The sequence below is a fragment of the Coregonus lavaretus genome (genome assembly GCF_964263955.1).
Source record: "Coregonus lavaretus genome assembly, chromosome: 6".
Classification (NCBI taxonomy): domain Eukaryota; kingdom Metazoa; phylum Chordata; class Actinopteri; order Salmoniformes; family Salmonidae; genus Coregonus; species Coregonus lavaretus.
Genome location: NC_139993.1, coordinates 11,596,066 through 11,740,244, shown reverse-complemented (window position 1 = coordinate 11,740,244; position 144,179 = coordinate 11,596,066). Strand labels below are relative to the sequence as shown.

The 144,179-nt window shown below is 43.4% G+C and overlaps 3 protein-coding genes across 5 annotated transcripts; 1 reads left to right on the top strand and 2 right to left on the bottom strand.

Moving 5' to 3' along the window:
• Nucleotides 1-5,259: 5,259 nt before the first annotated feature.
• LOC311131159 (eukaryotic initiation factor 4A-III) lies at nt 5,260-16,137 on the top strand. Its single transcript, XM_084164001.1, has 12 exons — nt 5,260-5,537; nt 9,244-9,316; nt 9,683-9,749; nt 10,076-10,138; nt 10,602-10,734; nt 11,391-11,471; nt 11,805-11,946; nt 12,914-13,052; nt 13,945-14,060; nt 14,845-14,952; nt 15,562-15,689; nt 15,917-16,137. Exons 1-12 carry the CDS (start codon nt 5,384-5,386, stop codon nt 15,931-15,933), a joined length of 1,221 nt encoding a protein of 406 aa, XP_084020127.1. The 5' UTR covers nt 5,260-5,383; the 3' UTR covers nt 15,934-16,137.
• Nucleotides 16,138-32,593: 16,456 nt separating this feature from the next.
• Nucleotides 32,594-52,910, bottom strand: LOC311131627 (atlastin-2-like). Of its 3 annotated transcripts, none has more exons than XM_084164705.1 (13): nt 52,837-52,910; nt 43,902-44,176; nt 41,207-41,341; nt 40,734-40,838; nt 40,247-40,297; nt 39,650-39,706; nt 39,345-39,437; nt 38,830-38,968; nt 38,119-38,246; nt 37,546-37,602; nt 36,915-36,986; nt 35,114-35,545; nt 32,594-34,314 (listed from the first exon to the last, which is right to left on the bottom strand). In XM_084164705.1, exons 1-13 carry the CDS (start codon nt 52,907-52,909, stop codon nt 34,204-34,206), a joined length of 1,728 nt encoding a protein of 575 aa, XP_084020831.1. In that variant the 5' UTR covers nt 52,910; the 3' UTR covers nt 32,594-34,203. The 3 variants fall into 3 exon arrangements, with proteins under 3 accessions (XP_084020831.1, XP_084020832.1, XP_084020830.1); XM_084164706.1 differs by lacking the exon at nt 32,594-34,314 and adding an exon at nt 34,336-34,444; XM_084164704.1 differs by lacking the exon at nt 32,594-34,314 and having other exon boundaries at nt 34,370-35,545.
• A 15,796-nt stretch (nt 52,911-68,706) lies between these two features.
• Nucleotides 68,707-135,479, bottom strand: LOC311131167 (heterogeneous nuclear ribonucleoprotein L-like). Its single transcript, XM_084164011.1, has 13 exons — nt 135,044-135,479; nt 101,105-101,223; nt 98,065-98,302; nt 90,459-90,539; nt 88,664-88,765; nt 88,474-88,546; nt 78,947-79,018; nt 77,349-77,569; nt 76,701-76,822; nt 74,591-74,792; nt 74,088-74,145; nt 73,548-73,646; nt 68,707-69,710 (listed from the first exon to the last, which is right to left on the bottom strand). Exons 1-13 carry the CDS (start codon nt 135,251-135,253, stop codon nt 69,655-69,657), a joined length of 1,653 nt encoding a protein of 550 aa, XP_084020137.1. The 5' UTR covers nt 135,254-135,479; the 3' UTR covers nt 68,707-69,654.
• Nucleotides 135,480-144,179: the final 8,700 nt, after the last annotated feature.

Here is a 144,179-nt window from a genome sequence, read left to right as displayed (position 1 = left end):
TATCGATCATGTCACTTTTGGGTCTCATGTCGGCAGCCCACTCTGTGGTCCTGCTAGGGCTTCTGCACATGTGCAGAGCACAGCGGTGGTTCGCCCAACTAAGACTTGACCCAGTGCGTCAACGTCATCGGTTGGTGGTGGTTCCTCTCTCGCTAAGAGCAGACCTGGACTATTGGCGGAACCCGTGCGTTCTCACGCACGGAGTCCCGATGGGCAAGGTGTCATCCTACATTCCAGTGTTTACAGATGCCTCTCTGACTGGATGGGGAGGGACATGTCAGTCTCAAGCGATAGGAGGTACATGGCCTCAATCAGGTCGTCACATCAACCTCCTAGAGTTGGAAACGGTACGACTGGTCTTGACCCACTTCGCGTCTACCCTTCGGGGTCGCGATGTGTTGGTCTGGTCAGACAACCGAACCACAGTGGCTCACATAAACCGCCAGGGAGGGGTCAGGTCTCCTGCCCTTCATCGGGCGGCAATGGAATTGTGGCTGTGGGCTCACAAGCACCTTCGCTCGTTGAGAGCAGCTCACATCCCGGGCTACTTGAACGTAGGGGCAGACCTCATGTCAAGAGGGGGTCCTCGAGACGACGAGTGGTGTCTGCACCCGGACATTGTTCTACAGATTTGGGAACAATTCGGGAGAGCCGAGGTGGACCTGTTCGCGTCACATGTGAACGCGCAGTGTCTCCTATGGTTTTCTCTGAGAAACCAGGACGAACCGCCATTGGGAAGAGACGCATTCGCGCACTACCCGTGGCCGAAAGTTCTCCTGTATACATTCCCTCCGCTGTCTTGCATTCTCCCACTGCTAGCCAGGGTGAGGTCAGAGGAGCTGTCAGTGATACTGATAGCGCCCGATCGCCCGGGGGCTCCGTGGTTTGCAGAGATGAGTCAGATGTTGATTGCGCCACCTTGGCCAATTCCACATCGACGAGACGCGTTGACTCAGGCGGGAGGCTCGATAGGGCAATGGCCCGTAATCGGCCAACCACTGAAGGCTTGGTTCCTGAATGGGACAGGTTGAAGCGCCGTGGGTTGTCTGATGCAGTGATCAGAACAATACAGGGCGCAAGAGCCGGTTCCACTTCTAGGGTGTATACCAGCAGATGGAACGTTTTCTCACGATGGTGTAATACACAGGACGTAGACCCCATGAGCTGTCAGGTAGAGAGTGTGCTCTCATTCCTACAGTCTATGTTTGATAAGCAGAAATCGCCCTCCACTATCCGAGTGTTTGTAGCGGCAATTTCAGCTGGTCATGAAGGGTTTAACGGGAAAAGTGTGTTCAGTCACCCATTAGTGAAACGTTTCCTATTGGGAACGCAACGGCTTAGGCCAAGGCCTAGAGTTACGCTGCCCAAGTGGGATTTGGCACTGGTTCTCGAAGCGCTATGTAAGTCGCCGTTCGAGCCATTGAATCAAATACCCCTCAAGGTGCTGTCTATCAAGACGGCGCTGTTGCTCGCCTTGACTACCGCTAAACGAGTCAGTGATTTGTGTGCACTGTCAACGAGACCCGACTGCCTTGCCATTAATGGCGATCTGAGCAGAGCGGTGTTACGTCCTAACCCGGCATTTGTGCCGAAGGTTATTAACAGTGCATATAGATCACAGATCGTGGAATTGTGGGCTTTTCATCCCCCTCCCCATGGGGAGAGGAGTGAGGAAAGGCTTCATTGTTTGTGCCCAGTACGCGCTTTGGCGTGTTACGTGAGGCGCACAGCGGCGGTTAGGTCATCGCCTCAGCTGTTTGTGTGTCACGGTGCGGCTGCATTGGGTAGACCACTTTCAAAACAGCGATTGTCTCATTGGCTTTGTGAAGGCATTGAGACGGCGTACGAGGCGGCGGGGCAACAACCGCCTCAGGGTATTAGAGCGCACTCTACTCGTGGAGTTGCAGCTTCTACTGCCCTCTTCAGAGGAACAGAGGTGGAGGATATTTGTAGAGCGGCGTCATGGTCGACACCGTCTCCTTTTATCCGTTTCTATCTGTTGGATATGTCTTCTAACTCTTTGGCTCAGTCTGTACTCAGCGTGGCTGAAGGGAGATCATGAGCAGAATAGAGAAGGAAAGCAGGATTGTGACCATGCTCATAAGTCCGCTTTTATTAGAAGTAACATATTATGGACATGTTTTCTAAAACTCTTTTGTTCGATCGAATTTCAGCAGAGCTGAAAGGCGTTCTTGAGCTAGAAAAAGAGGACAAAGCAGGACCTTGGACAGGTTCCAATCAGGTACGCTTTGGTTAGGAAGACTTATGTCAAGGATAAGCCTTTTAACTCCAATCTCGATTGCATTCAGCACAGCTGAAGGAGAATCTTGAGGTAGAGGAGGGAGAAGCAGGATGATAGACTGGTCTCTATCAGGTCCGCTTTGGATGAAGAGCATATTCTGTGGCATGTCTCCTGGCTGACAGTGTCAGCATGTAGAAACATGTATTGAATGGACAGAATGTGAGGTCATCTATCTGAGGTTCAGTTTAGTATGACTGGTATATTTTGTCCCTGCCTACTAATCTCTGGGTTCCATTGAGTAAGTAAGGCGGGCTATTCTATTGATCTGCCCAATAGCCATTGACATTGTCATTGAGCTAGATGGGGCGGGTCTATAACCGATGACGCGGTATATTGTGACGCCTTAATGGGTTTTTTAGTCGCAGTACTGCGGGAATTGGTTGCAGCCATTGCTGGGCTTGACCTTTTTTCATTTTTTAATGAGAAGTGTTAGGCTCGGCAGGGAGTACATTTTGGAGCGTTTCGCTCCGCCTTAAACCACTAGGAGCATAGCTCCCCTATGGGGCAGAGCTCCACGATATAGAACGATTAGTTACCGGAGTGTAACTCCAGTTCTATGAGTGGAGCGGAGCCCCATAGGACTTAAGGCCCTACCGACCCTCTCTAGTCTCGCTGAAGATAATATCTCGGGAGGCAGATTGAGGGAACGGGGTTCCTTATATAGGGACACCTGTACTCCTATTGGCTGTAGGTGTGTGCATAATTTTGCTTCAGGCTGTTCTGCCCTAGGGCAGAGGGTAAACCACTAGGAGCATAGCTCCCCTATGGGGCTCCGCTCCACTCATAGAACTGGAGTTACACTCCGGTAACTAATCGATTTTAATAAAAGCCTCTAACACGGTGCAGCCTAAGCGGACTCCTTGATTGACAGCAATAATTGCCAGCATTCACCCGATACGACACTAGCTAGCCACCAGAGGACAACAACACAATGAGATGCAACAATTCAAGTTTTTTCTGTCAATGATGTTTGGCTTTTGATGTGATGTGATTAGTGTGAATCCAAATCCAAACTGGCTTACCTTCACACTTTTTTTTTTTTGTGAGCCAGGACCATTCACAGTTGAGCTCACTGTTTCGCTCAAGGATGCTCGCTGGCTTCACTTGCATTCAATGCTACGGGCGGCAACAATGTCACACTCTTTTTTACCAGACAGCATCAGATAGACGGGCTACACATACAGAGACAGAGGGGCGCTGTTTTGCTCGCTCTGATACTTTCCATGGTGAGATACATTCTGCCTCTTGTGAACTGAAGGAAAATAATGAAACACAGAGAAACGAAGGATACATTGATTTATTATTTTGGAGGGAAGCCTGGCTTCCCTTGGCATCCATGAATATACACTATTGACTGTCATTAATAAATGTAGACTATAAGATCTTAGCTAAAATAATAATGAACAGACTAAATGGGGTTCTTGATACCATAACAGAAAAAGAGCAAACATTTGCCATCAAAGGGCGTTTCATGTGGGACAACCTCTGTACGCTGAAAGATATTACTACATCCACATCAGAATTTTATTTCTACATTTTGTTGAGAAAAAATATTTTAATTGTGTTTCACGTGAATATTGATGGTCTGTAATGAAATGTCATTGGTTCCCAAGTCCATTAATTGATATAATTAAGTCCTTGTATGCCGATCTACTGTCCAAGTTAATGTAAATGGTTTCCTGACCGAAGCAGGGTTGCCCACTTAGCACAGCCTTGTATGTAATAGCTATTAGCCCTCTCCTAAAGGGAATTAAAGAAGATCCAAGTATTCAAGGTACTATCACCAGCTCTAGATAGCCCGTTGTCGCACATACTTATGCCGATGATGTATCTGTCATAATCAGAAATCAAGATGAGTTGAATAGATTAAACAATCATTTTAATTTATACAAAGAAGTCGCTGGAGCTAAATTGAACCAAGATAAAATGGAGGGTGTTTGGATTGGAACTCCAATAAACATACAAGTAAGGGATTACATTAGAATTTTGGGTGTATAAATATGTAACTAAAGCGCATATCGGATGGTCTGCTCTACCCATAACAGTCAAACCAAGCATAGGGTTTGCTATAAGATTGAAATTGGAAATGTAACTGTGAAAAAACTATGAAATAGCTCCCCAATACCGTCTGATGTATATATTTAATGTATTACATGAATGGTGATGACAGACCTTCCGAACATATTAACAGTGTTTTAATGAGATTTTTTCCAACCTGCTCCATGTATTCAATGTATTCCATTTCAAATGTGGCTCCCAGTGCGGATTTACTTCCGGGCTATTATGAACCATCTGACGGTTCCTTCTCTGTATTGCCCTGTTCATGTGCTAGTCAGAACTAGGAAACTCTGAATTTTCCGATTTGATAACTGGTTGTAGTTATACACGTGCTGTGTTGAACCAGTAAACAAGTCAGAAATCAACGTTTTCTAGTCCCGACTAGTACGTGAACTCGGCATATATTCCTAATTAGCAACCAGGAAATGGCGGAGCGATTTCAGATAGAACAATGAGACAGATATTTAACTGGATGGATAAATGTGAAGCATCCACTCCAAATATGGTAGTGAGAGGGACGCCCACTGGCGGGCAGTGGGAGAAGATGTATTTTGGCCGACATGCTGCAAATTTTATCATCGATTAAACATTTGATCTCAATACAGTTTTCTGTTCCCAAAACTAGAATATGTTATGAACAGAATGGACTAAGGTTTGTAGATTTTACCCTTTTCAAACGTTTTAAAAAATCGCGCTGTTTAGAAGAAGTGCAAAAGCGAATTGAGTTATTGCACACGCGCACTTCACAGAGTAGGCCTTCCGTAACGGAAATATGCAGATACTAGAACCATTGGAAACGACAAGCAGTGGTCTATCTTGGTTTAGTTATAAAAATCTTTGGTACACCTTTAATCGGATCTCTATGGTGACGACCCATAATACGTCATGCAAATTCTTGTCTCTCGCTTACGGCGTCACTAGAGCGACACATGCGGCGGTCTTTTTTTCTACTTCCCGCAGCAGAACTCGAGCTGGTGAAGTTGTCGATTTCATAAGTTTTTTGTGAAAACTCTCACAAAAGCCATGGAAGTAGCCACCGTACCACGTACGAGGCGTCTATTGAAGGAGGAAGACATGACCAAGATCGAGTTTGAGACCAGCGAGGAGGTCGATGTTACTCCTACCTTCGACACGATGGGCCTACGAGAGGATCTCCTCCGTGGGATTTACGCATACGGTAGGGCCGGGGGTTTGTTTGGGACAGTGGGCCCATATAGGCAGATACCCAAGTAAGTTATTTGGACACATTTTCTGTGCTTCATGACTCAGTTGCACACCCAGAACGAACACATGCTGCGAGTATTGTAATGAAAAAAGCCAGATTTTGTATTTGTTTTTCATTAGTTCGCATTAGCCAACTACCTAGCTAACGTTAGCTATTTAACTAGCTTCATTTTTTTATAAATTTTTTTTCCTTCATTTTTCCCAATTTTTTTTTTCTCCCACCTTTATTTAACCAGGTAAGCCAGTTGAGAACAAGTTCTCATTTACAACTGCGACCTGGCCAAGATAAAGCAAAGCAGTGCGATAAAAACAACAACATAGAGTTACATATGGGGTAAACAAAACAAAGTCAAAAATACAACAGAAAATATATATACAGTGTGTGCAAATGTAGCAAGTTATGGAGGTAAGGCAATAAATAGGCTATAGTGCAAAATAATTACAATTTAGTATTAACACTGGAATGAGAGATGTGCAAGAGATGATGTGCAAATAGAGATACTGGGGTGCAAATGAGCAAAAATAAATAACAATATAGGGATGAGGTAGTTGGGTGGGCTAATTTCAGATGGGCTGTGTACAGGTGCAGTGATCGATAAGGTGCTCTGACAACTGATGCTTAAAGTTAGTTAGGGAGATAAGTGTCTCCAGCTTTAGAGATTTTTGCAATTTGTTCCAGTCATTGGCAGCAGAGAACTGGAAGGAATGGCGGCCAAAGGAGGTGTTGGCTTTGGGGATGACCAGTGAGATATACCTGCTGGAGCGTATACTACGGGTGGGTGTTGCTATGGTGACCAATGAGCTAAGATAAGGCGGGATTTGCCTAGCAGTGATTTATAGATGGCCTGGAGCCAGTGGGTTTGGCGACGAATATGTAGTGAGGACCAGCCAACAAGAGCGTACAGGTCACAGTGGTGTGTAGTGTATGGGGCTTTGGAGACAAAACGGATGGCACTGTGATAGACTACATCCAATTTGCTGAGTAGAGTGTTGGAGGCTATTTTGTAAATGACATCGCCGAAGTCAAGGATCGGTAGAATAGTCAGTTTTACGAGGGCATGTTTGGCAGCATGAGTGAAGGAGGCTTTGTTGCGAAATAGGAAGCCAATTCTAGATTTAACTTTGGATTGGAGATTCTTAATGTGAGTCTGGAAGGAGAGTTTACGGTCTAACCAGACACCTAGGTATTTGTAGTTGTCCACATACTCTAGGTCAGACCTGTCAAGAGTAGTGATTCTAGTCGGGTGGGCGGGTGCCAGCAGCGTTCGATTGAAGAGCATGCATTTAGTTTTACTAGTGTTTAAGAGCAGTTGGAGGCTACTGAAGGAGTGTTGTATGGCATTGAAGCTCGTTTGGAGGTTTGTTAACACAGTGTCCAATGAAGGGCCAGATGTATACAAAATGTTGTCGTCTGCGTAGAGGTGGATCTGAGAGTCACCAGCAGCAAGAGCGACATCATTGATATACACGGAGAAAAGAGTCGGCCCAAGAATTGAACCCTGTGGCACCCCCATAGAGACTGCCATAGGTCCAGACAACAGGCCCTCCGATTTGACACATTGAACTCTATCTGAGAAGTAGTTGGTGAACCAGGCGAGGCAGTCATTTGAGAAACCAAGGCTATTTAGTCTGCCAATAAGAATGCGGTGGTTGACAGAGTCGAAAGCCTTGGCCAGGTCGATGAAGACGGCTGCACAGTACTGTCTATTATCGATCGAGGTTATAATATTGTTTAGGACCTTGAGCGTGTCAATCAACCTAGCTAACATTTACGTCATTTAGCAGACGCTCTTATCCAGAGCGACTTACAAATGGGTGCATTCACCTTATAGCCAGTGGGATAACCACTTTACAATGTTTTTTTTTTTTTTTGGTGGGGTAAGGGGGGGGGGGGGGTAGAAGGATTACTTTATCCTATCCCAGGTATTCCTTAAAGAGGTGGGGTTTCAAATGTCTCCGGAAGGTGGTGAGTGACTCCGCTGTCCTGGCGTCGTGAGGGAGCTTGTTCCACCATTGGGGTGCCAGAGCAGCGAACAGTTTTGACTGGGCTGAGCGGGAACTGTGCTTCCGCAGAGGTAGGGGAGCCAGCAGGCCAGAGGTGGATGAACGCAATGCCCTCGTTTGGGTGTAGGGGCTGATCAGAGCCTGAAGGTACTGAGGTGCCGTTCCCCTCACAGCTCCGTAGGCAAGCACCATGGTCTTGTAGCAGATGCAAGCTTCAACTGGAAGCCAGTGGAGTGTGCGGAGGAGCGGGGTGACGTGAGAGAACTTGGGAAGGTTGAACACCAGACGGGCTGGGCATTCTGGATGAGTTGTAGGGGTTTAATGGCACAGGCAGGGAGCCCAGCCAACAGCGAGTTGCAGTAATCCAGACGGGAGATGACAAGTGCCTGGATTAGGACCTGTGCCGCTTCCTGTGTAAGGTAGGGTCGTACTCTCCGAATGTTGTAGAGCATGAACCTACAGGATCGGGTCACCGCCTTGATGTTAGCGGAGAACGACAGGGTGTTGTCCAGGGTCACGCCAAGGCTCTTCGCACTCTGGGAGGAGGACACAACGGAGTTGTCAACCGTGATGGCGAGATCATGGAACGGGCAGTCCTTCCCCGGGAGGAAGAGCAGCTCCGTCTTGCCAAGGTTCAGCTTGAGGTGGTGATCCGTCATCCATACTGATATGTCTGCCAGACATGCAGAGATGCGATTCGCCACCTGGTTATCAGAAGGGGGAAAGGAGAAGATTAGTTGTGTCGTCTGCGTAGCAATGATAGGAGAGGCCATGTGAGGATATGACAAAGCCAAGTGACTTGGTGTATAGCGAGAATAGGAGAGGGCCTAGAACTGAGCCCTGGGGGACACCAGTGGTGAGAGCACATGGTGCGGAGACAGCTTCTCGTCACGCCACTTGGTAGGAGCGACCGGTCAGGTAGGACGCAATCCAAGAGTGAGCCGCGCCGGAGATGCCCAGCTCGGAGAGGGTGGAGAGGAGGATCTGATGGTTCACAGTATCAAAGGCAGCAGACAGGTCTAGAAGGACAAGAGCAGAGGAGAGAGAGTTAGCTTTAGCAGTGCGGAGAGCCTCCGGGACACAGAGAAGAGCAGTCTCAGTTGAATGACCAGTCTTGAAACCTGACTGGTTTGGCTCAAGAAGGTCATTTTGAGAGAGATAACAAGAGAGTTGGCTAAAGACGGCACGCTCAATAGTTTTGGAGAGAAAAGAAAGAAGGGATACTGGTCTGTAGTTGTTGACATCAGAGGGATCGAGTGTTGGTTTTTTGAGAAGGGGTGCAACTCTCGCTCTCTTGAAGACGGAAGGGACATAGCCAGCGGTCAAGGATGAGTTGATGAGCTAACTCGCTACCTAGCTAATGTTAGTTAACTGGCATGCCCCACCCCCTTTAGGATTTAGTACATGTTGCGTTTTCCTCACTTGTTGATGAATATTGATTTGTGTGAGCATTTTGTCCCGCAATCTGTTCTAGCCAGTGATAATCAAAAATTTGACACGAACAGTCTGCACAACTGGAAAAAGATTCAGTACTACCAGCTATATTTTCCAGTTGCTCAAAGGATTACATGAATAGTATGTAATGTTTGTTGAACTATTTAACTTGAAAGAGTATCATGGGCCTACATAATTAACCACCTTTTATTTCTTCTCAGGTTTCGAGAAGCCATCCGCAATCCAACAAAGGGCAATTAAACAGATCATCAAGGGTAGAGATGTCATTGCACAGTAAGTAGTGACTGTTTACACTGGAGAACCACAACATCCAGAGCTACAGACTAAAGATAGTTAAATGTTTGGAACTTGTTCGATTTGGCTATTCATCAGGGGTGTATTCATTAGTCAGATTCCGTTGCAAAACGTTTTGCACTGGAAACCGTTTTCTCTAGGAACCAAACGGGGGGGGGGCTTACCTGAATTAGTCCAATAGAAACTCACGTTTTACATTTGGAGTAAACGGTTTCCGTTGCAGACAACGTTTTGCAATGGAATACGACTAATAAATACACCCAGGGCCCTTGTTCAAATGTTTGTTTATAGTGGCCGTTGAATACCATCTTTCTCTGTTCTTCAACACTTCTTTCTTTTTTTTAGGTCTCAGTCGGGAACAGGAAAGACTGCCACGTTTTGCGTATCAGTGCTGCAGTGTCTTGACATTCAGGTATTTGAGTTAGTGTTGTTGATATGTGCAGACTAGGGCCCTTATCCAGTGTCTCAGAGTAGGAGTGCTGATCTTGTATCAGTTTTCCCTTTTAGATCATAATGAATAATTTTATATGAACATGTAGGACAAGCTCCTAGATCAGCACTCTTACTTTGAGAGACTACATGAATACGAGCCCTGTTGTAGGTACTGATGTGCCGTTATCATTACATATCAGTTTTAGATCATCCATCAACATTTGGTGTTGTGACATTTTCTTAGTCGGAATATGTGGAGTTTGGACAGCGTGAGCAAAATGTGATTTTTTTAGGGTTTTGTCACAGGTGCGTGAAACCCAAGCACTGATCCTGGCTCCCACCAGAGAGTTGGCTGGACAGATACAGAAGGTATGTGACTGAATATCAAGTGTATTCTGATGGACTGGGGAAAAACTGCTTTGGAAGATAAATGTCTTGGTCAGTAGGGCACACAGTAACAAAATGTATTGAAACAAAGTTTTTCTATTGGACAGGTTCAGGGTCATGTTCATTTGGAAACACTGTAGCAAATACTTCAAAACGCTGTGCAATGGAAAATGGGAACAAGTGTTTATTTGATATGTTCAGATAGTACCTCCCTGTTTCCCTCAGTTTCAAAACGTTTTCTCCTGTTCTATGCCGACTGAACACGGCCCAGATCAGAACACTGGCAAAGGATTGGATTGGTGATGCATTGGCTGGAGGGAGTTTCCACCATTGTGAAATCCATGACGGGGAGTGTGCAAGTGCACACTCCGTTAGAAGAGTAGAGAATTGGGACGCAGCCATTATCTCCTATTACTCAGATGTTAACATCCCTTCCCTCCTCTAGGTGCTCCTGGCCCTAGGTGACTACATGAACGTCCAGTGTCATTCCTGCATCGGAGGGACAAACGTGGGTGAGGACATCCGCAAACTGGACTATGGCCAGCACGTGGTAGCAGGGACCCCTGGGAGAGTGTTTGGTGAGTTCCCTGGACCCTAACCTTCTTGTATCTAGCTCCCATCCACAGGTATGAAGCAGACTAGACATTTAATATCTCTCCGAATTCTGTCACAGGAATCAAAACGGAATTTCGCTGTTTCAACATTGTTTCACTTCGTGGGTTCAGTCTGGATCTGCGTTTATTGGAACAGTTTGTAACTTATGTAATGAGGCTGCTCTGCATACTCAGGACAATAGTAAAGTCAAGAAAATCATTCTTCGTTGCACTGTTCGTAACCTGGCTCAGTCCTCAGTGTGAGCTGTGGGTTCCATTCCAGTGCCACAGTAAAGCCCAGAGAGTGGCAGGGGTCCAGTACGTCTTGTACCGTTGCTCTGTTCACTCTCTGGTAACATGACCCCCCCGTAACACAGACAGGGGAAGAATGACAGTAAATCAATGACTTAAGGTCCCGCTCCAGTCTCCCAATCTCCTAATTTGTCACATGATTTACCTGAGACAGAACATTTCAAAGAACGGTAACTAGAACATTTGCATGAGTAGAAAATCTTGAATTAGGCTCACTGTAGTCACCGCACGGGTCGTGTCTTCAGTCAGAGCCTAAATTGAGAAGAGTTCCCTCCATTTTCACACAGCAGGCTGACTGATGCAGGCCCTGCTGTCTTTCTGTTCTTTAGATATGATCCGCAGGAGGAGTTTGAGGACGCGCGCCATCAAGATGCTGGTGCTGGACGAAGCAGACGAAATGCTCAACAAGGGTAAGCCAGACACGCTATTGTGCATTACATAGATGAAACGAAAGACGTCTTCCAGTCTCTCCTGATGCCCAAAAACAACAAGAACAAGAGGTCTCATGGTAAAGCAGGATAAGTTACAGTGCAGCTTGTTCAGTGCTGTTTTGTCGTTCCCCCTGCACACATCAACTAGTTTCCTACTATCCCTGTCTGTCTGCATCCCACGGCAGGCAGGGACGCTTGGTCTCAGACACTTTTGCACAGGAAAGTCATTTTGACGGTCTGCGCATCTTTTCCCAGGAGGTGTAGTGTAATATGAAGCGGAAACTGAATATCTTTCCCTCACCCGTCCGGCAGGTTTCAAAGAGCAGATCTATGACGTGTACCGGTACCTGCCCCCCGCCACCCAGGTCTGTCTGATCAGCGCCACGCTGCCCCACGAGATCCTGGAGATGACCAACAAGTTCATGACCGACCCAATCCGCATCCTGGTCAAACGGTGAGTCAAGAGTTACGCAGCTGTATATTAGGAAGTACCACCCTGGTTTCTAGCCTAGTGGAACCAGCCTGATCACTGTGTTGAGAATGATGACCAGGCTGGTTCAACCAGGCTACCTGGTTCCGGGAGTTAGACTCGTTCAAGTTGTGAACTCTAGGGGGCAGCATTGTGTAATGTATACAGAGGGGTGAAAAGGAGGGAAGTTTAAATCAGCCGGTCCTAAATCACTCGCTACCCCATGGCCCTAACCCTTCATTTCTGCAGGTCTGTAAGGTGGAAGAAATATGGTGGATGCTCCATCACTGAACTGCTTATATGTATCCAGACCCTACACATCTGCAATCATCCAGGGGTTAGGGCCAAGGGCGAGGGATTGGGAGTGATTTGGGACCGGCTTAGTCTGAATATGTGTACTTAGTCTGAATACAAACCTCATATAGTCATCAGAGAATCAGCCATGCTTAAATCGAAAAGGGTCCCCACCGTTCCTGTGGCAACTTTCAGAGAGCAGAGCGAAATATTCCATCTTATCTATACCAGTATTTCTGACTATTATATAGGCGAGTCAAGGAAATATTCCTTTTGGCACTGTTCGTAACCTGGCTCAGTCCTCAGTGTGAGCTGTGGGTTCCATTCCAGTGCCACAGTAAAGCCCAGAGAGTGGCAGGGGTCCGGTACGTCTTGTACCGTTGCTCTGTTCACTCTCTGGTAACATGAACCAAACCCCCCTGTCATGGCAAGCTACATGCGGCTCTCCTTCAATTGCGATGTATTTTTGTTGATGGCATGGTTGTGCTTTTTGGGGCTTTGCGCCCTGCCTAGAAAATATTATATGGGAAGAACGGAGTTTACTGGAATAGGAAGACCTGCACTCACTGGAAAAAAAGTATTTAGATGTGTTCATTTTCTTTAGCAGCAGAAGAGGTCCAATGCTGAGTTAACCCCTCTCTTCCTTTCCCTCTCCCAGTGATGAGTTGACTCTGGAGGGCATCAAGCAGTTCTTCGTGGCCGTAGAGAGGGAGGAGTGGAAGTTTGACACCCTGTGCGACCTGTACGACACCCTCACCATCACGCAGGCTGTCATCTTCTGCAACACCAAGCGGAAGGTCTGTACACAACTAAAACAAAGTTACATGTATTGTGAAGTTGCCCCTAAACACTGATCTTGGGTCAGTTTTGCATTTCCCCCAATAATAGTTCAGGTTAGGATTAGGGGAGAGGGAAGCTGATCTGTGCCTAGGGGAAACTTCACCCTGGAGCTACTTGGGTTATGTGGCAGCTGTTGATAGTTATTGTATGTTTTTCCCCCTAGTGAGTACGGTCTCCCTTAGGTTATATGTACTGGTAAAATAGTGATGGCAGGAGTACTCCATTGAAGGTTTGTATTCGATCGGTAATGTGTACTTAATTTTTTTAATGCAACTATTTAGCAGGTTAGATTTATAAGCACTGTCAATGTCCACAAATATGTTTGTTTGTGGAATATGTCAAGCGCAGTGAAGATATGTTACGTTTCGTTTTCAGTTGTATATCGGAGTGAAATACATTTTCAAATGCCCATCATTGTAAAAAAAATGGATTTTTAAGAAATGAAAACTAAAAGAAGAGGTCCCAGCTATTTTGTCGCTCTTCCATCTCCCCGGGGCCAACATGCTTTGACATTGTTAGTTTGTCAAATGAAGAATGCCAGTGTTTCCTCAACCTCTCATTGATCCTGCCGATCACACCGATGAATGTCAAGAAAATCATTGTTGGCACTGTTCGTAACCTGGCTCAGTCCTCAGTGTGAGCTGTGGGTTCCATTCCAGTGCCACAGTAAAGCCCAGAGAGTGGCAGGGGTCCGGTACGTCTTGTACCGTTGCTCTGTTCACTCTCTGGTAACATGAACCCCCCCCTGTCATAGGATACGTCCCAAATGGCACCCTTTTCCCTATATTGTGCATTTCAGGAATCTTGTTTGGCCTGAGCCTCTATCTGTCCTCACTCTGCTTACGATAGGTTGACTGGCTGACTGAGAAGATGAGGGAGGCCAACTTCACTGTGTCCTCCATGCACGGAGACATGCCCCAAAAGGAGAGAGAGTCTATCATGAAAGAGTTTCGGTCCGGCGCCAGGTAATGATGAGTACATTTTGGGTGTATGACCACTGGGTCAATATTGATCAATAATGAATGTGCTCTCGTGTCAGTAGTTACTTTGTCATATTTCTATGAGAAAGTTGAAGCTGGTCTTACCCATTTCTGTTTTTAACAAACGTTTATAAAAAAAAAAAATCTCACAGGATGCAATCGCCAATAATTTGCACATGTAGTTGTGTAATCTAGATGTATGTCTGAGTCGTGTCCATCTTGTGATGACAAGAGACGTTAGCTTAGTTGGTTGAACAGTTGGTTGAGTCTCTTAGCTGGAGGAACATTTTGAACCTATTACATGACTATGTGCTGTATCGCGTGGATTCTTTCTGGTCCACCTGATAAAGAATGTTGTCTTTCCTATACACACCCAGCTAAAGCATACTAGTGGGCAAAAAAAATACATAATTTGACATTCTTCATTGCACTGTTCGTAACCTGGCTCAGTCCTCAGTGTGAGCTGTGGGTTCCATTCCAGTGCCACAGTAAAGCCCAGAGAGTGGCAGAGGTCCAGTACGTCTTGTACCGTTGCTCTGTTCACTCTCTGGGAACATGTCTAAGCATTGTTCTTTTAAATCTCCCAGGGGTGGACTTAATTAGTGCATACCGTAGCAAAACGTTTTGCAAAGGAAAATGAAAACGAGGGTTTCTTACTACCAAAGTTCAGATAGTCCCTCCCTGTTTGCGACCGTTTCAGCCCGTTTGGTTCCAAATGAATATGACCTTGGTTTGGCCTAATGTGTGATCTCTCCTCTTCCCCCTGTAGCCGAGTGCTCATCTCCACTGATGTGTGGGCGAGAGGTCTGGACGTGCCCCAGGTGTCCCTCATCATCAACTACGACCTGCCCAACAACAGAGAGCTGTACATCCATAGGTACGTCTGGCTGCCAGCTCAGAGCACAACTATAGAAACTGAGCGATATTTGGTATGCAATGTGGCTATTCGGACAATGGCTGTGTATTTTACATGATGTTGAGGTAAAAATCAAGAGTATAATGCTTGTATGAATGTCAACCCCAATACATGGTCATGTCATCAATCAACTGAATTAGAGTTAAAAACGACTGACTCCTACCACTCATTTCTGTATGCTAGTTATGCTACCAGCTTATACGAACGGGAGTTAGCATTTAGCAGTCGCTTTTTCTAAACTTGGAAAGGGACAACTTCTAAATGTTATGCAGCGAAAACAGCCACATATATCCAAATCGGATTTTAGTAATCACATTGTGGGCCTGTTACAGTACATAAATCATGACGGATTTGACATCCACTAAGATCAGATTTGTTGAATGTGTGCCAATCCAGCGTCCATCTATCCCCCATGGTCTGCATTCCATTGACCGCTTTAACACATCTATCCCCATTACCTCCCTGATCTCTTTCCAGGAGCCTCTGGCTCGCATCGCATCAATCATAAATCGGCTTGTCAGGGCAAACATTTTACTGGTGTTTTCTGTCCCTCACCCTCTCTTTTCATAGGATTGGCCGATCGGGTCGTTACGGCCGCAAGGGTGTGGCCATCAACTTTGTGAAGAATGACGACATCCGTATTCTCCGTGACATTGAGCAGTACTATTCCACACAGATCGATGAAATGCCAATGAACGGTAAATTAGCATTTGTTAATCTTCTGCCTGAATATTTAATAGACAATGTTGATATGTTTAGTATTGCTGTTTTGGTTGTTCAAGCAACTAAATGTAAGTGTTTCTTCAGTTTTGTTTCAACCATAAACTGGGTTTACAGATTTAGGGCCATATAGACCTGGGGTTATTTTACAAAATGGGCATTGACATTAGATGGCTGTCATTAACATGACATTTTTTCTCCTCAGTGGCTGACCTGATCTGAGGTGCTGGTGACGGAAGTGGAGAGACCGCTTTGATTACATTTTGGACCCCTTTTTATTTTACTGTTGGAATTCTTGTCTCATTTGCTTTGTTTTTAATAGTAGCTTTGGAACAGCCTTCAAATTTGTGGTGACTATTGTATTCTTAGGGAAATGCCTACAGCAACCATCAGTTATTTTGTAAATAAAGAACATTTTGTTTCTCATTTGAATGCCAGTTGATTTATTTTTCCTGTTTTTAAAGGGGCAATCCGGGATTTGAAAAACAACTAAATGGGCACCCCAACCATTATGTTTTGGTAAACGGCTGAGGGAATGGGCTGGAGAAATGTAACCACTCAAATTCATAGAAAGAGCTATGGATCCAAGGACTGACCATCCATCCATGAGATCAAAAGTACAGTTTTAGCCATGTTATGAGGCTATAGTATTTGTTTACAATTACATTCTGTCTTCAGATGGGGTACGACGGATGAACTAAGATCATGAGATATATTTATAAGTTAGTTATTACTTTACAATCACTTATTCTGTTAGACTTCCATAGACCTCCTGGTGCAACTGTCAGTCATATGCCAGGATTCAATCTACTGTGTGTTATAGAGCAGTGCATTGGACAGCCGCCAAAGGTGTAATTTAAAGGCAATTTCCCAGGCGTTTGCAGTGATTCCATTCGTGGATCCCTGCAAATGTCGACTCAAGCGTTAATTACCTTTAAAATATGCTTTGTCGACTGTCCAGTGCGCTGCTCTATAAAGTGCCTAGGATTGAAATACGGTCATGGTTAAAAAAAATTGAGTTTATTTACCAGATCCGTTGTTTGATAATGATGACATGGATGACCATGATGATGAATACTTGCGCAGGTGGAAAATTCACCAAAAGTTAGGTTTTGGGCCAAAATGCAATGTGGGAAACTAGTTATAATGCTCTATTGATAATAAATGTAACAATTATATGACAAGAAAACAAAATGCTTTGTTTAAGGGCACTACTACAGATTTTTCTACCTTTTATCAGCTCCGGTATTCAAACCAGCAACTTTTTGGTTACTGGCCTAACACTTTAACCATCAGGCCACCTGCCACCATATTGACTGGAAACACAATTTTCATTTTCAATAATTCCATACTTCTCAACCTCCCACCACTCAATTTTGGTTGAGAATCGCTGCCCGCACTACACACTTCTATATCGGTATGGGGCTAGTAAAGGCCCAGTGCACTACTTTCGTGACTTTTTTGTTGTCTTTTTTAGATTTCCCATGTCTATGCTCGTGTCCAGGGGGCCCCCATTGATTCTGTTAGTCACTCTCCCTCAGATATCATATTAGTCATGGCAAAATGTGTAGAATTACAGGAAATTAGCTTTTTAAAATGCAAAACCTTTTTCTGCTAACAGATCCCTCTGTACGTATTATAGTTTTTAATCCTGGTGCTGAGTTCATGTGTAGCATGTAATTGTATAGCTAATATGCTACGTTTGTAGATCGACTGAGGTGAATGAAGCTACAGCCATCAATGTGATGGCTGGGGTCATTTTATTCTAGATGTTTTCTGTTCTCCAAATAGCATTTTAGAGCTTTTAAATTGTGTAAAAATGCAGTAAATGAGCTTCAACTGTCTTAAAATGTTTTGAAAAAAGGAATGGGATAGGCCGAGCTCGCTCCTGCCGATGGACGTCGCGTGTCGTCTGCCGCCTTTTGGCAGTTGCGTTCGTTTTACTGCTTACTAAAGTAAGCTGATCAAGATGGCTAATGTATTGTATCTGAAACTGTTAAGGGATGGGAAAAAATGTATCAAAATGTCATACTTGAGTAAAGGTAAAGATACCTTAATAGAAAATGACTCAAATAAAAGTCACCCAGTAAAATACTACTTGAGTAAAAGTCAAAGTATTTGGTTTTAAATATACTTAAATATAAAAAGTAAATGTAATTGCAAAAATATACTTACAGTGCATTCGGAAAGTATTCAGACCCCTTGACTTTTTCCACATTTTGTTACGTTACAGCCTTATTCAAAAATTGATTAATTTATTTGTTTCCCTCATCAATCTACACACAATAGCCCATTATGACAAAGCAAAAATAGGTTTTTAGAAATTTTTGCACATTTATAAAAAATTAAAAACAGGAATATTACATTTACATAAGTATCCAGACCCTTTACTCAGTACTTTGTTGAAGCACCTTTGGCAGCGATTACAGCCTCTAGTCTTCTTGGGTATGACGCTACAAGCTTGGCACACCTGTATTTGGGGAGTTTCTCCCATTCTTCTCTGCAGATCCTCTCAAGGTTGTCAGGTTGGATGGGGAGCGTCACTGCACAGCTATTTTCAGGTCTCTCCAGAGATGTTCGATCGGGTTCAAGTCCAAGCTCTAGCTGGGCCACTCAAGGACATTCATAGACTTGTCCCGAAGCCACTCCTGCGTTGTCTTGGCTGTGTGCTTAGGGTTGTTGTCCTGTTGGAAGGTGAACCTTCGCCCCAGTCTGAGATCCTGAGCACTCTGGAGCAGGTTTTCATCAAGGATCTCTCTGTACTTTGCTCCGTTCATCTTTCCCTTGATCCTGACTAGTCTCCCAGTCCATGCCACTGAAAAACATCCCCACAGCATGATGCTGCCACCACCATGCTTCACCGTAGAGATGGTGCCATGTTTCCTCCAGACGTGATGCTTGACATTCAGGCCAAAGAGTTCAATCTTGGTTTCATCAGACCAGATAATTGTGTTTCTCATGGTCTGAGTCCTTTAGGTGCCTTTTGGCAAACTCCAACAGGGCTGTCATGTGCATTTTACTGAAGAATGCTTCCATCTGTCCGCTCTATCATAAAGGCCTGAATGGTGGAGTGCTGCAGAGATGGTTGTCCTTATGGAAGGTTCTCCCATCTCCACAGAGAAACTCTGGAGCTCTGTCAGAGTGACCATCGGGTTCTTGGTCACCTCCCTGACCAAGGCCCTTCTCCCCCGATTGCTCAGTTTGGCCGGGCGGCCAGCTCTAGGAAGAGTCTTGGTGGTTCCAAACTTCTTCCATTTAAGAATGATGGAGGCCACAGTGTTCTTGGGGAACTTCAATGCTGAAGACATTTTTTGCTACCCTTCTCCAAATCTGTGCCTCGACACAATCCTGTCTCTGAGCTCTACGGACAATTGCTTCGACCTCATGGCTTGGTTTTCTGCTCTGACATGCACTTTCAGCTCATGTCCAATCAATTGAATTTACCACAGGTGGACTCCAATCAAGTTGTAGAAACGTCTCAAATATGATCAATGGAAACAGGATGCACCTGAGCTCAATTTTGAGTCTCATAGCAAAGAGTCAGAATTCTTATGTAAATAAGGTATTATTATTTTTTTTGTCATTATGGGGTAGATTGTGTGTAGATTGATGAGGAAAAACATTTATTTAATGAATTTTAGAATAAGGCTGTAACATAACAAAATGTGGGGGAAAAAGTCAAGGGGTCTGAATACTTTCCGAATGCACTGTAAGTATCAAAAATACAAGTATAAATAATTTCTAATGGCTTATATTAAGCCAGGGGCGCATTACAACATGCAGACATCATTTACAAACTAAGCATTTGTGTTTAGTGAGTCAGCCAGATCAGAGGCAGTAGGGAGGACCAGGGATGTTATTTTGATTAGTGCGTGAATTGGACCATTTTCCTGTCCTGCTAAGCATTCAAAATGTAACAAGTACTTTTGGGTGTCAGGGAAAATTTATGAAAAGTACATTATTTACTATAAGAATGTAGTGAAGTAAAAGTTGTCAAAAATATAAAAAGTAAAGTACAGATACCCCAAGAAACTACTTAAGTAGTACTTTACAGTATTCTTACTAAACTACTTTACACCACTGAGATTAGGGACAGACCTACATGATCATTTAAATCTGAGTGGTATCAACGGAAACAGTGTTGCCAATTTAGCGACTTTGTCGCTATATTTAGCGAGTATTCAGACCCCACATTTTCAAAAAAGTGACTAGCGACAAATTTTGCAACTTTTTCTGGTGTTATTGGAGACTCTGACGTGAAAGCACGTATCGTTCTTACTATTCTCAACGAGCAGCGGGTGCACTCTGTGGGAAATTATTCTCTTATATTTTAGATGTGCTGTTAGCTTAATAAGAAAGCATTAATGATTAAACATAAAATGTTTGTACTGTACTGATATAAATTGTTTAACCTAACAAGCTGTGATTAATGTGAGGAGCTGTTAGGGAGTAGGGGGTGATAAGGCTTGTGACTCACACTGCCTCTTCGTTGAACCGTCCAAGGACGTAGGTACAAAGAGTATAGTTAGGGTGGGAAAGTACAGGGGAACTGTGTGTATGGGGGCTGACTCTCTGGACGAGTGCAAAACAACCAACACCTGGCAACAGTGAAGCGCCAAGGGGCTGGGACCAGCCTGTGCACCAACGATAGGCTGAGTAAGTCTAAACCACGCTCAGTCTCTACTCTGATAGGCCAGCAGGGAGCGGGAACTATCTCTGTCAGAGTATTTGGAGAAGAACTTAGAACAATGGATCAGTTCTCTGTCTGCCCTGCGTGGTATTTCAGTGGACCCGTATATACGAACATCATATTTACCATTGAAGTGTTTTGCATTAATTAAAATACTAGTCTATTTTAGAAGACGTGTATTGACCTCTTTTGTTCCCAATACCAGATTTGAATTGACGCAACTTATCAACTCACAGGCGGCCCAGTCCTCGCGCAGCTTTTTACTCACTTTTTGTCTCTCCGAAGACGTTATTCCTCTCCTACAGCGTCCATCACAATTACATGCACATGGCCAATTATGCAAATTATGTGATAACGTTATTTAGCAACTTCTAGCGACTTTTAGGACAGCCAATAGCTACTTTCCTTACTGAGGAGTTGCCAACACTGAACGGAAAGACCGTCTCTGAGGCTGCGCTGCTAGCAGTCGACTCTACTGCTTCCACTGCCTGCTGTTCTCCACAAGCGACAGCGTGTGAACAAAAGCCGGTTACTGTGACTTGAACAACTTGCCTATAGCACTCAACAAGCATGAGAAATCTGTGTCTCACATCCAAAGACAGATAGCTTTTAAGATATTTGGCAGCTCACGAATAGATCTTAGCGGCCGGCGAGCCTAAGCGATTGCATATGCTGCTTATGCCCGGAGCCGGCCCTGGTAAAAGAGAACCGTGAGATTTTGAAAGATCTAGGTAATTAATGCTACCTTGGGTAGCGTACCTAGTTAAACGAGAGTTGGCATTTTGTGGCAATGATGAGAGTGTCAGCTCATCAAACAGGCCCAGGGGCAACTATGTGGAACTGTTACATGCTTTACTGAAAAAAATTAACAGTTAGCAACCCATTTAGAGGTCGCCACCATGTTTGCTTTTTCAGTCAATTGAAATAAATTAATTAGGCCCTAATCTATGGATTTCACATGACTGGGAATACAGAAATGCATCTGTTGGTCACAGATACCTTTAAAAAAAAAAAAGGTAGGGGTGTGGATCAGAAAACCAGGCAGTATGACCACCATTTGCCTCATGCAGCGCGACACATCTCCTTCGCATAGAGTTGAATAGGCTGTAGATTGTGGCCTGTGGAATGTTGTCCCACTCCTCTTCAATGGCTGTGTGAAGTTAATGGATATTGGCTGGAACTGGAACACGCTGTAGTACACGTCGATGCAGAGCATCCCAAACGGGCTCAAAGGGTGACATGTCTGGTGAGTATGCAGGCCATGGAAGAACTGGGACATTTTCAGCTTCCAGGAATTGTATACAGATCCTTGCGACATGGGGATGTGCATTATCATGCTGAAACATGAGGTGATGGTGGTGGATGAATGGCACGACAATGGGCCTCAGGATCTCGTAATGGTATCTCTGTGCATTCAAATTGCCATCGGTAAAATGCAATTGTGTTCTTTGTCTGTAGTGTATGCCTGCCTATAACATAACTCTACCGCCACCATGGGGCACTCTGTTCACAACGTTGACATCAGCAAACTACTCACCCACACGACGCCATCTGCCCGGTACAGTTGAAACCGGGATTCATCCGTGAAGAGCACACTTCTCCAGCATGCCAGTGGCCATCACAGGTGAGCATTTGCCCACTGAAGTCGGTCACGACGCCTAACTGCAGTCAGGTCAAGACCCTGGTTAGCACGCAGATGAGCTTCCCTGAGACGGTTTCTGACAGTTTGTGCAGAAATTATTCAGTTGCGCAAACCCACAGTTTCATCAGCTGTCCGGGTGGCTGGTCTCAGACCATCCCGCAGGTGAAGAAGCCGGAAGTGGAGGTCCTGGGCTGGCGTGTTTACACGTGGTCTGCGTTTGTGAGGCTGGTTGGACGTACTGCCAAATTCTCTAAAACGACATTGGCTTATGGTAGAGAAATGAATATTCAATTCTCTGGCAACAGCTCTGGTGGACATTCCTGTAGTCAGCATGCCATTTGCACGTTCTCTCAAAACTTGAGATATCTGTGGCATTGTGTTGTGTGACAACCACATTTTAAAGTTGCCTTTTATTGTCCCAGCACAAGGTGCACCTTTGTAATAATCATGCTGTTTAATCAGCTTCTTGATATGCCACACCTGTCAAGTGGGTGGATTATCTTGGCAAAGGAGAAATGCTCAGTAACAGGGATGTAAACAAATTTGTGCACAACATTTGAGATGAATAAACGTTTTGTGCGTATGGAAAATTCTGGGATCTTTTAATTCAGCTCATGAAACATGGAACCAACACTTTACATGTTGCATTTATATTTTTGTTCCATATATGTAGGTAGGTGATAGAAATTGCTTACTATTCCTTGCCAGGAGAGGGTGTAATCACCTTATGGGATAAAAAGTACTTGACCTAGGCCTAGGAGTGTTGTGGAATCATTCAGGTTCCAGACGTTCTTGAAGGTCGCTATTGAAGTGATACGTTTTTTAAGGTGAGCAGAGTCGGATTAAACATTCACCATTGATGTTAGAGACAGCAGGTTGCCTATCTGTTAAGCGAGTTGGGCCAGTAACCGAAAGATTGCTGGTTAGAATCCCCGAGCTGACTAGGTGAAAAATCTGTCATTGTGCCCTTGAGCAAGGCACTTAACCCTAATTGCTCTGGATAAGAGCATCTGCTAAATGACTAAAATGTAAGTTGATCTGCTCTTTACTACATGTACAGTTGCGGCCAAATATATTGGCACTTTCTTTAAATAATTAGCTATTTCTTCTAAAATAAGTAGAAATATATATATATATATATTTTTATTGCAATCAGAAGATTATCAAGGTCTTTTGGAGTGCAATGTTCAACCCAGTGTCCAAAAACTGTCTCTGTCGAAGGTTGTGGGTCTTCCAGAAGGACAACAACCCCAAACACTCATCAAAAGCAGCCTGGAATGGTTGAAGAAACACTGGACTGTTCTGGAGTGGCCAGCAAAGTGTCCAGACCTGAATCACATCCATAATATATGTTGAGAGCTGAAAACAGCAGTTGGTGGAGGGCACCCCTCAAACATTGAAGAATTAGAGCGGTTTGATTTAGAGCAGTTTGCTGCTGAAGAGTGGGCCAAATTGCCAGTAGAAAGGCGCAGGTCATTGATGGCTACAATAAACATTAGTTGGCAGTTATCTTGGCCAAAGGCAGTGCAACCAACTACGAGTGTCAGGGTGCCAATAATTATGTCCAAGCTATTTGTCTTTATTTTCTCATTAAAATTCTAAACTTAAGTTTACAAAGATCAAATTGGTTCTGCAATGTTGAAAATCCAATAACAAGGTGTGGAGTTTTTTTCAACTTATTTGAGAAGAAATAGGGAATTATTTAAGAAAATTCAGGGGTGCCAATATATTTGCCAGCAACTGTATATCCATGACTGAAGTGTCAGTTGAGATTACACATAAGCATACTCCAAATGACTATGATGGATCATACATGAATTTTGGACAAATCAAATTAATTTATAAAGCCCTTTTTACATCAGCAGATGTCACAACGTGCTTAAACAGAAACCCAGCCTAAAACCCCCATCAGCAAGCAATGCAGCTGTAGAAGCACGGTGGATATGAAAAACTCCCTAGAAAGGCTAGAGCCTAGGAAGAAACCTAGAGAGGAACCCGGCTCTGACGGGTGACCAGTCCTCTTCTGGCTGTGCCAGGTGGAGATTATAATGGCCATTAAGGCCAGATTGTTCTTCAAGATGTTCAAACGTTCATAGATGACCAGCAGGGTCAAGTAATAATCACAGTGGTTGTAGGGGGTGCCAGGAGTAAATGTCAGTTGGCTTTTCAGAGGTCGAGACAGCAAGTGCGGTAGAAAGAGAGAGAGTCGAAAACAGCAGGTCTGGTACAAGGTAGCATGCCCGTTGAACAGGCCAGGGTTCCATAGCCGCAGGCAGAACAGTTGAAACTGGAGCAGCAGCACAGCCAGGAGTACTAACTGTAAGTCGCTCTGGATAAGTGCGTCTGCTAAATGACTAAACTGTAAACTGTAACTGTAAACTGAGTCATCAGGCCAGGTAGTCCTGAGGCATGGTCCTATGGCTCAGGTCCTCCGGGAAGGGAGGGAGAGAGACTACCAGGTGTGAAACAGGGAAGGGACTCAGGGGGTATGCTAATTTGGTATAGAGCAGACCTAACTCACTCTATTAAATTAATCAAAACAGGAACATTTTACATTTGGTTAGAAATTCAAAAGGAAATTATCTCAACAGAGAAAAATGTCCTCCTGTGTGCTACCTACAGTGATAGCACACAGGAGGATTGTGCAAGTTCTCCCACTTAAAAAGATGAGAGAGGCCTGTAATTTTCATCATAGGTACACGTCAACTATGACAGACAAATCGAGAAAAACAAATCCAGAAAATCACATTGTAGGATTTTTAATGAATTTATTTGCAAATTATGGTGGAAAATAAGTATTTGGTCACCTACAAACAAGCAAGATTTCTGGCTCTCACAGACCTGTAACTTTTTCTTTAAGAGGCTCCTCTGTCCTCCACTCGTTACCTGTATTAATGGCACCTGTTTGAACTTGTTATCAGTATAAAAGACACCTGTCCACAACCTCAAACAGTCACACTCCAAACTCCACTATGGCCAAGACCAAAGAGCTGTCAAAGGACACCAGAAACAAAATTGTAGACCTGCACCAGGCTGGGAAGACTGAATCTGCAATAGGTAAGCAGCTTGGTTTGAAGAAATCAACTGTGGGAGCAATTATTAGGAAATGGAAGACATACAAGACCACTGATAATCTCCCTCGATCTGGGGCTCCACGCAAGATCTCACCCCGTGGGGTCAAAATGATCACAAGAACGGTGAGCAAAAATCCCAGAACCACACAGGGGGACCTAGTGAATGACCTGCAGAGAGCTGGGACCAAAGTAACAAAGCCTACCATCAGTAACACACTACGCCGCCAGGGACTCAAATCCTGCAGTGCCAGACGTGTCCCCCTGCTTAAGCCAGTACATGTCCAGGCCCGTCTGAAGTTTGCTAGAGTGCATTTGGATAATCCAGAAGAGGATTGGGAGAATGTCATATGGTCAGATGAAACCAAAATAGAACTTTTTCGTAAAAACTCAACTCGTCGTGTTTGGAGGACAAAGAATGCTGAGTTGCATCCAAAGAACACCATACCTACTGTGAAGCATGGGGGTGGAAACATCATGCTTTGGGGCTGTTTTTCTGCAAAGGGACCAGGACGACTGATCCGTGTAAAGGAAAGAATGAATGGGCCCATGTATCATGAGATTTTGAGTGAAAACCTCCTTCCATCAGCAAGGGCATTGAAGATGAAACGTGGCTGGGTCTTTCAGCATGACAATGATCCCAAACACACCGCCCGGGCAACGAAGGAGTGGCTTCGTAAGAAGCATTTCAAGGTCCTGGAGTGGACTAGCCAGTCTCCAGATCTCAACCCCATAGAAAATCTTTGGAGGGAGTTGAAAGTCCATGTTGCCCAGCGACAGCCCCAAAACATCACTGCTCTAGAGGAGATCTGCATGGAGGAATGGGCCAAAATACCAGCAACAGTGTGTGAAAACCTTGTGAAGACTTACAGAAAACGTTTGACCTGTGTCATTGCCAACAAAGGGTATATAACAAAGTATTGAGAAACTTTTGTTATTGACCAAATACTTATTTTCCACCATAATATGCAAATAAATTCATTAAAAATCCTACAATGTGATTTTCTGGAGAAAAAAAATCTCATTTTGTCTGTCATAGTTGACGTGTACCTATGATAAAAATTACAGGCCTCTCTCATCTTTTTAAGTGGGAGAACTTGCACAATTGGTGGCTGACTAAATACTTTTTTTCCCCACTGTATATCCCCCCACTAGAATCCCCATACTTTAATGAAGACAGCTTCTCCATCCTGGAGGGGGAAATCAATCATTTCCAGACCCAGGGACATGTACTAGTCTGTGGCGACCTAAATGCCAGAACTGGACAAGAACCTGACACCTTCAGCACACAGGGGGACAAACACCTACCTGGAGGTGACAGCATTCCCTCCCCCATATGACCCCCTAAGCACAACTACGACAACATAACCAACAAAAACGGGTCACGACTCCTGCAGCTCTGTCGCACACTGGGTATGTACATAGTCAATGGTAGGCTTCGAGGGGACTCCTATGGTAGGTACACCTATAGCTCATCTCTTGGCAGTAGTACTGTAGACTACTTTATCACTGACCTCAACCCAGAGTCTCTCAGAGCGTTCACAGTCAGCCCACTGACACCCCTATCAGACCATAGCAAAATCACAGTCTACTTGAACAGAGTAATACTCAATCATGAGGCATCAAAGCTAAAGGAACTGAATAATATTAAGAAATGCTATAGATGGAAGGAAAGTAGTGTTGAAACCTACCCAAAAACAATTAGGCAACAACAAATTCAATCCATTCTAGACAACTTCCTGGACAAAACGTTCCACTGTAATAGTGAAGGTGTAAACTTGGCAGTAGAAAACCTAAACAGTATATTTGACCTCTCAGCTTCCCTATCAAATCTAAAAATCTCTAACAGAAAACCAAAGAAAAGTAACAACAGTGATAAATGGTTTGATGAAGAATGCAAAAACCTAAGAAAGAAATTGAGAAACCTATCCAACCAAAAACATAGAGACCCAGAAAACCTGAGCCTACGCCTTCACTATGGTGAATAACTAAAACAATACAGAAATACACTACGGAAAAATAAGGAACAGCATGTCAGAAATCAGCTCAATGTAATTGAAGAATCCATAGACTCTAACCACTTCTGGGAAAATTGGAAAACACTAAACAAACAACAACACGAAGAGCTATCTATCCAAAACTAAGATGTATGGGTAAACCACTTCTCCAATCTGTTTGGCCCTATAACAGAGAACAAACAGCAAAAAAATATACATGATCAAATGCAAATCTTAGAATCAACTATTAAAGACTACCAGAACCCACTGGATTCTCCAATTACATTGAATGAACTACAGGACAAAATACAAACCCTCCAACCCAAAAAGGCCTGTGTTGTTAATGGTATCCTCAATGAAATGATAAAATATACAGACCACAAATTTCAATTAGCTATACTTAAACTCTTGAACATCATCCTTAGCTCTGGCATCTTCCCCAATATTTGGAACCAAGGACTGATCACCCCAATCCACAAAAGTGGAGACAAATTTGACTCCAATAACTACAGTGGGATATGCGTCAACAGCAACCTTGGGAAAATCCTCTGCATTATCATTAACAACAGACTAGTTCATTTCCTCAGTGAAAACAATGTACTGAGCAAATGTCAAATTGGCTTTTTACCAAATTACCGTACGACAGACCCCGTATTCACCCTGCACACCCTAATTGACAAACAAACAAACCAAAACAAAGGCAAAGTCTTCTCATGCTTTGTTGATTTCAAAAAAGCTTTTGACTCAATTTGGTATGAGGGTCTGCTATACAAATTGATGGAAAGTGGGGTTGGGGGAAAAACATACAACATTATAAAATCCATGTACACAAACAACAAGTGTGCGGTTAAAATTTGCAAAAAACACACACATTTCTTTCCACAGGGCCGTGGGGTGAGACAGGGATGCAGTTTAAGCCCCACCCTCTTCAACATATATATCAACGAATTGGCGAGGGCACTAGAACAGTCTGCAGCACCCGGCCTCACCCTACTAGAATCTGAAGACAAATGTCTTCTGTTTGCTGATGATCTGGTGCTTCTGTCACCAACCAAGGAGGGCCTACAGCAGCACCTAGATCTTCTGCACATATTCTGTCAGACCTGGGCCCTGACAGTAAATCTCAGTAAGACAAAAATAATGGTGTTCCAAAAAAGGTCCAGTTGCCAGGACCACAAATACAAATTCCATCTAGACACCGTTGCCCTAGAGCACACAAAAAACTATACATACCTCGGCCTAAACATCAGCGCCACAGGTAACTTCCACAAAGCTGTGAACGATCTGAGAGACAAGGCAAGAAGGGCCTTCTATGCCATCAAAAGGAACATAACATTTGACATACCAATTAGGATCTGGCAAAAAATACTTGAATCAGTTATAAAACCCATTGCCCTTTATGGTTGTGAGGTCTGGGGTCCGCTCACCAACCAAGAATTCACAAAATGGAACAAACAGACCTGGCTCTCAAGAGAAGACAGGCTATGTGCACACTGCCCACAAAATGAGGTGGAAACTGAGCTGCACTTCCTAACCTCCTACCAAATGTATGACCATATTAGAGACACATATTTCCCTCAGATTACAGCGATCCACAAAGAATTCGAAAACAAACCCAATTTTGATAAACTCCCTTATCTACTGGGTGAAAAACCACAGTGTGCCATCACAGCTGCAAGATTTGTGACCTGTTACCACAAGAAAAGGGCAACCAGTGAAGAACAAACACCATTGTAAATACAACCCATATTTATGTTTATTTATTTTCCCATTTGTACTTTAACTATTTGCACATTGTTACAACACTGTATATATACATAATATGACATTTGAAATGTCTTTATTCTTTTGAAACTTCTGAGTGTAATGTTTACTGTTAATATTTATTGTTTATTTCACTTTTGTTTACTATCTACTTCACTTGCTTTGGCAATGTTAACATACGTTTCCCATGCCAATAAAGCCCTTAAATTTAACTGAATTGAAATTGAATTGAGAGAGAATTAGAGGGAGCATACCTAAATTCACACAGGACACCAGATAACACAGGAGAATTACACCAGATATAACAGACTGACTCTAGCCCCCTGGAACATAGACTATTACAACATAGATCCTGGAGGCTGAGACAGGGTGGGTCGGGGGACACTGGGTGGCCCCATCCGACGATACCCCCGGACAGGGCCAACCAGGCAGGATATAACCCCACCCACTTTGCCAAAGCACAGCCCCCACAACACTAGAGGGATATCAACAGACCGCCAACTTACTACCTTGATAAAAGGCTGAGTATAGCCCATGAAGATCACCTCCACCGCACAAGCCCGAGGGGATTCAAAACTGGACAGGAAGATCACGTCAGTGACTCAACCCACTCAAGTGATGCACCCGTCCTAGGGACGGCATGGAAGAGCACTAGTAAGCCAGTGACTCAGCCCCCGTAATAGGGTCAGAGGCAGAGAATCCCAGTGGAGAGAGGGGAGCCGGCCAGGCAGAGACAGCAAAGGCGGTTTGTCACTCCAGTGCCTTGCCGTTCACCTTTGCACCCCTGGGGCAGACTAAACTCAATTATAGGACCTACTGAAGAGATGAGTCTTCAGTAAAGACTTAAAGGTTGAGACCGAGTCTGCGTCTCTCACATGGATAGGCAGACCATTTCATAAAAATTGAGCTCTCTAGGAGCAAGCCCTGCCTCCAGCTGTTTGCTTCGAAATTCTAGGGACAATAAGGAGGCCTGCGTCTTGTTACCGTAGCATATGTGTAGGTAATAACGGCAGGACCAAATCGGCGAGATAGGTAGGAGCAAGTCCATGTAATGCTTTGTCGGTTAACAGTAAAACCTTGAAATCAGCCCTTAACAGGAAACCAGTGTAGAGAGGCTAGCACTGTTTATCACATTTTCTGGTTCTAGTCAATATTCTAGCAGCTGTGTTTAGCACTAACTTAAGTTTATTTAGTGCATTATCCGGGTAGCTGGAGAGTAAAGCATTGCAGTTGTCTAATCTAGAAGTGACAAAAGCATGGATTAGCTTTTCTGAATAATTTTCTGACAAAACGTTTGAAATGTTAGTCAAAAGAGAGATCAGGGTCCATAGTAACGCCGAGGTCCTTCACAGTTTTATTTGAGACAACTGTACAACCATCAAGATTAATTGTCAGATCCAACAGCAGATCTCTTTGTTTTTTGGGACCTAGAACTAGCATCTCTGTTTTGTTTGATTTCAAAAGTAAAACATTTGCCGCCATCCACTTCCTTATGTCTTAAACACAGGCTACAAGGGTAGGCAATTTTGGGGCTTCACCATGTTTCATCAAAATGTACAGCTGTGTGTCGTCCGCATAGCAGTGAAAGTTGACATTGTGTTTCCAAATGACATCACCAAGAGGTAGAATATATAGTGAAAACAATAGTGGTCCTAAAACATAACCCTGAGGAACACCGAAACTTACAATTGATTTGTCAGAGGACAAACCCTCCACAGAGACTAACTGATATCTCTCCGACAGATCAGATCTAAACCAGGCAAGAACTTGTCCGTATGTGGTGATCGATGGTGTCAAAAGCAGCACTAAGGTCTTGGAGCACGAGGACAGATGCAAAGCCTTGGTCTGACGCCATTAAAAGGTAATTTACCACCTTCACGAGTGCAGTCTCAGTACTCTGATGGGGTCTAAAACCAGACTGAAGCGTTTCGTATACATTATTTGTCTTCAGGAAGGCAGTGAGTTGCTGCGCAACAGCTTTTTCAAAAATGTTTTGAGAGGAATGGGAGATTCGATATAGGCCGATCCTAGGTCCTGGCAGTTCTGTGCAGACTCAGGACAACTGGGCTTTGGAGAAATATGCAGATTCAAAGAGGAGTCCGTAATTCACTTTCTAATGATCATGATCTTTTTGTCGAAGAAGTTCAAGTTCATCACTGCTGAAGTGAAAGCCATTATCTCTTGGGGAATGCTACTTTTTAGTTAGCTTTGCGACAGTATCAAAAGTAAATGTAGGATTGTTCCGTTGTTCTCAATTAGGTTTGAAAAATAGGCTGATCGAGCAGCAGTGAGGGATCTTCGATATTGCACGGTACTGTCTTGCCAAGCTAGTCGGAAGAGCGCCATTTCCGTTCCAATTTTCTGGAATTTTCTGCGTACCAGGGAGCAAATTCTTTGACATGTTTTTGGTTTTTAGGGGTGCGACTGCATCTAGGGTATTACGCAAGGTTACATTTAGATCCTCAGTTAGATGGTTAACCGATTTTTGTACTCCGACATCCTTGGGTAGGTGGAGGGAGTCTGTAAGGGTATCTAGGAATCTTTGGGTTGTCCGAGAATTTATAGCGCAGCTTTTGATAATCCTTTTGTCCGAGAATTTTTAGCGCGGCTTTTGATAATCCTTTTGCCCAACCTAGATCGAGGCACAGACACGGTCTCAATGGGGATAACTGAGCTGACTACACTAGTCGCAGACTGGCCTGCACCCTCTCATTGTGGCGCTAGAGCCGATTATCAACTTCCTTACTATACGTTACATCAGGATGCCACAATTAAAGACAATTTAATTTCCCAAATTTTACCCATCCCTGGGTCAACATTCTTGCCCCATACAGCCAAGATGTACAACTCACGTACAACCAGGAGGCTGGTGGGAGGAGCTATAGAATGGGCACATTGTAATGGCTGGAATGGAATTAATGGAACGGCATAAAACACAAAACATATGGAGACCATTTATTCAATTCCAGCCATTACAATGAGCCCATCCTCCTATAGCCCCACCCACCAGCCTCCTGTGCGTACAACAGTTGTGATACAATGGCGTTTTTCTGCACAAACATTACACAAGTGTTGTGACACCAATGGCTATGTAAACATTGTGTAGACAAACTCTCCATTGGAATAAAAAATATCAGTTGTATCACAACCATTGTCAAATGCATCCACTCAAATGCATCCATATAGTTTACCAAGCTACTTCACACTAGGAGAAGTTAAGCTACACTAAAGCTACCGTTAAGAAAAATAGTTTAACGTTTTTGAAAAAGTAGTTCACTACATCCAAACTACTGCTTGATGAAAAATGTATTCACTCACTAAAGAGCTTCTGCTAAATCACTAAAATGTATTAAATTATTCTAAATCTGAAAAGTTCAGACTACAAATTGCAAGAACTGATCATTCTAGAGTCAGATCTTAACAGAATGTGCAATTTAGCCTATTAAAAACAAAACAGTTTCAAATGTAAATGACAATTAGGCAGGTCTGATGCCGGAAAAGGAAATTGCATACTTCACCCATATTTTATTTCCTTTTTTCAAAAAAAAGTTGTCGTTACAGTAGTTCGCTACACAGCAAAAAGTACAGCTACCGCCAAGCTACTGCAAAATGTAGTAAAATTACTAGTTGAACAACATGTAGTTCACTACCCCAACACCGCTGAATGTGTACGGGGGCCTCAGTCTGTACAAACAAACCAATCAAGCATTACTTCATATACTGTAGTATTGTTTTAATCTTGTATTTAAAAATAAATTAACGAAAATAACTTTAAACTGCAACAGAAGACAAAAATTAAGTTTACAAACATTCTTTGCCAGCAGGGGTGGAATTGCAGTGCTCAATGTAGATTACTTTACAAATGTATATAAAAAAGAATTTATTGGACATGTACACAAATCACGAAAGCATTCATTTACATACAGTAAACTGCACACAGTGGCCTACCACGAAACCATTGTTCTTCCAGCTACAAAAAAGGTATAGAAAATGTATTTATATATGTATATTTCATACACATGCCCCATTTTGGATGAGTTTAAAAAACTAAACTGTACAAAACAGCACACATTGGCGGTAATGGTCTGGATGGAATAATCACAACAGAATAACAATCCTAAAATACAAAATGATTAACCTTAAGAGCAGCTGGTTGAGAGATGTAGCGGGAGGTGTGAAGGGAGGGTGACGCTGAACTGATAGGCAGGCTACAGCTAGCTATACCTTGATCGGTGTGTAACGGTGTCTCATAAAATGGCAAAGTGTTAGTGAAACAGAGCAGTGGTTGTTCTTTGACATTGATGTCCATTCACTCCGACAAGTGGGAAGGAAAACGAGAAAGCTGGAGAAAGTTCTTACAGACAAGACAAGGAGTAAATGGTGGCTTAAGCAGTCCTCTAAACGCTGCCTGTCCCAGACAACCACTAATGAAAACTACTGAGCTCAAAACTGGACCCGCTTGAATAAAACTGCAACATGATGTCCTGTCACTATAACAATAATCAGTTTCCATTGGCTGGGGGAGAGAAGACATCTCACAAGACAACCAATCAGCAGTCTGACCAAGGAAAATGAGGCGGGCCCATCCTTCCCCACACTGCCAACCGTTCGTAACACCGCCTTCTCATTTGGTGCCCGAGTTAAGTGACGAGCAGCTAGGACCAATTACAGAGGGTAAAGCTGTAAACTTTGGTTCTAAAGGCAGGTGGGCAGTGTTCGTGTGGGCAGCGGACCGTCGGTCTCTCATTTTGTCTTTAACTTGGCGTGCTGCGACACCTGCTCGCTCAGACAAGCAGAGACTGTGTCGACCACACTCCTAATGTTATCCTCCATATAGTGATCGCCCAGAGGCTTCAACACCTGGGGAGAGAGACAAGAATGGTAGGAAAGACAAAAGAAGGAGGGGGAATATGTCAGACGAAAGGAAAAGGGGGTGAAAAGAGGATAAAACCAGTAACAACTGGAGGTGGAGAGAAAGGAGCGAGGAAAGGAAAGCAAGCTTAATTTGTTCGTTCGTACATTCATCCATACCAAAAATTGTGGCAGCTTATCATGCACACACACAATAAAACTTAAGCACCCGATGTCACCCTACCCCACCCTTAGCCCCCACAATCCCCTCAACATGGAATGAGAAAAAACAACAAATCAACCATGAAAGTGCAAACCTGTATTCTACATTTGTGGTGAGAACCAGGTATACAATTCAGTTTTTAAATACTAAACCAGCATGGCATGGGGACCATGAGCTACCAAAAAAGAAAACATTTATATATAGTCCTAAAAATGGACATGGGAAACCGAGTGAAGGGGGAAAAACAGCAGGTGCTAGTTTTTCTTCTTGACATTGTTGTTTGAGGCCAGTCTCGTTCTCTGGGCCGGTATCAAGGAACCCAACGGGACTCGACTCCTCGCCACCTCAAAGAGTTTGGAAAAGACCTGAAAACAAGGCAAGGGAAGTATTGTGGCCGTATTAATGACATTAGTGACTAAGTTATTTCTGCCTCCAAAATGACAAAATATGGAGCCTTTTTTCACCCTGTCCACCTCTCACCTTTCGTGGAGTCCTCTGTGGGAAGCACAAAGTAAAACAGAGGGAAGAGTAATTAGTGGGGAAAGTAGTGAGGGAGGCGTCCAAATTCTCTACCCTTCTTCCAAAGTGTGCACTTGCACCCTCCCTCTCATGGATTTAACAATGGTTGAAACTCCCTCCAGCCAACGCTTACACCAATACATTTATTTTAAATCCATGGCGGGTGCACACTTCTGGAGAAAGGGTAAAGAATCAGGGTGCAACCAGAGAGACAAAGGCAGATAGGGAACAAGGGATGAAAAGGTTGGGCTGATGAGGAAATAAGAAACTTGATTTGGGGAGATTCTGGTTTGAGAGGGAGGAAAGAGATGTTTGGGTGAATCACATTCAGTCACATCCAGATAGGTTAGGAAAAGAACAGGATAAAAAGTTTGGGAGCGAATGCTCTCTGTGAAAGAGTAAGCAGGAGAGGGACATGGTGTGAGACGGGGAAAGAAAAGGGAAGAGAGAGTGAGGGGGTAGAAAGAAAAAGAGCAAAAGGGAGTAGAAAGAAAACAAGAGAAAGAGGTACACATTAAAAAGGGAGATGAGAGGCGTAGAAAGAGAAGTGTGAAAGAGCCCGAGGAAGAGAGAAATGGAACATGCATAATATTCGGATTGATCAAGAGACGTGCAGCAGGCATTTCTTCCCCCCGGGTCACCCACCTGCTCCCACAGGGTCTCGGCCACCTGGTCGATGACGCTGCCCACCTCGCGGAACTCGCCGGAATACTTCACATAGGCCCATAGGCAGAGCGCCGCCAGTGCCACGCCCATAATGAGATTACACACCGTGGCCACTGTGTTGATACCCAGGAAGCCCGTGACCAGTGACGCCACATACATGGCGAACATCACGGCGAAGAGCGTGGCGGGCGTGCGCGCCGCGTAGAACATGTTCTTGCCATCGTTGTGCTTGATGAAGTTGGTGAAGGCCTCGTCCAGCTCTGCCTCCAGCTGCTCCTGGTAGCACCGGCAGAAGTCCTCGCCGCCCATTTTCTTGACCGAGCGGAAGTGTTTGACCGCCACCTGCCGCAGGTTCGCGTGGCCGCGCTCCAGTTGATCGGGGGCCATGTAGGGCTTGTCGCCGCCGCACACCTGGGAGAAAGGGGAGTTCGCTATGAGGGACATACACATATTGTAACTCATTTACTTATTGAATATTCAGTGTCTTATAAGCCCATATGGCCTGGGCATCGACAGATGCAAGACAATTTAATAGCAATCAATCATACACACACGCATGCCTTTACGATCGCAAATCAACCCCTAGCCTCTAAGTCTAGACACGTCTCTTTGCCTCTCAGATCTAGTAAAACTATACTGAACAAAAATATAAAAAACGCAACATGTATGTTGGTCCCATTTTTCATGAGCTGAAATAAAAGATCCAAGAAATATTCCATACAAAGCTCATTCCTCTCAAATTGTGCACAAATGTGTTTACATCCCTGTTAGTGAGCATTTCTCCTTTGCCAAGATAATCCATCCACCTGACAGGTGTGGCATATCAAGAAGCTGATTAAACAGCATGATCATTACAGGTGCAACTTGTGCTGGGGACAATAAAAAGGCCATTAAAATGTGCAGTTTTGTCACAAAACACAGCGCCAGATTAAAGGAGCGTGCAATTGGAATGCTGACTGAAGGAATGTCCACCAGCGCGGTTGCCAGAGAATAGAATGTCAATTTCTCTAACATAGGCCAACGTCGTTTTAGAGAATTTGGCAGTACGTCCAACCGGCCTCACAACCACAGACCATGTGTAACCATGCCAGCCCAGGACCTCCACATCCGGCTTCTTCACCTGTGGGATAGTCAGACCAGCCACCTGGACAGCTGATGAAACTGAGGAGTATGTCAGTCTGTAATAAAACCCTTTTGTGGGGAAAAACTCATTCTTATTGGCTGGGCCTGGCACCCAAGTGGGTGGGCCTATGCCCTCCCAGCCCCACTCATGGCTGCGCCCCTGCCCAGTCATGTGAAATCCATACTTTAGGGCCTAATGGATTTATTTCAATTGACTGATTTCCTTATATGAACTGTAACTCAGTAAAATTGTTGCATTTATATTTGTGTTCAGTATAGATGATCAATACAGAAGAAACAATGTAAATGTGAACACACCAGACTAGTCAGGGAGGCTATACACAGGGACTAATCCAACAAAATCCTTTCAGATCTACAAGGAGCCATTGCGTATCTAGATGTAGGAGCTAGAAGGGCACAACTTTGCGGAGAGCACAAACGGAGCTATTTACCGAGTTTATTTAGAGCAGTCTAATGAAGATCTACGGTTAAATGGACAACAAAAAAAGCTTTACGACTGAATCAACCTCGAGTATAATGTAGGTAGTAACACATGCCACAACTCATCTGCACAGAGGAAAACGCTTCAACTGCTTTTATTAGTCAAAGTCATACAGTAAATTGGATGCTTAAAACTAAAAGTAAATTGTTCAATTACCTGCTCCATGCCTTTGTTGTAAAGGTCTTTTGCTCCTGCAACTGCTGCAAGGTTGTTGGCTTCAGCCGTTGCCTAGGTGACAGCGGGAGAAAGCAGAGGGGAAAACGCAGCCGTCCTGAGATTAGGTTCCTTTGGTGCATCAACGTTCTCCTACATTCACATGAAATTCTGCTCAGGTTTTAAAGAGGCTATATGGAATACGTGTTGCCTCTGGGGGTGCTCTACCAAAAGGGGCCCTCTAAATAGACAAATATTGCTCAGAGATTACCTCATTGGACAGAAAGGGGCACACCTCCCCACGCCCATGAGTAAAAGCATATTGTTTGCTAATCTCTCGTTGACTAAGTAACATAAATGGTATCATAAGGTCTGTAAAAGGCTTTGGGATGCAACGAATGTTCATGTCACACAATACATTGTCAACAACAAGTGAAAACATGATCATGCTTCAGGGTTGTATTACCAGAGCATTTTGCAACAGAAGACAAAAACAAGCTTTGTAATTGGTTAAATTCAGGTAGTACCTCCCCGTTTTACCCCCGCCTCAAACTATTCTATTCCATTTTGTGCCTACTGAACATAATACAGTTGTTAGGGGAATGTATCATTGACTATCTGGAGAGTTAACTACCTGTAACATTGACTTGGGATGAGGCAGCTCCTCCCCTTGGTATATTTTCATGTATGCCTGTGCCGAAAAAGAAAAACACAAGCAAAAACTTTTTCACAAGAAGAAAAGGTATAAAGGAAGAAAAGTATAGAGGAAAAATGGGTATATAAAAGGAGAGGTAAATAGTAAATCAAATCCAATTTTATTGGTCACATACACATATTTAGCAGATGTTAATTGCAGGTGTAGCGAAATGCTTGTGTTCCTAGCTCCAACAGTGCAGTAGTATCTAACAATTCACAACAATACACACAAATCTCAAAGTAAAAGAATAGAATTAAGAAATAAATAAATATTAGAACGAGCAACGTCAGAGTGGCATTGACTAGAATACAGTATATACACATATTAAATGAGTAAAATAGTATGTAAACATTAAAGTGACCAGTGTTCCATTATTAAAGTGACCAGTGATTCTATGTCTATGTACATAGGACAGCATCCTCTAAGGTGCAGGGCAGGGTACAGGGTGGAAGCCAGCTAGTGATGGCAAGGCATAAGGGGAAGAGATAAGATTTTAAACAATCGACTTACTTTGAAATACTGTACAAGGTCTCGGCACGTCACTTTGGATCCTCCGATTTCTTTCTCCACCAAGTTCTCCGGGGACAACAAGATTGGCACTAGGTTGACTAGCTCAGTCTTGAAATCATCATCAATATCTGGAGGGAGAGACAAGTGGGAAATCCATTTCTTGTTGAAATATTCCATTACAAAAATAAACCAACCATCAGTTGACCTTAAATGCAACTATATAAAGGCAAATGTGTTGTTTTATAACTTTGAAAAGGTTAGCTTTGTATTGTAATAGATTGCATTTATGTAGCACTTTTCTTCTAAGATCAAAAAATGCAAGTCTCCAGTGAACCATATTCCCTAGGCACACCTGGATATCTGAGATGATTGGATAGATATAGCATTATGGTAATAGCTTCATCTTGGCTTCTGATTGGCTAGGTAGAAATTTGACCATAGTGCTTAGACCTATCCAATCGCTTCAGATCTACAGGAGTGCCTTGGGGTAGGGAATGGTTTATTTAGAATTGACAGAGTTGGCTAGGGGGTGAACTTTGACTAAAGCCTGTTTTAGCATGGGCAGCGCCATGAACTGTCAATACACTCAGAAGTAGAAGAAATTGACTACTTTAAAATGGATAGCCCTCAATGGCGCTGTCCATGCTCTCATAGAGATAGGTGTGCCATCTTTCCACAATGGTAATTGAGCAAGCTTTTCCTATAGCATACCTGTGAGTCTGCCATCAAAGTTGGGGTTGGTGGCCACCTTGAGGCCGGGGTGGGGCAGGAGGAAGCAGCCAATGTTAGAGAAGCAAGAGTGGATGTGCTTCCTGACATTCTGCAGCTCCTCGTGCTGGTTCTGTTTCACCTGCACACAGTGGAGAGACCCTTGCTTATTCAAGTAAATGGTTGGACAAATATTGTTCCAATTAACTTGACTCAGATCTGTTTGTGCTGAAACCCTGATGAAGGCAGCATAGCTGTCGGAGTGTTTGCATCGATTACATTTATTTCGTGCAGCTTTTCTTTTCCATGTGCCGTTTGGCCTACTACTGGTCATTGTCATGCCAAAACATAACAATGACCATAACAGTTGGCAAGACTGCACAAACATATGACACCAGGCTGTTTGAATAGTGGATGCAAAATTTGAATGTGTGTAAGTGCTTTAGTTCCTGAAATGTCAGAAGTTGAAGCACTGATTTTCTTAGAACGAATAATGGAGCCAGTGAAAAAATACATACTTGTAATCTCTTCTCCAGGAAACTCTTCCCTCCTTCCAAGCCGTAGGGATGCTCGTAGGGGTAGCTCCAGTCTCTTATAAGAAACATTAAAGTCTGTTGTGGAAGACAATGAAGGAAGAAATAACAAGATACTATAGGACTATTGACTTTTCACAAAGGGTCAAGTAATGGTGGCCATATTGAATAAGACTCTAGAAATGCCTATTAGCGCCATCTCAATTACTTAAAAATCTCTATTATTATCCAATAAGAAATGTGTTGCAGGCCATTCATTCCGGAAAGGCAGCAGAGAAATGTGACAATACCTGAAATGGTTTCTCATAGATTTCTTCCAAGGCCAGCCTTCCATATTCGGTAAAGAGCTAGGTGGGGAAAAACAAAAGCCAGGCATAAATCAGAGTATTAGTCCACATCCTCGTCAAAAAGGTCAGTCAGTCAAACAATCTGACTGTTGCCATCTAATAGGATAGTGATGTCAATAACACGTCTCTTTTAAGAGAGTCTTCTGTTGAGTAGGTTTTAAAGAGACTATACAGAACTTTTGCTTCTGGGTGTGCGCTTGACCCAAAAGGCATAGTCACATTTCAAACCAAGATTTGACGTTCATTTAGCAATTAAAACGTCCATTGTTTATATTTAACAAAGGGAGGAATCAGCTATACAAGTGCTCTCTACTTGTGACCCACTAAGTACAATAGTTCCAACTGCATGGTTGATAATCAAAGGAATATCATGTCGACATTTCCCCCTGGAGGGCTATGATATATAACAAAGTTACGAGCCATTTCAAATTACATCATCTGCTCGTGGAGTTCAATGTCCAAAGCTCATTGCCAAAGCAGTGTTGAAGATTGTAAGCCCCTTCCATAACAATCCAAACATGCACGTGCACACACACACACCTGGAGATGTTGAAGGTCGTCTTCTTGCACATTCTGAGACAAGTTGTAAACCTAACGGGGGGACAAATCATCAAAACATAAAATAACCTGTACTAAAGTCTACATGGATCACATTTTCAATCAATGTTTTGCATGAATTGAAATGTTGGTACGGGGAGGAGGAAAGGCTGGTATTCAATCATAGTCTAGAACTAGCACATAACAATATAACTTCATAAACTGTCTGCATTTAGCATGCAATAACATGCACACAAGTCTCAGGAAAATTGCCAGTTTTTCAATTCTGATACTTACTGGCGAAAGGGGGATAGGTAGGGGCATTCCTCGTCCAAACAGACTATAATAAAATCAGTTCCCTACTATTGTTTTTGTTCAATACCAGCAATGAAACATACGCAAATTGTGGATCCCACCTACTTCTTTGAGCAGTGAATCCCTTAATATAAAGGGTACACAACACTGTGGGGGGGGGGGGGGAGCATCATACCTGTACAGAGCTGGTCATGGTGCTCAACGCAAACAGCGTCGCACAATCTTTGATGGTCGATTGGCTGTCGAAAGCCCCCTGTGTGTCGATTAGAAGAACAGCAACCTGCAGAGAAAGGATAAATCAATTAATAAGTCATATTCTTCACCAATCAAGGGGTATTAAATCAGTTGCAATAACCAATGGACAACTGGAAATCTTACATTGTCTTTAAAGGGACATTACACTCCAAAATCAAAGTTTGTAAACCTGTTTCATAAATCCAGCTATATGCCGCAACCCAAAATGGATGGAGACGATAAGCGGCATATCATTTCCACATTTTGCTTCACAACTGATGCCGTTTGATATGGACTCATCTTGACTGTATCGGACAAACTTTGATTTTGGAGAGTAATGTCTTTTAAAAACAATTCAATCCTTGGTTGGAGAAAACGTGTGCCAACCCAAAGGAAAAGTAACTTTGTATTTACCTTGCTCCCATCTGGCTTGTCCACCACAAACACCTCGCTCCAGGCCAGGATGCCCGTGGTCTCCCTCTCGCAGCCCCCCCGCCAGGTGAAGCCCGTCAGTGGCTCCTCGTGCCCACCAAGCCAGGAGCAGGATGTCTGAAAGGAGGAAGAGGACACATCAAAGCAGGGCCTTAGCGATCATATGAGCCATGTAGCTACAGTATCGAGACTCGCGTTGGCTGAAGCAGTCCTCTCAGGCCCGGCCCAGAAACAACCTCTAGCCATTTCCCCTAGACAATTCATGTAAACCTGAAAGGTATAAGCGAGCAATACGGTCAAGGCCCTACCCAGCCTATTAGATGGCAAGAAATACTACCATATACTACAGTACCGGCTTATACCCATCAGATGTATTCCAGATATGCATGAAGTGTCTAGGGTTTTTTCTGAACACGCCCTTACTCTCCTATTGAACACCCCTAACCCAGGCTCTCCTGATTGTTAGCATACTTGAGTGGCATATTGGATATGATCCCTGCTCAAACCTCGAGGGGCACACACAAAAGCAGCCTTTATGCCTGGAATAAAGGGAAGTGTTCTTGCAAAAGCGGTCCACAGTCCAAAGCATTGTGCTGCCCAAAATCAGCTTTAAGCATAGCTCAAATGGATTACAATCATCCCCCTAAACAAGTTATGAACAGAGAACGCTAATTCACTGACAAGGGTTTAGCAAGTTGTGGAAGGACATGTAGAGAAATCCTGATAAGTTTACTCCCTAAGCGTCCGATGAATGGAGTGAATGAATTCCTCGCAGCTCTTAATAGTTTCACTGAGTGAAAAATATGAGGACAATGTTCTCCAACTCAAGATATGTATCATCTCTGCATGGTTGTGGTATTTTACCTAACGAGTTTGTCTGAAGTCCATCCTTGTAACATTTTCTAGTAGGGCCCATAGAGTCTCCTGAATGTCCTACTTGTTATAATATGCCATTTAGCAGACGCTTTTATCCAAAGCGACTTACAGTCATGCATGCATAAATGTTTTATGTATGGGTGGTCCCGGGGATCGAACCCACTACCTTGGCGTTACAAGCGCCGTGCTCTACCAGCTGAGCTACAGAGGTCACTCTTCATGTTAGATGTCCCAAAGCACCGCCATGTAGTCCAACACAAACACTATTTTCAATAAGCGATACTGGATAATTTCACAGCGCAGCTGCAGATAATAGCTCTTCAATGCTGCGGAACCTCACCAGTCATAAAGCACTCAGACCCACATAAAGTTCACCAGACATGTGACATAAGCCGTGCTCCAGTCCTCACAGGGTTTTGACGTCAATGGGTTTTCTCCGGTCGGGGCAAGTAGGTCAAAAGTCTACCGGCTACCAAGTGAATTTCTACTGTCGTCTATCAACTTAGCCCAAAGCACGCGTTTACCTTCTCTGGGAAATAAAAAGCGGGCGAGCGTTAATGTTGTATCCTGCCTCATATTCTAGTATGTCCCAGACTGGCGGGTTGACAGCCACTGTGTTTGCATTGCAACCTGTGCATTTCAATACTTGGTGGGTCAGATCAGGTGTGTGTCAGTATAGGCTGCCACTTAATGTGTTGTGAAATGTAAATGTCATTAATGTTGCTGGACGTCAGGAAGAGTAGCTGCTGCCTTGGCAAAAATACAACTAATTCTACACCTATATGGCTCCTCCTGGTTGTACAATGTACATGTACTATAAAAGCCCTGGTTCTACATATAGGCCTGTGTGTAGCTTCACCTACCTTTACATGCTTTCATCTAGTATGACAAGTTTTCATCTAGCCTCACCTTGTAGCACACGGGGCCTAAAATTAAAACCCGACGCGCCAAATGCAGGTAGATTTTGGCATTGGCGGGTAAGATATCAATTTCACCAGTCACGTTGGCGGCTGGTCAGGGCTCCAGTGCGAGCATTTCACTCACATTTGTGAATAAAAAGTAATGTATGATATTTACAGAAAAATGTATGCTGCAGTAGCCATTTTGTTTAATAGCTGGTAAATTAATCGCACAAAGTCAAAGAGCTATGAATCCTATAGCCTATCCCACCTCGCGCTGCAACAGTGCCTGGCTGGGAGCTGTGTGCACGTGAGGAGCTGAGTGAAAGCTTAATTTAAAGAAGCACTGGCATAAAAGTTGGTCTAATATACTTGAAACGAAAGTCTACTGAAGTGAGACTTTGTCCTTGTATTTCTTGGCTATTTACATTGTTTTTGTTCACAAGCTAGTTTTTTTTTTTCAACGTTTGAGTTTCAACTGCTAGGGAAGAGAAGACAATGCAGCTACTAGTCAGACAATCTCACAGGCACAAACATGACTCCAGTCGCATTACCACGGTAACCTGTGAACATTGTCTGATCTGTGATAGTTTGGTTAAAAGACTGTCACAAATTATAGAAAAATAAACAATATACCACATAACTTCTTACTAGTAATACATTTATTGTTTCAGAAACATTACAAAAGAATGCTCATCCGTTTTACTGCGTTTTGTTGGTGTAATTTGAGCAAAAACATGTTGGCTGGTAAAAAAATCTGAGTGACTGGTAGATTTTAAAATCTACCTACCACAGTGGCTGGTGGACCAAAAAGTTCATTTTAGACCCTGGTTGTACATGTATACTATACAAGCTTGTCTAGCCTCAACAGGTTGTACAAGTAAAACTGTGTGTGGCCTCACCTGGTTGTACATGAAGCGCAGCATGAAGTCCAGCAGGAAGGACTTGCCCTTGCGGAAGGCACCGGCCACCGACACCACCACCACGTTGAGGTCGCACACGTGCTCCTGCAGCAGGATGCGCTCCAGCGCCGCCTCATCAAGCGCAAAGGCGTGGTCGTCCTCGTGAGCCACAACGATCTGGACCGGCCTGGCCGACAACACGTCTTCCGCCGATAACAGGGCCTCCTCTTCCTCAGGGCTCATCTTATGAGGCACATCCTCCACCCCATGCCCACCTGGGAGAGATGTTTAGAATCATTAAAGGAGAAAGTCCTCACTTAGTTCATAACTTAAAAGAGAAGGTCCACCCCCAAATCAGAGTTTGTTAAACATTTTCAAACCTTAAAGTGGTTACTGGTTAGATAAAGTGGCTATTGCACACAGATACCTGCATATGCCTACTAGTTCACCCACAATATCAATTAAACTATGTTACTTTAACTAGATTTTTTGGGCATATTAACCCATTACGCCATCGTTTTCCACTCAACGATGCTAACACCAATCTGTAGCCATGTTAAACCTACCTAGCCTAAATCTTGGGTTACTGGAACTAGGCCAAATCTTGGAACTATAGTATCATTTAAAAAAACATCAGCAACGGTACTCTGCAGAGAACCCGATCAAAATGCCGATATGTCAAAAAGGTTATTTTGTTTTCTAAATGTTGTGTTAGCTAGCAGCGAGTTGGTGTCTGTCTGGTTGCCTTTCTGCCTCCTGTTTCTCTACGGTGTGGTTTAGACAGGTAGTCTATGGTCTGAGAGACACCTGCTCTGATCACACCAGTACGGTTCTTGAACGAGATGAAAATAGTTTAATTTGTGGGAACCGTCCCTTTAAACACCAGAAACAGCAGACTGCAGTCATAACAATAATGGGTCCCAGTCAATCTACACACAATGACAAAGTGAAAACAGGTTTAGAAATGTTTGCTAATTTATTAAAATAAAATAAAACAGAAATACCTTACGTAAGTATTCAGACCCTTTGCTATGAGACTTGAAACTGAGCTCAGGTTCATCCTGTTTCCATCGATCGTCCTTGAGATGTTTCTACAACTTGATTGGAGTCCACCTGTGGTATATTCAATTGATTGGACATTATTTGGAAAGGCACACACCTGTCTATATAAGTTCCCACAGTTGACAGTGCATGTCAGAGCAAACACCAAGCCATGAGGTTCAAGGAATTGTCCGTAGAGCTCTGAGACAGGATTGTGTCGAGGCACAGATCTGGGGAAGTGTACCAAAAAATGTCTGCAGCATTGAAGATCCCCAAGAACACAGTGGCCTCCATCATTCTTAAATGGAAGAAGTTTGGAACCACCAAGACTCTTCTTAGAGCTGGCCGCCCAGCCAAACTGAGCAATCGGGGGAGAAGGGCCTTGGTCAGGGAGGTGACCAAGAACCCGATAGTCACTCTGACAGAGCTCCAGAGTTCCTCTGTGGAGATGGGAAAACCTTCCAGAAGGACAACCATCTCTGCAGCACTCCACCAATCAGGCCTTTACGGTAGAGTGGCCAGACTGAAGCCACTCCTCAGTAAAAGGCACATGACAGCCCGCTTGGAGTTTGCCAAAAGGCACCTAAAGGACTCTCAGACCATGAGAAACAAGATTCTCTGGTCTGATGAAACCACAATTCTACTCTTTGGCCTGAATACCAAGCGTCACGTCTGGAAGAAACCTGGCACCATCCCTACGGTGAAGCATGGTGGTGGCAGCATCATGCTGTGGGGATGTTTTTCAGCGGCAGGGACTGGGAGACTAGTCAGGATCGAGGGAAAGATGAACGGAGCAAAGTACAGAGATCCTTGATTAAAACCTGCTCCAGAGCACTCAGGACCTCAGACTTGGGCGAAGGTTCACCTTCCAACAGGACAACGACCATAAGCATACAGCTAAAACAACACAGGAGTGGCTTCGGGATAAGTCTCTGAATATCCTTGACTGGCCCAGCCAGAGCCCAGACTTGAACCTGATCAAACATCTCTGGAGAGAATTAAAAAGCTGTGCAGCAACGCTCCCCATCCAACCTGACAGAGCTTGAGAGGATCTGCAGAGAAGAATGGGAGAAACTCCCCAAATACAGGTGTGCCAAGCTTGTAGCGTCATACCCAAGAAGACGAGGCTGTAATTGCTGCCAAAGGTGTTTCAACAACGTAAAACATTTCTAATAACCCGTTTTGGCTTTGTCATTATGAGGTAGTGCGTAGATTGATGAGGGGAAAAAAACTATTTTAGAATAAGGCTGTAACATAACAAAATATGGAAAAAGTCAAGGGGTCTGAATACTTTCCGAAGGCACTGTATGCTGATGTTCTCTGAATAGTTGAGCTGCTCTTTGGGTGAAACAAAGGCATGTAAAATGTATGAAAAATGTATGCACTTACTAACTGTAAGTCGCGCTGTATAAGAGCTTCTGCTAAATGTAAAACATTGAAATGTAAACAAAGCTGAAAGATGAAAGAATACTGTCTGTACCATACGCTCATAGAAATGCACAACAGGAAACAAAGTGGCCGGAACTGGGTTGCAAAGTTTGCAGTTCGCAAATGGGTAAGAAACAAACATTGGTTAGAACAGTTAGAACAAAATGCACACACACCTAGCAGGCAGACGGTGCAGCCCTGCCAGCGCGACATCAATCGGCCTCCCCGGCCAAATTCTTTCATTAATAAAGTCTGTGGGCTCTGGTTCGGTTCCCCCTGTCCTCCCAAGGACAGTCAGCCCATTGGGTGGGGGGGGATCATAATGAGGGGCGCGCGCACACGTAGCCACCCTCATCACATTACAGTTGATGACACAGCAGTAATCGCCAGCCAGTCGGGAAGAACGCAAGACAAATAAAGCCCCCGTCGTTTCAGACTAGATCAGCACAACATGAGCGAGACATTTAAGAAGGGGTTAAGGGCAAAGCAACCAGTCTTGTGCTAATTGCTCTGCTAATCGAATAGCTTGATAGACATCTACACACCCAGCAACTGTTCATCATAGCCATGGCCTTGACTGACCATGATGACTGATGGGGGAAAGGGGGGGGGGGGATTTCACCACCATGACCGGACCCTTCGTATAAATAATCCTGCCTTATGTGCTGCAGAATCGAAACAGCCTTCTGTCTTATAAGACTTAATATGGGCAATAAGGGTGCTTGACTGGGCACCTCAATAAGCATCTATAGACACAAACCTAAACCTGGACTAAAAAGCATGTTCAACTGAGAATCCTGTGGCCGGAAAATGTCCCTATAGGCATAGGCCTACACCTAGCGCAGTACCGGAATGGGCATCCACGGCCACAGTGTGTGTGCAGGATTTTGTTCGGGACCAGCACTAGCTAAAACGCACCTGGAGTCGCACTGTTAGAGCTGGAATGGAACAAAAGCCTGCACACACTGCAGCCCTCCCGGAACCCTAGTTTTGAGGATAGAAGTGTTGAGGCTAGAAGCTTCTTTGGCCAAATTAACAGCTGGAAGCCAATGCTGCTGGGAGGAGCGGGTGATGAACGTTCTGACTAAGTACGGGATGAGGAAGACTCGCTGCATTATTTAGAGTGCTTTGCTCATATACCAACGCGTTATCATGCCAAAACGTCAGGGGACCATCCAAGAGGATGGGTGCGAGTGACTCAAATGACTCAAGTGTCTTCAACTATAAGATGCTTTTTTGAGCTCTCCTAGCTGTGCCATACAGGAACTACAGCAAGCACACTGGTTTTGTTTGGAACACAACTCCTCCATCCCCACAATCACGCAATTACTGTTGTTTATGCAATCCAAAAACAGCTCATTACAAATCACAATTTGGGTCAGGTGGGCATAATTTGAAAGCTTGTTCAATTGCCAAGTTATAAAATACGTTCTTAGTGTTAGGCTTTCACAGGGCAATTCAGAGAAACCGATCGTAATTTCAGTGCGCATAGAAAGAGTCATACGTGCATTTAGTAGTGACTGGGGCAAGAAAGAAAAAAATCTATACATTTACAGGGATATTATTTTTGACGATACATCATATCGTTTTGATATTGCAGTATTATTTTTGCGCTAGTTGGCTGTACCTGCACCAAAACTCCAGTATTCTTCCTTCATAGTTTGTTCTCTCTCTTTTTAAATAGGGAACCAATTTGTTTCCAACACTTATTTCCATGGCTGATTTTCTCATGGTTCTCTTGTCCTTCTGCAGCAGACATATGGTGATCAACAGCCTGTTTGGAACATCGAATTGCAATAAAATCACAGTATAGAATCGCAATACATATCATATAGGCACCTAAGTATCATGATAATATCGTGACGTCCCTGACAATTCCCAGCCCTAGCATTCAGATGAGTGTGCCGCGGCAAATTTTCTTCACAATAGACAAACTGAAACATAGGCTCACTGTTCAGAACAACCTTGGGTATGACGTCATGTCATCTTGTAACTGTACATCAAACATAGTGATTATAAACATTGACACTGTACATGACAAGTTTTACGATATGGAAATGTGAAGTGCACATTTGGACTCACGGGTGTTTGGCTTGCATGACATCAGTGGTATTTTTTATAGCCTAATCTTCAACATCTGCTCTTTCAAAATACATAGTTCTCTTAAATTTACAGCATTTTCCTCAGACAAAAAAAATATTTGCAAAAGTTGCCCAATTAGCGGGAGGTACGGGAACAACTGTCTCGTGCGGTGCTCAAGTTCAGAACGGCAGTCAGTCAAAACCCATACAGCTGCTTATCAGTGCCCACATCTGCCATTTTCAACCCGTATATAGGTACAAGTGTGAAGGGTTAAGGGGAATTTGGAGAAGTCCAATTGTTATATTGATTGGTGTAGATTAGGGATGTGCATCATTCCCTTCAAAGACGATTTGATATGCATATAGATACATGGGCTCCAATAAGATACAGGAGCGAGATGTTTTAGTTTGAAATGATTTGGTGCGATTCGATATATACACACATAAATAATCATCGATGCACTAACAATTTCCATAAATATAAATGTTCAATTCTAAAATAAAATTAACTCAGCTACTGATGGAGCTCATGAGCTGAATCTGTCTGAGCTGACATGTGTATAAATGATGTAGGTCTATGGTGTGTGCGTAAATTACGTATGACTTTGGCGTATGTACCATGTAGGCACCTGATCTGAGCCATAAAGGAGATTCGGTATATACAACCCCACTACCAGATTGGGGGGGGGCAATTTAGCCTGTTTTTTGTTGCCCCACTTTGGTTCTGAAATCACCATCACGCATTAATGAACTTGTCATTTTTGCAGATTAAGTGTTTGAGCTAGTAATGTATCAATATTTACCGTTCGTAAATTAGCTATGACATAGATACGGAATATATAGTACAACTTTGGATTTCACCCCATCTCAAAATCAAATGGTTTTGACCGTTTGGAAGTTTAGTGAGGTTCTTATCTCCTTCTGCTTTGGCCATGCAGTGTGCCTCACAAAGTGATTGCTGTCCTCGTTATGAAATAGTCAACGTTACCCTGTATATCTAAAAAATGACCATATACACTGATTGTTTAAAGCAAATCTACAAAAACTATTGCTGATTGTGAACCTGAACAACAAAAATAAAAAAAATGTAATCCCCGTTCAGCAGGTAGCCTATAGCCAGATGAGAGTTGTGTCTCCGGTTAAATGCTTAGTTTGACACTGAAGGAGAGGACGCATCAGTTGTCACAAAACATGAGGTATTTTCGGAAGGTAGAAAAGTAATATGTGCAACAGAAAAATAGTGAATCAGTGATACGTAACATTTCCAATCAATTTTCTGACCGATGCATGCTACATTTGGATCAGTTTGGGGTCCGTAGACCGATGCAGTCTTAAAACTGATCCAGTCTTAGCTTAAACATTTGAATCGGGGGCCGATGCCTATTGGTGAATGGTAACATCCCTAGTGTAGAGTGGGGACTGGTTTTGTGAGCTTCGGAAGCATGCCTCATCAAGCCGTTTATCCAAAGGGCATCAATCAAAAAGCATCAACACCAGAGAGTTGTCAAGGCGGGGAGAAATATTACAGGAGGAATACAGTGGTGCCAGTAAACTATTGGCTGCTGCACAAATAGTGAACAGCAGTCGTCACGACAAATCAGAGAAATCAATACTCAATCAAATGCCATAAATATGAAGCAAGATATTGGGCAAGATGAAACCTATAACCTGTATGACATCAGAAAAAAATTATAATAATCTAGGCTAGAGTTCAATGGCATTTCAGAAGTGCTGGCATGCCTCCCTGCCAACAGTCCAGATGAATCAACCATTCTTAATATGTTAGTGCTAGGAGGGATTCTTGGGACATCCCTCCCTTATACACTAACCTTACCCATTTTAAATTTAAACATCAATGGGGTAGGGACGTTAATCTGTTAATCCAAACGAAACCAGACAAAATCATACCATAGGTCAAAGGGAGCTAACCTAGGCTATTTATAACCTAGGCCCTGCAATGTTGTTCACTTAGGCCAATGTTCTCTTGCTCACTTATCAGCACTCTGTTCAGATGCATGCGCAGATGTCAGTGTAGGCCGAAATTGCACATAGACATTGCTCTCGGTCAGTTTTGTATTTTCCCTACTAATGGTTAAGGTTAGGATTGGGAGAGGGGAAGCTGATCCTAGTCATCATCCTATAGCCGTAGATCTCGTCCGTCAGCAGTTGTCCACTGAGACAGCTGTGTCAGAGATAATGCCATGTTAGGATGATGACGGGACTCCCCTTTTAAGAGTCTGTGCCTTGCAGTGACGCAACTCGCACAACTGGAACTTGCACCAGTCAAGCACAATTTCTTGCTAAGCAGTAGGCAGTCTAAGCACACATAAATTAAAGCATACTCAGTTTGTCGTTACTGCAGGGGAGATATGTTGGTTGAGAGTGTAAGCAATGCTAAATGCCTGCTCCAACTAAGCTAGCTAGCTCATAAAATGTTAGCCAAGAGGTGCAAAAGATTGGCCTAGGTCTTAAGGGTGGAAATGGGGCGAAAATTGTATAGGAACATTTTTAATTGTATAGCCAGACATAAGACAGAGTAGCCTCAAGTTGCCTCATGCTATAGAAACAGGAGATGGGCTCCTGCCCTATGGTCCATCCTGGCTCAAGCCTCAGACAAGGCTTAGCCTACTTCTTAGACAGAGGCAAAAGATCCCAATCATAGCTTTCCTTTTACAAATTTGCCATCCTCTTAATCTCCCACGCTTGGACGGATGGTCAGACGTAGTTATCTCCTTGTATGGGAACATTTCTATTCCTAACAATTCCAATAAGTTTTAATTCCTACACCTCTGACCTTGGCTCATTTCAAGAAGTCCAAATTAAGAAGTCCAGCAGAACCAACTTAAAGGGATATTTCAGGATTGTGGCAATGAGGCCCTTTATCTACTTCCCCAGAGTCAGATGAACTTGTGAATACCATATATTTTTAAAGTAATTTTTATGTTAGTTTGAAGGAAGTTGCTAACTAGCGCAATTGCTAACTAACATTAGCACATTGACGCTGGTTAGCATTGGCAAGCAAAACTACCTCTAACTTCTTCATACCGGACACAGATAAAAATGGTATCCACAAGTTCATCGGATTCTGGTGAAGTAGATAAAGGGCCTCATTGCCAAAATTCCAAAGTATCCCTTTAAAACATGAGCTCAAGCTCGAGCTCAACCGAACCCCCTCCCCCACCAACTCAATCCATTCCTCCAATCCACCATGCAATCCCAAGGACTGACTGGCTAGGTCAATGTTCAAAAACACACCATGTGAGATAGCCCTAGACTTGTGCATCAAAGCAGCTGGGCTAGGTAAGGTTACAGGAACAACTGCTGCAAGTAAACAAACTTGATCTCTAGGGCTTAGTGGAAGCAGTGAAAGTGTAATGGCTTACTTCCATGCTTGTTTGTATGCAGTCAGTATTGAAACATTTAATGATACAGTAGTTGGCAAGCTAAAGTATCACAAGTATTCCAACATCTTTGGTCAACTGGCTAGGTAAACTACCTAATCCTCTTGAAAGGGTTGTGTAACAGAAGATAAGATCAGCTACTACAGCAGCTAACTAACGTCTCGCTGGCCAAATTAATGATGTTTGCAGTAGACTAACGTTAGAACATAGGTTCCTTGGCCTCTTTCCCTTCTAACAAACCTCTAACTGGTTAGCTAGATATCCAACTAAAATAGTTAGCTAGTTAGGTACACAAAACACTTATGCCACTCATGTCATCCTGTACTTTGATTATTCATTTAAAACGTTTACAAGCTCACGCTAGCTAACGGTAGCTATCTAATAATGACATTGACACATGAAGATTGCTTTGACATATGGTGGATCATGGCTTAAGGTACAAGTGTTGGCTAATGGGGCAAGCCATAATGGTAGTTCGCTAGATATAAAAAAAACTAAGACTACCTAGATTTACTAAAACGAGCAAGTAAGACAATTGTCAGCCAGCTAACATCAATTAGCTAACTAGCATTACAAAAAGGAACAGTCAGTCCTAGCCAGCTTATTGTGTAGCGCTAACTTAATATTACTGGCTAGTTAGTTTGCTAACGTTAGTTGAGGCGTTTGACTTAGTTCAACCGAAACATTTGGGTTGTCATAATATTTTAGTTTCAGTCATACACAGTCAAGACGTTAATATTAATTCAATATTTTCTTCCCAAAATTGAAAGGTGATGTTGAGTAGGAAACGAATAATGGGATGGATGCTCTGCACTGGAACTCGATAGCATTCCCTCGTCCATGATAACGTTAGCGCAGAATGAAAATAACAAGGATATTATCGTCAATCCTACAAAACAACCTAATTGTATTTATGTTAAGATATAATTTCCTACATAAGGATAAATAATAAGATATAATTTCCTACATAAGGATAAATAATACCTTCGTCGAAAATGCTGTTTTTGCAATTTTGCTGAGAGTGATTCCGATGCTTCAACCCGCTCTCCTCCGCCATCTTGACCCGTTCAAAATAATCAAATTCAGCTGACGTCAAAAAACCCAAACCCCCCCGCCTGCCTCTTTATCAAGTTCAAACGATGGGGGTTTTCCGCGGGGTCCTAAATTAAAACATGAAATATGTAAGAGCATTGTTTGTACATAGATTGAAAGACTCTACGTTCTGATTGACTTGTTTTGTTTATTATGGTCTGATAATGGGCATTGTTCTTGCCATACAGACACACACACACAAATGCCAAAACAAAATGTTGCCTTTAAATATGTTCAATTTATTAAATATCCTTTAATGAAAATCATTTTTGTATGTTCTATTTGGTGTTTAGAGATCTAGGATGGCAGTGTGTGATTATTCAGTTGCCCATGTGATGTTCATGCATTTTTCAGTTGATGTGCCAATTACTGAACCATGTAGACTGTAGAATTTTTGTAAATGGGAGAACAAAATAATTACAATTTTCCCCCACAGAATATATAGACAGACTGTGGAACGTAAAATACAAATATACAGAAATAGTTCAACTCCATGTCACTTATCACCAACTCCACAGATGTACAAGGACTGAAAGAGAAATAGGCCTAGCCCACTATAATCCATTATTAGACATAGGCCGGTATTGTGAGGGCAGCGAGCCATCAACACAAGTGGAAGCAATAGAACCAATAGAACAACCTAAAGCATCAATCATATTTATATAACTAACTGTGGTACATAAAGCAAAGCGAGCAGGGGATTGTAATGTTATGTTTCACGCTTCACTGAGTAGACACATTAAAACAGTCAATGAAGTGTTCTCTATCCTTTTTTTGTTACATATTTTTGTATTTGACCTTTATTTAACTAGGCAAATCTAAATAGTTGATTAAAGGATTAAAGCCTACAAACATATTTTTCAGTCCCAAACAAAGTCAAGTGTGCATCTTCGTGGACCCTTGTTAGTTTGTGGCACGAGATAAGTGGAGTATGCCATGTGACGCAAATAAGTGGTGTTAGGAAAAGTACTTGCAAATGCATTGGCAATCGCACTATCAAAGCAGTGCACTCAGCAGTTTTAAATAGAAGCCAGTGAGTGCATTTACATGCACCCTAATAATTCGATATTAAACTGATTATGGCTGAAAGCCGAGTATGGCATTAGTCATGTAAACACCTTACTCTGCTTATCTTAATCGGCGTAAGGTCATAATCGAAGTAAGCATACGCCGATTTAAACACCTGGTTTTCTGAGAAATCGTTCGAATTATTAGGACATGTAAATAGCTTAATCGGCGTTCCAGCGGTGTATTTGATCTGCGCATGTGCCAGCACCCGGTAGCGCAAGCTTCCCACTGTATGCGCTAGTGAAGTGAGTTCGGAAAAACTGAAAGTATACATCTTATAAATAGTTTTCACATACAAACTCTATATGTCCGAACTCAGAATCAAATAGTCTTCGTAAAAATAATATGGTCACTGTGGTTGAACGTTTATCTGGATTGGCGATTTTCTGCATTTATCAAAAGTCCAATCAGTAGCCTGATTTCAGATGTGTCCATGTAAACAGGATTATTAGGGAAATCGTTCTTCTTGCAAAGTATGTAAACGTTTTAAACGAGCTATTATATTAACCTGACTATCCGTCACAATAATCGCAACCGAGCACAATGAGTCTGATTGCCTCTTAGGGATCGGTCGAAATGTTCACAATTATTACCGGGAAGAAAATGGGGGAAGGGTTGTGCTTTTTCAATTTCAGTCAGGGGAAGGGTTTATTATTATTTATTTTTTCATCCATGGGAGGGTCATATAATTTTTTTTTTAGATTAAATGTCAGCATTTGTCAGCATTTTGGAATTGACGTATTGAATTTGACTATGTGTAACTTTGATGGCGGCAGGTAGCTTTGTGGGTAAGAGCATTGTGCCAGTAACCGAAAGGTTGCTGGTTCTAATCCCCGAGCCGACTAGGTGAAAAATCTGTCGATGTGCCCTTAAGCAAGGCACTTAACCCTAATTACTCCTGTAAGTCGCTCTGGATAAGAAAAAAACCTTTCTCTCTCTATGTCTCTGGCTGGTTGGGGCGTTTCTGTTGGCTGTTTGATCAGTCAATCTTTGTGCTTGGCCTATCCAGCACATGGGCATGTAGAGATCTGGCATATAAAATAGCGCTTGTAGTGATGACATACGGAGCTAGTGCGCAACAGAAATGCTGCATTCAAAACAACTGGGAACTCTGAAATCTCTGACTTCCGACTTCAGTGCGTTCAAGACAACTAAGAACTCGGGAAACAATAATCTTCACAATAATGTAAGGGTTTCTTGCAGTGTCTGTACGCTGAAGAGAGTCTAGAAAAGTTCAATGGAATTTTGGAGTCGAAAGGAGATGGTTCCTCAATGCGGAAAAAAGGGAATGGATTTAATCAGGTGTTGGAGGAGTTGCTACCAAATGGGGGGACAACAGTCCATGTGGATGGCTGGACTATCTATATGCCTATGAGTTGTTATCCTTCATTTTCAATCGATATGTTTATCATAGGCTGCCTGTCATTTCATATAAATCTGATTTATAAAAAAATATTTCACTGTGTAAATTCATTGGGTAGACCTTGGCCTATTCACAGCAGTATTATTTATAATAATTCCTCTTTAGCTCTTGGAGTCCCAGGAAAAGCTAGACTTACAATAGCTTGTTGTACACTTATTTCAAGCATTTTATTTACTACTACAGCTTGGTCTTGCTTGCTGAATGTAAAATACAGAAACCAAAAGAACTGGGGCATATTCATTACACCAATTCTGTTGCAAAATGTTTCTTAAACGGAAGCAAATGGAACGGAATGGGGAGGGAACTACCTGAATTTGTCCAATAGAATCGTTTTTCTCTGTTTGCTTCAGTTTGGTTATAAACGGTAAACGGTTTCCATAATGAATATGCCCCTGGCTTGGAGGAGAGAGAGAGAGTGCATGCGATGGTGTGATCAAAATAAACCATAATGAGTAACTTGCTAATGTACCTTTCTGGACCTTGTAAACTGTTGAGAATAGACCCATAACTGATCCAAATGGTTGGATAATCAGGTCTATGCTGTATGGTACTCCCTGTATATAACTCCATTCTTGTGTATTTTATTTTATTCCTCTTGTGTTACTATTTAATTTGTATTATTATCGTTGGGAATGGCTCGTAAGCAAGCATTTCACGGTAAAGTCTACAGCTGTATTTGGCGCATGTGACAAATACAATTTGATTCGATTTTACAGTTGAAGTCGGAAGTTAACATACACCTTAGCCAAATACATTTTTTCACAATTCCTGACATTTAATCCTAGGATCCTTAGGATCACCACTTTATTTTAAGAATGTGAAATGTCAGAATAATAGTAGAGAGAATTATTTATTTCAGCTTTTATTTCTTTCATCACATTCCCAGTGGGTCAGAAGTTTACATACACTCAATTAGTATTTGGTAGCATTGCCTTTAAATTGTTTAACTTGGGTCAAACATTTCGGGTAGCCTTCCACAAGCTTCCCACAATAAGTTGGGTGAATTTTGGCCTATTCTTCCTGACAGAGCTGGTGTAACTGAGTCCGGTTTGTAGGCCTCCTTGCTAGCACACGCTTTTTCAGTTCTGCCCACACATTTTCTATAGGATTGAGGTCAGGGCTTTGTGATGGCCACTCCAATACCTTGACTTTGTTGTCCTTAAGCCATTTTGGCACAACTTTGGAAGTATGCTTGGGGTCATTGTCCATTTGGAAGACCCATATGCGACCAAGCTTTAACTTCCTGACTGATGTCTTGAGATGTTGCTTCAATATATCCACATAATTATCCTTCCTCATGATGCCATCTATTTTGTGAAGTGCACCAGTCCCTCCTGCAGAAAAGCACCCCCACAGCATGATGCTGCCACCCCCATGCTTCACGGTTGGGATGGTGTTCTTCGGCTTGCAAGCCACCTCCTTTTTCCTCCAAACATAACGATGGTCATTATGGGCAAACAGTTCTATTTTTGTTTCATCAGACCAGAGGACATTTCTCCAAAAAGTACGATCTTTGTCCCCATGTGCAGTTGCAAACTAGGAGACAGAACGCGTCTCCTTCCTGACGGCTGCGTGGTCCCATGGTGTTTATACTTGCGTACTATTGTTTGTACAGATGAAAGTGGTACCTTCAGGCGTTTGGAAATTGCTCCCAAGGATGAACCAGACTTGTGGAGGTCATTTTTTTCTTCTTCTGAGGTCTTGGCTCATTTCTTTTGATTTTCCCATGATATCAAGCAAAGAGGCACTGAGTTTGAAGGTAGGCCTTGAAATACATCCACAGGTACACCTCCAATTGACTCAAATTATGTCAATTAGCCTATCAGAAGCTTCTAAAGCCATGACATCATTTTCTGGAATTTTCCAAGCTGTTTAAAGGCACTGTCAACTTAGTGTATGTAAACTTCTGACCCACTGGAATTGTGATACAGTGAATTATAAGTGAAATAATCTGTCTGTAAACAATTTTTGGAAAAATTACTTGTGTCATGCACAAAGTAGATGTCCTAACCGACTTGCCAAAACTTTAGTTTGTTAACAAGAAATGTGTGGAGTGGTTGAAAAACGAGTTTCAATGACGCCAACCTAAGTGTATGTAAACTTCCGACTTCAACTGTATGCACTTATTTCGGCATGAAGCATTAAAAACAGGACGTTTGAGCGGTTATTGTCTTTCTCGTCACTGTAATCAGAGGGCTAATATCAATACTTTGCATGCCAGTCTTGCTTGGCTAAAAGTAAAGGAGGACTGACTGCATCACTTTTTGTTTTAATGTAAGAAGCATTCATGTGGTTAAAGAAAATTGAATTTTTCAATTTAATTTATCATACAAAATTCTTGCAACCAATTTAATTCTATTAATTCTTCCCAGCTCTGCAGATTTTGCTGCGAAGAGGCAGAGTCATTAGATCATTTATTTTGGTACTGTCCATACATAGCTTGTTTTTGGTCACAGGTCCAGAAATGGCTAAAGAATTGCAACATTTACCTGGAGCTAACTCTGCAGATAGCACTACTGGGTGATTTGAAAAGTCGTAGTCAATCGATCAATAATACAATAATACTTTTAGCAAAAATGTTTATCTTTCATTTACAATCTTGACTTTTTCCACATTTTTTACGTTACAGCCTTATTCTAAAATTGATTACATTATATGTTTTCCTCATCAATCTTTCTACACACAATACCCCATAATGAAAAAGTGAAAACAGGTTTTTAGAAATGTTAGCATTTTTTTATATAGATATATAAAAAAAAATATTTACATAAGTATTCAGACCCTTTAATATGAGACTCGAAATTGAGCTCAGGTTCATCCTGTTTCCATTGATCATCCTAGAGATGTTTCTGCAACTTGATTGGAGTCCACCTGCGGTAAATTCAATTGATATGACATGATTTGGAAAGGCACACACCTGTCTATATAAGGTCCCACAGTTGACAGTGCATGTCAGAGCAGAAACACAAGCCATGAGGTCGAAGGAATTGTCCGTAGAGCTCTGAGACAGGATTGTGTCGAGGCACAGATCTGGGGAAGGGTACCAAAAAATGTCTGCAGCATTGAAGGTCCCCAAGAACACAGTGGCCACCATCATTCTTAAATGGAAGAAGTTTGGAACCACCCAGACTCTTCCTAGAGCTGGCCGCCCAGCCAAACTGAGCAATCGGGGGAGAAGGGCCTTGGTCAGGGAGGTGACCAAAAACCCAATGATCACTCTGACAGCACTCCAGAGTTCCTCTGTGGAGATGGGAGAACCTTCCAGAAGGACAACCATCTCTGCAGCACTCCACCAATCAGGCCTTTATGGTAGAGTGGCCAGATGGAAGCCACTCCTCAGTAAAAGGCATATGACAGCCCTCTTGGAGTTTGCCAAAAGGCACCTAAAGGACTCAGACCATGAGAAACAAGATTATCTGGTCTGATGAAACCGAGATTAAACTGTTTGGCCTGAATGCCAAGCATCACGTCTGAAGGAAACCTGGCACCATCCCTACGGTGAAGCATGGTGGTTGCAGCATCATGCTGTGGGGATGTTTTTCAGCGGCAGTGACTGGGAGACTAGTCGGGATCGGGGGAAAGATGAACAAAGCAAAGTACAGAGAGATCCTTGATGAAAACCTGCTCCAGAGTGCTCAAGACCTCAGACTAGGGCGAAGGTTCACCTTCTAACAGGACAACAACCCTAAGCACACAGCCAAGACAAAGCAGGAGTGGCTTCGGGACAAGTCTCTGAATGTCCTTGAGTGGCCCAGCCAGAGCCCGGACTTGAACCTGATCTAACATCTCTGGCGAGACCTGAAAATAGCTGTTCAGCGACGCTCCCCATCCAACCTGACAGAACTTTAGAGGATCTGCAGAGAAGAATGGGAGAAACTCCCCAAATACAGGTGTGCCAAGCTTATAGTGTCATACCCAAGAAGACTCAAGGCTGTAATCGATGCCAAAGGTCCTTCAACAAAGTACTGAGTAAAGGGTCTGAATACTTATGTAAATGTGATATTTCAGGTTTTTATTTTTATTTATTATATAATGCTTTGTCATTATGGGTTATTGTGTGTAGATTGATGAGGGGGGGGAAAACAATTTAATCCATTTTAGAATAAGGCTGTAATGTAACAAAATGTGGAAAAAGTGAAGGATTCTGAATATTTTCTGAATGCAGTGTAAGCCCATATATGGTCGCACCCAACGACCATATGGCAACACACCTGTCAATAAACACCAGTCAGTGGTCAAATCAATAAACCCCATCATCCAACCTTTGGAACACATTAGTAACATCACATTATGTGTCCAAATCGTAAATACTAGCATCAGTGCCCTCTGGTTGACCTTCGCCCATGTCAGTTTCCTCCTTGGACTAGGGAACCTACAGAAGAACAGGGGGTTTTCACAGGCCTTTCTGTGGTAGAGAATAGAGAATAGAGCCGTAATGGCAGCCATTTCACACAGTGCTGACTTGGTTCTCGTGTTTTCCTGTATCCGAGTGGCCTGGGGCACTAGGAAGCCCTGGGCCCATGTCATGTGAAGGGGCCCTAATCTGGGCAAGTGAGGGTGATTGAATCATACCGAGATACTGAGAAATTTCAAGGCCCGGAGCTGTCCTGATATACATGCACACCCACACACAAGGACTAACACACACACACACAGACACACACGCACACAAACAAAGACATTTACCAAAGCAAGTACACAAAGGCTTCCTGTATGGACAAGGAGATTCTAAAGGCCACCACTTTCATGTTACAGCCATTACTAATAGTAACAGACATTTACCCTGCCCCCACCCCAATGGACATTTATCATTGTTGCAGTTGTAAATATGTATTTAAAAATACAATTGATTATTTTATTATTATTGTTATTTTTATTGTTTCATTCACATGGAGCACTGAGCTTAAGAATTTCACTGTACCCTGCAACTAAATCTGTGACCCTGTGCACGTGACTAATACAATCAAATCTATTGAAATTACAGTTGATTTTCACATTCTGAGGCATTTAACTGCCCATCTACATTAATCTTGGTAGATAACATTTATGTATAGCAGTATTATTCACTATACGTCTGTAGCTGTATATTTGCAACCATTTTCATCATTATTAGACAATCATTTGCAACAACATGACTGTGATTACTTTAATTTGCTGTATATTAGATTTGGTTAGATTTATGAAAAGTTACTTTATTTTGGTCAGTTTAATTTTGTAATATGAATTCGATTAGGGTGTTTGTACACTGGTTCAGACATATTTTCAGAATTAATAGGGTAATATCATATTGTGATTATAGTGTATTATAGTGTACACATTATTCACAAATATGTACATATAGTGTACATATTGTAGTATACATAGTGTCATACTATGATTCTAACAAAACACAATATGAAATAAGTGAAATATACAGTGCATTGGATAGTATTCAGACCCCTTGACTTTTTCCACGTTTTGTTACGTTACAGCCTTATTCTAAAATTGATTAAATTGTTTTTTTTCCCCCTCATCAATCTACACACAATACTCCATAATCACAAAGCAAAAACAGGTTTATGTAAATTTTTGCAAATTTATACAAAATAAAAGCCTGAATTATCACATTTACATAAGTATTCAGACCCTTTACTCAGTACTTTGTTGAAGCACCTTTGGCATTGATTACAGCCTTGAGTCTTATTGGGTATGACGCTACAAGCTTGGCACACCTGTATTTGGGGAGTTTCTCCCATTCTTCTCTGCAGATCCTTTCAAGTTATGTCAGGTTGGATGGGGAGCGTCACTGCACAGATATCTTCAGGTCTCTCCAGAGAAGTTTGATGGGGGTCAAGTCCGGGCTCTGGCTGGGCCACTCAAGGACAGTCAGAGACTTGTCCCGAAGCCACTCCTGCTTTGTCTTGGCTGTGTCCTATTGAAGGGTGAACCTTCACCTTAGTCTGAGGTCCTGAGCGCTCTGGAGCAGGTTTTCATCTCTCTGTACTTTGCTCTGTTAATCTTTCCCTCGATCCCGACTAGTCTCCCAGTTCCTGCTGCTGAAAAACATCCCCACAGCATGACGCTGCCACCACCATGCTTCACCGTAGGGATGGTGCCAGGTTTCCTCCAGACATGACACTTGGCATTCAGGCCAAAGAGTTCAATCTTGGTTTCATCAGACCAGAGAATCTTGTTTATCATGGTCTGAGTCCTTTAGGTGCCTTTTGGCAAACTCCAAGCGGGCTGTCATATGCCTTTTACTGGAGTGGCTTTCGTCTGGCCACTCTACCATAAAGGACTGATTGGTGGAGTGCTGCAGAGATGGTTGTCCTTCTGGAAGGTTCTCCGATCTCCACAGAAGAACTCTGGAGCTCTGTCAACAGCATTTACAACAATAACAGAGACATCTTCCGTCTTCCTCCGAGGCGATTGGTTACATGGACTAGGGATGGAAAATGGAGTCCTCACGGCCTAGTATTTATCTGTGCCCTTTGGTGTGTGGGTGAGTTCATTAGGAGAGTGATATACAGTGGACCGGTAAGAAATCAATACCAGCTCTGTGTCCCAAATGGCACCCTTTACCATATATAGTGCACTACTTTTGACCAGGGTCCATAGGGGTCTGGTCAAACATAGTGCACTATGTAGGGAATAGGGTGACATTTGGAACACACCCAGGTCTGCTGAAGTGATGAGGGCAACATGGAGTGGCACACTTTCCTCGCTGTTATATGTTGTTTTCGGTAGCTCCCTATTGATCTAGCTTGGCTAATGACCTCAGGGCTGTCTGAGGTGCTGGTCTTAGCTCGTTAAGCAATACTGCAGAATTCTGCAGGGACCTGTGTAAAGCTAAGACATGGTGTTAGGGTTCCAGGGACATAGTGTACATATACAACCTTCAAACCTTAATCGTTAGTACAAGTTTTTAAGCCCCTTTGCTCACCCTACTATCCTGGGGCAGTATTAAACAAGCCCTCAACGTGAGCAAGACAAAGGAGATGATCGTGGACTACAGGAAATGAAGGGCCGAACACGCCCCCATTCACATCGACGGGGCTGTAGTGGAACGGGTTGAGAGTTTCAAGTTCCTTGGTGTCCACATCACCAACAAACTATCATGGTTGAAACACACCAAGAAAGTCGTGAAGAGGGCACGACAACGCCTTTTCCCCCGCAGGAGACTGAAAAGATTTGGCATGGTTCCCCAGATCCTCAAAAAGTTCTACAGCTGCACCATCGAGAGCATCCAGACTGGTTACATCACCGCCTGGTATGGCAACTGCTCGGCATCTGACCGTAAGGCGCTACAGAGGGTAGTGCGTCCAGGACCTACAGTTGAAGTCGGAAGTTTACATACACTTAGGTTGGAGTCATTAAAACTCATTTTTGAACCACTCCACACATTTCTTGTTAACAAACTATAGTTTTGGCAAGTCGGTTAGGACATCTACTTTGTCTATGACACAAGTAATTTTTCCAACAATTGTTTACAGACAGATTATTTCACTTATAATTCACTGTATCACCATTCCAGTGGGTCAGAAGTTTACATACACTAAATTGACTGTGCCGTTAAACAGCTTGGAAAATTCCAGAAAATGATGTCATGGCTTTAGAAGCTTCTGATAGGCTAATTGACATCATTTGAGTCAATTGGAGGTGTCCCTGTGTATGTATTTCAAGGCCTACCTTCAAACTCAGTGCCTCTTTGCTTGACAACATGGGAAAATCAAAAGAAATAAGTCAAGACCTCAGGAAAAAAATTGTAGACCTCCACAAGTCTGGTTCATCCTTGGGAGCAATTTCCAAATGCCTGAAGGTACCACGCTCATCTGTACAAACAATAGTACGCAAGTATGGGACCACGCAGCCGTCATACCGCTCAGGAAGGAGACACGTTCTGTCTCCTAGAGTACTTTGGTGCAAAAAGTGCAAATCAATCCCAGAACAACAGCAAAGGACCTTGTGAAGATGCTGGAGGAAACAGGTACAAAAGTATCTATATCCACAGTAAAACGAGTCCTATATCGACATAACCTGAAAGGCCGCTCAGCAAGGAAGAAGCCACTGCTCCAAAACCATCATAAAAAAGCCAGACTACGGTTTGCAACTGCACATGGGGACAAAGATCGTACTTTTTGGAGAAATATCCTCTGGTCTGATGAAACAAAAATAGAACTGTTTGGCCATAATGACCATTAAGTTTGGAGGAAAAAGGGTGCTTCTTGCAAGCCGAAGAACACCATCCCATCCATGAAGCACGGGGTGGCAGCATCATGCTGTGGGGGTGCTTTGCTGCAGGAGGGACTGGTGTACTTCACAAAATAGATGGCATCATGAGGAAGGAAAATTATGTGGATATCAGTCAGGAAGTTAAAGCTTGGTCGCAAATGGGTCTTCCAAATGGACAATGACCCCAAGCATACTTCCAAAGTTGTGGCAAAATGGCTTAAGCACAACAAAGTCAAGGTATTGGAGTGGCCATCACAAAGCCCTGACCTCAATCCTATAGAAAATGTGTGGGCATAACTGAAAAAGTGTGTGCGAGCAAGGAGGCCTACAAACCTGACTCAGTTACACCATCTCTGTCAGGAGGAATGGGCCAAAATTCACCCAACTTATTGTGGGAAGCTTGTGGAAGGCTACCCGAAACATTTGACCCAAGTTAAACAATTTAAAGGCAATGCTACCAAATACTAATTGAGTGTATGTAAACTTCTGACCCACTGGGAATGTGATGAAAGAAATAAAAGCTGAAATAAATCATTCTCTCTACTATTATTCTGACATTTCACATTCTTAAAATAAAGTGGTGATCCTAACTGACCTAATACAGGGACTTTTTTACTAGGATTAAATGTCAGGAATTGTGAAAAACTGAGTTTAAATGTATTTGGCTAAGGTGTATGTAAACTTCCAACTTCAACTGTATATACTAGCTGCGCCACTCGGGAGGCCATTAATTTGACATTTTATTCAAATAACATTTTTTCCTATATTTTTTGTCAGTCCACCAGTAATATCGTCTCAAAATACAATTAGCTATTTTAATAGCAGGCCTGTGTTTACTTCCTGGAAAAGTCTCTTGATGATGCAAAATGCATCATCATAAGACTTCTTGCTCTTGCTTGATTTTTGGGCTTCAGGGCCCAGTAAAAAACAACAACATTTAATCCAGATCAAAATTATCCTGTGTTGGGTTAAATTGTGCTCCCCCTTCAGATTTGGTCCCTCCTTGTTCTTCGGTGCAATTTTAAGCGATAACTGAACATAATGCTGCAACACAGATCATGTTATATAATCTCATGATGTGGGCAATTTTTTTATTTCTGTGTCCAAAATGATGGGGGAACAGAATTTTATGGGGGATCAGGATTTAGACAACACAGGATCATTTTGTCCTGGATTAAATGTTTTGAAAAACTGGGCCCAGGAGGCTGAAAATACTATCTTAAAAAACTTGAACAATGACGTGGAATTTTGTTGCAATGTATCAAAAGTGGACTAATGAAAAATATATGTTTTTTTTTGTTCTCGAGTAAAGTGTCCCTTTAAGGGTTATACATCCACCATCAACAATTCATATTACCAAAAAGCTTAAAAGAAACAAGTTTCTGAAATAATAAACTGATGGTTCTGGGAACTCATTGTGATTGTATATTACAAGTAAGGTGCCACAGGTAACAGATAGAAAGAGAGTTGATTGTTTTCTTCGTCTGCCTGTGTGTAGTGAGCCTTTGATACTCCAGTGAGGTCCTGAGGGAGAAAATCAACTCTGACAAAACTAGGCCACAGAGTTCTACAGCGGAGAGTTTCTATGACACGGGTGACTGAAAGCCATAATCTCTCTCTTTCTCGCTCTCTGTCTCTCTTTCCCTCTCTCTCTCTGATGGCTCAAGAGGAATTATTCTAACTTCTCATCTTCTCTCTGCTCTCTATGAGTACATTGAGTATATTTGTACATTTCAAAGGGGTCAGGCATAGCCTACGAAGTCAAGCCACATTAGTAGCCCGTTTTGGCTACTCACACCATAGGCTAGCTAGGCTACTCTCTCACTGTCGCGGGGGGAACCCAGGTTATAACTCAAAAGCCAACGCTGGAATGCAAACACACCAATGTGGCTGCACTGTAAACAAACATTGGCTGACCTGCTCCCCATGACTGCTGCTGACTTCCTTAAGATTCCCAGTGCCAGGTGCAGGTGTAAAAAACACATTTGTGGCAGGAGGCCTTTGTAATTTTAGAAATGTACAAAGGCCTAGTGCCGTCAACGACGATAGCAGGCTGAGGTTAATTTAGAGCCAGATCATCTAAGCTCAGGCTCCCACAGCTGGGTCGTATTCATTAGTGCAAAATGTAGCAAAAAGTGTTAGAACGGATTTCAGTCTGTTTTCTTCCGTTTGTGCCTAGTGAATATGACCCTGGTGAGAAAAACATGGATTGCTAGAGCCAGGGAAGTGTGAAAAGAGGGAAGAGAGGGAAATAAGGGAGGTCATACGGTTGTTTTCACTGAAGCACACAGTCATGCAGAGTGGGTTTGGTCTTTTCGGGACACAGCTGTGTTTACCCCTCACACATCACTTCAAGACCCCAAGACCAGAGGGGCAGCCGGGCAGGAGCCACTACCATGGGCCCCTGTGGTTATAGTTGAATACAGAGCAGAGATACAGATGGATGGACTCTAGATCATTGTTTCCAAAACCTCTCCCAAAGTACCAGCATCAGTGCTTAACAAACCCCTGCTCGAGGACCCCCCGCTATTCCACATATTGGATCTATTCCAGTACTAGCACCCCTGATTCAACTCATTAAAAACGTTGACCAGTTGAATCAGGTGTGCTAGTACAGGAATATATCAAATAAATGGAACAACTGGGAGTACTTGAGGAAACGTCTGGGAAACACTGCTCTAGATAATGTAACCCAGAGCTATATAGATAGATAGTTTGGCAATTGCTTTTGCAAACCTCTTCACTGAGGGGGCCAGCTGGAGGCCAAGATGCGACCAATATCGACAACGACTATATCCTAAACATTTTTTGCTTATAATCATAATATGATTTGCCTGCTTAATTGCTTACACATAACTTAAAATGGTCTGAAGTGTTTTCCATAACCCGGTGACCCAGATGTCAGGACACCAAATTCTAGGTCAGGAGCTGACAGTCCAACCTTGATCTTGCTAAACTGCTGAATTTCACTCTCTGTATCATGAAACATGACAAAGTAGCAGAAATCTCAAGAAGTCTCACTGTTCTCATTGTTCAAATGAAATGTAGTAATAATATAATGTTCTAAAAATGTTTCATTAAATAATAAACAAATTATAACCCCTTAAAGGTAACCTTACTGCAAAGTGTTACCAGAACAGGATATACACTGCTCAAAAAAATAAAGGGAACACTAAAATAACACATCCTAGATCTGAATGAATGAAATAATCTTATTAAATACTTCTACTTTACATAGTTGAATGTGCTGACAACAAAATCACACAAAAATGATCAATGGAAATCAAATGTATCAACCCATGGAGGTCTGGATTTGGAGTCACCCTCAAAATTAAAGTGGAAAACCACACTACAGGCTGATCCAACTTTGATGTAATGTCCTTAAAACAAGTCAAAATGAGGCTCAGTAGTGTGTGTGGCCTCCACGTGCCTGTATGACCTCCCTACAACGCCTGGGCATGCTCCTGATGAGGTGGCGGATGGTCTCCTGAGGGATCTCCTCCCAGACCTGGACTAAAGCATCCGCCAACTCCTGGACAGTCTGTGGTGCAACGTGGCGTTGGTGGATGGAGCGAGACATGATGTCCCAGATGTGCTCAATTGGATTCAGGTCTGGGGAACGGGTGGGCCAGTCCATAGCATCAATGCCTTCCTCTTGCAGGAACTGCTGACACACTCCAGCCACATGAGGTCTAGCATTGTCTTGCATTAGGAGGAACTAGGGCCAACCGCACCAGCATATGGTCTCACAAGGGGTCTGAGGATCTCATCTCAGTACCTAATGGCAGTCAGGCTACCTCTGGCGAGCACACGGAGGGCTGTGTGGCCCCCCAAAGAAATGCCACCCCACACCATGACTGACCCACCGCCAAACCGGTCATGCTGGAGGATGTTGCAGGCAGCAGAACGTTCTCCACGGCGTCTCCAGACTCTGTCACGTCTGTCACGTGCTCAGTGTGAACCTGCTTTCATCTGTGAAGAGCACAGGGCGCCAGTGGCGAATTTGCCAATCTTGGTGTTCTCTGGCAAATGCCAAACGTCCTACACGGTGTTGGGCTGTAAGCACAACCCCCACCTGTGGACGTCGGGCCCTCATACCACCCTCATGGAGTCTGTTTCTGACCACTTGAGCAGACACATGCACAAAGGCGGAGGTAGCAGTCCTGCTGCTGGGTTGTTGCCCTCCTACGGCCTCCTCCACGTCTCCTGATGTACTGGCCTGTCTCCTGGTAGCGCCTCCATGCTCTGGACACTACGCTGACAGACACAGCAAACCTTCTTGCCACAGCTCGCATTGATGTGCCATCCTGGATGAGCTGCACTACCTGAGCCACTTGTGTGGGTTGTAGACTCCGTCTCATGCTACCACTAGAGTGAAAGCACCGCCAGCATTCAAAAGTGACCAAAACATCAGCCAGGAAGCATAGGAACTGAGAAGTGGTCTGTGGTCACCACTTGCAAAACCAGCCCTTTATTGGGGGTGTCTTGCTAATTGCCTATAATTTCCACCTGTTGTCTATTCCATTAGCACAACAGCATGTGACATTTATTGTCAATCAGTGTTGCTTCCTAAGTGGACAGTTTGATTTCACAGAAGTGTGATTGACTTGGAGTTACATTGTGTTGTTTAAGTGTTCCCTTTATTTTTTTGAGCAGTGTATAATACTATGCTAATTGGATAGGCGCCTATTGGAAAGACAATAAAATGACATTGTTGTGTATCGACTGGCAAATGTTTTAATGACTGCACATGCTCACAGTGAATTCTTCAGACGTGGTGGTGGTGTGCCAAGTACAAACATGGAGACACAGTATAACTGGGAACACTAAACACATACAACCCGCATGGACCTTCAGGGTTTGAAAATCTCTAAACACAGTTTGAAAAAAGCAAACGTCCTCTTCAAAGAATGTCGTCTTGAGAGAAGACAGACGTGTCGTAACGGCTGAGTATTTCACCCCTCTGATTCAGTGTTTCCCAACCCTAGATCCAGGGACTGACATGGCGGGTTGCTGCTGACCATCAGATAGTAAGTTGACACCGACTTCTGACACAAGTCTCAAGTGTTAATTTTAGTTTTAATTCAAATGGCCCTCCAAAGAAGAGGACCATCAGCAGAAAAAGTTTAGAAACAGTGTGGAAAACATGTGTTTTTGGAACTGCTCTAATTAACATAGTGCCCGGACACCCACTCAACTGCTATACACACATATGTACAATATAATGTGATTTTAAATTACAGTCTTTGAACGGGTTGTTCATTTACAAACACTGAGTAATCTCTTCTATTGCAGAGTTAGGCACACGCATTTCCACTAGTTTCAACCAGTGTTTCCCCTAGCTAGAGCAGCCCTCCACTGCCTAAATTGTTTTGTCATCCATTGGTTTCAATTTGTAATTTTTATCAAAGCTGCCCTAGATGTTGCTTTGAGGGCTTTTGCATCCCGCCTAAGGAAGAAACTAATATAGGGGAAACACTGGGTATACAGTTCTCATGGTCCAACTTTGGGAACCTTCTGAAAGTTGTAAAACTGTCCACTGGCCATTGACATCAGTTTAGGAATGAAAATGTACTGTAGGCTACTGTCTTTTGACCACTAAAATAGGTCACGCAACAAAAAGACAGAAGTCAAATTCGGACCTCATCAAATCAATTGTAGTGCAGAGTAAGCGGCCCTGCCGGGATGCATAGTTGGGCTTTCCTCTCCCTCTGTCAGTTACAACTGTCAGCCCAACCACTCGCAGCTCCTTCAAATAGTTTTTGTAACCAAATGAAAAATGACAACAAAAACATCCATTAAAATAGCTCATATGAGGGGAGGGAAATGATCTTGAGTGTTTTTAACACCTCGCCTTTCCATTCTCAGGTCCGAAAAAGTGTTTTGACTCTCCATTCTCGCGTTGTTTCTTTCGTTCTCCTTCGTTGGGTCCTATTCCGTTCTCCCCTATCCGCTTCTCCCCTTGTTGATGGCGAACTAATGCGGCGGCCATCTTGGTTTTCCAGGTCTCAGAGGTGTGAGGAAGTGGAGAAGCAAAGCTTGAGGGTGTAAGGGTTGGAACCATCTGCAGGTGGAAAGACAGAATAGGAAGAAGGGATGAGGAGAGGATAAAACATACATGACTTGCACACACGTTTAACTCTATACATTTACTTTGTGGGGTGTGTGTGTGTGTGTGTGTGTGTGTGCGTGTGTGTGTGTGTTTTTGTGCGTATGTGTGTGTGTGAACATTTGCTCTAAATAATCATGTGTTGACACTAGTCAGTTTGAGCAATGCCCTGGTGGCATATTTCATGAAGCAGAAGCAGTAAGTTAGCCAGCTAAAGATTCTGAAACCACTCCATATAAAAGGCCAACTTATTAAGTAAAGTGTTACAGAGTGTTCTTTTAAAGAGACAGGATCAATGAGTTATCGAGCTAACTTTGATAAAACACTCGGTAGCAACATTTGCTCTATACATTTTCTAGATCACAGGGGAGGTAGCCTGCAGGTATAATTGTTTACTACTTGTTATAAGCATGCACAAGCCTTTATAATGTCTTATAATAACGCTTATAATATGTCATGTATCTTTATGTATCAACATTTCAACTGAATGCCTGGTATTTACTAGTCAGGATCATGTTTCCAGTTTCAAGTTTCAAGTTTTAATGTCACATGCACAAGTACAGTGAAATGCCTTTCTTGCTAACTCAAAGCCCAACAATGCAATAATCCATAACAATGTATTACAAAAAAACAAAACAAAAAACACGAGAAATAAGAATAAGAATAAGAAATAATAAATAAAGTAACAATAAAGTAATAATTAAGTAAGTATACTATATACAGGGAATATTTAAAAAGACAGTTCCAATACCATATTTACATGTGCAGGGATACTGGGGTGATGGAGGTAGATATGTATAGGGGTAAGGTGACTTGGCAACAGGATATAAGATAAACAGAGTAGCAGCAACTTGCATGTGAGTGGGTGTGTGGGTGTGTAAAGTCAGTATAAATGTATGTGCATATTATGTGTGAGTGAGCAAATGATGGAGTGAGTGTTTGTGTGTGTGTTGTGTTGCCTCAAGGGGTTACTCCTTATATTCTGTATTCTGACTATTTCCAGCTAACTGGGACCTTAGGTCTGCCACCCCCGTCAAGCTCTCTGTATGACAGACATTATTATTACAGAAAACAAGGCTTTCTCCTGCAATTTTCCTTCTCTGCCACTAAACAAATAATGAAAGCACACAATGGAGGTGTTTGGGGGGTGGGCTCCATTTTTGTTTTGCCTCACAATAAAAATTGTTTTAAAAGTTACGTCTATTGGCTTTTGTTTGCGTTGTCGGCCCGTGTGAAGGTGAATACCTGCTGTGTAAGGGAGGAGCACAAGTGAAGAATACAACAAAAATGTATTTAACTTGTATTGTAGTCGAAAAATAGAGAGAGTGAACAACTGTGAACGATGATGAAGACCAGTGATGAAGAGGCGTCTAGCGGCTAGCCTGGCGTGTTGATTCAATTTGGCATTGTCTGGATGGCTGGCTGTATATGGGGGACCGAGTGGCGTCATGGTCTAAGGCACTGCATCGTAGTGCTAGAGGCGTCACTACAAACCCGGGTTTGATCCCGGGCTGTATCACAACTGGCCGTGATCGGGAGTCCCATACGGCGGCGCACAATTGGCCCAGCGACATCTGGCTTAGGGGAGGGTTTGGCCGGGGTAAGCCTTCATTGTAAATAAGAATTTGTTCTTAACTGACTTTCCTAGTTAAATAAAAATCTCACAAGAGAGAGCCCCACCTTCACAGTGGCAATCTCCAGGATGAGACTTTTCCACAGAAATCCTGGGGTCACTGATGAGAGGAGTGACGACTGTTACTGTGTGAATTAAATTGTAGTGTTTGTTTCAAGAGCTTATGAAGAGCTGCACATTTTGATATGCATTCTGGTTTATGTATTTTTAAAGTAACTGGATTGAAATTGTATATTGGGTTGACTGGTTATCAGGCACATTCCTGTTGTCCAGTCATAACATTCAAATTGAGTTGATTAGATATGAATCTGGGTGTGTTTTCCTGCCTTTTGTTTTCACTAGCAAAGTGCTAAGAAATGTTTATTCAGGTTGGGGGTGTGTTCCTGCTTGAATTTGGTTAAAAGGGCAGTGAATTTGCTCATACTTTGAGAACTTGCTACCAAGCTCCTGTGTGTATCAGACACACATCGTTTTTTCTCTTAGAGATGATTCTGAACGGAAGTCTTAGCCTGTTGGTGATAGTCATGTACTCTGTGTTATTCTGTAATGTATCATGTATTTCATGTACACTGTAATTGTTTGAGTGTCAATTATTTTGTGACTGATACATTATATTAGTTGAATTGAGTAAATCCATTCCTCGTTTTACAGAGTCATTATTTGATTGACTATTTGCCTTTAATTTGATAGTTGTTAATTACACTAAACACATAGCACATGCTTGGGTACCAACTTGACATCCCTGAGCTGCTTGCCTCAATAAATTAATGCTAGAACATTGCATTAGCTATTTGTATCTAGCCTCTTAATAATTGCATAATAGTGCAAGATAGACACATGTTCATTATAGTCATACTGAGTCGGTGATGCAATGATTCACTATCTTGCTAGATCCTTCAGAGACGCACAGGGTCTGTTGCATTTATTCACATAATAATGGCGTCCGATTGATAAATGTAGTTTATTATTATTCATAATTTCTACACAGCTACATAATGATGACCCCTCATCCTCAGTCGATGGGGATTTCCACCAACCGATGGGGATTTCCACCAACCGATGGGGATTTCCACCAACCGACAGTATGACTGGGAGTTCTATTAGGGAAACCCCTCAGAAGAAGTGTAATGCAGCCTGAAGCATGGAGTAAAGCTAAGCACCTGTCAATGACATGCACAGGCTAGCATTACTACCTAGCTTTATTCCATGCTACAGGTTAGAGAGACTTGAAAAAACAATGGTTTACATTGAAAGTCAGTTAGCCTGCGTTTAGACGAGCAGCCCAATTCTAATATTATTTTTTCACTAATTGGTATTTTTAGCAATCAAATAAGCTCTGAAAAAGATCTGGTGAAAATATATTTTTAGATGTGGCCTACAATATCAGAATTAATGTTAACATATACAATTCAACTATCTTATAACAAATGTTTTGGTTCTATGCAATCATACTGCACTAGTCAGCTATTGAATATTACCATTATGCTTGGGTAGCATAGTTGTTTTGTTAACCAATAAGAGTCTAAGGCCTGTCTAAGTTGGGGGAGGGGGGTTCTACTAAGCTATATGTATTTGTTTTAAGAAGGTCATACCAAGAATCATTTAGCTATTTGATTTTGATTTTATCCCCCCCAAAAAATATATCTATATTTGCTGAAAAATTATTTTGGGCCTTACTGCTATTAGTCCATTCAAACGTATTGAATAACAGATTCACTACATGGAACAACAGACAGTCCCCCAAAAAATATAAAAAGGAAGTTTTTCTGAAGTGTCTCTCAAATATCTGAGAGATATAAGAAATATATATATATATATATATATATATATATATATATATATATATATATATATATATATATATATATATATATTTGTACAGGTATTTAACCCCATACTTTTGGCATTAAACAGTCTCCATATACAGTATACTACTTAAAAGAGACAGAGGAGGTGGCATGTGTTGTCTAGTGGTTATGGCTGCAGTCTCTGGCACACATACGGTGTTGGCATAGGTGACACATTCTCTTTCTATCATTCTCTCATTATCTCTCGCTCTTTTCATTATGTCTCGCTCTTTTCATTATGTCTCGCTACTTTTCTGTCATTGAAGCAAGCATTCTTATGTCATTCACTTCGGAGTAGTACACAGTACTTACTTGGTATTCTGATCTGGTGGTGGTTGAGGACTGTTAAAACCTCCACAGCGTGTGTCTTGTTGTCAAATTCGAATAAGCCTGAGATAGTTTTGGAGCTGGCTAGAAGGGAGAGGGAAAAACATCAGCCAACTTCAAAAGATAGTGATGGGAAAAGACAACATGTGAAACTGATTGTTAATAATACATAACAATATGTCGGTAACGCTTTATAATAACTTTCATGAATAGGCATTAATAAACTATAAACTATTCATAAATAAGTATTTCATCATTTGTAAACATTGATACGCATTACAATTCATAAGCATTTACAACATGTATGATAATTCTGAAAGCATTTATAAACATTTATAGAAAAGCATTCATAATGGTCTATTCATATCAATGATAGTAGAATATTATTTATCTATTTCCTTATTAATTACATTTATAATCTAGGTGCCTAGCTGTTGCGGACACATTCATTAGAAAAACAGCTGAATTGACTCATGTTATATAACGTCCATTTAGACCAACATAATGAATGAAATGAGCACTTACGTTTTGCATCGAAGACTTTGAACTTGATGAAACTGGGTACATCGTGCTCTGTACATAACTAACGATAAAGCACACAACAGAAAGGGTTCAGCTATTGCGTCATTGCTTCATTCAGTGTTTTGTATACATAATCCACTAGATGGCGATGTTATGATATGAATCTCAACACTGGACAATAAATAGGCTACTATAGGCCAGTGTTATTCAAACCTGGTATTGGAGGGCCACGGGGCTAATGTCTGTCTGATGCCAAATAACTTGACATATTGCAAACATTTGAATGCCTGTTTATAAAAAATGTAAGAACAATCTCCCCACTTGCGTCCTCTCTACCCTATAGGCAGGTGTCTCCTGTTACCCATTCTCAGGGTCATCCAAACTTTTAATTCCACTATAGAAAGGGTTCAACCTCCCCTTACCCCCACCTCCTGCCTCTCTAGACATCAGTCACCATTCCAGCCTAAACACCCACCCCTCCCTCCCTCCATCCCCTCCACACCCACCCTCTGCAGCTCGTCCTCAGTGATGCAGGGCGGGACATTGTAGAAGTGCAGCACAGCGGCGGGCGGCTGGATGATGTTCTTGGACGCCTGGCCCACGCTGCTGAAGCGGTTGTTCCGGGTCATGGCGAAGTCCTTGTAGCTGCTGCTGCCGTCCTCCAGCTCAAACACCTGACTGGGGATGACCGCGTGCTGCTTGGACACACTGGAGGGAGGGAAAGATCGAGGAAGGGAGGGAGGGATGAATGGATGGAGCAATAGGTAGGTAGGTAGGTAGATAGATAGATAGATAGATAGATAGATAGATAGATAGATAGATAGATAGATAGATAGATAGATAGATAGATAGATAGATAGATAGATAGATAGATAGATAGATAGATAGATAGATAGATAGATAGATAGATAGATAGATAGATAGATAGATAGATAGATAGATAGATAGATAGATAGATAGATAGATAGATAGATAGATAGATAGATAGATAGATAGATAGATAGATAGAGACAGACAGACAGACAGACAGACAGACAGACAGACAGACAGACAGACAGACAGACAGACAGACAGACAGACAGACAGACAGACAGACAGACAGACAGACAGACAGACAGACAGACAGACAGACAGACAGACAGACAGACAGACAGACAGACGGGAGAGAGTGTGTAACAGAAGGAATGATAAACAAGGGAAGGGAGGGATGGGGGAAGAGAGAAGAAGAGTAAAAGGAGAGGAATCAGAACGCAACTGATAGATTGCCAGCCATAGAGAATCTATATGTAATTCTATGTTTGCAGCTCTCCTATAGTGGGTGAACAAAAAGAGAGCATGTTCAATGGGGTTTATACATCCATGAGGCCAAGGCACAGATAGGGATAGGAGGAGTAAACATGAAAAAAACGTTTCCGACCCTCTAATAACAAATTGGCTCTCAAGGGCAGAGGGGAGCGAGAGGTTAGGTACGTATCGGCTTAGTGCTGCGAGAGACTAACTCCCAACGGGTTGAAGGTGATTTATGAAATGCCCTTTAGGTTTTACAATGCTATGCAGTCTCTCATTCAGAGGCCTAGATATAGAAGAGTTGCTATGAGAGTGCCGTTTTTAACATGCTATAATTATTTGGGCATTTGTATTGTAACATGCTATACTATTTGGGGCATTGTTTATAACATGTTATGGAAAAATATGTATTTCACAACATATAGCATGTTACAAACAACGCCTCATATGTTGCAGCAATGTCTTCAGATTGGCTATGCAGTCAGATGCTGGTGGACCGTCCGCCAACATAATGAAACGCTTTTGAATTCCTTGCGGCGGGGTTTAAGCCCAGCGCAGCTGAACGAAGCCTCATCTAAACTGGATCTAGCAGCTAAGGCAATTAATTATTCTGATGGATGGAGGCTGCCAATTCGATAGGACAACGCAACGCAACCCATACAGAGCCTTTGAACAGCCAACGCTGTCGAGACAAATAAGGCCTTTGTGCACCTACTCTGTCCTTTTTTCATAACGCTTTGAAGATTCCAAAACCCAAACTTGCTAAGTAACAGATTGATGATAATGATGTTTCTAAAGTAAATGTTGAAATGTTTAATCTAAATGTAAGAATAGTATATTTAGGTTATAAATTACAACATTTACTTAAGGAACGTTTTATTATGTAAGGCCAAAATAAAGAGTTACAAGTTATGTAAGCCAAACTATACATTTTTGTTTCTGTTGCTTTAGCGAAAGCATGCTGTTAAGTATCATGGCATAGGCCCTTTTAAAATCATTCTAAAATACTCATTTCCTTCCTTTCTATAAGTAATTACTGATCTAAAACTAGATGAAACCAAGGGGACCATTAGGTTATAAGTATTCAAACAATGTCTCTTTCAAGAAATGGCCTCGCATCCTCTCTTCTTGCCTCCTTCTCAAAACGCATTTGAGGAGAAGATCCAAGGTGCTTCCCTTACACCTGTTCTTCCAATGTATTTTGAGAAGGAGGCAAGGAGAGATGACCCGAGGAATCGAGGAAAGATGAACTGAGAAAGAGAAATGTCATGCTCATCAAGCTAGGGTTCACGGGGTGGGGGTCAAAGGTGAAACATGTAGCCTCCTCACCAGACGTTGAGCCTCTTGCTGAACACCTTGATGCTGTTGAGGTGTGTGATGGATCGGTCCACAGCGTACTCATCTCCCATCTCTACCAGTGCGGTGCCTGGGACGCTCTTCATAAACTTCACCTGGGGGCGTAAATAAGACCGAATGGCATCACTGTGAATCCATACAGACCTTCTGATATTCTACTAGGTGACGCTGATCTTGGGTCAGTTTTGCATTTCCCCTACTAATGGCTTCTCTTCGAGTACGCCAGTACTACTCCAGTACCAGCACACTTGATTGGTCAACTAATCACTAAGCACACTTTAGTTTTTATCCGCGTTTAAACAGAGACCAAATGGAATAAGTCTCAATCTAAAACATATTATGGTTCAGGATTCAATTGAAACAAACTGGTAGGTACTCCCCTCACAGTGGTAGGTTGCTGGCAGTGATTCTGTAACCAAAGCTACTGCATAAAGATTGCCATGGCACCTTTGATTGCATCCAGCCCCTAGTCACACTAGCTGTTACTCTACTGCCCTCAACCCTCTCATTTAAAGCGGCAATCCAGGATTGATACATCAATTTTTTTGACTTTTAAATGAATGACGTTTGAATTGCAGACTGTAGCTTTAATCGCGTGCGAAAACAGACGCTGACACTGACCTTCTCGATATTCCCGTACAGGCAGAAGAGGTTGAAGATGCGGGTGCAGTTCATCTTGGCGGGGTGCAGGCCGCTCACCATGGCGACCGACGAGCTGGAGGCGTGGCCCATATAGGAGGAGGTCTGGGGCAGGGGGTAGGCCACCACCTCCTGGGCGTCATGGGGGAATCTCCTCTTGTACCTGTTATTGCTGGGCAGGGGCAACAGGGGGCAGTGTGACCCTGGAGAGTGGGAGAGAGAGAGGGTGAGGGGGGAGAGAGAATAAGACGATGAGAGAGAAAGTGAGAAATAGAGAGGGAGCGCGCGAGAGAGAGAGAGAGAGGGGGGGGGCAGAAGAGAAAGAGAGAGTTAGATAGAAAGAGAGAGGCAGAGAGAGAGAGAGACAAAAGATAGAGAGGGGGAGAGAGAGAAAGTGAAAGAGAGAAAAATAAATAGTGAGAGAGAGAGAGACAGAGGGTGGCAGAGAGAGAGCGATAGAGAGAGAGACAGAGGCGGGCAGAGAGAGAGGGAGAGAGAGAGAGAAAGAGAGTGAGAGAGTGTGTGTGAGAGAGAGGGAGTGACAGAGGGGGCAGAGAGAGAGAGAAATATAGAGAGAGTGCGAGAGTGCGAGAGAGACAGAGGGGGGCAGAGAGAGAGAGGGAGAGAGAGAGAGAGAGAGAGAGAGAGAGAGAAAGAAAGAACAAGAAAAAGCTGCCACAGACATATGATGACCTTATTTGGGATGGTTGAGATGACAGTGCAAACTTCCCCCCTCAGCCCCCAGCCCCCCATGAAGAAGGAGAAAAAATTCCAGCAGTACTAAAAAAGGTCCTAGACCATTTTCTACACCACTGCACCCTGTTTCCCCTGGAGATCTCGCTAATTACCAAGTGCCTTCAAGAGCGGCCGCATCACATCATCACGCTCTTTCCAAACCCCCGACACACACATATACACACACACACATACACACCAATGACTGTATGACACACACATACGCAGACACCACCCCTCCTCCCCATGTTTTTCCATCCATCCAACCTCCACCATCTCCTCCAGATGTAAGTGTCTGTGGGTGACAGAGCTTAATTACAGGATACCCAAAGCCCAGCTGCACAATGACAGTCACAGAGAGAGAGAGAGAGAGATAGAGAGAGAGAGAGAGAGAGAGAGAGAGAGAGAGAGAGAGAGAGAGAGAGAGAGAGAGAGAGAGAGAGAGAGAGAGAGAGAGAGAGAGAGAGAGAGAGAGAGAGAGAGAGATGGATGGATGGATAAAGAGAGGAATGGGAAAGAAAAGAGATACTGTAGACGTGGTGAGCCAGATAGAATGATAAAGAGAGAGAATTAGAGATTCTGAGAAAGAGAGAGATGAGTCTGAGAGAGGGCTACAGAGAAAGGGAGATGCTGGGAGAAAGAAAGGTGGAAGAAGAGAGAGATGAGGAGACAGAAAGAGAGGGATCGAGAGACGGCGAAAGAGAGATGAGTCAGAATGAGAGGGATAAAGAGAGAGGGAGTGTGTGTGTGCGTGTGAGGGAGAGACATGAGACAAAAAGAGAGAAAGAGAGAAAGAGCGAGGGAGGGATGGATAAAGAGAGGCAGCGAATGTGAGCGACACTGACCATAGCCGTTGTCGCTGTAGGAGGACGGATGCTCTCCCAGAATGGCCTGGCGTTGCCTCCCCTTCCCTCGCTCTGCAACACAGACAGAATACACAGTGAAAGGCAAATGTAAAGTGACAAAGCCGCCAGGTGCCAACTGCACATCCACCCACTCAAAATGCACAGACACTCACATATACACGGGGACTAACAGACACATGCACACACACGCGCACACATGGGACTAACACACACAAGACTAACACACGCTCACATACACGCACTCACACAAACTCACGCACACACACACACACACACACACACACACACACACACACACACACACACATACATTGGCACATTTGCACGCCATAAACCATAAAACCACTCTACGCAAGCAGATTAGATTTAGTAACAGCAAAGCTAGACACTACTTGACACTTTTGGTAATTGGTATAACAGCAAAACTAGACACTTTTGGTTCAAAGTTGTCCTTTCACTTCAAATGACAAATGTCTCTTCCTTGGCTGACTGAGCCTGGTTGAATTGCAGAGGAATGATAAAACAGTGTTTTTTTGGGAAGAGGGGAGTGTTAAAATGACAGTTAAAATGTCACAGTTACAGTTCAATGGCCTCGGGTGGAAACATTGACCCAGACATGAGGGAAAACGCATTGAAAAAAGGTACATTAAGCACCCTTCTAACCTAATCCTCTTACTGTGCACCAGGAAAAGGACAAAACAGAACAAAGATAAGGGTATTTTTAGCCTATATTTTCCCCAATGCAGCTTACTCACAGAGTCACAGACAAACATTTACATTTACGTCATTTCTTATCCAGAGCGACTTACAAATTGGTGCATTCAACTTATGATAGCCAGTGGGACAACCACTTTTTTTTATTATGGGGGGGTGGGTAGAATGATTACTTTTATACTATTCCAGGTATTCCTTAAAGAGGTAGGGTTTCAAGTGTCTCCGGAATGTGGTCAGTGACTCCGCTGTCCTGGCGTCGTGGGGGAGCCTGTTCCACCATTGGTGTGCACTCGAACTAAAACCGAAGCATATGTAATGTAATTGTTTTTATGTAAGGTGTCCCGATCAAGTTACAGACTACTATATGGAGCATTGCTGGAAACAGCCTCTGTCATTGTTAGCCTGGTCCTATATCTGTTTGTTCTATATACCTCTATGGGGCTTTGTGTGTACAGCACAAGCAGATATAGGACCAGGCTACCTCACTGCATCCCTTCCTCATCAAACAAACGTCATCTAAAATGAAAGGGTTCATTAACATTTTAGAGGTGTTGGGGGAGCTGGTGGCGTGAGTATTTCAATGATATATGCACAATCATCAACTCAGTGAACCCTGTTACACTGAGGACTTGAGAGAAGTGTGTGTGCCAGACTGCGTGTGTGTATGTGTGTGCGCTGTTGCGCATGCACGTGTGTTCGCATGCACGTGTCTTTCAGCGCACGCACCAACGACTCAACCTGTGTTACATCATTTTAACGTCATTTCAAAGTCTAATTTCAACAATGCGAGAGAGAACTGGTGATGCACACGCAGACACAAACGGAAGGTGCGGCGCTGAGTTAAACGAGAATGCATGCCTTCCTCTCGCCAGCTCCCGCAGGCCGCGGGGGACCAAGCTCATGCAGAGCTAAGCTAATTGGTACAAAATGTGCAGTTAGGCGGGTAGGAACCGGTGGGATTGGTGGGTTGCCATATTTGTACAGAAACCATAAAGAGAGGGGAGAGGAGAAGGATTAAATGAGAGGAGAGGAGGAGTGACCTTGATGCTTGCGCTGAGCCGACAGGTTCGCCATTCACCTGACAGAGTGGCAGAGAGAGAGAAAGAGGGAGGGGGGAGAGAGTGAGGAGACGAGAGAGAGAGAGAGAGAGGCCTCTGACTATGACGTCATCCCAGTAGTTGGGATAAATCTATCGAAATTGTATCTGCCCACATAAACCTGGGAGTACTTAGGGGATCAATAAATAAAAAACTATAGAGCGACAAACATTATACTGTGAAACGGTTTTTAAAGATAAGGGGTAAGAGATGTCTCTTGTGACATGTCTCTTGTGTCTTAGTTAAATGTTTAATAAGGCATACATCTATTCCATCTATTTACAGGCTGTCCTTCTCTATGTTTGTATAATAAGCTACTGTATATACACCGAACAAATCCTTTTTGAAGAGCATCTGATATGGTAAGGGCCTCAAGTGCAAATATAGCATTTCAGTTTCCCCAAAATGCAAGCTGATTAGGATTTAAATTTACCGTCTGCGGCTCAAGAGGATTATGTGGGGCTGTTTTATTTTCCGTTTTCTCTGTTTGCACTAAAGGGCTTCCAATCCATTATTATTCAGCCTTTTATCATGTCAGCATTATATTTTCAGCCTCTTGCTATTTTTCTAGTTGCTTGTCTCTCTCCTTCCTCCGGTCAATAAAAACAATTGGAAGCTGACCACACATCTTCAACTCCACGGCAAAAAGTCCTTGACGCCGTCAAAGTCAAACAGACCTTCAAATCCAATACACGGCAAGGCGATCGATTGGAAAGCAGCCCTGGATTGTGGGTGATAAGACATTGTTTACCCTCCATTTGTGGAGAGAGAATGGGAATCCGGGCTGGCGTGTCAATCACACCGTCCAACTGATGTTTAATCAAGCCCAAGTCACACAAAGCAGGCTTTCTGCTTGGTTAAAATCCATGCTCCCATTTATATTAATATGATTATGGGCTGTAGTCTATCTACGGCACCTCATACTGAGGACATATTGTTGAAGCTTCCCCAGTACATCAGAGCTTCAAATTCAGAGACCAAGGGTTCTCTTTTATTGAGCATTGTAATGCTATAATATTTGGTGTGGGGACATTGCTATTGTATACAGTTGAAGTCTGAAGTTTACATACACCTTTGCCAAATACTTTAAACTCAGTTTTTCACAGTTCCTGACATTTAATCCTAGTGAAAATTCCCTGTTTTAGGTCAGTTAGGATCACCACTTTATTTTAAGAATGTGAAATGTCAGAATAATAGTAGAGAGAATGATTTATTTCAGCTTTTATTTATTTCATCACATTCCCAGTGGGTCAGAAGTTTACATACACTCAATTAGTATTTGGTAGCATTGCCTTTAAATTGTTTAACTTGGGTCAAATGTTTCGGGTAGCCTTCCACAAGCTTCACACAATAAGTTGGGTGAATTTTGGCCCATTCCTCCTGACAGAGCTGGTGTAACTGAGTCAGGTTTGTAGGCCTCCTTGCTCGCACACGCTTTTTCAGTTCTGCCCACAAATGTTCTATAGGATTGAGGTCAGGGCTTTGTGATGGCCACTTCAATACCTTGACTTTGTTGTCCTTAAGCCATTTTGTCACAACTTTGGAAGTATGCTTGGGGTCATTGTCCATTTGGAAGACCCATTTACGACCAAGCTTTAACTTCCTGACTGATGTCTTGAGATGTTGCTTCAATATATCCACATAATTTTCCTTCCTCATGATGCCATCTATTTTGTGAAGTACACCAGTCCCTCCTGCAGCAAAGCACCCCCACAGCATGATGCTGCCACCCCCGTGCTTCACGGTTGGGATGGTGTTCTTCGGCTTGCAAGTTACCCCCTTTTTCCTCCAAACATAACAATGGTCATTATGGCCAAACAGTTCTATTTGTGTTTCATCAGACCAGAGAACATTTCTCCAAAAAGTATGATCCATGTGTAGTTGCAAACCGTAGTCTGTCTTTTTTATGTCGGTTTTGGAGCAGTGGATTCTTCCTTGCTGAGCAGCCTTTCAGGTTATATCGATATAGGACTCGTTTTACTGTGGATATAGATACTTTTGTACCTGTTTCCTCCAGCATCTTCAGAAGGTCCTTTGCTGTTGTTCTGGGATTGATTTGCACTTTTCACACCAAAGTACGTTCATCTCTAGGAGACAGAACGCGTCTCCTTCCTGAGCGGTATGACGGCTGCGTGGTCCCATGGTGTTTATTCTTGCGTACTATTGTTTGTACAGATGAACGTGGTACCTTCAGGTGTTTGGAAATTGCTCCTAAGGATGAACCAGACCTGTGGAGGTCAAAAAAAAAAAATCTGAGGTCTTGGCTGATTTCTTTTGATTTTCCCATGATGTCAAGCAAAGAGGCACTGAGTTTGAAGGTAGGCCTTGAAATACATCCACAGGTACACCTCCAATTGACTCAAATGATGTCAATTAGCCTATCAGAAGCTTCTAAAGCCATGACATCATTTTCTGGAATTTTCCAAGCTGTTTAAAGGCACAGTCAACTTAGTGTATGTAAACTTCTGACCCACTGGAATTGTGATACAGTGAATTATAAGTGAAATAATCTGTCTGTAAACAATTGTTGGAAAAATTACTTGTGTCATGCACAAAGTAGATGTCCTAACCGACTTGCCAAAACTATAATTTGTTAATTTGTGGAGTGGTTGAAAAACGAGTTTTAATGACTCCAACCTAAGTGTATGTAAACTTCCGACTTCAACTGTATCTGTATATCAAATTAATATGCATCGATTCATTGGTGTAGGCTCAGCAAAGTCAAGGTCTGTTATGAACAGATTCTATAATATTTTTACCAATTGAGTAGTAAGATAGATAGATGACAAAATGAAAGATTAAAGGGGGGGGATTAGCAATAGCCCTTTCATCCATGTTGCTTTATTCTCTGGATCTACTCAACACTGACAAATCCAAGGGTTTGAGCTTGCTTATTGTATTTCAATATTTTGTGTCAGCATTTGTACCATGCAATGTAGGCTACCATGGCCACGGCAAAGGGATGAATGCTTTTATTTTTCAAAGACTGGCTGTATTAGATAAAAACATCCAATGTTCAAGGACAGACTGATAGAAGTGGAGGCATATTCATTTTTGCACCTCTGTCACTCGGTCGCGTTGTTGCCATTGTTATCAACAAACGTTCTACAAATGCTGCAGCATATTGATGTCTGATTTTTAATGCTCAGTTTTTCTGAAGGGGGGCTAATGACTGTTTCGTCAAATGTACACTATAGTGACCTGGAAATACGATGACATTGCTAAAGTAGACAAATAATTTGTACAAAACAACTTTGCCATCATTGTCGTCAAGTTTATTTTAGAGAGATGGCAATTTTGCCATCAGCTAGAAAAGTTTGTCAGAAATAACTAGCAATGCTAATGTTAGCTAGCTAAAATGCCAATGCTCTCCCCTCAATCTTAGCAAGCTAGCTAGCTAAAGTTTTACTGTATCTAAAGTCAATCTGGTGACATCCCAATGATGACAAAAGCTTGTCCTACAAATGATTTGCCTCCTTTTGAAATGACATCGGGTTTCAAAGCTACAGTAATGCACTTTAGACAAAATCAGCATCCATTGAGTAGAATGCTCAGCTGGGCATCAGTCCTAAAACATACATTCTAAACAATATTGTGACGAAACGTGCGACTATGAATATATCTGTTATTTATCTGTTTTCACAGATACTTGAATCCTTTCTCGGCTATGAAAAGCCAACTGACATTTACTCCTGAGGTGTTAAACTGTTGACCCTGCTGGTCATCTATGAATGTCTTGAAGAACGATCTGGCCTAATTGACCATGTACTGTTATAATCCCCGCCCGGCACAGGCAGATGAGGACTGGCCACCCCTCAGAGCCTGTTCCTCTCTAGGTTTTTTCCTCAGTTCCTTCCTTTCTAGGGAGTTTTTCCTAGCCACTGTGCTTCTACATCTGCATTGCTTGCTCTTTGGAGTTTAAGGCTGGGTATCTGTATAGCACTTTGTGACAACTGCTGATGTAAAAAGGGATTGATTGGTTGCAATAAAATATTTATTTGCTTCTTAGAGTATGTATACACCATCAGGACTTGATTCAATCAGATGTCTCTCTTCCTAACTAAGTATGTAAACACATCTGGATAATATAAGATTGGGGTTAGTGGATAAAATACAATTAGTGATTATTAAGTGAAGGTACTACTAGAACAGGGTTTCCCAAACTCGGTCCTAGGGCCCCCCCTGGGTGCACGTTTTAGTTTTTGCCCTAGCACTACACAGCTGATTCAAATAATCAAAGCTTGATGATGAGTTGGGTATTTGAATCAGCTGTGTAGTACTAGGGCAAAAATCAAAATGTGCACCCGGGCCCAGGACCGAGTTTGGGAAACCCTGTACTAGACAGTGACGACTGGGCCGTACCCACTCTGACCTGCAGCACTGAGCAGTAGGGGGCGCTAAAGTAACAGCAAGCTACAACACTAGGCAGCGCTCCTAGTGGCCGGGGACTTTAATGCAGGGAAACTTAAATCCGTTCTACCTAATTTCTACCAGCATGTTAAATGTGCAACCAGAGGGAAAAAAAACTCTAGACCACCTTTACTCCACACACAGAGACGCATACAAAGCTCTCCCTCGCCCTCCATTTGGCAAACTGACCATAACTCTATCCTCCTGATTCCTGCTTATAAGCAAAAACTAAAGCAGGAAGCACCAGTGACTCAGTTAATAAAAAAGTGGTCAGATGACACAGATGCTAAGCTACAGGACTGTTTTGCTAGCACAGACTGGAACATGTTCCGGGATTCTTCAGATAGCATTGAGGAGTACACCACATCAGTCACTGGCTTCATCAATAAGTGCATCGATGACGTCATCCCCACAGTGACCGTACGTACATTCCCCAACCAGAAGCCATGGATTACAGGCAACATCCGCACTGAGCTAAAGGGTAGAGCTGCCGCTTTCAAGGAGCGGGACTCTAACCCGGACGCTTATAAGAATTCCCGCTATGCCCTCCGATGAACCATCAAACAGGCAAAGAGTCAATACAGGACTAAGATTGAATCGTACTACACCGGCTCTGATGCTCGTCGGATGTGGCAGGGCTTGAAAACTATTACAGACTACAAAGTGGTCCTCTGTAGCTCAGCTGGTAGAGCACGGTGCTTGTAACGCCAGGGTAGTAGGTTCAATCCCCGGGACCACCCATGCACAAAAATGTATGCACGCATGACTGTAAGTCGCTTTGGATAAAAGCATCTGCTAAATGGCATATTATTATATTATATTTACAAAGGGAAGCACAGCCGCGAGCTGCCCAGTGACATAAGCCTACCAGACGAGCCAAACCACTTCTATGCTCGCTTCGAGGCAAGCAACACTGAAGCATGCATGAGAGCACCAGCTGTTCCGGATGACTATGTGATCACGCTCTCCGTAGACGATGTGAGTAAGACTTTTAAGCTGGTCAACATTCACAAGGCCGCAGGGCCAGATGGATTACCAGGACGTGTACTCCAAGCATGTGCTGACCAACTGGCAAGTGTCTTCACCGACATTTTCAACATGTCCCTGACTGAGTCTGTAATACCAACATGTCTCAAGCAGACCACCATAGTCCCCGTGCCCAAGGACACTAAGATAACCTGCCTAAATGTAATGACTACCGACCCGTAGCACTGACGTCTGTAGCCATGAAGTGCTTTGAAAGGCTGGTCATGGCTCACATCAACACCATTATCCCAGAAACCCTAGACCCACTCCAATTTGCATACCGCCCCAACAGATCCACAGATGACGCAATCTCTATTGCACTCCACACTGCCCTTTCCCACCTGGACAAGAGGAACACCTATGTGAGAATGCTATTCATTGACTACAGCTCAGCATTCAACACCATAGTGCCCTCAAAGCTCATCACTAAGCTAAGGATCCTGGGACTAAACACCTCCCTCTGCAACTGGATCCTGGACTTCCTGATGGGCCACCCCCAGGTGGTAAGGGTAGGTAACAACACATCTGCCACACTGATCCTCAACACGGGGGCCCCTCAGGGGTGTGTGCTCAGTCCCCTCCTGTACTCCCTGTTCACCCATGACTGCATGGCCAGGCATGACTCCAACACCATCATTAAGTTTGCCGACGACACAACAGTGGTAGGCCTGATCACCGACAACGATGAGACAGCCTATAGGGAGGAGGTCAGAGACCTGGCCGTGTGGTGCCAGAATAACAACCTTTCCCTCAACGTGACCAAGACAAAGGAGATGATTGTGGACTACAGGGAAAAAAAGAGGACTGAGCACGCCCCCATTCTCATCGACGGGGCTGTAGTGGAACAGGTTGAGAGTTTCAAGTTCCTTGGTGTCCACATCACCAACGAACTATCATGGTCCAAACACACCAAGACAGTCGTGAAGAGGGCACGACAAAGCCTATTCCCCCTCAGGAGACTGAAAAGATTTGGCATGGGTCCTCAGATCCTCAAAAAGTTATACAGCTGCACCATCGAGAGCATCCTGACTGGTTGCATCATCGCCTGGTATGGCAACTGCTCGGCCTCCGACCGCAAGGCACTACAGAGGGTAGTGCGTACGGCCCAGTACATCACTGGGGCCAAGCTTCCTGCCATCCAGGACCTCTATACCAGGCGGTGTCAGAGGAAGGCCCTCAAAATTATCAAAGACTCCAGCCACCCTAGTCATAGACTGTTCTCTCTGCTACCGCACGGCAAGCTGTACCGGAGCGCCAAGTCTAGGTCCAAAAGGCTTCTCAACAGCTTCTACGCCCAACCCATAAGTCTCCTGAACAGCTAATCATGGCTACCCGGACTATTTGCACCCCCACCTCATCTTTTTACGCTGCTGCTACTCTGTTAATTATTTATGTATAGTCACTTTAACTCTACCCACAGGGTACCCCCCTGTATATAGCCTCTCTACTGTTATTTTATTTTACTTCTGCTCTTTTTTTCTCAACACTTTTTTGTTGTTGTTGTTTTATTTTACTTTTTTATTAAGAAATAAATGCATTGTTGGTTAAGGGCTGTAAGTAAGCATTTCACGGTAATGTCTACACCTGTTGTATTCGGCGCATGTGGCAAATAAAATTTGATTTGATTTGATTTGATGTGGTACACAGACAGTGTGCCCATCATCAGCAAAATCTGACATTTCTATTAATACGTAAAACAGAAGGATATGTATGTAACCAATGTTCTCTGATGGAACAAAGAGAACAAATCTTTTTTTAACAGAGGCTATTTTGGCTCATTTTAGTTAGGCAATGAAGAAGACTTGGCAGGGACAAAGACTGAGGCCTAATGTTGAAGAGAAAACAACAGACGAACTGGCAAATTGAGATTCATGGCCGCTCTTTAAGGAACGAATGTAAAACCACAATGGCAGAACTCATTTCTTGTCACAGCCCATTTCAGCTGATTATGTGTCTGTAGGAGTGTGAAGGTTGAAAGGGTTTTGAAATGGTTTAACAACCACGGCTACAGATTTGAGGGTTGCTCTGCTCACCATATTTGTGACACACACAACGCACACACACAAATGTCGTATTCATTAGAGCATGCAACTGAGAATGGTTTAAAAACGTTTTGCAACAGAGAACTACAATGAGCGTTTTTTACAGGACAAGTCCAGGTATTCTCTCCTTGTTCCAGTCCGTTTTCTTCAGTTTGCTACCTAATGAATACAACCCTAGTACAGGAAGAGATACAGCAGAGAAGGAAGGATATCGTACCTCGCCTGACGAGAAAGGGCTTTGTGTAGTCCCAGCTATCATTGTCGTTGCGGAGGACGTTGAGTCGCGTGGGCTGCATGGGGAGAGAGAGCAGAGCACCGCTGCATGTGTGTTAGGGGTCCACAGGGATGCTGGTGGAGTGTGTGTGAGCACTGTGTGTGTATGTGGGTTTGTGAGTATGTGTGTTTACCCGAGCGTATTCGATCTTCAGGGTGCAGCTGCCGGCGTATATGTCTGCTCCGTTGAGAGCTGATTTCGCCTTCTGGGCGATTTTGACAGTTTCAAATGTGGAAACACCATTAAGGAAGAGCAAACGGGAGGATCTCAGTGGAATTCAAAACGTTGTGTGGCAAACAGAGTAGATCAGTGTAGAATCACAATGACCAGAAGGCAAAAACATAGGAGATGGAGCAAGAACCACAAGCCACCCTACAGACGACTAAGGCTGTTTGCATACTCTTGGGTCACTCAGCCCAATGTAATTCTGCTTCAGAGAAGCTGTAATAAGCTCAGCAATTGCAGATTAGGTAATAGAATAGGGCCCTGTTCGAATCCTCCTAAAAAGCATCTTTCCTCCCTCGCTTTCTTGTAATCACTGATCTGACATGGCGTAATTGGTGCAATACAATGGAATGCTTGCTTACATCAATCCATTCATGTCAAATCAGTGATTAGTTGAAGAAGGGAGGAAGGAAGGATTAATTTTAAGAGTATTTGAACAAGGCCCTTTTCTAGAACCTTATTGGCAGTGACTGAGCTGATTACAGCTACTCTAAAGCACAATTACAATGGGCTGAGTCACTCTAACCATCATGAAATCTTATCAAGCTGCTCTGGTTCCAGTAAAATGCAGACGAGCAGATCGTTATGCAAATTAGGTAGTAAAAGTAAAATCACTATAAAAACCTAACAGCATAAAAAGGTCCAAAATGGTTGTGCTAATATAATAGAATTGAAATCTAATCGAGGTGGGCCAAATTGTCTTCTATTTCTCGCTTCTTGAGCCTATGTCTTAAAATATTATATGATCAAATACAGTATGTGATGGTACACCCATTGGAACACACCACAGATCAGATCAAACACACATACAACACAGAGTGCCTTAGAAACCCCCATTGCCATAGCAACCACATCCCAGTGGCAATAAAACAGGGGATTTAAGCATCCATCTCCCATAAAACCCAAACCTGACACAACAGTGACACAATCCCTTGTCTCCTGAGTTTCCATTGGCCAATCTCTGCTCCTGGTGGTACCATTAGCAAGAAACTGTAGAGACTGATAGCTGTACATGATCTACATAATGAGCCAACTTGGGGACAAAGTGAAATGTCTTATAATGCTAGACAGTAAATATAAACAGAGGCCCATTGTGTTACAATGTGACTATAAATAAGGGAACAATATGGGAATTAGTTATCAAATTACTATGAACTAGGTTTATCAGTACTTCATTATATCAGTTAAAAAGTACTTCCCATTGTTGATTATTTTTTCCAAGAAAATACCAAAACTGAACACAAATATGGTTCACACTCCAGAAGTGCATGCACGGACTGGCCTACAACATGCTAATTATTACATAGGTTGTTAATCTGATATAAGGCTTGCGTAATGAAGAGTATGTTAAAATAGGGCCTCTAACCCACTACACATACTGGAGGTGTGCAAACCATAATAGACACACACACACACACTCATACACACACACACACACACACACACACACACACACACACACACACACACACACACACACACACTCATACACACGCACACACACACACACACACTGCTTCCGACATTCTGAACCTTTTTACAGCCTGAGTGTGTGTGTGTGTTTGTTTGTGTTTGTTTGTGAGAATCACTCATACAGACAGACTCCTGAATCCACACACATAGACATGCATCTACAGGACACACACACACGCACGCACACACGCCTGCAGTAGCCCAGCTTGACTCCAGAAAGGATATTCCACCATGGCCTGGATTCCATTGCGTTTGAAGATGACAATTCGCAGCACGTTGCCTATGGGATTGCAGACTGTGTATAGAACATCCTAGAAGACAGAAGAGCAATGACTGGGTTCTGACTAATGCCATAATTAACACAATAATAAGTAACAATTCAGGGGTGAGTTTCCTGAAAGCTTAGTAGTTCATGTGGTATTTTCCTCGATGACCCAGACCAACACCACAAGTAGAAGAGTATTTATTCTTGCTTCTTTTGATTATATTTGTTCATGGATAGAAGATTGGCTGTCAATTAAACATACATTTTAGACTTTACGTTACTCTCTTGTGGCTGAGCAGCTGGGTTGTTGAGATAAATAACATGCCACATTAGCTACAAGGCTTTCGGGAAATCCAAGCTAAATCGTTGTACACTAAGTCATCGTAAGCAACACCATTGTAAATGCCCCACTGGGCATTTCAACGTGGAGAATTGGGTCATATTTGGTAGATACATTGATCAATGTGGTTCCAACCTATTTTCACCCACTCAAAAAGACAGACAAAAGTTTGTTGAATTCCCAATGTGTTATCACTATGCTTTCAACCATCTAAAAGCACAACCAAATTCCAATGGAAAATCAATGTCAGATTTTTGGTTTAGTTTTCACCTAAATGTGTTATCACTGCGCTTTCCACCATTTAAAAGCACACCAAAGATCAAATGGGAATACAATGTCAGATATTTAGTTTATTTAGATACAACAACTTAATGTGTTATCACTGTGCTTGATCTAATAGCACAATCACATGACCTGGATTGCAGTTACCTGAGATTACATTAAAGTACATGGTGGAAATGATCAATGCCGTTTGAGATTTTGTCAAGATTATTATTGCAATTGCAAAGATTTCTACAGACCTGCGACCCTGAACGCTTTCTATGATTACATAAGAAAACATTTATTGTTACAGTAACCTCAAAATGTAGCCATGGATGTGTTACTCATTTTAAGGTTGAATAAATACTGTTATATTAGTTTGTAAGATAGCCTTAACATTATGCTATTTACTGTCTTACAAAAGCAATATTGAATTGTGTTTGGTTGACAACGCAACCAAATATCAACATTTAAAGGATATGTACAGTGAGGGAAAAAAGTATTTGATCCCCTGCTGATTTTGTACGTTTGCCCACTGACAAAGAAATTATCAGTCTATAATTTTAATGGTAAGTTTATTTGAACAGTGAGAGACAGAATAACAACAAAAAAATCCAGAAGAACGCATGTCAAAAATGTTATAAATTGATTTGCATTTTAATGAGGGAAATAAGTATTTGACCCCTCTGCAAAACATGACTTAGTACTTGGTGGAAAAACCCTTGTTGGCAATCACAGAGGTCAGACATTTCTTGTAGTTGGCCACCAGGTTTGCACACATCTCAGGAGGGATTTTGTCCCACTCCTCTTTGCAGATCTTCTCCAAGTCATTAAGGTTTCGAGGCTGACGTTTGGCAACTTGAACCTTCAGCTCCCTCCACAGATTTTCTATGGGATTAAGGTCTGGAGACTGGCTAGGCCACTCCAGGACCTTAATGTGCTTCTTCTTGAGCCACTCCTTTGTTGCCTTGGCCGTGTGTTTTGGGTCATTGTCATGCAGGAATACCCATCCACGACCCATTTTCAATGCCTTGGCTGAGGGAAGGAGGTTCTCACCCAAGATTTGACGGTACATGGCCCCGTCCATCGTCCCTTTGATGCGGTGAAGTTGTCCTGTCCCCTTAGCAGAAAAACACCCCCAAAGCATAATGTTTCCACCTCCATGTTTGACGGTGGGGATGGTGTTCTTGGGGTCATAGGCAGCATTCCTCCTCCTCCAAACACGGCGAGTTGGGTTGATGCCAAAGAGCTCCATTTTGGTCTCATCTGACCACAACACTTTCACCCAGTTCTCCTCTGAATCATTCAGATGTTCATTGGCAAACTTCAGACGGGCATGTATATGTGCTTTCTTGAGCAAAGGGACCTTGCGGGCGCTGCAGGATTTCAGTCCTTCACGGCGTAGTGTGTTACCAATTGTTTTCTTGGTGACTATGGTCCCAGCTGCCTTGAGATCATTGACAAGATCCTCCCGTGTACTTCTGGGCTGATTCCTCACCGTTCTCATGATCATTGCAACTCCACGAGGTGAGATCTTGCATGGAGCCCCAGGCAGAGGGAGATTGACAGTTTTCTTTTGTGTTTCTTCCATTTGCGAATAATCGCTGCTTGGCGATGGTCTTGTAGCCCATTCCAGCATTGTGTAGGTCTACAACTTTGTCCCTGACATCCTTGGAGAGCTCTTTGGTCTTGGCCATGGTGGAGAGTTTGGAATCTGATTGATTGATTGCTTCTGTGGACAGGTGTGTTTTATACAGGTAACAAACTGAGATTAGGAGCACTCCCTTTAAGAGTGTGCTCCTAATCTCAGCTCGTTACCTGTATAAAAGACATCTGGGAGCCAGAAATCTTTCTGATTGAGAGGGGGTCAAATACTTATTTCCCTCATTAAAATGCAAATCAATTTATAACATTTTTGACATGCGTTTTTCTGGATTTTTTGTTGTTGTTGTTATTCTGTCTCTCACTGTTCAAATAAACCTACCATTAAAATTATAGACTGATCATTTCTTTGTCAGTGGGCAAACGTACAAAATCAGCAGGGGATCAAATACTTTTTCCCTAAAAATTATTCATCCTCTTTGGCGTATTTCCTATTTTGTTGCATTACAACCTGTAATTTATATGGATTTTTATTTGGATTTCATGTAATGGACATACACAAAATAGTCCAAATTGGTGAAGTGAAATTTAAAAAATAACTTGTTTCAAAAAAGTAAAAAAATATATATAAAGGAAAAGTGGTGCGTGCATAGAGTGGGGGAAAAAAGTATTTAGTCAGCCACCAATTGTGCAAGTTCTCCCACTTAAAAAGATGAGAGAGGCCTGTAATTTTCATCATAGGTACACGTCAACTATGACAGACAAATTGAGATTTTTTTTCTCCAGAAAATCACATTGTAGGATTTTTAATGAATTTATTTGCAAATTATGGTGGAAAATAAGTATTTGGTCACCTACAAACAAGCAAGATTTCTGGCTCTCACAGACCTGTAGCTTCTTCTTTAAGAGGCTCCTCTGTCCTCCACTCGTTACCTGTATTAATGGCACCTGTTTGAACTTGTTATCAGTATAAAAGACACCTGTCCACAACCTCAAACAGTCACACTCCAAACACCACTATGGCCAAGACCAAAGAGCTGTCAAAGGACACCAGAAACAAAATTGTAGACCTGCACCAGGCTGGGAAGACTGAATCAGCAATAGGTAAGCAGCTTGGTTTGAAGAAATCAACTGTGGGAGCAATTATTAGGAAATGGAAGACATACAAGACCACTGATAATCTCCCTCGATCTGGGGCTCCACGCAAGATCTCACCCCGTGGGGTCAAAATGATCACAAGAACGGTGAGCAAAAATCCCAGAACCACACGGGGGGACCTAGTGAATGACCTGCAGAGAGCTGGGACCAAAGTAACAAAGCCTACCATCAGTAACACACTACGCCACCAGGGACTCAAATCCTGCAGTGCCAGACGTGTCCCCCTGCTTAAGCCAGTACATGTCCAGGCCCGTCTGAAGTTTGCTAGAGTGCATTTGGATGATCCAGAAGAGGATTGGGAGAATGTCAGATGAAACCGAAATATAACTTTTTGGTAAAAACTCAACTCGTCGTGTTTGGAGGACAAAGAATACTGAGTTGCATCCAAAGAACACCATACCTACTGTGAAGCATGGGAGTGGAAACATCATGCTTTGGGGCTGTTTTTCTGCAAAGGGACCAGGACGACTGATCCGTGTAAAGGAAAGAATGAATGGGGCCATGTATCGTGAGATTTTGAGTGAAACCCTCCTTCCATCAGCAAGGGCATTGAAGATGAAACGTGGCTGGGTCTTTCAGCATGACAATGATCCCAAACACACCGTCCGGGCAACGAAGGAGTGGCTTCGTAAGAAGCATTTCAAGGTCCTGGAGTGGCCTAGCCAGTCTCCAGATCTCAACCCCATAGAAAATCTTTGGAGGGAGTTGAAAGTCTGTGTTGCCCAGCGACAGCCCCAAAACATCACTGCTCTAGAGGAGATCTGCATGGAGGAATGGGCCAAAATACCAGCAACAGTGTGTGAAAACCTTGTGAAGACTTACAGAAAACGTTTGACCTGTGTCATTGCCAACAAAGGGTATATAACAAAGTATTGAGAAACTTTTGTTATTGACCAAATACTTATTTTCCACCATAATTTGCAAATAAATTCATTAAAAATCCTACAATGTGATTTTCTGGATTTTTTTTTCTCATTTTGTCTGTCATAGTTGACGTGTACCTATGATGAAAATTACAGGCCTCTCTCATCTTTTTAAGTGGGAGAACTTGCACAATTGGTGGCTGACTAAATACTTTTTTCCCCCACTGTCTGTATTCACCCCCTTTGCTATGAAGCCCCTAAATAAGATATGGTGCAACCAATTACCTTCAGAAGTCACATAATTAGTTAAATAAAGTCCATCTGTGTGCAATCTAAGTGTCACATGATCTGTCACATAATCTCAGTATATATACACCTGTTCTGAAAGGCCCCAGAGTCTGCAACACCACTAAGCAAGGGGCACCACCAAGTAAGCGGCACCATGAAGACCAAGGAGCTCTCCAAACAGGTCAGGGACAAAGTTGTGGAGAAGTACAGATCAGGGTTGGGTTATAAAAAAAAGCTGAAACTTTGAACATCCCACAGAGAACCATTAAATCCATTATTAAAAAATTGAAAGAATATGGCACCACAACAAACCTGCAAGAGAGGGCCGCCCACCAAAACTCACGGACCAGGCAAGGAGGGCATTAATCAGAGAGGCAACAAAGAGACCAAAGATAACCCTGAAGGAGCTGCAAAGCTCCACAGCGGAGATTGGTCCATAGAACCACTTTAAGCAGTACACTCCACAGAGCTGGGCTTTACAGAAGAGTGAAAAAAGCCATTGCTTAAAGAAAAGAATAAGCAAACACGTTTGGTGTTCGCCAAAAGGCATGTGGGAGACTCCCCAAACATATGGAAGAAGGTACTCTGGTCAGATGAGACTAATATTGAGCTTTTTGGCCATCAAGGAAAACGCTATATCTGGCGCAAACCCAACACCTCTCATCACCCCGAGAACACCATCCCCACAGTGAAGCATGGTAGTGGCAGCATCATGCTGTGGGTATGTTTTTCATCGGCAGGGACTGGGAAACTGGTCAGAATTGAAGGAATGATGGATGGCGCTAAATACAGGGAAATTCTTGAGGGAAACCTGTTTCAGTCTTCCAGAGATCTGAGACTCGGACGGAGGTTCACCTTCAGCAGGACAATGACCCTAAGCATACTGCTAAAGCAACACTTGAGTGGTTTAAGGGGAAACATTTAAATGTCTTGGAATGGCCTGGTCAAAGCCCAGACCTCAATCCAATTGAGAATCTGTGGTATGACTTAAAGATTGCTGTACACCAGCGGAACCCATCCAACTTGAAGGAGCTGGAGCAGTTTTCCCTTAAAGAATGGGCAACAATCCCAGTGGCTAGATGTGCCAAGCTTATAGAGACATACCCCAAGAGACCTGCTGCTGTAATTGCTGCAAAAGGTGGCTCTACAAAGTATTGACTTTGGGGGGGTGAATAGTTATGCACGCACAAGTTTTCTGTTTTTTTGTCTTATTTCTTATTTGTTTCACAAAAAAATTATAATTGCATATTCAAAGTGGTAGGCATGTTGTGTAAATCAAATGATACAAACCCCTCAAAAATCAAATTTAATTCCAGGTTGTAAGGCAACAAAATAGGAAAAATGCCAACGGGGGTGAATTCTTTCGCAAGCCACTGTATCTACTGCTTGGATAGTTCCATCTGGGCCACTAGCTTAATCCTATTCTTTAACTTTTATTTTTGGTTGAGATGGAGACGAGAATCCAACATATAATTGGTTAACTTGTCGACAAGTTATTAGGCTATTTACCATATTGCAAAAGTGATATTGAATTGTGTTTGGTTGTCAACACAACCAAATATCTACTTTTGAAGGAGGTGCATCTTCTGCTTGGATAGCACCATCTGTGCCACTGAGTTTCGCTTCAATTCCAGTTTGACAACAAATTAATAATCTTTATGTTGGAGTCACGTCTCCATTTCAACCAAACAATATATGTTAAAGAATAGGACAAAAAAATCAAATCAAACTTTAAATTAACTTTAAATTCAGTTTTGTTTGATTTAATCCTATTCTTCAACTTTTAATTTTGGTTGAGATGGAGATGTGAATCCAACATATTTATTATTCATTTCAAATCAACCAAAGCTTGAAACCCTAGGCTTATATTTATTGTCTATTTTTAGTTGAATCCTTGGCTGAATTTAAACAATAGCTGTTGATTACTTCCCAAATGCTATATAGGCCTAAATTGCATCATTGATGATATACAGAATGATTGATAAAGTATGGTTAAATTTCATTTGCTCTGTGAACCTACCCTTTGGAATGACTTTGATAGCAACAGTGAGATTTCTCAACAATCATTCTCACGATAGCAAATTGGTAAAGACAGACTCTCTAAACTCGCATGACAATCGTGTGCCGTATTCTATAGCTGTAATCTTAGATCCCATAACCACATTTCATGCTAGTTAGCTATCTAAATTTTCTAAATTTTGTCGGTCACCAGAGATCAGCCTCGATGTTGCAGTGGGTTACTAATTGTGTCTTTGTCATTGGGTCTTCCTTTGACAGCTATGTCATGATGATGGCGTTCAAGCGCCAGGTGCTGGTGGAGTTTGAAGCCATGGAGAGTGCCGACCAGTGCGTGACATGCAGCGCCAATAAAGTGGTCCTGTATGGCCCAGTTGGTAGTGCATGGCGCTTGAAACGCCAGGATTGTGGGTTCGATTCCCTGGGCCACCCACAGGGCCACCCACATGTAAAATGTATGCACACATGACTGTAAGTCACTTTGGATAAAAGCATCTGCTAAATGGCATATATATTATTATATTATGGTAATAGTCAGTGACAAATATCAAGGCTAAGCAAGGCTTGGTTAAAACCCTGGATGGGAGACCGAAGGAATAGCTGTAGATAGATCAACTGTCCAGTAAGAGGTGCTGCCCAGCCTATTGCTTTTTTTCTTATAGTGGATGTTGAAGATCTGACGTTGTTTCAAAGGTACAAATTCAACATATTTTATACAAGGTTTGTCTTTGTTGAAAATTGGTTACCATGATGACATAATACTGTGGTTGAAATGTTACCCCTCAAAACAACAGTTGATGACTTTTTTCAAATCCAATGTATTTTCCACGTAGATTCCACATCACAATATGTTGACAAATTACGTTGAAACAACGTTGATTTAACCAGCTTGTGCCCAGTGGGTTGCCTACCGTAAGTTAAACTATTGAATGCTAAACCATTGTAAACTAAACCATCGTCAACTAAACCATAGTGATCTAAACTATTGTCAACATTGTAAACTCAACCATTGCACTGAACTGGCATGAAGTTCATGAACTTACAGTGGTGATGGGATAGAGAGGGTTCTGAATGGAGAGGAGCAGGACTTTGTTGCCACTGTTGGGGTCATCGGCGTTAGTTGGCCGCGTGATCCTCTTGCTGGTGGAGTAGTTGAAGAAGGCCTGCTGGCCGGCAATGTTGACCGCTTCGTTGGTGCCGCATGTCACGCACTGGTCGGCGCTCTCCATAGCTTCAAACTCCACCAGCGCCTGACGCTTGAACGGCATCATCATGACGTAGCTGTCAAAGGAAGACCCAATGACAAAGACACAATTAGTAACCCACTGCAACATCGAGGCTGATCTCTGGTGACCGACGAAATTTAGAAAACGTTGATAGCTACCTAGCATGAAATGCAGTTATGGGTTCTGAGATGACATCTATAGAATACGGCACACGATTGTCGTGCGAGTTTCATTATTTTGTCTCATGACAGAGAAAACGTTTCCTATCCCTGTTTATTGGATGCTGTGCGACACTCGACAAAAAAATCAGACTGTCATGCAATACCTGTTGAAAACAGTGATAGTGTAAACTAGCTTGAAACTACCTGTCATCTTGCTTCCAAAGAGAACCACAATGGAAATAAGCCTTTACTATGTTTTCATCCTTAATACTGTTTTATGTAATGTTGTCACCGGCTGGAGCAGGCTGCTACTTTTAATGATCTAATCAATTAAATCAATCAATAAATCAATCAACAAACCTTGTTTCAGTCATGTTACAGACATTTGATGATTGTCAAGCAACAATCCATGTTCTTACTTCTCAATCAATCCAAAGAAAATTATGACCTTTTTTACAACAACAACAACCCAAAACTTTGTCACAAAGTGCTTTACAGTAACTCAGCCTAGCCCCCCAAAAAGCAAGCAAAAGGAAAAAACTCCCTAAAAGGAAGACACCTTCATCCATTGATGTACAATCCACAACCATACTATCATCCTCATAACTTTAGAATTAGTAAGCAACAAGCCCTACGTCTAATATATCTCTTTACACAGCTCTCCTTTGGCAACAATCATATCAATCAGAATCAGCATTCACGAATCATCTACACCCTGCCACGGGAAACAGAGACAGCATTCATACACAGTAAGAATCCCCACACACTGAAGACCTAGCCAGTGTTTCACACAGTGGCCCATATTCAATTTTAGCTTCCCAATTCCCTAGTTAGATCACTCAATGTTTTTCTTATACAGACTCCATGCAGTGCTGGTAAAATAAAAGTAGAAATTTGTCTTGTCTAACAGAACCTCAAACCAAACTGAGGTAACATTTGTGGAGAGATTATAACACGGCAGATAGAAACCAAACTCTTTGTAAGTTATTGCCTCTCTTAAGGTGCTGCTATTCACCACGCATTCTATTTTTGTTGAACTAGAAAGAGTTCAACATAAGTAAAACATAAAATGTCCCCCTGGTTACGCTTTATTTTACAGTCAACAACTATTCATCTAGCTAGTATCTTACATTATCTAATAAGAATGGCTGGTATTGAATGATTGTGATTATAAGACATTATAACTGCATTATACCCGCAGGCAAAAAATATATACCTTATTGTTTTTGAAACAACAACAAAAAGTACCAGATAATGCACTACTTAAATTGCAGACAGAGCACACTCTTCACCCCCATAAATAGCATTGCACAATAAAGCCTCCCCATCATTCTAATGTGAATGCTGTCCTTGAAGCTACTGTTTGAGTGGAGCTGACAGCTCACGTTCACCGTGTCACAATATGTCTGCCTATGGCGTACTCAGAGACCTACAGTATATCGATATTGCACCGACTTAAAAATACCCTCGCCTGATCTCAATTCCGACTACAGCACAGGGAAACGTACCCTACCAGCGCACAAGTCAAGTCCTCTGCAATCAAATCCACATCCCATAATATCTTAAAAGCGGCGATCCCCCGAGTTACGGAACTATCAAGTGACACTGGGATGGATGGTGGCAGGAAGATATTTACAATAATCCCAGGCATATTGGCCCCGTACACACTCAGGTTGTAAAACTGATGTACAATGCATTTGACACAATGGTTGTGATACAACTGCTATGTTTGTGATACAATGGAGAGTTTGTCTGCATAAAAATGTTTACACAACCATTGTGCGGTGTCTCCACAAAACGTGTGTATCAATACTTCTGTGCAGAAAAACTCTCCCTTGTGTCACAACCGTTGTGCCGAATGCGTTGTATATCAGTTGAGCAACTTGAGTGTGTCTACGGGGTCATTGTCATTTTTTCCAAATTTCACCCAAATTCACCTTGACTTCAAATCAAAACGTTCTTGATTCTCTAGGTGAATGTGAAGGGGCTCTGCAAATAAGCCTCTGCTGTGTATTCCCCGTTGTGTGAGTGCCTCAAATGAGACTTCCCCAGCCAGTCCATGCAATAAGAGTATAATATGTTTGTCCCCAGAGCACTTATCCCCTTGAGTAAACATGTGTGGTCTGATGTTAAAAGCAGGCAATTTAGAGGACAGACATGAGCTAAATATACAGGTCCTAAATGGCATACATTCATGTTTTCCAAGCCCTTAATGGTCCTTTTCTACGAGAAATATGATAACCGGGAGATTGTTATTGCATTTAAATGCATTAAAAATTGATTTCCAACACTGAAGAAATGGCAAAAAATCCAGAAAGAGGGAGTTGTATTCTTACAGGACAAAGAGTCCAATCCCATTGGCTTTGTTGGAGAAAAACAATCAAAGTGCACACAGGGAAAAAATATGCATCTCAATACATTCTGTTGATGCGTTCAATCAGTGAGCTGCTCAGACGCATAATAGTATTAGAATACTAACTAACATGTATAGTAATATAGTAGTTGGCTCTTCCTGGTAAGTGAAAACTGAGTTACAGTAAGTGCAAATCTGAACTATGAATACAGTTATGTAATGCACTACAGTTCTATAGTACATTTAAAATAATCATTTGCACATGCAACCATGTAATGGAAATGAGGCAAAAGATTGCCACATGTCCATCAAAGCAGAACAGACAACAAGAAATATCACCTACCAGATGTTGCCAAACTTCTCCAGGGCCTCCACCAGGTCCCCCTCCACCACTGACTCACAGAGCCCCCGCACGTGGACCACCGGAGAGGGGGCGATCCTGTGGGCATCCTCCCCATTGTCCTGGAGGAGAGAGGGGGGACAGCGGTCAAATGGGGTTGAAAGGTCAAATGAGGTATACCACATGGATACATACGAAGGCCGCTTTCACAGCCAAGAAGGTTTAACATAACGTAAATGCAACCAAACACCAAAGTAATCGTCAGCATTGGCACTTAGTGCCTTTGACATGCTGTTAGAGTGTACAAGAAGTGAAATCGCATGTTCTCTTGTAACACTGTTTTCTGCATGTTTATAGTGAATTTGTTTGTGTTTTGTAGCAATGTTTGATTTGGTTTAGTTTGAATGACTTCAATCATTATTTTTTTATTTAACTCATTCTTGAGGCCTAAGGAAATTCAGCCTCTTCAGATTCCTTGACACGAGGGCCACTTACAGACCGGAAGTAAATACAGTGCATTCGGAAAGTATTCAGACCCCTTGACTTTTTCCACATTTACAGCCTTATTCTAAAATGGATTTTTTTTAAATGTTCCTCATCAATCTACACACAATACCCAATAATGACAAATCGAAAACAGGTTTTTAGAAATGTTAGCAAATGTATTACAAATAAAAAACAGAAATACCTTTTTACATAAGTACTCAGACACTTTGCTATGAGACTGGAAATTGAGCTCCTGTTTCCATTGATCATCCTTGAGATCTTGATTGGAGTCCACCTGTGGTAAATTCAATTGATTGGACATGATTTGGAAAGGCACACACCTGTCTATATAAGGTCCCACAGTTGACAGTGCATGTCAGAGCAAAAACCAAGCCATGAGGTCGAAGGAATTGTCCGTAGAGCTCAGAGACAGGATTGTGTCGAGGCACAGATCTGGGGAAGGGTACCAAAACATTTTGCAGCATTGAAGGTCCCCAAGAACACAGTGGCCTCCATCATTCTTAAATGGAAGAAGTTTGAAACCACCAAGACTCTTCCTAGACTCTCACACCATAAGAAACAAGATTCTCTGGTCTGATGAAACCAAGATTGAACTCTTTGGCCTGAATGCAAAAGTCACGTCTGGAGGAAACCTGGCACCATCCCTACGGTGAAGCATGTTGGTGGCAGCATCATGCTGTGGGGATGTTTTTCAGCGGCAGGAACTGGGAGACTAGTCAGGATCGAGGGAAAGATGAAAGGAGCAAAGTACAGAGTTCATCCTTGATGAAAACCTGCTCCAGAGCACTCAGGACCTCAGACTGGGGTGAAGGTTCACCTTCAAACAGGACCCTAAGCACACAGCCAAGACAATGCAGGAGTGACTTCGGGACAAGTCTCTGAATGTGCTTGAGTGGCCCAGCCAGAGCCCGGACTTGAACACGATCAAACATCTCTGGAGAGACCTGAAAATAGCTGTGCAGCAATGCTCCCCATCCAATCTTACACAGCTTGAGAGGATCTGCAGAGAAGAATGGGAGAAACTCCCCAAATACAGGTGTGCCAAGCTTGTAGCGTCATACCCAAAAAGACTTGAGGCTGTAATCGCTGCCAAAGGAGCTTCAACAAAGTACTGTGTAAAGGGTCTGAATACTTATGTAAATGTCATATTTAAATGTTTTATTTTTAATACATCTGCAAAAATTTCAAAGAACCTGTTTTTGCTTCATCATTATGTGGTATTGTCTGTAGATTGATGAGAAAAAAAATGTAATCAATGTTAGAATAAGGCTGTAACGTAACAAAATGTGGAAAAAGTCAAGGGGTCTGAATACTTTCCGAATGCACTGTACTTCATTCATTCATTTTAGGCGAACAACTTGAGGCCCTCTCAGTAGAACTACTGATTTTCAGAGGGTGAAAGAGGTGAAAGAGAGAAAAGGAAAGAAATATCCGGATAAGAGGAAGGAAAAGAGGGGTCTGAATACTTTCCGAATGCACTGTATATCCTTGTCTGTCACACAACCTAAATGTAACATAATTTAAGCCCAACTCTAATGCAAGCCTTCAGACTGTGGGTCCTTGTCTTGCAGCTGGATGTTGTTAAATCGCAGCACAGGCTGTTAATTAGTAGCGCTTCACACCTGTTTTACAGTGGTTTCACACTTTTCTCAAAGTGAGGAAAATATGCTAATGATGAAAACCTTCGGGGGGGGGGGACTTCTGAATTAGCAACTTGCTGAGCATGAGAATCACTTTGTAAACTGTTGCGCAACACCTTTGTAAGCTCTGTTAGAAAATTAGTGAATGCTTATGTACATTTACGACTTACAGTTAGTGAGTGCATACATTTTTCATACTGATCCACTGTGTGAATCGAACCCACAACCCTGGCGTTGCAAGCGCCATGCTCTACCAACTGAGCTACACGGGACTATACGTATGACAGTACAAGGGGAATTGAAAGTAGCGGGAAACCATATTTTAATGCTCAATGATACATTCATTTTGGACTGGCTATTCAGGCATTCAAATATGTATGTTTTAAAAAAAAGAAGAAAAGTGTTCTGAGTCATTGCCAATATTGCTTATATGCTTCACAGACCAACCATGTACAGTGAGGGAAAAAAGTATTTGATCCCCTGCTGATTTTGTAAGTTTGCCCACTGACAAAGACATGATCAGTCTATAATTTTAATGGTAGGTTTATTTGAACAGTGAGAGACAGAATAACAACAAAAAAATCCAGAAAAATGCATGTCAAAAATGTTATAAATTGATTTGCATTTTAATGAGGGAAATAAGTATTTGACCCCTCTGCAAAACATGACTTAGTACTTGGTGGCAAAACCCTTGTTGGCAATCACAGAGGTCAGACATTTCTTGTAGTTGGCCACCAGGTTTGCACACATCTCAGGAGGGATTTTGTCCCACTCCTCTTTGCAGATCTTCTCCAAGTCATTAAGGTTTCGAGGCTGACGTTTGGCAACTCGAACCTTCAGCTCCTTCCACAGATTTTCTATGGGATTAAGGTCTGGAGACTGGCTAGGCCACTCCAGGACCTTAATGTGCTTCTTCTTGAGCCACTCCTTTGTTGCCTTGGCCATGTGTTTTGGGTCATTGTCATGCTGGAATACCCATCCACGACCCATTTTCAATGCCCTGGCAGAGGGAAGGAGGTTCTCACCCAAGGTTTGACGGTACATGGCCCCGTTCATCATCCATTTGATGTGGTGAAGTTGTCCTGTCCCCTTAGCAGAAAAACACCCCCAAAGCATAATGTTTCCACCTCTATGTTTGATGGTGGGGATGGTGTTCTTGGGGTCATTCCTCCTCCTCCAAACACGGCGAGTTGAGTTGATGCCAAAGAGCTCGATTTTGGTCTCATCTGACCACAACACTTTCACCCAATTCTCCTCTGAATCATTCAGATGTTCATTGGCAAACTTCAGACGGGCCTGTATATGTGCCTTCTTGAGCAGGGGAACCTTGCGGGCGCTGCAGGATTTCAGTCCTTCACGGCGTAGTGTGTTACCAATTGTTTTCTTGGTGACTATGGTCCCAGCTGCTTTGAGATCATTGACAAGATCCTCCCGTGTAGTTCTGGGCTGATTCCTCACCGTTCTCATAATCATTGCAACTCCACCAGGTGAGATCTTGCATGGAGCCCCAGGCTGAGGGAGATTGACAGGTCTTTTGTGTTTCTACCATTTGCGAATAATCGCACCAACTGTTGTCACCTTCTCACCAAGCTGCTTGGCGATGGTCTTGTAGCCCATTCCAACCTTGTGTAGGTCTACAATCTTGTCCCTGACATCCTTGGAGAGCTCTTTGGTCTTGGCCATGGTGGAGAGTTTGGAATCTGATTGATTGATCGCTTCTGTGGACAGGTGTCTTTTATACAGGTAACAAGCTGAGATTAGGATTCGTTACCTGTATAAAATACTTTCTGATTGAGAGGGGGTCAAATACTTATTTCCCTCATTAAAATGTAAATCAATTTATAACATTTTTGACATGCTTTTTTCTGGATTTTTTTGTTGTTATTCTGTCTCTCACTGTTCAAATAAACCTACCATTAAAATTATAGACTGATAATTTCTTTGTCAGTGGGCAAACGTACAAAATCAGCAGGGGATCAAATACTTTTTTCCCCTCACTGTAAATGCAAGTCTTGCAACAGTACCAAAAGCTGATATCTAAAAATGACACAATTAATATGCGAATTGAACGCTGTACATTCAAAAAGCTTTTCTTAGACTCCAATTAAATTGGATAACAGATTACAAACAATGAGGAAAAGCACATTAAAAAAACTAATTAAAAGCAAGTATCCACTAAAAGCCGCTATGAAACAAGAGGAGTAAAATTGGGGAGACCAATATGAAATTACTATAAAACCACTTCACAATGAATTAATGACCTCAGCCGATTTTAAGTAATGAGATTTTTTTATAATCACAATTAACCAAAAAAACAGCAGCTGCAGTGAACAGGTTATAGCATCCATTCTTATAATCTTCCAAATGGATGCAATTTGTCGGGAATTAAGAAACAAGTCACCCTGATGAGACTGGAGCTACTGTACATAAGAAAATAAGCTAACAGTAATTGTAATCAGACAGCAAAGCGTCTGCTCTACAACAAAATCGTCTGACATCCAGTCTCCCGTATTCTCAAGACAACTTGGGCTGCCTTGTTTCCACCATAGCCCGGCTTTGAGAAACCGCATTGACAAGGGCCACAGCACTTCTGAGGCAACCAATTACTTGGCCCTCTTCTTTGTTCGATGCTAGCTCTTCCAGAAGTCCAGGACGGTTCATTACTGGAGCTGTCCGTTGCGACAAATTCCTCCCCTGTCTAGTCTAGCCATCCATGCGCTCTGGGACAACGCTGAGCCCCACACGCCTCTACTTCAGACACAGAGACAAATTGAATCCTCGCCGACAGGCACTGCGCTTAAGACGAGATTTGTTTACAATTGACCACATTCTTACCCCCAGCCTCTCTAGAAAGAGAGATAGATAGGCTGTGTACCGATTCACCACCCTTCTCCCGAAGTGTGCAATTGCACACTTTCTTCCATGGATTTAACAATGATAGAAACTCCCTACATCCAATGCTTACACCGATCATTAGCTTTTAAATCCATGATGGGAAGTGTGTGAGTGCACACTTTTGGAAAAGTATGGAGAATCAGGACGCAGTCAAACGTCTCTGGAAATGAAATAACTAAAATAAGCTCTAGAAATGACAACCACAATCCAGGGACGGTGTTTGTCTGAATAAAAACGTCAATTCATTCCGAAAGCAATGTGTAGCTCAACAAGCTCCTGTAAAGACACTGATATATTCATATCCCTTTCCTGGTGAACTTTTTAATGCTCGGGAACTTGGAGAGTGGGAAGAAAACATGCAAAACTGTCGCCTGTCATAGTGGTAAAGGAAAGCCTCAAGTTTATTTTGTGCGGTTCTATGACACGTTGAGACAGATGACGGATAATAGAATAAGTGGTGTGCTTTTCGCTGGGGTAAAATTAAGCATAGAAACTATTTCAAAAGCCGCTTTTTGGCTCTCGAGCAGTTGCTGTTTGGAAAATATCTGAGCTGTCTTCTTTTGATGCCTGCACTTGAACACAGTCAGCCATACCTACCACTACTTTAACTACCCAAACTTTCAAGGGTGTCTTCAAAACTGAAAGTATCTCTCTGTACCTTTCATTCTTCCATTTCTTTCTTTCCTTGTTCCCTATTTTTTTTAAACATATTTTTTTTTTTCGTTCTTTCTTTCTAACTATACTTTCTCCCTGTCTATAGTCTATAGTCTTTCTTTCTTCCTCCTCCTTCCTCTCTTTCACTCTGTCTGTCTGTATTTCCCTCATCTCTCTCTCTCACCTAGACAAATGGGTAACCGCCAGCTCAAAGGAGACATTACAGTGCCTTTTGTCAGTCCCATGCACAAAGCTATTTTCACCAACTGACACTTTCAGTCTGCCTCTTCTCTCCTTTAAAAATGGCACTGATGAAACGTGAGCGAAAATTCTGTCCCCAAGAAAGGGGGTCTCGGAGCAACAATTCATCCTATTATTCCAGCCAATAATGCACGGCAGCCAGCCGAGGAGATAAAACGCAATGTCACAAGAGGTTAACGCACGCACATGCGCACAACCCCCCCCCCCCCCCCCCCCCCCCCCTCACACACACACACACACCACAAACAAACCACACACAGACACTGGATAAGACCACTGGATCAGACAAATGTGTTTACAAAGAAATACATAAATAGTATTTGTTCACATGTGAATGACTCAATCCTCTCCCACAGTAGCTGATAATGACAATTCCCACTGATTCAGACTCAACCGCAGTCACATGCTACTGCTGCTGCTGTTGTGAAACAGCATCCAGAAGCACACAGTAGCAGATGACCTCGCAGGCCACACACACAGGATACACACCTCCCCAGATCTGTTTGCAGTTTGATCTGAAACATATCTACATCAAAGGCTCTCGCACCACTTACTCCACCTCTACTGCTATGCCATGTCCCTCTGGCTTACACTCTGCAGAACAATGCCCTGCCAATACCATTGAGTGATATTCTTAGATTTTTTTTTTTAGCAAAAAGCTAGGGGGTACCTGCTTCACTCCCTGTGATGTTGAAATAGTAACTATTCTGTCTTCTGAGAGACTCGCTAATTCAGGAGTTCTTTTTCAGTTTCTCTGAACAATCATGGCAGTTGCGGTCGGAAAATCACCTCAGTCAAAATGGTAAAAACAGCAACGAAAAAACAAAATGTCAACCTTCCAAAGCTTCGACACTAATACCTTAGCATGAGCAAAAGCACGAGAGCGTGCAGTTTTTGCTCGATGCAGAGAGCGACCTTGTTTCCGGCAACTGAATTGAAGGCTTTGTGAGGCCAACACTAAACACACACACGCACACACACACTTTGTTTTTTTGCTGCTTGAGCAACCTTTTCGGTATAACTCTCATAAAGGTTCATTCAAGTTCACTTTAAAGTACACTTTAAAAAAAATTCTAGTGTAGATATAACCATTGCCTGCCGCAAAGCACATCTCAAGAACCCCTTTTTACAATCCTCATACACACACTTTTGATTTTTATCCTTTTTAGGTATTATAGAACTGTCTCAAAAGGGTTCAATATAGAATAATTTGACAAAACCATCCCCCAAAACAACTAACCTCTCCAGAAGCCTTCTAAGCAAAGTGTGCACTTTAACATCAGGTGTCAGCATCAGATATCTCTTCTCCACTTGCACATGTTATATTTAGAACGCTGCAGACACTCAAAGAGCAACTTAGGGCAAACAGGGCTCTGTCAGAGAATAGACACATATACATGTTTAGTGTTGTGTAACAGTAGGCCAGATACAGGGGTTGATATACTGTTTGTGTGTGTGCGTGTGAGAGAGTGTGCGTATGTGTGTGTTTGTGTGTGTGAGAGAGAGAAAGAGAAAGAGTGTGCATTTGTGAGAGTATGTACAGTACCAGTCAAAAGTTTGGACACACCTACTAAATTTTTACTATTTTCTACATTGTAGAATAATAGTGAAGACATCAAAACTATGAAATAACACATATGGAATCATGTAGTAACCAAAAAAGTGTTAAACAAATCAAAATATATTTTATATTTGAGATTCTTCAAAGTAGCCACCCTTTGCCTTGATGACAAATAACACAAAACATTTTCTGGGCTAACAATGTAAGAAATAACACACAAAAAAACAAAATACTGCAAAGTTGCTTAGGAGCTAGAAGCAGAGCTGCCATATCTGTGGGCGCCATCTTTGTGAGAGTGTGTGTCTACACCATAAAATAAACGGTAGAGTATTTCTTTAGAGAGGAACCAATCTAGAAACCAACAGATTATCAACTTCAAGACACAAATATCCAATACTTTCTCTAACTTCACAGCCCGCCAGCCCAAATGCATCGAAAACCATACAGCGTTGCTTCTTCGCTCAGGCTCTGTGCTCACCGCAACGCCCTGCCTGCTGAAGCAGGACCTCTCCTGTCACTGGCTGAATGTGGTTTTCTGCTGAGTCAGTCACTGTCCGGGCCAGCCAGTCTCTTCACGCATCTCTTTCCGTTCAGTGTCCCCAACCGAATCTACTCAGACCAAAGGGTTGAGTTGGAAGTTGGAACATGGCAATTTATAACGCAATAACTGTCTTAAAGCAGTTCCCCACATGGGACAATAAAGTTAGAATTAAATTGAGAGCAGGCTCTTTTTGTTGTCATTGCTAGCTAGCTCGCTAGCACTTAGCCTTTGGGACCAGAGCAGCAGAGTAGAGCGGAGGGAGATGCTAGCTGTAGGTCATCAGCGAAACATCCTGACAACCGTAAGCCTGTGGCATTAATCATTGTGGCAGTTTGTTTCACATGATGTTAGTAGGGGGTCAGGGTTTTAGCATCCGTGCCAGGCGAGACGACCATGTTTCTGCTGAGCGAAGAACATCCTCTAGCCTTTTTTAGGGTTAGGACCCCTGAGTGTTGTTGTCCCCCCTTCATACCCCCCGCGCACACACACACCCGCGCACACACACACCACCACCACTATCAGACAGAACAGAGTGGATATGACAGTTGAACAGCTATCTCATACTCGGGGCACGGCCGCGGCAAAGGGCATTATGTACCACCACCCCCCCCGCTCCCCTCCCTTGCCCTTTTCTCCATCTCCATAGCAACAGGATCTCAGCTTTTTTGGGAGGAATGAGGAGTGAGGGGGTGACAAGCAGTGACACATCCCTTACAGTGACATTTGCGATCAAGGACGGATGTAGATGTATAATTACCATTTTAACATACATATTCATCATCCCTGGCTTGCTACTTAGTTTCTAGGCCCCCGTTGATTTGCAACTAACAGACATTTTGGTTTTGCTGTGCGAGGGCCATTAACTAAACCGAGTTCCTCTTTTCTCATTAATTTTTTCTCCCTCCTTCTCTTCCAGCGATGTTCTCATTCAACCTGGCCTTGTCTGCTACCGCTAAACGAGAGCGGTAAACATTTACCATGTCAAACGCTGCACAAACAGGGCTAACAAGGCAGAAGTAATGCATAATTTATCTTGCCCACAGCCAGGGTTCCACGGAACAAACAATCTGATGAGGGAACATTTGTTTTAGAGCCGTTTTTCGAGAGTCGTCATTAATTTAACCATTCTGATAATGTCTCAGGCTTCGTCCCAAATGGCACCCTATTCCCTATATTGCACTACTGTTGACCAGGGCTCATAGGGTGAGACGAGAATACATTTTGAAGCTTTTGTTCTCTCCCGGTTCCTATCTGTGTTTCTTCAGGTAAAGGGAGAACGCAGACACTTAAGAATTCCACTAGTGTTTCAGGCACTCTGAGAAGCGCCTTTGCAATGTGACTTCCAGAATCCCAATATCCTTCCATTAAAACTTCTTCATGAAATATACAAACTGAGAATGGGTATACAGAACAGTGGTCTGCTTCAAGTCTTTCATTTGAGAAAAGATGGACCTTTGTTCGTTTTGGTTCAATTGAAGCCACTTCCCCCCAAAATTGTCCTTGAGCACAGGAGAGGAGATCTCCACTCATCTATTTGTCATCAATGTTGGCAAGGAGAGCTTGTTGTGAAAGGGGACGTCTCTGAGTGCTTCTCACACACACACACACACACACACCCACACACACACACACACCCACACACACATGGCCGAATCTCTTTCAACATCTCAACCCAGAACTGCAGAGTGTGGGCATAGCAAGCAATATCCTGCACAATACATCACTTAGGGACGCCTTCGAAGCCGGCTGTCAGTAAAATACTGCACTGCATTGGCCAATGTCGACTCCCCTCCGCAGCCATGGTAATCAACACTAACAATATTCAAACAGTGTTAGCGTCATCAGGCTAAGGCCACAGCAGACACAAACACAACTCAAGAAAGGGCTATAGTGTGATCCCTATCCTTAACGTCCTTTGACTTGATGCTGGCGGCTATTTTTGTATCCTTCTTCATTAAATAGATGGCTATTCTCTCAAACAATCATCTGGAGGGCAATTGGGACAGCACACAACCCTCCAGTGTAATATACACACACACGCACCCATACACACACTTATCCCTTAAAGGGATACTTTGGGATTTTAGCAATGAGGCCCTTTATCTACTTCCCCAGAGTCAGATAAACTCGATGATACAATTTCTATGTATCTGCATCCAGTATAAAGGAAGTTATAAGTAGTTTCACAAGCCAATGCTAACTAGCGTTAGTGCAATGACTCTGGACTTTTGCCCACTCTAAGGTAGATCGCCATCCAATAAATTATAACTCATCACTGTATCCTCTATATGAGAGTGGGCTGGCCTTCCTTAGCTCTTCGGAGACTAAGTCATTGGTACGTTTTTATTAATAAGGCCATTCTGAGACAGCTCCCATTTGACATTTTTCCAGCAGACAAATGTCAACTATCGCCTGCACTCACATGACTGTGTGTTGTTGACTGTGCCTTAGGCCCGTACAGTTCCAGTTATCAGCCCCTTCCGCTTGGAATGAGCTTCAAAAGGTCCTGCAATTACAGGAGCTCATCCCTTTAAATGAGTTTAAAAGGTAAGATAAACACTATGATGGAAAATGAAGTGGGGGGCTGTCAATAATTTTAACCCTAGTTGCTCCACACCTCCCCAAACCATCTTGCTACTCAATGTGTAAATGTATGTTTTTAAACAGTAGTGCTTTGTGTTTTATGCTGTAAAAGTGTCGGAAACGTTGTGTGCTACTATTTCGGCCAGGTCTTGTAAAATTATATTGAGACTAACCTGGTAAAATAAAATAAATAAAATAACAGAGCATGGGTGATTACCATCATCAAACGACGAGAGGAAGGCAGAGAATATCCCTGCCTGTGCCCTTTCTGCCTATGGGCCCCAGTCAAAAGTAGTGCAGGGAATAGGATGCCATTGGGGATGTACACCTTCTCTCTCCTTGCCTTCTCACCCATCTATGCCCTACTTTTAAAATTACACATTGACATTCGGCAGGAATTTTCCACCGCTTTGATGATCTTCACAGATTATTTTCTCCTACATCTCTTTTTCTATATTGTTTTAACGTTGTGCGCGCCGAAGCTTGCTTTTTATTTTCACTTCAAAGGGGAAGCCTAATTTCACAAGGCTGCAGGCTTTTGGATTGTTTCTGTGATGTTGCGCGCACAATGAAAATGTTATTGATGATAATGAGTTTTGGCACGCGCGAACTGGGCTTAAAGAGACTGCGGTGCGCACGGTGCATTGCAATCAATGTGTGTATTTTTGAAAATCATTCAAGGTCGTTATCTGTGAGGGCCTGTCACAATCACCATATTCACCATGAAATTGATCATCAACCTTTGTCACGATCGTTGAGAGACGGATTAGTCCAAGGCGCAGCGTGGAATGCATACATGTTTATTAAAACAATAAACACTGACAAAACAACAAAAGGCAACGAAACGTGACGTCGGAAGGCTATACACAAACAATCCAAACACACCGAAACACAAACAAGATCCCACAACCCAGGCAGGAAAACTGGCTGCCTTAGTATGATCCCCAATCAGAGACAACGAGCGACAGCTGTCTCTGATTGGGAACCACACCCGGCCAAACATAGAAATACAAAACATAGAGTTTCACACCCTGACCAAACTACCTAGAGAATAACAGTCTCTCCAGGTCAGGGCGTGACAGTACCCCCCCCCCCCAAAGGTGCGTACTCCGGCCGCACCAACCTGACTCATTAGGGTAGGGTCTGGGTGTGACGACCTCTCCCTCTCTGCCTCCCCATTGCGCCCCTGGTCTGGTCTGGACCTCGGCACGATGCTTCCCCTCTCCTTCCTCCCACGATGCACCAAGCCCTGTCTGGACCCTGGTGTGGGAGACCCCGAACCTGGAGAGGGGCTGACGTCTGGGCCTGGATCGCAATTCTCCCGCGATGCACCAAGCCCTGTCTGGACCCTGGTGTGGGAGGCCCCGACCCTAGAGAGGGGCTGACTTCTGGGTCTGGAGTGGAGCCGCTGACCGGAGCTGGACTAGGCACCGGTGGAGCGGACTGCTCTGGCCTGCTCTGGCTCCGGAGTGGAGCCGCTGACCGGAGCTGGACTAGGCACCGGTGGAGCGGACTGCTTTGGCTCCGGAGTGGAACCGCTGACCGGAGCTGGACTGAGCACCGGTGGAGCGGACTGCTCTGGCTCCGGAGTGGAGCAGCTGACCGGTGCTGGACTGGGCACCGGTGGAGCGGACTGCTCTGGCTCCGGAGTGGAGCAGCTGACCGGTGCTGGATCAGGCACCGGTGGAACAGGCACGGGCCGTGCCGGACTGGGAACACGCACCACTGGTCTGGTGCGAGGAGCAGGAATGGGCCGGGCCGGACTGGAGACACGCACCACAGGTCTGGTGCAAGGAGCAGGAACGGGCCGGGCCGGACTGGAGACACGCACCACTGGCCTGGTGCGGGGAGAAGGTACGGGGCGTACCGGGCTGGCAACACGCACCACTGGTTTGGTGCGAGGAGCAGGGACGGGCCATACTGGACTGGGAACACGCACCACTCCCCGACCACCCTTTTAGCCCCCCCAAATGTTTTTCTTGGGGCTGTCTCTCGGGCTTCCTCCTCGGCCGGCACCTTCTGTGTTGCCTTTGCTCCTCTCTAACCCGGGCCTCCTCTGTCTGTTCCCAAGGACGGCGATCCATCCCAGCCTGGATCTCCTTCCATGTCCAAGATCCCTTACCGTCCAGGATCTCCTCCCATGTCCAGGATGCTGCTTGGTCCATTGTTGGTGGGATCTTCTGTCACGACCGTTGAGAGACGGATTAGACCAAGGCGCAGCGTGGAATGCATACATGTTTATTAAAACAATAAACACTGACAAAACAACAAAAGGCAACGAAACGTGACGTCGGAAGGCTATACACAAACAAGCCAAACACACCGAAACACAAACAAGATCCCACAACCCAGGCAGGAAAACTGGCTGCCTTAGTATGATCCCCAATCAGAGACAACGAGCGACAGCTGCCTCTGAATGGGAACCACACCCGGCCAATTTTTTTTTATTGGGGCTGCTTCTCGGGCTTCCTCCTCGGCCGGCTTCTGTGTTGCCGTTGCTCCTCTCCTGCCTGGGCTTCCTTCTTCGCCCAGGGTCCTTTTCCTGCAAATATCTCCTCCCAAGACCAAATCTTACCCACCTGTGTCCAGGGTGTTTGCTCCTGGGCACGCTGCTTGGTCCGTGTTTGGTGGGATCTTCTGTCACGTTCGTTTAAGGACGGGTCAGACCAAGGCACAGCGTGACATGCGTACATGTTTATTTAAATGATAAACACACGACAAAACAACAAACCAACGAAACGTGAAGTCCTAAGGCTACACACAAAACAAGCCTACTCACGGAACAAGATCCCACCACTAACTAGTGCCAATAGGCTGCCTAAGTATGATCCCCAATCAGAGACAACGAGCGACAGCTGCCTCTGATTGGGAACCACACCGGCCAACATAGATCTACACATACTAGATCATACACATAGATATACACAACATATAATATTCACACCTTGACTCAACATACAGTGGGGAAAAAAAGTATTTAGTCAGCCACCAATTGTGCCAGTTCTCACACTTAAAAAGATGAGAGAGGCCTGTAATCTTCATCATAGGTACTGGTCAATTATGACAGACAAAATGAGAAAAGAAAATCCAGAAAATCACATTGTAGGATTTTTAATGAATTTATTTGCAAATTATGGTGGAAAATAAGTATTTGGTCAATAACAAAAGTTTCTCAATACTTATATACCCTTTGTTGGCAATGACACAGGTCAAACATTTTCTGTAAGTCTTCACAAGGTTTTCACACACTGTTGCTGGTATTTTGGCCCATTCCTCCATGCAGATCTCCTCTAGAGCAGTGATGTTTTGGGGCTGTCGCTGGGCAACACAGACTTTCAACTCCCTCCAAAGATTTTCTATGGGGTTGAGATCTGGAGACTGGCTAGGCCACTCCAGGACCTTGAAATGCTTCTTACGAAGCCACTCCTTCGTTGCCCGGGCAGTGTGTTTGGGATCATTGTCATGCTGAAAGACCCAGCCACGTTTCATCTTCAATGCCCTTGCTGATGGAAGGAGGTTTTCACTAAAAATCTCACGATACATGGCCCCATTCATTCTTTCCTTTACACGGATCAGTCGTCCTGGTCCCTTTGCAGAAAAACAGCCCCAAAGCATGATGTTTCCATCCCCATGCTTCACAGTAGGTATGGTGTTCTTTGGATGCAACTCAGCATTCTTTGTCCTCCAAACACGACGAGTTGAGTTTTTACCAAAAAGTTATATTTTGGTTTCATCTGACCATATGACATTCTCCCAATCCTCTTCTGGATCATCCAAATGCACTCTAGCAAACTTCAGACGGTCCTGGACATGTACTGGCTTAAGCAGGGGGACACGTCTGGCACTGCAGGATTTGAGTCCATGGCGGCGTAGTGTGTTACTGATGGTAGGCTTTGTTACTTTGGTCCCAGCTCTCTGCAGGTCATTCACTAGGTCCCCCCGTGTGGTTCTGGGATTTTTGCTCACCGTTCTTGTGATCATTTTGACCCCACGGGGTGAGATCTTGCGTGGAGCCCCAGATCGAGGGAGATTATCAGTGGTCTTGTATGTCTTCCATTTCCTAATAATTGCTCCCACAGTTGATTTCTTCAAACCAAGCTGCTTACCTATTGCAGATTCAGTCTTCCCAGCCTGGTGCAGGTCTACAATTTTGTTTCTGGTGTCCTTTGACAGCTCTTTGGTCTTGGCCATAGTGGAGTTTGGAGTGTGACTGTTTGAGGTTGTGGACAGGTGTCTTTTATACTGATAACAAGTTCAAACAGGTGCCATTAATACTGGTAATGAGTGGAGGACAGGTCTGTGAGAGCCAGAAATCTTGCTTGTTTGTAGGTGACCAAATACTTATTTTCCACCATAATTTGCAAATAAATTCATTAAAAATCCTACAATGTGATTTTCTGGATTTTCTTTTTTCAATTTGTCTGTCATAGTACCTATGATGAAAATTACAGGCCTCTCTCATCTTTTTAAGTGGGAGAACTTGCACAATTGGTGGCTGACTAAATACTTTTCCCCCCCACTGTATAAGAGTCCCCTGAGTCAGGGCGTGACATGCTGTTTGAATATGATAATTTTCTATTAATTTAATTCAAACATCAGTGCAGCTACCACCATATTGCTTTTCCTCTCTTTGATTACAATGTATTCAGAGTGAATACATCCCAATGCTCCTTTGAGAATTTCACATTCAACCTTGAAGTTAAATAATGTCCCCACTGATCACCATATCTTTTGAATGTGAGGTTAATAAACTACTTAGCATTAGAGAGAACACGCTTTACATACATCCTAACACCACACCGACACACACAGACACACACACACACACACACACACACACACACACACACACACACACACACACACACACACGCACACACACTAGCCATATCCTTCAGTGGCTCAACATTGGAATGTGTCTTTGACCTCTAATTATTACAGAAGGAAAAAGATGATCGTCCAATTTTAATTTGGGTAACATCATTGGCGTGCAGGTCTCTCTGAAATGCAAATGTTCTATAATTATGCCAATGTAAAAAAGGAACAAACTTGTCAACAGATGTGGTGGAATATTCATTCTCATATTTTTACATATCAGACAAGTGTTTTTTATCACTCAAACGCATAATCACCCTAATCACACGAAGAGATAACAAAACAATTATTATTCTCCTCAGACGCTGTCTAAAACATACATTAGGGAAAAGGTGAAGAGGACCTTTACTACTAGATGTGTAATAAGGTGAAACCATGCTCATGTGATGACTAAGCTTGCCAGAGGCCTGAGGATTTGTGTTAACTTCCCGAGCTAATGACTAGCCTTGGCTTTAGCTCAGCGAGCTAGCAGTCTTGTGACACGCGAGAGACCCTGCTTCGAACCCCGGTCGGAACCATACTGAAACAGCCATTGAAACCTAGCTATTCAAAATAAACTGTTGCCACTACTACCAAGTAACATTATGGCATGTTGCCACTACTACCAAGTTACATTATGGCATGTTGCCACTACTACCAAGTTACATTATGGCATGTTGCCACTACTACCAAGTTACATTATGGCATGTTGCCACTACTACCAAGAAACATTATGGCACGTTGCCACTACTACCAAGTTACATTATGGCATGTTGCCACTACTACCAAGAAACATTATGGCATGTTGCCACTACTATCAAGTTACATTATGGCATGTAGCCACTACTACCAAGAAACATTATGGCACGTTGCCACTACTACCAAGTTACATTATGGCATGTTGCCACTACTACCAAGAAACATTATGGCACGTTGCCACTACTACCAAGTTACATTATGGCATGTTGCCACTACTACCAAGAAACATTATGGCATGTTGCCACTACTACCAAGTTACATTATGGCATGTTGCCACTACTACCAAGTTACATTATGGCATGTTGCCACTACTACCAAGTTACATTATGGCATGTTGCCACTACTACCAAGTTACATTATGGCATGTTGCCACTACTACCAAGTTACATTATGGCATGTTGCCACTACTACCAAGAAACATTATGGCATGTTGCCACTACTACCAAGTTACATTATGGCATGTTGCCACTACTACCAAGTTACATTATGGCATGTTGCCACTACTACCAAGTTCCATTATGGCACGTTGCCACTACTACCAAGTTACATTATGGCATGTTGCCACTACTACCAAGTTACATTATGGCATGTAGCCACTCCTACCAAGTTACATTATGGCATGTAGCCACTACTACCAAGTTACATTATGGCATGTTGCCACTACTACCAAGTTACATTATGGCATGTTGCCACTACTACCAAGAAACATTATGGCATGTTGCCACTACTACCAAGAAACATTATGGCATGTTGCCACTACTACCAAGTTACATTATGGCATGTTGCCACTACTACCAAGTTACATTATGGCACGTTGCCACTACTACCAAGTTACATTATGGCATGTTGCCACTACTACCAAGAAACATTATGGCATGTTGCCACTACTACCAAGTTACATTATGGCATGTTGCCACTACTACCAAGAAACATTATGGCATGTTGCCACTACTACCAAGTTACATTATGGCATGTAGCCACTACTACCAAGTTACATTATGGCATGTAGCCACTACTACCAAGTTACATTATGGCATGTTGCCACTACTACCAAGAAACATTATGGCATGTAGCCACTACTACCAAGTTACATTATGGCATGTAGCCACTACTACCAAGAAACATTATGGCATGTTGCCACTACTACCAAGAAACATTATGGCATGTTTCCACTACTACCAAGAAACATTATGGCATGTAGCCACTACTACCAAGTTACATTATGGCATGTAGCCACTACTACCAAGTTCCATTATGGCACGTTGCCACTACTACCAAGTTACATTATGGCATGTTGCCACTACTACCAAGTTACATTATGGCATGTTGCCACTACTACCAAGTAACATTATGGCACGTTGCCACTACTACCAAGTTACATTATGGCATGTTGCCACTACTACGAAGAAACATTATGGCATGTAGCCACTACTACCAAGTTACATTATGGCATGTTGCCACTACTACCAAGTTACATTATGGCATGTTGCCACTACTACCAAGAAACATTATGGCATGTTGCCACTACTACCAAGTTACATTATGGCATGTTGCCACTACTACCAAGTTATATTATGGCATGTTGCCACTACTACCAAGTTACATTATGGCATGTTGCCACTACTACCAAGTTACATTATGGCATGTTGCCACTACTACCAAGTTACATTATGGCATGTAGACACTACTACCAAGTTACATTATGGCATGTTGCCACTACTACCAAGTTACATTATGGCATGTTGCCACTACTACCAAGAAACATTATGGCATGTAGCCACTACTACCAAGTTACATTATGGCATGTAGCCACTACTACCAAGTTACATTATGGCATGTTGCCACTACTACCAAGTTACATTATGGCATGTTGCCACTACTACCAAGTTACATTATGGCATGTAGCCACTACTACCAAGTTACATTATGGCATGTAGCCACTACTACCAAGTTACATTATGGCATGTAGCCACTACTACCAAGTTACATTATGGCATGTAGCCACTACTACCAAGTTACATTATGGCATGTTGCCACTACTACCAAGAAACATTATGGCATGTTGCCACTACTACCAAGAAACATTATGGCATGTTGCCACTACTACCAAGTTACATTATGGCATGTTGCCGCTACTACCAAGTTACATTATGGCATGTAGCCACTACTACCAAGTTACATTATGGCATGTTGCCACTACTACCAAGTTACATTATGGCATGTTGCCACTACTACCAAGAAACATTATGGCATGTTGCCACTACTACCAAGAAACATTATGGCATGTTGCCACTACTACCAAGTTACATTATGGCATGTTGCCACTACTACCAAGTTACATTATGGCATGTAGCCACTACTACCAAGTTACATTATGGCATGTAGCCACTACTACCAAGTTACATTATGGCATGTTGCCACTACTACCAAGTTACATTATGGCATGTTGCCACTACTACCAAGTTACATTATGGCACGTTGCCACTACTACCAAGTTACATTATGGCACGTTGCCACTACTACCAAGTTACATTATGGCATGTTGCCACTACTACCAAGTTACATTATGGCATGTAGCCACTACTACCAAGAAACATTATGGCATGTTGCCACTACTACCAAGTTACATTATGGCACGTTGCCACTACTACCAAGTTACATTATGGCATGTTACCACTACTACCAACTACTGCAGGGAAAGACTGGGACCAGAAATCAGCCGAGCATTTCTAACACACCAGACCATTTTTTCCCCTCCAGGCCCCCATTATTAGCCAATTTAGACAGGCCAACTGGGCTAAATAATTGCCCTATGGCCAGTCAGTCTCTGATCTACTACAGCTTTCTACAGGTGTATCTTACTTCATCTTACTAATGGCAGTGAATCTCCTTCTACACATACAATATGAATGCAGTACTTTCTCCAAACAGGAAATCAAAGAAGATAATGCAAATGTATAAATAAATCAGCAGCAATAACAACATATGTAATCCCCTCCTCTCATCTGTTTGGTGTTCTTGCGTTGTAAAATGCTAAGTTGTACTGACAAAATGCCAACAGCTACTATATGTAAATTAGTTGTAAATGTATCTCTGCTTCAAGCACATCCTCAAACAACCTGTTTCAGTATGTGTGCCTATCTCCGCGTGACATTTACCATGGTTAACAACACTAAAAACAATGTAAATGGGGCAGAAAAACCAACATTTCGTCTCTAGGCTTCCACCTGATGTTAGCTTTGGAGAAGCATTACTAGGTTAGGGCACAGGCCTCATTTCCATATACTTGGATAAACCACACACAAAAAAGAAACTGTCGGGATCAGCATTAATTCCAGAGTTGGATTACATAAGACATTGACTCGCAAAAACTAAGGAATACTAAGAAACGCCTCTCCGCCAGTCCCTCTGATGTCAGAAAGGTTTGGGAGAAATAACGACCTGCAGTGCGATGTGCCAGCTAAGTAGGGCATGTCGGGAGCTGCCGCCGCCAGCCCGCCTGCCTTCAGAACTCTCCTTTTCCAAGGGGGCGAACTGCTGCTTTCAAGCTCTCCCTCTGAAGACGATGCCGAGATCACAGAGTTGCGGAGATAAAGCGCCTGCGTTTCACCTCCCCCACCTCCATCCCCTTCCCTCCTGCACCCCACCCCCACTGGAGTCTCAACATTAAGCTTTAATGAAGACAGACAGGGCAACAGAGTTAATATGCCTGCCTCTGTATGCGTGGTCTTTTGTGTATGCGTGGTCCTCTGTAGCTCAGCTGGTAGAGCACGGCGCTTGTAACGCCAAGGTAGTGGGTTCGATCCCCGGGACCACCCATACACAAAAAAAATGTATGCACGCATGACTGTAAGTCGCTTTGGATAAAAGCGTCTGCTAAATGGCATATTATTATATGGAGCTGCGCTTCCCGGTCCCTGGCTGGTTGCAGTGCAATGACGAGCAGCCAAAGTTCAGCAGCACAGCCTTGAAGTCATGCTGGTACCCAGTGTATATAGCAAAGTTATCGTTACTCATTGTGTATATATTATAACTTTTATTTACGCGTGTTATTACTTTTCTATTATTTCTCTATTTTATTTCTCTCTTCATTGTTGGGAAGGGCCCGTAAGTAAGCATTTCACTGTTAGTTACTCTTGTTGTTTACGAAGCATGTGACAAATAACATTTGATTTGATTTGTGTTGAGAGAGTTGCCAGACCAGTCGCTGTATGGTTATAAAGGGGGTTTCGAAGAAGATGGTGGCCACTGGCCAGGCCACAACCAACACCACCTACAGTGCTTTCGGAAAGTATTCAGACCCCTTGACCTTTTCCACATTTTGTTACGTTACAGGCTTATTCTAAAATGGATTAAATAAATGTTTTCCCTCATCAATCTACACACAATATCCCATAATGACAAAGCAAAAACAGGGTTTTAGAAATGTTTGCAAATGTATTAAAAATAAAAAACAGAAAAAACGTATTTACATAACTATTCAGACCCTTTGCTATGAGTCTCGTAATTGAGCTCATGTGCATCCTGTTTCCACTGATCATCCATTTCTACAACTTGATTGGAGCCACCTGTGGTAAATTCAATTGATTGGACATGATTTGGAAAGGCACACACGTGTCTATCCAAGGTCCCACAGTTGACAGAGAATGTCAGAGCAAAAACTAAGGCATGAGGTCGAAGGAATTGTCCGTAAAGCTCCGAGACAGGATTGTGTTGATGTACAGATCTGGGGAAGGATACCAAAAAAAGTGCTGCAGCATTGAAGGTCCCCAAGAACACAGTGGCCTCCATCATTCTTAAATGGAAGAAGTTTGGAACCACCAAGACTCTTTCTAGAGATGGCCACCCGGCCAAACTGAGCAATCGGGAGAGAAGGGCCTTGGTCAGGGAGGTGACCAAGAACCCGATGGTCACTCTGACAGAGCCCCAGAGTTCCTCTGTGGAGATGGGAGAACCTTCCAGAGTGAGAACCATCTCTGCAGCACTCCACCAATCAGGCTTTTATGGTAGAGTGGCCAGGAGTAAGCCACTCCTCAGTAAAATACACATGACAGCCCACTTGGAATTTTCCAAAAGGCACCTAAAGGACTCTCAGACCATGAGAAACAAGATTATTTGGTCTCATGAAACCAAGATTGAACTCTTTGGCCTGAATGCCAAGCGTCACGTCTGGAGGAAACCTGGCACTATCCCTACGGTGAAGCAAGGTGGTGGCAGCATCATGCTGTGAGGATGTTTTTCAGCGGCAGGGACTGGGAGACTAGTCAGGATCGAGGGAAAGATGAACGGAGCAAAGTACAGAGAGACCCTTGATGAAAACCTGCTCCAGAACGCTCAGGACTTCAGATTGGGGCGATGGTTCACCTTCCAACAGGACAACAACTCTAAGCACACAGCCAAGACAATGCAGAAGTGGCTTCGGGACAAGTCTCTGAATGTCCTTGAGTGGCCCAGCCAGAGCCCTGACTTGAACCCGATTGAACATCTCTGGAGAGACCAGAAAATAGCTGTGCAGCAACACTCCCCATCCAACCTGACAGAGCTTGAGAGGGTCTGCAGAGAAGAATGGGAGAAACTCCCCAAATACAGGTGTGCCAAGCTTGTAGCGTCATACCCCCAAAAAACTTGAGGCTGTAATCGCTACCAAAGGTGCTTCAACAAAGTACTGAGTAAAGGGTCTGAATACTTACGTAAATGTGATATTTCCGTTTTTTATTTTGTATAAATTTGCAAAAATGTCTAAAAACCTGGTTTTGCTTTGTCATTATGGGGTATTGGGTGTAGATTGATGAGGATTTTATTTTGTATTTTAAAATAAGGCTATAACATATGATAACATATAACAAAATGTGGAAAAAGTCAAGGGCTCTGAATACTTTCCGAATGCACTATATATCATAGCAGCCCTTGCTAATGTTACCATTGAATTGCTGTAGAACAATTTCTACAAGAGATTTTCCATGTTGCTTTGTTTGGACTGGCACCATAGAAAATGGCCACTGGCCACAACAACCACTGTAGCAACCCCCCAACAAAGTTTGTTGTATATATAATGAACGCAAGTTAGGAAACAATATTTCCTATAAGTGAAATGCACTGCAATTTTACATCTAGGCATTGCTTTGTAGGTGTGTAGGCTAGGAAACTTTGAATAATAGTTCAAAGAAAAGAAGCTCTCTCTCACTGCGCTTGCAGAGTATCACTTATTTATTGAATGCCGCCATTTCAGCCTCGTGACCGTCATCAGAGCTCTTAACCAGTATTTCCTAGAACATCGTCATGTTAGTCATGGAAGGGCGAACTGAGTCTGACTCCCCCTATTCCCCATGTCTCACAGCAGTGGTTTTATCAAGCTCTAGCTTAATGGAACTTGGGGCATTCTCTGGCTATGACGCTGCAACTACTGCTGTACTGTGTTCCCATTGGAGGGAGAGATGGAGAAAGGGATAGAGGAAAGCAGGGAGTGAAAGGGAGATGGAGATGGAGAACGAGAGAAAGGGAGAGGCCTAAGACAGAGGAAGTTGGACAGAGAGAAACACAGCCTTATCCTGGTAATGAAGAGTCCGTTCCTCTCTCCCTCTACTACAGTCATATGTTAGTGTTTTCTTTTTCAATTGTTTGCGCAGTGATTTCCGATGGGGATACGCTTCACAGCACAAGCCTCTCAGTTCTTGTTACACTCTTCAATTGGACAGTAGTACTGTTTTCATGTTTTAGGTACAATAGCTTTCATCACTTGACATCTTCACAGACTAGGTTTCAAAATGTGCATTTCTGTGGCATTACAGCTCTAGCTTGGTCCCAGATCTGTTTGTGCTGTCATGCTAACGGCCATAGCACTAGAAGCACAGAGGCAGAAATGTTGACTACATATTAATTTAAAATGGATATATCTCATTTTAAAGTCATCTTCCCCCCACCTTCCTAGACCTTTCCTAAATAAGTCAATTTAACACTGGTATGTTCTTAGAATTTCGATATCACCAACAGAATTTGTGTTATAAGCAGTTTTAAGAGGATATGTCATTTTGTTCCCCGGAGCATCAAATCCTCTTACAGAGTCACATGCAGGTAAGATGTTTGGATTTCTATATAGCATCAGAAAAAGCAGATTCTGAAGTTTCCAAAACACTTACCTTTGACAAAATTGAAGAGATTAGCTCTATTTCAAAATATCACTTTTTCCAAGAATAACCGCTGTTCCATGCACTACACATACAGTGGGGAGAACAAGTATTTGATACACTGCCGATTTTGCAGGTTTTCCTACTTACAAAGCATGTAGAGGTCTGTAATTTTTATCATAGGTACACTTCAACTGTGAGAGACGGAATCTAAAACAAAAATCCAGAAAATCACATTGTATGGTTTTTAAGTAATTAATTTGCATTTTATTGCACGACATAAGTATTTGATACATCAGAAAAGCAGAACTTAATATTTGGTACAGAAACCTTTGTTTGCAATTACAGAGATCATACGTTTCCTGTAGGTCTTGACCAGGTTTGCATACACTGCAGCAGGGATTTTGGCCCACTCCTCCATACAGACCTTCTCCAGATCCTTCAGGTTTCGGGGCTGTTGCTGGGCAATACGGACTTTCAGCTCCCTCCAAAGATTTTCTATTGGGTTCAGGTCTGGAGACTGGCTAGACCACTCCAGGACCTTGAGATGCTTCTTACGGAGCCACTCCTTAGTTGCCCTGGCTGTGTGTTTCGGGTCGTTGTCATGCTGGAAGACCCAGCCACGACCCATCTTCAATGCTCTTACTGAGGGAAGGAGGTTGTTGGCCAAGATCTCGCGATACATGGCCCCATCCATCCTCCCCTCAATACGGTGCAGTCGTCCTGTCCCCTTTGCAGAAAAGCATCCCCAAAGAATGATGTTTCCACCTCCATGCTTCACGGTTGTGATGGTGTTCTTGGGGTTGTACTCATCCTTCTTCTTCCTCCAAACACGGCGAGTGGAGTTTAGACCAAAAAGCTCTATTTTTGTCTCATCAGACCACATGACCTTCTCCCATTCCTCCTCTGGATCATCCAGATGGTCATTGGCAAACTTCAGACAGGCCTGCACATGCGCTGGCTTGAGCAGGGGGACCTTGCATGCGCTGCAGGATTTTAATCCATGACGGCGTAGTGTGTTACTAATGGTTTTCTTTGAGACTGTGTCCCAGCTCTCTTCAGGTCATTGACCAGGTCCTGCTGGGTAGTTCTGGGCTGATCCCTCACCTTCCTCATGATCATTGATGCCCCACGAGGTGAGATCTTGCATGGAGCCCCAGACCGAGGGTGATTGATCGTCATCTTGAACTTCTTCCATTTTCTAATAATTGCGCCAACAGTTGTTGCCTTCTCACCAAGCTGCTTGCCTATTGTACTGTAGCCCATCCCAGCCTTGTGCAGGTCTACAATTTTACCCCTGATGTCCTTACACAGCTCTCTGGTCTTGGCCATTGTGGAGAGGTTGGAGTCTGTTTGATTGAGTGTGTGGACAGGTGTCTTTTATACAGGTAACGAATTCAAACAGGTGCAGTTAATACAGGTAATGAGTGGAGAACAGGAGGGCTTCTTTAAGAAAAACTAACAGGTCTGTGAGAGCCGGAATTCTTACTGGTTGGTAGGTGATCAAATACTTATGTCATGCAATAAAATGCAAATTAATTACTTAAAAATCATACAATGTGATTTTCTGGATTTTTGTTTTAGATTGCGTCTCTCACAGTTGAAGTGTACCTATGATAAAAATTACAGACCTCTACATGCTTTGTAAGTAGGAAAACCTGCAAAATCGGAAGTGTATCAAATACTTGTTCTCCCCACTGTATGAGTAGTAACCTAATGAAAATGCTATTGTGTTCTTTGAAATATATATTTGTTATTCTAATGTTACCCAATACCTTCATAAACACAACCAAATAGCATATGTGATAGCATATATGAAATGTATTTATTAGACTGTTAGAATGTTGCAGTAAAAATGACTGCTCATTGGCTCAAAGTGGGTTCCCTCGAGGCCCAGCTTTTCTAGTGTTAGGAGTTGGCTACAGAGCACAAACAGTTCTGGGATTAGACTGCTATACCTCCTTTTCCCTACTGATTTGGGAGCAATATAAAATGATATCAAATAGAAAACTGTCCAATATTGACAGTGTCCACAGAAAGGCATTCGCAGCAGGCATAGCTGCTTCACTGCCACACTGCTTGACACTTATGGAGACAGCTAAGCTCCTGGAGGAAAAGGAAGAGAGGATAGATCGAGAGACTGAAGGAGAATGGGGGACAGGTGGAGAATTTTGTTACACTCAGGCCTCGGCTGAGTTTAATTCATAAGCTCCTAAGTGACTCCTGATAACATCAGCACAGTGGGAATCTGCCCAAGAGCCTGTCAGCAGGGTAGAATAATAATAATAATAATAATAATAATAATACAGTTTTTCTCAATTGCTAAAACCCTAAACCCTTTTGTCTGAACCAAATGCTCAGTTGCCTGAACCCACTGATTGAATCAATCACTCTTTTGGCAAAACCATAAGCACTTTTCACCTGTTTAGACATAACTTGCCAACACATTTTCATTGTGATGCACCCGTGCTGCATAATGGTGAGCACAGGTGACAAAAGTCAAACACAATTAGAGCACAGGTGTCACCACTTGAACACAACAACTCAAAATTGATCACACTTGTGGCTAATGATGTGAGGGAACATATACAGTAAGCCAGTTCAGAGAGAACTGGTTTGTGAGGCCCTACAATGGATAGAAATCTGAGAGGAAGAGTTCGTGTGAGAGGAGGTCGAGGTGGTCGAGGTGGTCAGCGAAGACAAAGAACAGTAATATCTGATGAAATCAGAGCTACTGTGATTGACCATGTTCTTGTCCATGGTATGAGCATGAGGGAGGCTGGACAAAGGGTACAACCAAACATCAGTAGATTCACTGTGTCCACCATAATCCGAAGATTTAGAGAAGAGAACAGGTAATTACCTTTTTTTGACATTATAGTACAGTATGTAAATGTTGACAGCAATTACTGTATGACATACTATATACTGTACCACAGTATACTGTAAGTAAATATATGTTTCAGTACATCACTGTACCAATGTACTGTAGTATTGTAATGGAGGGTTGGTCTAACTGTTTGTAGGCCTAGTATTCCATGTATATTTTTTGTAACTCCATGTTCTCTTTTTGTAGAATTGAAAGACTGCCACATGGGGGTGGGAGGACAGGTATGTTCTCCCCACACCAAGAGACCCTAATTGTTGATATGGTCCGTGAGAACAATGCCATTAAACTGAGCGAAATTCAGCAGAAGATCATTGAGGACCATTTAAATTTTGAGGGTATCAACAGTGTCAGCCTCTCTACTGTTGATCGTGTCCTCAAGCGCAACAGACTGCGCATGAAACAGCTATACATAGTGCCCTTTGATCGCAACTCAGACAGAGTCAAAGAGCAAAGATTCCAGTATGTACAGGTTGGCATATATCCAGACACATTCAATGTTGATTACTCTAAGTAGTGATTTACTGTAGTGGCCTAAATCACTTTTTCCGTATCACTTACAAAACTATATCTATTTCTACAGAGGGTTTTTCAACTGGATGCAATGGAAAGACCCCATCAATACATCTACATGGATGAAGCTGGGTTTAATCTCACCAAAAGGAGAAGGAGAGGCCGTAATGTGATTGGCCATCGGGCCATTGTTGGTGTTCCTGGGCAGCGTGGTGGCAATGTCACATTATTTGCTGCCATCAGCAATCATGGGGTTGTCCACCATCATGCCAACCTGGGGCCCTACAACACTCACCAGCTCCTCATTTTCCTCAATCACATGCGAGATGCTTTGTTAGGGCAGCAGGATGAGCATCCCATCTATGTGGTCCTCTGTAGCTCACCTGGTAGAGCACGGCGCTTGTAACGCCAAGGTAGTGGGTTTGATCCCCGGGACCACCCATACACAAAAAAATGTATGCACGCATGACTGTAAGTCGCTTTGGATAAAAGCGTCTGCTAAATGGCATATTTTTATTTTATATTTATTTTGTTGTTTGGGACAATGTGAGTTTTCACAGAGCCCTCCAGGTTAGAGAGTGGTACAATATGAACCAAGGTTTTATCAATCTTTGCCTTCCACCGTACTCCCCTTTCCTAAACCCCATTGAGGAATTATTCTCCTCATGGCGGTGGAAGGTATATGAACGCCAACCTTACACCAGGGTAAATCTCCTGCAAGCCATGGGACTTGCCTGTGGTGACATAGGTCTGGAGGCATGCCAAGCCTGGATACGGCATGCCAGGGGTTTTTTCCCCCGTTGCCTGGCCAGACAAAATGTGGCCTGTGATGTGGATGAAGTCCTGTGGCCTGACCCAGTACGGCGACATGATGCTGTGGCTGAGTAATGCACTTATTTGTATATTTTTGTACTTTATTTTTACATGGGCTTACTGTACACAAGTGGCAAACGCATAAGATTTCTGTTTGTTTTTACAAGTGCTACATGTAAATGCACAAGATTTCTGTTTTGTCTTTTTGTACAAGTGCTAAATGCACAGTTCTTTTTGTTTTGCAACATGCATTTAGCCTACAGTGAACAATAAACATTTATTTCTCCAGCTTCATGTCCTGAGCATTGTGTTTTCAATTTTTCTACGTAGTGTTTAGTGACTGTTCAGTAGTGTTTTTTATTTTGATTGACTCGGGGCACGATTTGACAACATAGTTCAGTTTTGAGCACAGATTGAACTGTTTTGAGGTGAAAGTTTGGTTTTGCAAGAAGAGTCTGAGGTTTTGTGAATGTAGCTTGAAAATTGGGTTTTTGTGTTCACAGTTAAGAGAAAAGGAGAGCAGCTTTCAAGAAATGTGTCTTAGCAATCGAGAAAAACTGTAATAACAAGAAGAAGAAGAAGAAGAAGAAGAAGAAGAAGAAGAAGAAGAAGAAGAAGAAGAAGAAGAAGAAGAAGAAGAAGAAGAAGAAGAAGAAGAAAACTGACGATTCACTTCAAACACCACCCTGGGAGCATTAAGCCTTTCCACTACAGGTCAATGAACTTAGGAGAGACAGAGAGAAAGAGAGAGAGAGAAAGAGAGAGAGAGAGAGAGAGAGAGAGAGAGAGAGAGAGAGAGAGAGAGAGAGAGAGAGAGAGAGAGAGAGAGAGAGAGAGAGAGAGAGAGAGAGAGAGAGAGAGAGAGAGAGCGAGAGAGAGAGAGAGAGAGAGAGAGAGAGAGAGAGAGAGAGAGAGAGAGAGAGAGAGCACAAACAGCGTTGCTAAGAAAGATAGCATCAGTTGAATGCTTCCTCTGGTGCATTGAAGTCAAAAGGAAAGAAGAAAAACACAAGCCACAACCACTTTAAAATAAGGCATCTTGCCATGTTCAGCATCTGTCATAGGTAGTAGTATTTTTTAAGAGGTCAACAGATGCTTGCTTAGTAACTACCTTGTGGGGGAATGTGGAAAACAAGCGTACTAGACTGAGAGAACAGAACAACACTTAGCAACACACAGACGTGTTCTTCAACCTTGACAGTGTTGATTGCTGGTTTGTCAAACATGAAACCCCTTGGAGTCTCCTTTATCTCAGCTCAAATGTAGGTTTTTTGTTTCTAACAACTTCACATCTCTTCTTGAATGTAACATATTTTCTGAATGTTTCTCTTTTATAATTGTGTAATACTAGATTACCGATTGCCTGTCCCTGATACTCATCTTTATGACAAGATAAAACCATACGATTTCAGATTTCATATTGACCGAAGACAATACATGGGATTGGATCACTTTCAATGCAAACCAGCATACCTTACACAGGTATAGGCCAAGACAAAGACTGGTTGGTATACTTCAGTCTGCCTCAGAATGACAGGATGTCAGATGGAGGCTGAGACAGAGGGTTCTGCCCATCTTTGACAAATGGGCAATTCTACGGTAATAGAATGACGCCGAGACTCCGACTTTTCCACTTTAAAAGTATGCCAAACAAAAACCATTGATTGCAAAGTTAAACAAACCATGCAACTCTATTCACAAGGACTTTCCACAGAAAATTCGACAAAAACACATTTACTCGAAAAACAGTGCAGAGTAACAGAATGACGTTAAACTTTCTCTCAGTTTATTATGTGACCACGTTTTCCAGAAATTCTGTTAAATACTGTATCTCTGAATTAATATTCAAAGATGTCTGCAGAAAGAATGGGGTGTCAGCTATGATATGACACCTTTTGGTTATTGAACTACAGTAAGTGAAGTGGATTAACACCCAGTAACAGAATGATGGTAGCAAAATTACATCAAGGGTCCCTCCATTATCTGTACTATACAGAGATGCATGGTGATGTATCCTGAATAGGTACACAAAGGTAGAAAAATGATATATCCTCCTTTGCATGTTTGGGTATTATTCTACACACTAGCTATTATTCTAATGAGCTCAGCCCCCAAATAATACCAAATTTGGTTGGTCCGGACTGGACCAAATCTGTGCTAATCATAGATGTCTTTGTTTCACAAGTTTGGACATCACAGTACAGCACAGAAGAGCACAGTAGAGTACAGTACAGTAAAATACAGCTTCAGTACAGTACAGTTCAGTACAGTACAGTATAGTAGAATATAAACTAGTTTAGTACAGTACAGTAAATTACAGTACAATACAGTAAATTATACTGTACTTTACTCTAGTGTGCTCTACTGTACTGTACTAAACCATTCTCTACTGTACAGCACAGTACTGTACTTTATTGTACTGACCAATACTATACTCTACTGTACTGTACTGTGCTCTACTGTACTGTACTGTGCTGTCCAAACGTGAAACAGATGTCTATGATTGGTTCAAGATTTGGACTGACCATATTTTCACTACTTTTCAACGTCCATGGATGTCCGGTGTCGGTCGGTGCTCAGTGGGTGAGAGGGCTGGTTACAGTAAATGGAAAGAGAGGGGGCTCATGGGCAGGTGTCAGTAGTGACGGGGGGGAAATCTATACAGTTACATATAGGGATATTATTTTGACGATATATCATATAGTATCGTTTTGACAATATCGCAATATAATTTTTGCGCTAGTTTGCTGTACCTGCACCAAAACTTTTTTCCAACTTCTTTTTAAATTGGGAGCCAATTTGTTTTCAGCTCTTTTATTTTATGAATTTCCATTGTAGCCAATTCAGTTGCGGTCATTCTGTTACTGATTTTTTTGAATGACGCACTTTAATCACTTAATAAATCATAAACCAAATTGTTATCCATTAAAACACTATAACTAAGTGGTAGGTCTACCTTCACTTGTTACTTCTGTGAACTTTCATTATCCTCCCTCCTCATGAGGGAGAAAATTAGAAAATATCTTAAAGATATGTGGGGTTTTGGTAACAGAATGACAAGACACTAGACAATATTTCCTAAATTTACAGAAGGCAAATAATTTTGGCAAAACGAAATATAAATGATATTAGTTGGCAGGGGTTTTACGTCAACATTATTGTGTTTTGATGTATTTCTAATACTTTTTAAGACTGTTTCTGCTAGATGTTTTCTAAGACCACTTTTGCATCTGTTTGACCAGAAATTAAAGCCTTTGCTTATTCCAATTTTTTAGGATGTAAAATGTAAAGACATTTATATATGCCTTAATTTCTCAAAAGTATCGACTCTTAGCTTTCATTTGACACCCAATTTGATGTGCTCCGATGAACTTCTCATGTTAATGCTCATTGGTCTTTTTACATGGAAATGCCCAAATCTAGTTTAGGAAGTAGACCAGACACTGGTAACCTAGCCTGGTCCTAGATCTGTTTATGCGATCTAGAATAAAATAGAATAACATATAAATACAAGGAAGGTACTCAAACTAATTTACAGTAAAATATTTACACATGTACCGGGGAAGGGGATATGGAGAGCAAAGTGTCTGAATTGAGAAAATATAAGTTTGTAGCGTTCTATCTAATGTCCATAGTTAGTATGGATATTGGAATATAGTCCCAGTCATTGTTCTCCCAGAGCTGTGCCACCCAGATCCACACTGAAGCTAATTTCTTAGCCAAGCTGCCGCAGTCCTATCTCCGAAAGCAGGTTCCATGCAGCCCAAAGCTGAGGCTTTAGTCACACTGGTTTGAGCCGGAGTTTGTAACATCCTATATTTTGTGGATATGATTAATTCCATGCCACAAAATGCAAACGTTGCTATCTTTTGTGCCCACAAAATGCCAAACGGTTATACACTGAAACCCCATGAGGGACTGTGTCTGCATCCCAAATGGCACCCTATTCCCTATATAGTGCACTAATTTTGACCAGGGCCCATGTGGCTCTGGTCAAAAGTAGTGCACTATATAGGGAATATTTTGCCATTTGGGACTCATGCCGTGACTCAGTGATTCATCCCGGCATCTGAACAAAGCTCTGCCGCTCACCCAGATGTTTATCAGCCAGGGCCCTTGGCTTTATGAGATAGTGCCTAGTGTCGCGCCAGTAGTGGCCTTTACTACCATCCACGAGACCACGATGTAATTCCCTCTTTGCATATGCCAATGGCATATGATTAAGAATGCAAACTGCACCTCGAACTATCTCTCCATATCAAACACACCCACGAGGCTCATTGTTAGGCACGTAATAAAATGTTAATGTTCTGTTGGGCCCCGATAAGGCCAACCGCTGCCCACCTAGGCTCTTTTGATGTGCTTGTCAGGGCTGCACATCGCTGTCACAAAGGGGACACTGTCTGGCCTCATTCCAAATGGCACCCTCTTCCTTACATAGTGCACTACGTTTGACCAGGGCCCTGACATTTGGGATGCAGCCTCTGTCATTGCCCAAACTGAGGAGCTATTGTTCCAAAGCTAAGTAGAAGATTGATATACCAATAAAAAGTGTAGCGAATAAAACCATATAGGAAGTCTCCACTTCCTCTCGTGCCAAGAACAAATGATAGACAATCAGTTACCTGAGGGTGATGGTGATAATCCTTTAACAGGCAACTTATTAAAAGAGGATCGGAGATAACCGTAACACCATACTACTGTTGAACACATGAGAGGGTGTGATGTCATGTGTTATGCCATGGTGGGAAAGTGTTTCCCCTTGATTTGACTCTTATTGATAATCCTTTAACGGACAATCTATCAAAAGGGGAGTGAAGACAAACATGTCATCGTGCTACTGTTGAACACAGGGGAGGTGTGCGATGTGTCAAAGTATGTCAAAGAGGAAAAGTGTTCCCTCTTGATTTGACTCTTTCTTAAATTACCAATTTGAGGCATCAGGGCAAAGTGTACAAAAATCGATTTTATTTTATTAACCATTATTTTACTAGGTAGGTTGACTAAGAACACATTATCTTAGTACAGCAACATCTTGGGGAAGGGATATCCAATATCCAAGATTGAGAACATCTGGGCCAGTTTCCCAGACACAGTTTAGGCCTAGTCTTGGACTAAAAAGCGCTTTCAATTGAGAATACTTTTTACTCCAGGACTAGGACACAAATGTTTAAAATGAATGTTTAATTTATTTAGACTGTGGGTCTTTAAGAAATGCCAGGAGGAACACATTGGATGTCTTGGCAGCCCACAAAGGTACTGGTCCACAGTTTGCACAAGAGTGTGTGTTTTCGGTTGATTGGACGAGTGACAGCAGTGTCCTGTGGCTTCCCGGGGAGCAGCGAAGGTCTAATCTGAGGTGGTGGAAGGGGGAAAGGTGCTTTCTGATATGGCCAAATAAGCAGTGCTCAACCATGCAGACTCCATGACCACTCTGTATTCAAATGGTTACATTTCTCTTACAGCTCTCTCTGGAGATGGACCTGATGCAGCATGTGTGATTTGGAATCCTGAGCAAGCCCTCCTGTATTTCTCATAAAGGATCCTAGACCACAAATCTACATATAGAATACCATGGGTTTTGAAGTCTATTTCAGCATTTGGATAAACATATGTGTTCATACTTTTGTAGATAACAATGTAAATACATATTTATGAGGAGAATATTATGTTGTGACTGTGAATGTACATACATCAGAGCATCTCTGTCATCCTCTTTGGTGAAAGAATGTTAGCCTTGGGTGACATTCATCCAAATGTTATAATAAATATTTTAAGCCCCAGTTCATAGCGTTTGTCTAAATTTAGTTAAGCAAAGACACCCACGGATACATTGCTTCGGGGGACAGTCTCTTAATCGATGAACGCTGGTAGCCTGCGTATTATTTGTATCATTATTATTGAGACAAAATAGATTTCAAGCCGCCAGACTGTCGGGGACACTAATGTAAAATCAAATTACGGGGTAACGAAGTTAAATAGCGTGCTTCGTTCGGTTGAGAACTCCCAAGTCTTGTGTTCTGACAGACATGAGCTACACAGCTCCACACACTTTCTATAGCCTATGTTTGATATCTTTCATTTTATTTTGTATGCTTTCTAAAGAAAATTGCTAGGCTCTAGCATAATATATTTGACACATAACAAAATATGCATTATTGGAAATCAGTCCTTAAATAGTCAAAAAAGTTTATTGAAGACTGTCACTTGCCCAATAAATGTATGAGAGATAGGAAACAACACTGACTTTTTTTTTTTATCTGGTCATTGATGATGCTCACTTTCTTTTTCTAAGCCAAGCATCCATCTAAGGACCATAAGACAATGGGCAATGTTATGTCTACACCCACCTTTCTTCCAGACCCATATTTTTTTGTTGACAACCGGGCCCGGTTTTCCCCGCCGGTCCGCGTAGCATCCTCCTCGTCTCCTAGCAGCCCCGCGGAAGCTGTGTCTGAATCCTCCCCCTCCTCCAAATCCTCTTCCTCCACATCCATCGTCTTGAGACGCTTAGGTTCTCTCTCGTATTCCCCTTCCTCGTATTCCTCAATGAGAGACATTGTAGATGAATAGCAGAAAAGGTGTTAAATGAATTCACCACCTGAGAAATAAATCACAAAAAGCAGTCCGGAAAGTTGCATGCATGTGACTCTACGATAGAACGTCGACCAAGCGAACTATAATTCTGACAGCTGTGCGCATTGCCGGTATTCACCCTACAATATGCCGCCCACTTTTTGTGCTTGCACCTTCACTCTTCTGTTCACATTGCAGATATGACAACCCGAGCGCGCGGCAGGTTTTTCCATTGGACAACCTTTGCTTCTCTTCTGAATACAGTCGTTGATTGGCTATGGGGGTTATGCGTAAAAAGCGCAGATATGATAGAGGCTTCTGTATCGCCGAAGACGAGCCATACCGAAGACATACCATCAAAGAGTGGACCACTAGGCCTAATTAAAAGGTAAACAATGAAGCAAATGTATCCCATGACACTTTAGTCATTTAGCAGATGCGCTGACTTACAGGAGCAAATATGGTTAAGTGCCCGACCTACCTAGTCAGCTCGGGGATTTCGTACCAGTGACCTTTCGGTTACTCGCCCAATGCTCTTAACAGCTAGGCTACGTGGCGCCCTACTTTCACATGCAAATAGCACTTCATTTCTATAGGCAATCCATAGTCTATTGATAAAGTACTATTCTATTATTACTATGTAATAGTAGGGTAGTATTAGACTTCGAACTACACAATAAAGAAAACAATCTAGTTGTTTCAACTAATTAATATTAAGTAACTGGTTCCACAGTCTTTTTTGGTTTACTCAACTTTTCAGTCCAAGTGTTAGGCATACCTAAACCAAAAAAATGAGTTGGCCCAAACTTAGCTCCAACTTGAAAAAACATAGGCAAAAATTCTGTGAACTTAAAATGATGTGTTTGCTCAACTTATCTCATATGTTCATTCAACTAGAAATTATTATTTGGGCATCTTACCTAAAAAAGGCTGTGGAACCAGCAGGGCTGGCTTAATGCAGGGGCTTAATAGGGCTCTGTCATTTTTATCATAGGTACACTTCAACTGTGAGAGACGGAATCTAAATAAAAAATCCAGAAAATCACATTGTATGATTTTAAGTAATTAATTTGCATTTTATTGCATGACATAAGTATTTGATACATCAGAAAAGCAGAACTTAATATTTGGTACAAAAACCTTGAGATCATACGTTTCCTGTAGGTCTTGACCAGGTTTGCACACATTGCAGCAGGGATTTTGGCCCACTCCTCCATACAGACCTTCTCCAGATCCTTCAGGTTTCGGGGCTGTCGCTGGGCAATTCGGACTTTCAGCTCCCTCCAAAAATGTTCTATTGGGTTCAGGTCTGGAGACTGGCTAGGCAACTCCAGGACCTTGAGATGCTTCTTACGGAGCCACTCCTTAGTTTCCCTGGCTGTGTGTTTCGGGTCATTGTCATGCTGGAAGACCCAGCCACGACCCATCATCAATGTGCTCTTACTGAGGGAAGGAGGTTGTTGGCCAAGATCTCGCGATACATGGCCCCATCCATCCTCCCCTCAATACGGTGCAGTCGTCCTGTCCCCTTTGCAGAAAAGCATCCCCAAAGAATGATGTTTCCACCTCCATGCTTCACGGTTGGGATGGTGTTCTTGAGGTTGTACTCATCCTTCTTCTTCCTCCAAACACGGCGAGTGGAGTTTAGACCAAAAAGCTCAATTTTTGTCTCATCAGACCACATGACCTTCTCCCATTCCTCCTCTGGATCATCCAGATGGTCATTGGCAAACTTCAGACGGGCCTGATTCCGTTTCACCACTTCACCCAGACGCTGACAGAATCACCCACCATTCATGGAGTCAGCAGGCACGTCCGATCCCAGTGACTCGGTGGAGGAACGCATCCAACAGCATTCGACCATGCTGCAGAGACTAGGTTCGGCTATGGATCGAGTGATCAAAACCATGGATCGATGGGAGAGAGTTGGGTTTTCTACACTTCATCCTCCTCCGATTTCTCCTCCATCAAGACCATCAAACCCTGGGTCCAGTGGTATTCGGCTCTCGCTCCTGAGGGAATATGATGGGACAGCGTAAGGTGTAAGGGTTTCCTGCTCCAGGTGGAGCTCTACCTGGCAACCATCCACCCGGCTCCCTCGGGATACGAGAGCGTGTCCGCCCTCATCTCCTGTCTGTCGGGCAGAGCGCTGGAATGGGCCAATGCGGAGTGGGGTGGAATAGACGCTGAGTCTGTTCGTTATGAGGATTTTACCCACTGTTTCCGGGCAGTATTCGATCATCTGCCAGAGGGGAGAGCGGCGGGGGAGTGTCTGTTTCACCTCAGACAGGGAAGGAGGAGCGCACAGGACTTCGCCCTGGATTTCAGGACACTGTCAGCCAGCGCGGGATGGAATGAGAGGGCCCTGATTGACCACTACCGATGCAGTCTACGGGAGGACGTTCGTAGGGAGCTGGCCTGCAGGGACACTAATCTTAACCTGGACTAGCTGGTAGATTTATCGATCCGGCTGGATAACCTGTTGTCCACCCGCGGACGTCCAGAGCAGGGTCCGTCCAGTCCATCCCCCAGCACTTCCGAGTGCAAGGCACCTAGACACCTGCCCAGAGGTAAATTACAACCTCTCCCCGTTCCACAACGGCCGTGGTCACACCTATCAGTGGACTTTGTTACGGATCTTCCTCCGTCACAAGGTAACACCACGATCCTGGTCGTTGTGGAACGGTTTTCTAAGTCCTGTCATCTCATTTCTTTGCCCGGTCTCCCTACTGCCCTGCAGACCGTTGACGCCCTGTTTACACACGTCTTCTGGCACTACGGGGTACCTGAGGATATAGTGTCTGATCGGGGTCCACAGTTTACATCGAGGGTCTGGAAGGCGTTTATGGACCATCTGGGGGTCTTGGTCAGCCTGACCTCAGGGTTTCACCCCGAGAGTAATGGGCAGGTGGAGAGAGTAAACCAGGATGTGGGTAGGTTTCTGAGGTCGTATTGCCAGAACCGGCAGGGGGATTGGTCAGTTACATCCCCTGGGCAGAGATGGCACAAAATTCCCTCCGCCACTCCTCCACTGACCTGTCTCCCTTTCAGTGTGTACTAGGTTACCAGCCAGTCCTGGCACCGTGGCATCAGAGCCAGATCGAAGTACCTGCGGTGGATGAATGGTTTCGGCGCTCGGAGGAGACATGGAACGCTACCCATGTACGCCTGTAAAGGGCTATTAGGAGACAGAAGGCGAGTGCCAACCGCCACCGCAGTGAGGCTCTGGTGTATGCACCGGGGGACCGGGTCTGGATCTCGACCCGAAACCTGCCCCTTCACCTGCCCTGCCGGAAGCTGGGTCGGCGGTTTGTGGGGCCCTTGAGGAGGTTGAACAAGGTTTGTTATAGGTTACAGCTCCCCCTGATTACCGTATTAACCCCTCGTTCCATGTGTCTCTCCTCAGGACGGTGGTAGCTGGTCCGCTCCAGGAGTCTGAGGTGCGGGAGGTTCCTCCGCCCCCATTGGACATTGAGGGGGCACCGGTGTACTCGGTCCGTTCCATCCTGGATTCGAGGCGTTGTGTTGGAGGCCTGCAGTATCTCGTGGAGTGGGAGGGGTACGGTCCGGAAGAACGGAGCTGGGTTCCCAGGAGAACATCCTTGATCCCTCCTTGTTAAGAGAGTTCCATCGTCGTCATCCGACTCGCCCTGCTCTGCGTCCTCCTGGCTGGATACTGTCACGGATACAGCCGAGGCTGCCCCTCCTCCTTGCTCGGGCAGGCTTCGGCGTTCGTCGTCACCGGAGTACTAGCTGCCACCGATCTATGTTTCTGTGTCACACTAGTCCTGTCTTTATTATTCACACCTGTTACTCATTAGGCTTATTGGTTTCCCTATATTACCTCTGTTTTCCCTCCTGGGTTTGTGCGTGATTGTTCGTTGTTACATCGTCTGTTGAGCTGTTGTTTTGCTCTTCCCTGCGTGGAGGGTTTGCTATGGTTTACTTTGTGTTTAGTAAAGCCATACTTTTCTCAGTTCTGTGTCCTGCACCTGATTCCGTTTCACCACTTCACCCAGACGCTGACAATCATGCTGGAAAAGGCATTGGTCGTCACCAAACTGTTCTTGGATGGTTGGGAGATGTGTTGGTACCATTCTTTATTCATGGCTGTGTTCTTAGGCAAAATTGTGAGTGAGCCCACTCCCTTGGCTGAGAAGCAACCCCACACATGAATGGTCTCAGGATGCTTTACTATTGGCATGACACAGGACTGATGGTAGCGCTCACCTTGTCTTCTCCGGACAAGGTGTTTTCCGGATGCCCCAAACAATCGGAAAGGGGATTCATCAGAGAAAATGACTTTACCCCAGTCCTCAGTGTCCAATCCCTGTACATTTTGCACAATATCAGTCTGTCCCTGATGTCTTTCCTGGAGAGAAGTGGCTTCCTCCCTGCCCTTCTTGACACCAGGCCATCCTCCAAAAGTAACAGGATTCATTCCGGAATACAGAGTTACGCAGTAATGCGTCAAAACAGTCCAGTGCGCAAAACAGGCGCACTGGAACCAACAAGGCACACAGGGAAAATAACCTGGAAATACAAAATACTAGGAGCTCAACCGAGCTTCACTCTCCTCACAATAAACAATCACACACAAAGACAAGTGGGCAGAGGGAACACTTATACAGGTACTGATGAGGGGATATGAACCAGGTGTGTGTAATAAACAAGACAAAACAAATGGAATGATGAGATGAGGAGCGTTAGTGGTTAGAAGGCCGGTGACGACGAACGCCGAAGCCTGCCCGAAACAGGAGAGGAGGCAGCTTTGGATGAAGTCGTGACAGTACCCCCCCTCCCGCAACAGGGAGGGATCGAGGATATCCCTCACCGGGACCCAGCACCGCTCCTCCGGACCGTACCCCTCCCACTCCACGAGGTACTGACGGCCCCCCACCCGAGGCCTCGAATCCAGGATGGAATGGACGGAGTACGCCGGGGCCCCCTCGATGTCCAGAGGAGGCGGAGGGACCTCCCGCACCTCAGACTCCTGGAGCGGACCAGCCACCACCGACCTGAGGAGAGACACATAGAACGAGGGGTTAATACGATAATCTGGCGGGAGTAATAACCTATACGTAACCTTGTTTATTCTCCGCAGGACTTTGAACGGCCCCACAAACCGCGGGCTCAGCTTCCGGCAGGGCAGGCGGAGGGGCAGATTCCGGACCCAATCACCCGGTACAAAGACCGGGGCCTCACTGCGGTGGTGGTCAGCGTTGGCCTTCTGACGACGCACGGCGTGTTGCAGGTGGATGTGAGCAGCGTTCCACGTCTCCTCCGCGCGCTGAAACCAGTCATCCACCGCAGGAGCCTCGGTCTAGCTCTGATGCCACGGTGCCAGAACCGGTTGATAACCTAAAACACATTGGAATGGCGTTAGGTTAGTGGAGGAGTGACGGAGAGAGTTCTGGGCATATTCGGCCCATGGCAAGAACACCGACCACTCCCCCGGCCGGTCCTGGCAGTAGGACCGCAGGAACCTACCCACATCCTGATTTACCCGTTCCACCTACCCCGTAGTTGTCCTACGTGGCTCCTCCTTCATTCCATACCGCGTTGGCCCACTCCAGGGCTTTCCCCGAGAGGCAGGAGACGAGGGTGGACACCTTCTCCCGCTCCGATTGGGCCGGGCTGATGCTTGAATATTATAGCTTCAGTTGGAGGAGGAATCCCTGCAGAGAGCAGCTGTCCCATTGAAATCCTGTGGTCGGGATATATGGATCCCTCTGGGTGCTGGGGTGTGGGTGGCTGGATCCGGTCGCCCAGCTGGTCCGACAGATCGGATCCTCTCCTCTCCAGGCGTTGGACGACCTGGAGAACCCAATCCATCGCTTCTCCAAGGCTGGCTAGCATCGTCGAATGCACCCGTGCCACGACTCCAGGCATGTGCTCCTCTCCTGCTGACTCCATGGCGGCTGTGTGATTCTGTGATGGGTGATTTGAAGGAGTCAGGCGCAGGAGGGTAAATCACAGAATAACAGGATTTATTCCGGAATACAGAGTTACGCAGTAATGCGTCAAAACAGTCCAGTGCGCAAAACAGGCGCACTGGAACCAACAAGGCACACGGGGAAAATAACCCGGCAATACAAAATACAAGGAGCTCAACCGAGCTTCACTCTCCTCACAATAAACAATCACACACAAAGACAAGGGGGCAGAGGGAACACTTATACAGGTACTGATGAGGGGATATGAACCAGGTGTGTGTAATAAACAAGACAAAACAAATGGAATGATGAGATGAAGAGCGGCGGTGGCTAGAAGGCCATTGACGAAGAATGCGAAGCCTGCCCGAACGAGGAGAGGAGGCAGCTTCGGATGAAGTCGTGACACTCAGTTCTGTTCCCATTCCCAAAGCCACACTAGCATTGCACTTGGTAACAATGCATTGTACATTGTAGCTCAGCTGGTAGAGCACGGCGCTTGTAACGCCAGGGTAGTGGGTTCGAACCCCGGGACCACCCATACACAAAAATGTATGCATGCTTGACTGTAAGTCACTTTGGATAAAAGCATCTGCTAAATGGCATATTATTATTATTACATGCATTCTAAATGGTATGGCAGTATGGATATTGAAACATAGCTAGCCCTATACCCCTACAATAGTTAAAGGGGCAATCTGCAGTTGCTACATCCATTTTCCGACTTATAAATAAATAATATGTACCCATTGATTCTTGAAGAATATAACTTATAAATGCCTCATCAACTTAGATCAATTGTTAATTTTGTGTCATGCATGGTGAGTCCTTGCATCTGTAACTATGTCTATGAATTTGAGAGTTATTTTAACAGCTGATTGCTCCTTTAATGACATTCTGTTCCATGCCAAGGAGCCAAAAAGAGTGGTGAGAGGAGAAGGAGGAGGGAAGGTAGCAAAAGCAGAGAGAACAGCTGTCACGATCGTCGAACAGAGATGAGGACCAAGGCGCAGCGTTGCAGGCAAACATACTCTTTATTAGAGACACGATCAAAAACAACAAAACGAAAACGTGACAGTTCACGGTCTAACACAACCGACTAGAAACAAGATCCCACAAACTCTGTGGGGAAACAGGCTGCTAAAGTATGGTTCTCAATCAGAGACAACAAGCAACAGCTGAATCACGTTGCCTCTGATTGAGAACCACACTGGCCAACATAGAACCACAATACCAGAATGTGAAACCTAGAACAACACCCATAGACTTTACACACCCTGGCTCAACATATTAGAGTCCCCAGAGCCAGGGCGTGACAGTACCCCCCCCCTAAAGGCGCGGACTCCGACCGCGCCCACCAAACACCACAGGGGAGGGACCGGGTGGGCACTCCGCTTAGGCGGCGGATCCGGCTCCGGGCCTGATCCCCGCTCCCTCTCCAACCCCCCAAAGTACCCCTGGTCCGGTCTGGCCCCGCTGGCCGGAGCTGGACTGCACACTGGTGGAGCGGATTGCTCTAGCTCCGGCGTGAAGCATCTGACCGGTGCCGGACCAGCCACCGGTGGAACAGGCACGGGCCGTGCCGGACTGACGACGCACACCACTGGCTTGGTGTGGGGAGCAGGAGCGGGCCGAGCCGGGCTGACGAAACGCACCACTGACTTGGTGCGGGGAGCAGGAGGGGGCCGGACCGGGCTGACGAAGCGCACCACTGACTTGGTGCGGGGAGCAGGAACGGGCCGTGCCGGGCTGACGAAGCGCACCACTGACTTGGTGCGGGGAGCAGGAGCGGGCCGAGCTGGGCTGACGAAACGCACCACTGACTTGGTGCGGGGAGCAGGAATGGGCCGGACCGGGCTGACGACGCGCACCACTGACTTGGTGCGGGGAGCAGGAACGGGCCGGACAGGGCTGACGAAACGCACCACTGACTTGGTGCGGGGAGCAGGAATGGGCCGGACTGGGCTGGCGACGCGCACCACAGACTTGGTGCGGGGAGCAGGAACAGGCCGGACAGGGCTGACGAAACGCACCACTGACTTGGTGCGGGGAGCAGGAATGGGCCGGACTGGGCTGGCGACGCGCACCACAGACTTGGTGCGGGGAGCAGGAACAGGCCGGGCCGAGCTGGCGATGCGCACCGTAGACTTGGTGCGAGTGGCAGGAACAGGCCGGACCGTACTGGGAACACACACCACTGGCCCTACGTGGGGATCAGGAACAGGCCGGACCGGACTGGCAACACACGCCAGTACCTCTCGCCGTGCCTCTACATCCTCCTTCCCCCTGGTGACCAGTGACTCCCGTAACCTGGCGGCCTCCTGCTGCCCCGTCGTCCACGGCGTTAGCCCCCCCCCTAAAAAATGTATGGGCTTCACTCCTACCCGTGGACCAGGTCTCCATGCTTCTCGCCAGCCTTTCGCCCTTCTGCCTCCACGTCAAGCCCCTCTCTTCCTCACATGGCTTGACCCAGTCGAGGAGGCGAAGGAGATCCGCTAGAGATCTCTCAGGCGCTGGCTCCTGGACTTGCTGCTTGGTCCAGTCTTGGTGGGATCTTCTGTCACGATCGTCGAACAGAGATGAGGACCAAGGCGCAGCGTTGCAGGCAAACATACTCTTTATTAGAGACACGATCAAAAACAACAAAACGAAAATGTGACAGTTCACGGTCTAACACAACTGACTAGAAACAAGATCCCACAAACTCTGTGGGGAAACAGGCTGCTAAAGTATGGTTCTCAATCAGAGACAACAAGCAACAGCTGAATCACGTTGCCTCTGATTGAGAACCACACTGGCCAACATAGAACCACAATACCAGAATGTGAAACCTAGAACAACACCCATAGACTTTACACACCCTGGCTCAACATATTAGAGTCCCCAGAGCCAGGGCGTGACAACAGCTAAGGAAAAAAGCTTTGTGAGCATCAATCTTTTAAGCTTTGTGGCGGTTTGTACTTTGGAGTGGCTGTGT

What these genes read in the sequence shown, in the direction of transcription:
- LOC311131167 (XM_084164011.1), bottom strand. Translation starts at nt 135,253, where the DNA reads ATGTCTCTCATTGAGGAATACGAGGAAGGGGAATACGAGAGAGAACCT. An exon ending in GCAATGGAATCCAGGCCATG is followed by an intron (nt 88,766 to 90,458) that starts GTGGAATATCCT and finishes CTTAATGGTGTT; the next exon opens with TCCACATTTGAAACTGTCAA. An exon ending in TGAAGATCGAATACGCTCGG is followed by an intron (nt 88,547 to 88,663) that starts GTAAACACACAT and finishes CTCCCCATGCAG; the next exon opens with CCCACGCGACTCAACGTCCT.
- LOC311131159 (XM_084164001.1), top strand. Translation starts at nt 5,384, where the DNA reads ATGGAAGTAGCCACCGTACCACGTACGAGGCGTCTATTGAAGGAGGAA. An exon ending in GAGTTTCGGTCCGGCGCCAG is followed by an intron (nt 14,061 to 14,844) that starts GTAATGATGAGT and finishes TTCCCCCTGTAG; the next exon opens with CCGAGTGCTCATCTCCACTG. An exon ending in AGAGAGCTGTACATCCATAG is followed by an intron (nt 14,953 to 15,561) that starts GTACGTCTGGCT and finishes CTCTTTTCATAG; the next exon opens with GATTGGCCGATCGGGTCGTT.
- LOC311131627 (XM_084164704.1), bottom strand. Translation starts at nt 52,909, where the DNA reads ATGGCGGAGGAGAGCGGGTTGAAGCATCGGAATCACTCTCAGCAAAAT. An exon ending in TGCGCTTCATGTACAACCAG is followed by an intron (nt 41,342 to 43,901) that starts GTGAGGCCACAC and finishes TCCTCCTTTCAG; the next exon opens with ACATCCTGCTCCTGGCTTGG. An exon ending in ACAACAAAGGCATGGAGCAG is followed by an intron (nt 35,546 to 36,914) that starts GTAATTGAACAA and finishes CCTTTCTCCCAG; the next exon opens with GTGTGCGGCGGCGACAAGCC.